This window comes from Leucoraja erinacea, chromosome 11 (genome assembly GCF_028641065.1).
Source record: "Leucoraja erinacea ecotype New England chromosome 11, Leri_hhj_1, whole genome shotgun sequence".
NCBI classification, from domain to species: Eukaryota; Metazoa; Chordata; class Chondrichthyes; order Rajiformes; family Rajidae; genus Leucoraja; species Leucoraja erinaceus.
In genome coordinates, this window is record NC_073387.1 from 25,773,324 (window position 1) to 25,901,939 (window position 128,616).

Genomic DNA, 128,616 nt, shown 5'->3' on the forward strand with positions numbered 1-128,616 from the left:
ACAACAAGAAGCTGGTCAAACTGGTTAAACGAGCTAGCTCAGTGCTGAAGGGGAGAGTAGACTCTGGGATGGATGTGCTTGAGAGGCGTATGAGGCACAAGGTGCAGGTCATCCTGAAAAACCCTGGGCATCCCCTCCATGTAATTCTGGAGAGTCAAAAGAGCACACGGAACAACAACTGGCTCCTCTCCCTGCCCTGTAGAACGGAGCGGTTCAGGAGATCCTTCACCCCTGCACCCATTAGGTTTTATAATTCGGACCGCTAGGCTGTAGGGGGATGCATTCTTGCAATTTTTAATTTTTAATTGTTAATTATTGGTCTTTTTAAGTATTTATTGCTCTCAGGTAGTGTCCACAGTGTATTCTATGTATTTTCTGTCTGCGTTCGTTTTGAATCTGTGGGTTTGTTGTTTGGGGGCTTCTGGACATCTGAATTTCCCTGAGGGGATCAATAAAGTATTTATTATTATGTCAGCCTCGATAACAATCAGCACGGGAGCACTTCAAGGCTGTGTGCTCAGCCCCCTGCTGTATTAACTCTATACTCATCACTGCGTAGCCGGTCATAGTGCGAACTATCATCAAGTTCGCTGACGACACCACTGTTGTGGGACGTATCACTGATGGGGATGAGCCAGAGTATAGAAGAGAGATTGAGTGACTGTCCATATGGTGCCAGCACAATAACCTGGCCCTCAACACCAGCAAAACCAAGGAACTGATTGTGGACTTTGGAAGGAGTAGGATGGGGACCCACAGTCCCGTTTATATCAACGGGTCGATGGTTGAAAGGGCCAAGAGCTTCAAATTCCTGGGCATGCATATCTCTGAAGATCTTTCCTGGTCCGAGAACACTGATGCTATTATTAAGAAAGCACATCAGCGCCTCTACTTCCTGACAAGATTACGGAGAGTCAGTTTGTCAAGAAGGACTCTCTCCAACTTCTACAGATGCACAGTAGAGAGCATGCTGACCGGTTGCATCGTGGCTTGGTTCGGCAACTTAAGCCCCCTGGATCGGAAAAGACTATAAAAAGTAGTAAACACTGCCCAGTCCATCATCGGCTCTGACCTCCCTTCCATCGCTACCTCATAAAGGCTGGCAGTATCATCAAGGACCCACACCATCCTGGCCACACACTCATCTCCCCGCTACCTTCAGGTAGAAGGTACAGGAGCCTGAAGACTGCAATGACCAGGTTCAGGAATAGTTACTTCCCCACAGCCATCAGTCTATTAAACTTGGCTCGGACAAAACTCTGAACATTAATAGCCCATTATCTGTTTATTTGCACTTTATCAGTTTATTTATTCATGTGTGTATGTATTTATATAATGGTATATGGACACACTGATCTGTTCTGTAGTCATGCCTACTATGTTTTGTTGTGCTGAAGCAAAGCAAGAATTTCATTGCCCTATCAGGGACACGTGACAATAAATTCTCTTGAATCTCTTGAATCTTGAATCTTGAACACTGTTTTTTTAAAAGGAAATGAACCCATACTTCTGCAAACTATTATGAATTCAAAAGAAAAATTGGAATTTCCAATATTTCTGTAGGAATAAGACCTCACACTTTCAAATTGTTTAGCAGTTTCAATATTTCAAGTATCAGAGGCAATTTTTTTTACAATTAAATCAAAAAGTTTTACTGCTGTGCTTAGTAGGTATCAGGTGAGTAAATATTACAAATCCATAGTATACAGTATAACACTCTTGTACTTAAGTATGATTGTGCCTAATTTATAGTAAGATTGTTACTGAACTGTATGCAGAAAATTATTTCACTATACCTAGGTACATATGACAATAAACTACAATTAAATCGTTGGTATATTTACTTTGAGTTTTATGATGAAATACAGTTTCTTCCTACTCATCAAGAGATTAAGGTATCAGAGCCATTGCCAATATTTAGTGTTCATCATTAAATATCTGAGGGAAGTGAGATGCTTACTTGATCAACCACTTTATTTGTGGTGCAATTTTACCCACAATGTTATTAGAATGGAAGCTGAGGAGTTTCCCACAGCTATGATGAAGGATTGTTGACATATTTCCTTAGGAATTGCATAACAACAAAGTCTCACGGATGATTAAGTTTATATTTTTCTGTTGAATTGTCCTTCAAGATGTTAGAGGTTGCATATCTGGGAGGCACTGTCAAAGAAGCATTGGTAAATTAATGGAATCCTTTCAATGGACACTAGTGATGAAGGCAGTATACCACAGCATTGGGGTTTCCAAACCCGTTGGCTACTTTGTTCTAGAATGCGACAAACCTCATGAGGATCTTGGAGGTGCACTCCTCCAGGCAAGTGAAACATTTTCCAGCAGACTTTCAGCATGCTTTGTAGTGGATGAAAAGATTTTGAAAGTGGTCAGTTTGGTTCTCGTTGGGCTGAAGGGCCTGTTTCCATGCTGTATAATTTGATTTGATTCAATTCGAGTCAAGTCAAATTGGTGGTGTGATGCCAGCACTCCTCTCTTTCCTCTTTGGCAAATGTTTCAATTTAAAAAAAGTGCTAGTTAAAGACACTTCTTCAGTCTGAAACGGACCAGATACAATCAGTTTGAAGAAAGAACAGATATATTTGTAAAAAGCAAGTGACACTAAAATAGGTGGTATCATAGGCAGTGATGTTGGTTATTAAAAATTATAGCAGGATTTTGATCAATTGGGCAACTGGGCTGAGGAGAGGCAATTGGAGTTTAATTTGAATAACAGTGAGGTGTTGCATTTTTGGAAGTTAAACCAGGGCAGGATCTTCACCGTGAATAGTTTAATGCAGAGGGATCAAAGAGTGCATGGATATTGTTCCCTGAAAGCGGTGCCACATGTAGATAGGGTGATAACAGTGCCAGATTTACGTATAAGCTAAACAAGCTATAGCTTAGGGCCCCCACTTTCTAGGGGGCCCCCCAGAAAAAATTGATGGGCCTCGAGGTCTAGGGGGCCCTCCGGCCAAGGCAGAACACCTACCGTTCAACTCTGGGCAGCCCCCCTCTCTATCTCTCTCTCACCATCTCCCCCAGCTATCCGTGTCCGGGCCGCCGGGCTCCGCTCGCTCCTCATCCGCCGGCACGGCAGGCCGCCTTGCACATGCACACAACCACGGCCAGCACATCATCGGCCGCCCTGCGCATGCGCACTGCAACAGCAACTGGTCGGCGCTGGGCACTTTCTCCCTCGCTTTGAATTGTGGGAGATTTGGCCGCCATGGCTGTCCGGTCGTTGGGGGCCTCACAAGTGGAACAGCTTAGGGCCTCCCTTCATCTAAATCCGGCACTGGGTGATAAGGAAGGCCCTTGGTACATTGGCCTTCACCAGTTTAAACCGAAGATAAACACAAAAAGCTGGAGTAACTCAGCGGGTCAGACAGCATCTCTGGATAAGATAAGAAAAGGATAGGTGGCGTTTCGGGTCGAGACCCTACTTCAAACTGAAAGTCAGGAGAAAGGGAAACGAGAGGTATAGACGGTGATATAGTGAGATAATAATAATAATAATAATAATAATTTTATTTATAGAGCACTTTAAAAACAAACATGGCTGCAACAAAGTGCTGTACATCGCTAATCATTGACAAAAAAGTTAATACACACCAAAAATAACAATCAAAAGAAATAGTAGGAAAAGACATGTAAAATAAAGAAACATCAAAAACACCACAAACAGAAGCAAAGCCTCAGGCATGGTCAAAAGCCAGGGAGTACAAATGCGTTTTAACACTGGATTTGAAGATGGACAGTGAGGGGGCCTGTCTGATGTGCAACGGCAGGGTGTTCCAGAGTGCCGGAGCAGCAACAGAGAAGGCTCTATCCCCTCTGAGCCTCCGATTAGACCTCGGTACCTCCAGGAGCAGCTGACCAGCTGACCTGAGGGACCGGGCAGGAGTGTATGGGTGGAGCAGCTCAGAGAGGTAAGGCGGGGTGAGCCCATTCAGAGATTTAAAAACAAATAACAGTATCTTAAAATGAACCCGAAAGTGCACCGGGAGCCAGTGTAGGGAGGCCAGAATTGGCGATATGTGCTCCCTCTTTCGAGTCCCTGTTAAAAGGCGAGCAGCAGCATTCTGAACCAACTGGAGACGAGCCAGATATAGAACAAATGAATGAAAGATATGCAAAAAAGTAATGATCATAAAGGAAACAGGCCTTTATTAGTTGTGGGCTAGGTGAAAACAAGTTACAGACAATGAGACTGAACAAGATGACTTTGACATTAGTACAAAGACCTGGGTGGGGGAGGGATGGAGGGAGCGGCGATACAAGGGTTACTTGAAGTTAGAGAAGTTGTAACTTTTTGCCCAAGCAAAATAAGAGGTGCTGTTCCTCCAATTTGCATTTGGCCTCATTGAACAATCCCTGTTGTAGGTGTACACTGGCCTTCTCCCTGAACTATCTCGGTTACATTGACGACTGCATCGGTGCTACCTCCTGCACCCATGCAGAACTCATAGACCTAATTAACTTCACCATCAATTTTCATCCTGCACTCAAATTCACTTGGACCATCTCCGACACCTCCCTCCCCTTTCTTGATCGCACTGTTTCCATCACAGGAGACAGAATATCAACTGACGTCTATTATAAACCTACTGACTCCCACAACGACCTAGCCTACACTTCTTCCCACCCTGCTGCCTGCAAAGACTCCATCCCTTACTCCCAATTCCTCCGTCTATGCAACATCTGCAACCAAGTTGAGGTGTTCCATACCAGGGCATCCGAGATGTCTTCATTCGTTAGGGAGTGGGGGTTCTCCTCGGTACACTGCAGATCCACTCATGCTTCCCATCCCCTAGTTGCCACAGGGACAGAGTCCCCCTAGTTCTCACCTTTGACCCCATCAGCCATTGCATACAACAGATAATCCTCCAACATTTTTGCCAACTCCAACGGGATCCCACCACTAGTCACATCTTAGAAACATAGAAACATAGAAATTAGGTGCAGGAGTAGGCCATTCGGCCCTTCGAGCCTGCACCGCCATTCAATATGATCATGGCTGATCAACCAACTCAGTATCCCGTACCTGCCTTCTCTCCATACCCCCTGATCCCCTTAGCCACAAGGGCCACATCTAACTCCCTCTTAAATATAGCTAATGAACTGGCCTCAACTACCCTCTGTGGCAGAGAGTTCCAGAGATTCACCACTCTCTGTGTGATCTTCCCATCTCCACCTCTTTCCACCTTCCGCAGAGACTGTTCCCTCCGCATCTCCCTGGTTAACTCATCCCTTCCCACCCAAACCACCCCCTCTCCAAGTTCCTTCCCTTGCAACCGCAGGAGATGCCACAATACTTGTTCCTATATCTCCTCCCTCGACTCTGTCCAGGGACCCCAACAGTCCTTTCAGGTTAGACAGAAGTTCACTTACATATCCTCCAACCTCATCTCTGTATCTGTTGTTCAAGGTGTGGACTCATACATCCGCAAAACCAAATGTTGACTGGGTGATAATTTTGCTGAACACCTTCGCTAGTTCGCCTGGATCCATCTGGATCTCCCAGTTGCCAAACACTTTAATTCCCCTTCCCAAACTGACTTTTCTGTTCAGGGCCTCCTCCACTGTCAGTGAGGACAAATGCAAATTGGAGGGACAGCTAGCCAAATTTCACTTGGGCAGCTTACAACCCAGCAGCATTAATTTGATTTCTCTAACTTCAAGTAACTCTTGCATTCCATCTCTCACCACCCTTCCCCCACCCAAGTCATTGTGCTAGTTTCAAATTGAGTTTGATTTCTGTAACACATTTTCACCTAGCCCACAGCTGACAATGGCCTGTTTCCTTTATCAGCATTACTTTTTTGCATATATTTCATTCAGTTGTTCTATCTCTCTCTACATCACAGTATATGGTTAACTTATTTAGCTTATTTCAAATTTGGTGTTGGGTAAGCTAAAATCATCTCAGAAGCAGATTGGTAGAGGGTGGGAAATCAATCTGGACTTCACTTAATTGTTAGCCAGAGACTCTTGTTATAAATATGGATGTCATAAAGTCACAGAAACAGGCCCTGCAAACCACATCTGTGCCACCAATACTAATCCTACATCAGTCTCATTTTATTCTCTGATATTCCTTTCAAAAACACCCACCCCTAAATTCTTATACTCCCGGCACACTCGGGGAAATGTTGTCCCACATGTCCCAAATGTGGGAGGAAACTGGAACACCTGGATCTCCCCATATAGTCAAAAAGAGTTTGCCACACAAACAGCACGGGATATCAGGATTGAAACTGGGTTGATGGATCTGTGAGGCAACTGCTTTACTAGCTGCGCCACAGTGTTGACCACTGAAGATATTTTCAGTTTTAGCATTGAGACCCCAACACACTGTCTCCTTTCTTCTTCCATCTACACAGCAATAGGGCCAAGAGTTGTCCAGGTTTACAAATAAAACTGACCACTTGGGTGATATTAGTGCTGGAACAAGGCTACTGTGTAAACTAGTATCTTCATGAACGGTGTGAAAAAAGACAAAATTAGCAAATACGTTGCTTAACTATATCTTAAGATTAAGTTGTTTACATGTCTGAGACATTAAGATACCAGCATTTATTGGGCATTGCTTGAGTAAATCTATGATTTTGACATATTTGTATTCTCTTTCTCTCTCTTGTTCTACTGTTTCAACACTTTCAAACATATTTATCAAGTTAGAAATTGACCTACTTTCCAAAATATCATGCTACCAGAGAACTTCAAGAAAGATGTACAAAGTTTCTGAACTTATTTTATAGGGATTTGACGTAGGAAGTAAACATATAGCAACTTTTATGTCCGTGCCATAAGCATGTAAGTGTGGGTTAAGTATTAGTAACTTCTGTGTTTCCATTCACATTCTTGTTGAAGATTGTTAGCTGAGCCACATCTTTTCAATGCTGTGCAGCATATGTAGGTCAGCTTGTACCAGTCTGCTGATATCAATGATGGTGCAAGAAGCTAAGTGTAATAATGTTCTTTGTTCGATTAATATAGTATGGATGGAGCATGGATATTAATGATTTTCTTCTTCTTATCGAGTCCACACACAAGATGAGAAGTTGTTCAGTCAGAGCTGAACACACTTCTCGGCATCTGCAACAATGGTGTCTGTCTTGTCGCTTCTTGTGCATGGTGGTGGAAAGATTGGTGGAAACAGGGCCGCGACGTGAATGGCCTTTCCTTGACCCCATTAATGATTTTGATAAGTACATACTGAGTTTTTTGATAGTTCTTACTCCTGTATAAATCGTCTGTTATTTAGACAATAGACAATAGGTGTAGGAGTAGGCCATTCGGCCCTTTGAGCCAGCACCGCCATTCACTGTGATCTTGGCTGATCATCCATAATCAGTACCCCGTTCCTGCCTTCTCCCCATATCCCTTGATTCCGCTATCTTTAAGAGCTCTATCTAATTCTATCTTGTAAGCATCCAGAGAATTGGCCTCCACTCCCTTCTGAGCCAGAGAATTCCACAGATTCACAACTCTCTGAAAAAGTTTTTCCTCATCTCTGTTCTGAATGGCCTATCCTTTATTCTTAAAGTGTGGCCCCTGGTTCTGGACTCTCCCAACATCAGGAACATGTTTCCTGCCTCTAGCGTGTCCAAACCCTTAATAATCTTATATGTTTCAATAAGATCCCCTCTCATCCAACTGCAGATGCTGGTTTAAATCAAAGGTAGACACAAAATGCTGGAGTAACTCAGCAGGACCGGCGGCACCTTTGGAGAGATGGAATGTGTGACATTTCAAGTCGAGACTTCGGGTCTGAAGAATGTTCTCGACCCAAAATGTCACACATTCCCTCTCTCCAGAGATGCTGCCTGCCCCACTGTTACTCCTGCATTTTGTGTCTTCCTCTTTAGAAGGCCGAGTTTGGCATGTCCCCAACAACCCTCACCAACTTCTACAGAAGCACCAGAGAATGCATTTTAGCAGGATCACAGCACGGTTTTGGAACAGCTCCATCCAAGACCACGAGAAATTGCAGAGAGTTGTGGACACAGCCCAGACCATCACGCAAACCAACCTCCCTTCCGCTGACTCCATCTGCACCTCATGCTGCCTCGGCAAGGCCAGCAGCATAATCAAGGACCAGTCTCACCCCGGTCACTTCCTCTTCTCCCCTCTCCCATCGGGCAATTTATTCCTCATCACTAATTACTCAGGCATTCACATTGATTTAGTTGCTATAGTTAAATAGCAGTTCAACTTCATTTTACATCAGTTAATATCTTAGAACAAATTTACACAGAAAAACTTTCAACCTACAAAGTTGAAATCCAGTCATGTGACAAAATGCAAGGTTAGGTCCGTCTCTGCCGATGACTCGGATTAATTTTGGTTCATTTCAGATTTCAATTCCATAAGCCTTACTTCCATTATTTGACGTCGGATTTTGTCTATGTTCCAGGGAAACACCGATTTAAAAATAATGAGTCACCAATGTAGGATGATATAGTTTGGCACAGAATAGCATCAAACAAGCATCAACATAGCTGAAAGTCCAGATGCACGTGCAGAGCTGAGGACAAATTGTATTGCTCCTAAAATAAACCTTTATCTTAAGCATTCAACATATTGCTCGGACTTGTACTATAACGGGAAATACTCAGCATCAGTGGGGAGAGTGAGGACTTGTGCGATTTCACCAGAAAACAATTAGTTTTGGTGCAGGAATGTGTATACACAGGGAGTGAAGTAAAATGTTCGATGATCAGGCAATTGTTGCTGTTGTTATATCCGTCGTTCACTTTGTCAACCAGGGTGCGTTAGGAAGCCATAAAGGTGAACTCCTACGCATTAACAAAACCGTACATTATTGTCCACAGCAGACCACGACCGTATCACAAAACAAAACGCTGTATTTTACAGCAACTTGGCTTTTACACGTACCGGGGGGCATATTTCAAATAAAAACCCTGTGCTGCTACCGGGAAAAGTTGATAATTTACATAATTAGACGCGTCTTTTGCGAGCTGACTGCTACTGCCTGTCCCTCCCGGCCGAGGACAAAACAGCCCAGATATGCAGCAATCTCGAGGATCAGGGGAGGGGGTGCTGCAGGGCGATGGGCATGGGATGTGTGTGTGTGTGTGTGTGGGGGGGGGGGGGGGGGGGGGGGGGGGGTATATTTTATCACATGTGGGAAATCTACGAAGCTGTACATTTCAAAAACACACAGAAAGATTAATGTAGCAAGTCTTCCAAAAATGAAGATTACTTTCTGAACCCCCTCCTCCTCAAGAACTCGCTATTTCCAAAACAATAGGGCAGTAGATTTCATCAAGACAAAGTGATGAAAAGAATATGCACGTTTTGTTCCCGTGTACCCTTGCTTTATTTACACGGACCATGTAAATCAAGTAGAATTGCTGAACTCATCCATTTTGTTTCGTTCAGTCCTGAAATCTTAGTTTATTTTCGACAGATTTCCACGTACTCCTAAATCGCAACGCCCAGCCACTCGAGATTCTAACCCTCGAACTCCTTCATGGCACATAAGAATTGTCTCCCATCCTAATCTTTGGTATTTCACATTTCGTGTTGCAACCCGTGGCCATTCATAACATGAAATGCCCATATGTTCCTTCCAAATTCTGGGACGACATGACGTCTCGATCGGCACTTTAAATGATAAAGTGTGTATAGATTAGTTTGATCTTAAAGGAGCAGAGTTCAAGTCAAATTAAAATGTACCTCAGGGTGACATTGTCATCCCACTTGTCGAGGTGTTTTTTTTAACATGGTTTTGGTTCTTCAGAGGTAGCATTCCTAGAACCTTCAACAAACAGGAACTGACAGACGTTAAGATTTTTTTAAAGAGATGTGACCCAATGGAAGTTAAAAGTTATATGCGTGTACGTTTTTAGTGTGACTGCAATAAAATGGAGGCTGAAAGCAAGAGATGTTAGAACCCACAATGGCATCCCCTGCTCTGAAAGGGTGCTCTCATATCATGTCTATGATTTCTGGACGATGTCAATCCCCCCTCCATCATGCAACACGATGGCCCAGCAGATTAAGAATGACTGGAAATGAGTTAACACGATCAAATTGAGATATTACAAAAATATATAGATCAGTATCATTTATTTGCAATAAATTGGGTTCTGGTGAAATCTAAGATGGCGGAAGTGACGTAAAATGGCGGGGAGGGGGTTGAAAGATTAAGTACCTCAATACCTTTTTTGACAAAAAAAACTTCCTTTTTACAATAATTTATTTTCATTGAATAAGAGCGATGCCTGAGTTTTCTTTTATTTGAGGAAGGGGGGGGGGGGGGTAGTTGAAGATGGGGAACAGAAGCTGTGCCTGAGGTGGAAACTCAGTGGCCGTTGGTCGGCTCCAGCTGAGCTCGCGACGGATCGCGCCTGTTGTCCGTTGGAAGGGAGGGGGTGGGGGGGGCAGTCGGGGGGAGGGGGGGTGGGGAGGGAGGGGGGGGGGTTGTATCAGCGCGCGCCGATTGGCTCAGACGGTGCTGTCACCAACAACAAGACAGGCCGGTAAGTGCAGCGAGGAGAGAAAAAAACCCAAAGGCAGAGAGAGCGCTAAATAAGCACGGCCATGCCGATCCTGCACGGTTAATGCTGAAAACAAGGCCGGCGACGGTCACTGCTGCTGCAGCACAATCTTTGCAATGCTTAGAAAATATATACCCGGTAAAATAGGTCCGTTTTGTTTTTTGGGCAAGGGAGAGAGATAAGTAGTGGGCACTGCCCACCAGCCTAGGCCTACGGCAGCCGGCCAATCGTATTCTGGAGCAGCATGGAAATGCAGGGGTATTAAGATTTGGGGGGGAAGGGGCGGGGGTTTTGAGCGGTGTTTTGGGTTTTGTGGTGGGAAAAGTAAGGTCATGTTTTTGTGCCTAGTGTTTTTTCTCTCCATTCCATAGATTCTCATTCGTCTTTTAATAGTAGCGTAAAGAGTGTCAGAACAGATGAGGATGAAGGGCCGCCATGTTGCACCAGGAACTTTTCATGCAAAGGCATAAACCAACTAGGGAGTGATTTTTGTTTCCGGGAGGAAGGGAGGTATGTAGACTCTTTTAGCAACTGACTGAAGAAAAGATCGGTAGATTCAATGAACTGTCATTTTGCAAAGCGAAAGAGCACGGGATCTGAATGCAATCAGAAGGAAGGTTAAGGTGAGTTGGAGTCCCAAGACTGACGTCAGAATGTCATCTCCATACACAATTTGTAAATTGAGTTTCAAATCAAAATGAAATTTGAGGCTTGTCTAATGAATGGGCAGGTAAGACGATGTTTCCTCGCAGACTTAATTGAAAATTTAAACGTTGAGATATTAGCTATTCTAAAACATTTCCACGAGGAACAGCAAGAGTGATCATAATGTACAGTGTAATGGAACATTTTCAAAGAAAAAGTTGCTGATTTGATATATATGATTAACAATTTTAAATATTCGCCTCTAAAAAAATTTAATATCTTTTTTTGCTTTTGGATTTGTTATATTTCCTCAAATATTAGTACGGTTATTTGGAAGGACCAACTAATTGGGTTGAACTAAGGATCACAAGTGCCTAGTTCAATGCCTATTGTAATGGTACATATGGATATTAACGCTACCTTCCTGTTTGGACAAATTTTTTAAAATATATTGTGATTGGTATAATGAAAGAAGAGAGGGAATTAAAATGATATGATACAAATTAAGTCGAAATGCCAAAGTAGATATCCCAGTGGAATTAGCAGAGCATCATGAACAGAATTGGGATCTTGGCATTACATGTGTTGGTGTAAATATATTGAACAAAGCATGAAATGTGCAAATATATGGTCCACCAGAGTCAATTTTACATTTGTTTTGCTATTTGGTGTTTTCCTTGCAGTTATTGCACATGTGACAGTTTAAATTCTGTGGTTAGTAAATTCCACATTGTACATTCCCTTTTTGAATATTTAGAGAAAACCCATTTAAGGAAAGAAATGTCTCTTGCCCCAACCATCCAAATTTAATTCCTGATATTTAATTGCATACATAGTATCTTTGCATGTTTTGAGCATCTGAATGAAAAATATCTTGGAATGCAGCTTTGCACCATGTGAATAAACTTGATCACTTGCAATGATTTGCCAGTGGATGTTTAGGGCATTGTTGATTATAATTCATTACTGTTGGTTTCATTTCTTTAACTTGTAACTTCAAAATTTAACTTTGTTTTTGTTGCTTTTCTGTTCATGGCTTGTACCTGTCAAGCTGATATTGGGAATCTTCATGCACTGTCAAAGTTAACGTATGAAGTATAAATAGATTTTTTTTTAAAAATGTTTATTCATATTCTTCAAGCTCTTCCCTATTTGGCATATTTATTAAGTGATTGGCCGAACAGTTCAACTTCAGCAATAGTCCCTAGTTTGTATAGCTTTTTTGATCCACATTAGAATAGCAATAGAAAGGCTCAATTTGGACTTTGAGCTTTGAGTGGAAAGTTGATCAGAATTGCAATGTGTAATTGCTATTGAAAGAAGCACTGATACATCTTGTGTGTAGAAAATAGGTGCAAAAAACAGACAACTGGAGGAACGCAGCGGTTCAAACGGAATATGTGGAGGCAAAAAGATGATTGACATTTTGGGTGGAGATAGTGTATCAGATCTCAAGGAATAGATTCAATCGTTGTACCCCCACAGATAGCTTGTGACTTTTCAGGATTTATCCTTTCCGACCTGAAAGTCGTATGTATAATTGGAATGTTAGTTTAAAACGGGAGAAAGTTAGCAAGAAAGCTTCTTAAAATAATCTGTATTACTACTTTTCTTTAGTTTTGAATTTTTAAATAATGCGATGGGAAATTGCCAGATGCTTTGATGCAAATATACCTTAATGTTATATGACTGGTTAGAGCTATAGGAACTAGCTATAACCTAGTTTATTCCCATCGACAATTAAACTCAATCCATCTGGCTTCTATCTTTGTACCTTTTTGGCTAGTTAAATTTACCTAGTTAAATTTTATTTTTCTATTTTTGTGATCAAAGCTTTGATGGCAAGTCTAACGCTTATTGCCTTGACACTTTTCTAACACTGCCTTGAACCACTGGGCTTGGATGAGTAATTGAAGGTTTTTCCACAGTGCTGTTGGCAGGGAGTTCCAACATCCTTATCCAGGAACAGAAAAAGATACATTTGGAGTTAATTTCCAAATCAGGATGCCGTGCAACTCGGAGGGGACTTGTTCCAATATGCCTGTTGCCCTTATTCTTCACAGTAAGAAGAGGTTAAAGGCTTGAGAAATCCTGTCAGAACAGTCTTGGTGAGTAACTGCAATGCATGTTGTAGATGGTACACACTCTACAGCCATTATGCTAATGGCGGATGGGATGAATGTTTGGGGTAGTGGGTAGGGAGGCCCAATTATATGGACTGTGTGTCCTGGATGGTATCAAGCTCCTTGATGGTTGCTGAGTTGAACTGATCTATGTATAAAAGGTGTTTCATTGTACTCCTCAATTTGAGTAAATTGTAGTCGTAGTGCATATAAATGGGCCCTTCGGCCCACCAAGCCCTAACCATTATACACCCATTTTTGCCAGTTAATTTATTTGCCTTGCATTCACATCAACTCTTCCCAGATTCTACCAGTGACCTGCACTCTTACGCACAATTTACATTGGGCTATTGACCTGCTTTGGAATATGTGAAGCAAACAAGAATACCCAGAAGAAATCCATACAGTCACAGTGAATGTGCATCAGTAGCATTGGGGGCAGAATTGAATTTGGGTCCTTACACCTGTGCAGCTGTAGCTCTATCAGCATTGCCACTGTGCCTTGCATGTCATGGTTGCTTTATAGATGGTGGAAAGACTTTGGCGTGTCAAGAGGTGAATCACTTAATTAGGGTTCGTCATGACCTGGTTGAAGCTGATGATGGATGGTTGTAGGACACAGCCCTTAAGAATTCTTGCAGTGATGTCTCAGAACTGGAGTGATTGTTCTGCACCGAGCACTGCCATCTTCCTTTGTGAGAAGTATTATTCAACCCATTGGAGTGTTTACATCCTGCTGGCCTGTTTTCCTGGGGCTTCTTCATGCCACACTCGATCAAATGCTGTATTGATGCAAAGGCCATTCACTCTCCCTTTGCTTATGGAATATGGTTGTATGGTCCATGTTTAGACTGAGGCACTGATTCTATGGGCGTGAGGTGGTTTTGGTGAAACCCAAAATGAACAGAAGTGAGCAGGTTATTATTGAGTAAGTGTTGTTGGATAGCACTATTGCTGATGGCTTCCATCATTTTGCTGATGAATGAGGGTAGACTGCGTATTAATTCGTAAATTGGATTTGCTTGTATTTTATGAACTTTCCAGAGTGTCAGGTAGATGCTGGAGTGTAACTTTATTAAAACAGTTGGTTCTGCACATGCAGACCTGTCATCAACTTTGTGGAAGAGATCTATGTTTCCACCAGGCCTTTTGGGGAGGAAATGTATGACTCTACCAGACCGCCATTTTTTCTACCTTGTGTAGAGGTTTAGTTTATTGTTGACGAATGTACTGAGGTACAGTGAAAAGCTTTTGTTTGTGTGTTATCCAATCAAAGAAAAGACTATACATGAATATAATCAAGCCATCCACAGTGCACAGATCAAAAATAAAGGATACACCATTTAGTGCAAGATATAACTTTGAAGCCCGATAAAGTCTGAATTAATAATTCAAAAGTCTCCAATGAGGTAGATGGGAGGTCAGGACCACACTCTCTAACTGATGAGAGGACTGTTCAGTTGCCTGATAACAGCTGGGAAGAAACAGTCCCTGAATTCCCGTAGGTATACAAAAATGCTGGAGAAACTCAGCGGGTGAGAGTGAAGGAAATAGGCAAGTTTCGGGTCGAAACCCTTCTTTTTTAAACTATAGTATTTCTTGCCTGATGGGAGAGGGGGGAATGTGGTGAATCTGGTCCTTGATTATGCTGGCGGCCACGCCAAGGTACCATGTAGTGTTGATGGAAGGGAGGCTGGTTTGTGGGGTGGCCTGAGCTACATCCACAACTCTCTGCAATTTCTTGCAGTCTGGGACTGAGCTGTTCCCAAACCTGATAAGATGCTCTGTACGGCGCATCTGTAGAAATTGGTGAGGGTTGCTAGGGACATGCTGAACTTCCTAAGCCTTTTAAAAGCGTAGAGGCGGTGGTGTGCTTTCTTGACAATAGCTTCGATGTGGCTGGTTTAGGACAAATTGTTGATGATATTTATTCCTAGGAACTTGAAACTTTGTACCATCTCTACTTCAGCGCCATCAATGTAGAACTGGGGTGTGTGTACTGCTTTGCTTCCTGAAGTCAATTGTAATCTCCTTTGTCATGCTAACATTGAAGGAGAGGTCGACACAAAATGCTGGAGTAGCAGGCAGCATCTGGAGAGAAGGAATGGGAGACGTTTTGGGTCAAGCCTGATCTGCTGAGTTACTCCTGCATTTTGTGTCTACCTTTGATTTAAACCAGCATCTGCAGTTCTTTCTAGCACATTATGGGAGAGGTTGTTGTCTTGGCACCAAGTTACAAGTTTCTCAATCTTCTTTCTGTACTCTGTCTCATCATTATTCAATATCCAGCCCACTTTGGTGGTGTCGTATGCGAACTTGTACTATTTCCTAACCTCTCATTGTAATGGGCCTGTCCCATTTAGGCACTTTTTAGGCGACTGCAGTAGCCACATTTTGTGGGTGGTTGCCAGGGAGTCACCTTCATGGTCGTGAGGAGTTCCCGCCTTCTGGGAACTAGTCATGGCCTCATTATGGTCGCTGCAAATATCTCAACGTTGAAAAATTAGCAGCGACTAGAATGAAGCCGCCATGGAGAGTAGCGAGAATTCTCGTGCCGTAGGTGGGTTGCCAGGAAGTTGTAATGGGTTTGTTTGGAGGTCGAAGTTTCTCGTAGGTTGTAGCCGGTGCTGACCGGTGAATTTCATTGGCCCATTGGGGGAATAAAACGTAAACAGTAGTTTTCAGAAACAATGATAACCGACCGGTATTGATAAATATCCGCCGAACTTCACAGCCGTGTATTTCTGGCTTCAAAGTTGTCTCCACTCCTTCTCCCTCCCTCTCCCTCTTTTAAACGACTTACCGTACACTGTGGTTTAGCTGTCTTAATTACAGTGCCAACCTTCTTGTTCATCGCCGTGTGTGTCTGTATCACATTGGCTTTGCACCCTGTGAACTTCACACCGACCGCACATCCCCCCCCTCCTGCCTGCACAACAAGCTGGTGAAGGAAGCGATGTGTGTGTGTGTTCTACTCTGACAGTTGTCATTCCAGTTGCCGTTTTTTTTAGGCGACTGCCGGCAACTTGACAGTCAACGGCAATCGCCAGAAAAAATCTTCTAAGTGGGACAGGCCCATAATGGTTTTAATTTTGAATTGTGTCTTCACCTATGAATTGTCCATCAATCGAGGAAGAAAATGATTAATCTACTGAATTATTTTCAAAATGTTATAACTTCAGTCCAATCCCCCTTTAACCAACAGCTATAAAGAATATTTAGCCTGGTTTATGTATTCTGTGATCAATGTTTAACCTTTTGAGCCAATACTTTCAAAGATGTCATGCTCATAATTACACGTGGTACATCAGGTTTTATGTTACATGAGCATTGCACAACTTAAAAAACATACAGCTTTTAATTTTGGTCTCTAGGTGTAAAGCATGTTATCCCATTATTTTTGCATTAATATACCAAATTGTAACACAATTAAATGATCTGTGCGCATAGCTACCATGATTAGTTTAATGTATTTGTCACATGTACCAAGGTACAGTGAAAAGCTATTTTGTTGCGTGTTAATCAGTCAATGGAAAGACTATACATGATTACAACCAAGCCATTAACCGCGTACAGATAATGGTAAATGGAATAAAATTTAGTGCAAGGTAAAGTCCAATTAATGATAGTCAGAGTGTCTCTAATTAGGTAGGTGATAGCTTTATTTGTTGATAGGATGGTTCAGTTGCCTGATAATAGCTGGGAAGAAACTGACCCTGTATCTGGAGGTACATGTTTTCACATTTCCGTACCTCTTGCCTGATGGGAGAGGGGGAAAGAGGGAGTGACTGGGGAGAAACATATCTTTGATTATCCTAGTGGCCTTGCTGAGGCAGAGTGAAGTATAGGTGGAGTCAATGTTAGGTGGATGTTGGTTTGCATGATGGTCTGGGCTACGACCACTACTCTACATTTTCTTGAGGTCTTGAATGGAGCTATTTCCAAACTGCTGTGATGTATCCTGATAAAATGCTTTCTACGGCACATCTGTAGTAGTTAGTGGTGGTGAGTTGAGGTGATATTTACTACTATGAACTTGAAGCTTTCGACCACCTCTACTTTGATGCTGTCAATGTATGCTGAGATATGTGTACTGCTTCGCATCCTGGTCGATCACTATTTTGCTTATCTTGTTGACATTGAGAGAAAGGTTGTGGTCTTGATACCAGGTCACAAGGTTCGCAATCTTCTTCCTGTACTCCGTCTCTTCATTAATTGATATCCAGCCCATTCCAGTGGTGTCATCTGCGAATTTATAAATTGGATTGGTACTTGGTTGCACAGTCGTGGGTGTATCAGAGTAAAGAAGGGAGCTGAGAACGCATCCTTGCGGAGCACCACAGTTGAGGATTATCGTAAAGGATCTTCTTGCCTATGGCGTGCACAGCTTAAAGTTGTAGGACAACTTATTTTATTTTATTGTGCACACCGGGTTGATTGCATTCAGCGAAACAAGGTGGACCACGTGAAGGTTGCAATCTTCCTCCCCATCATAAAGAATGATTTGTGTCCTATCCTCACCGTTTGGTCTGTTGGTCAGGAAGTAGAGGATCATCCATAATTAAGCCTTCTTCAGTCTGATGAAGGGCATCTATCCGAAACATCACATATTCCTTCTCTCCAGGGATGCTGCTTGCCCCGCTGAGTTACTCCAGCGTTTTGTTGCCTATGAAAAGGTCCGATGTAGGTGTCTCTTATCCAGGTGTTCTCGAGATGAGTGTTGGGCCAGGGAAATGGCATCGGCCGTGGACCTTTGTGGTGGTAGATGAACTGCAGAGGTTCCAGGCTGTTCAGCAGTCTGGATTTAATGCATTCCATAACCAGCCTCTCAAAGCACATTGTGACTGGGGCTGTAAAGGCTATTGGATATGGTTGTCATTAAAGCATGAGATCTTGCTTTTCTTTAGCACTGGGATGATAGTGGTTTTCTTGAAGCAGGTGGGTGCCTCAGAATGGAGTAGGGAGAGATTAAAGATTTCCATAAATACTACTGCTAATTGGTCCATGCAGTGTCTAAGGACGCAGCCAGGGACCCCATCTGGGCCAGTTTCTTTCCGTGGGTTCACGCTCAGGAAGGCAGATCTAACTTCTGCAACAATATCCTTGGGAAGAGGCACGCTTGAGTCATTGTCCCGCTGACCTTCTGTTCAATGCGAGCATATAAAGCATAAAGTTCTGCTGGTAGGGCCGCATTATCACCTGTGATGTTGCCTGACTTTACTTGGCAGCCAGTATTGTCGCTTGGTATCCTTGAATGGTATTCCAATGACCACAAAGAGCTGTCTTGTACCACTTGGCACTTTTGGCGTATGCAACGGACCTGGTCTTCACCTGTGAATGTACCTCATGGTTCATCCATGGTTTCCGGTTGGATTGTCTTTGTCGGCACACACTCTACACATTTGTTGATGAGGTCAGTCATAGCAGTGGGGTACTCGTACAGATTGACTGCAGATTCCCTGAATATGGGCCAGTCCACTGAATCAAAGCAGTCACATAGGATGCCATCTGTGTCTGCTGATCAGAATTGCACAACTCTCTGACCCAGATCCACCTGCTTCAGTTTCTGTTTGTCAGCAGGGAGTAGAAGCACAGGTAACTGATCAGATTTCCTGAAATGTGGCTGAGGTACAGAGAGGAAGGCGTTTTTTATTCTTGTGTAGCAGTAGTCGAGGGTGTTCTGGCCCCTGGTGGGACAAGAGACATGTTGATAGTACTTTGGCAGTTGGACCCTGAGGTTGGCTTGATTGAAATCTCTGGCTACAGTTACCAGGACTTTGGTGTTGTATCAAGACAGTTGACAACGGAGTACAGTTCATTCAGAGCAAGCTTGACATCCGCATGGAGAGGAATGTAGACTGCTGTCAGAATATCTGGGGCGAATTCCCTCGGCAGGTAGTAGGGATGGCACTTTAAGTCAGATGTTTCAGGTCTGGGGAGCGTGAGCTTGCCAGGACTACCACGTCCAAGGTATTGATTAGAAAGTGAACCCCGCTGTCCGTGGGTTGTCAAAGGAAAGGAGAACAATTAACACAGTAACACAACATAGGACTGGAGTTTGCTCATTGTTCATTTAAAAATAAACATAGTAAAAACAAAATCAAGAAGGTATTGATGAAATTGCAACGCAGGCTTCACATTTCTGAGCAAACCTGTCTGATCAGCATTGCCTTCCATCTTCCTGTACAACATCCCATATCAATTGAGACATAAAACTGTAGATGCTGGAATCTGGAGCAGAAAACAAACTGCAGTGGGTTGACCAGCATCTGTTTTAGTGGGGAGATGGCATTTGCAGTGGACTGGTGTGATGGTGGGTGAATTGCAGTAGATCAAGATGCAGTGTCTGGGAAGCTAGAGTTGATGTGTATCATGACCAGCCTTGGGTCACTTGATTTATTTTGGCACCGAGATAATTGTGGTCATCAACTGCGAGTACTCCAGTTTGGAGTATGGAGGGGATTGATGTCCAATATGGGAAAGGTAATGATGTTCAGACCATTCACTTCCCCAAGATTCACTCTTGAGAAGGCTGGTCTGATGTCCATGATGTTGACCATGGGGACAGGTGCACTCAAGGTTGAAAGTGTGGGAAATGTCATTTTACACCACACCCATTTCTCGCACTATTGTGTTCAAGAAGGAACTGCAGATGCTGGAAAATCGAAGGTAGACAAAATTGCTGGAGAAACTCAGCGGGTGCGGCAGCATCTATGGAGCGAAGGAAATAGAGTCCTACCTCCCAGTTTGGACCCAAACCGGACTATCGATACCGACAGGCTATCTGCCGCCATACACAGCAATTCTCCCACCGGGCACTGAGATCTACTCTCGCTGCAATGCGCCGGCACCAGCGGGACCTCACTTTGATTCTCCCGAAACTTCGGGCCTCACTCACCCACACACCTGCAACAGACCTATTTCCTTCACTCCATAGATGCTGCCGCACCTGCTGAGTTTCTCAAGCAATTTTGTCTACTCTCGCACTATTTTGCCCGTTCCCCCTCCACAGATACACCTCTCTCTGGCTTTTCATTGCATTCTTCTTTTGGCCTTATCAGATGCCCTTCCATCTCGAGTCTTAGTCTACCCATCTGCTAATCAGCCCCCCTCCTCCCCTGACATGTACCCACCTATCACTTGCCAGGCTTTGTCCTGAAATGTCACCTGTCCATTACGTCCAAGAATGCTGCCTGACCCACTGAGTTACTACAGCAATTTGCATTTTATTCATTCCACTAACCTTTTCAAACAAGCATTGAGCTCATCAAGGCAGGAAATTGTGGACAATGATTCTGCTTTGTAAGACATAGAAACATAGCAACATAGAAAATAGGTGCAGGAGGAGGCCATTCGGCCCTTCGAGCCAGCACTACCATTCATTGTGACCATGGCTGATCGTCCCCAATCAATAACCCGTGCCTGCTCTCCCCATATCCCTTGATTCCACCAGCCCCTAGAGCTCTATCTAACTCTCTTAAATCCATCCAGTGATTTGGCCTCCACTGCACTCTGGCAGGGAATTCCACAAATTCACAACTCTGGGTGAAAAAGTTTTTTCTCACCTCAGTCCTAAATGGCCTCCCCTTTATTCTAAGACTGTGGCCCCTGGTTCTGGACTCTCCCAACGTTGGGAAATTTTTTCCTGCATCTAGCCTGTCCAGTCCTTTTATAATTTTGTATGTTTCTACAAGATATCCCCGCATCCTTCTAAACTCCAGTGAATACAAGCCTAGTCTTTTCAATCTTTCCTCATATGACAGTCCCGCCATCCCAGGGATCAATCTCGTGAACCTCCGCTGCACTGCCTCAATCACAAGGATGTCCTTCCTCAAATTAGGAGACCAAAACTGTACACAATATTCCAGATGTGGTCTTACCAGAGCCCTATACAACTTCGGAAGAACCTCTCTACTCCTATACTGAAATCCTCTTGTTATGAAGACCAACATTCCATTAGCTTTCTTCACTGCCTGCTGTACCTGTAAATGCAGCTTGATTCTCCTGCCACCCAGGTACACGAGGGTCCATTTGCAGTAGCTTAATATTTGACAAACCAGCTCATCATTTGTTTCTCTACAATCACCAGAGCACCTAAGGAGACATTTATGGTCACAGAAAGAATATGCAAGTTCCACACAGCAATGGAGGTCAAAATTAAAGATTTGTTGCAGCTTTAGGGAAGCATTGTCACTTACTGTGGCACTCCAAGAGGTCTCTGCTATATGTAGAATAATCACAGCTTCTCAAATCGTTCATCATAGTTAATGCCTTGTCCCTGATTTATTATTCTAGTAAATCTTTCGTGCACCCTGTGCAAACCTTTAAATCCCTCTTTCAAAGGTTTGTGGACTAGAATTGCACTTTATATTCCAGTTGGGGTAAACTATTGTTTACTGCTTTCTCAGCCTGCCCTGACACTCAGATTTATGTACAAATGCAATTAGATTTCTCTGTTCCAAAAACTGCTTGAGAATTGTGCCCATTATACCAGTGCCTTTCTTCATTCTTCCAATTAAATTGTGTCACTTTATAGTTCTCTACATTAATTTCATCTGCCCAGTTTCCTCCAAGTCCTTTGCTATCCTCTTCACTGTTGACTGAATTCAACTTGATTTTGAAGCTCTTCTGTAGAATGTAAAGTCAATATGATTAACACACAACATGAAACACAACATTTTCAGGCATGAACTCTTGTGAGCAGTTTCTGGGCCAAAAAACAAATGCTTACTATATTGCTTTGTAACCTAAGCTAATTTCCTACACATGCTGTTACTGTCCTTCTTTCTTCAATTGGTTTCAACTTTGCTGCAAGCCTAATTATTTCGAACTTTATTACATGCTTTTTAGAACTGCAAAGTACATTGATTTTTTTTAAAGTTTACCCACTATCCACCTTAATCTGATATGTACTTCCTGGGTTTGTCGTGCTTTTTTGTTTCACCAAGGTTGTTTTGTGCATCCAGTACCCTTCCAATTTCCACATTTGCTCTTGGCAAACCACGATTCATCCCATCATGATCTGATGACAAGTTTGCATTAGGTGTGTCCCTGAGGTCGATGATTTGTGACAGCAGTTGCTTAATCAATAAATATAGATGGAAAGTATTTCCGGCCATGCTTCCTGCTTTTATGACTAGATCTTTACCCCTGCAAAAAAAACAATCTGCTTGTGGAACTCAGTAGGCAAGCAGCATATATGGAGGCAAAAGGATGGCCTGTTTTGAGTCAAGACCTTGCATCAGAACTAAGAGTTCAGAGGGAAGATGACCAATTTGAAGAGGTGAGAGGAAGGGGTGTGGCTGGGGTTGGTGGGTGATGGGTGTTATCAGATGGAATCACCAGGTGGGAAATGGGCGGTGGGGAGTTTATTAGGAAATGGGTTCTGACCATCTACCCTATCTATGCTTGTCATCATTTTACTTCCATCAAACTCATATTCTGGAGAAAACAATCCAAGTATGTCCAACCTCTCCCTGTAGCTCATGGTCTCCAATCCAGGCATCACTGTGGTTCACCTCCTCTGCACCCTTTCCAAAGTGTCTACATCTTTCCTGTCATGGGGCGACCGGAATTGCACACAACACTCTGAATGTGGCCTATCCAAAGTCCTATAAAGCAGCATTATGACTTCCTAACTCTTGTACTCAATGCCCTGTTCAATGCAGGGATTGGCCTTATTTGCTACTCTTATATTCTCGTGTTTCCAGGGATTACTGGACTTTTATCCCAAAATCTCTCTGTACATCAATATTGTTACGTGTCATGTCGTTAACTGTTTTTCCCTTGCATTCAACTTCCCAAAGTGCAACACCTAATTTGTTCAGATTAAACTCCATTTGCCATTTCTCTGCCCATTTCTGTAGCTGATTTATATCCCCCTGTATACTTTGATATACTTCCTCACAGCCTGCAACCACAGCAATTTTTGTGTCATCTGCAAATTTACTAACCAATCCATTACATTTAGCCCTTTATTGTATTTGCCATAATCTGAAGAATCGGAAAGTAATCAGATGTAAATTACCTTCAATTGTTCCAGCATCTGCAGTTCCTTCTTAAACAGATGGGTATTAAACATTGTTTAATATTGGAATACCAATTTATAATTCACATAGGACAAACTAGATGGTTTTGATTTAAACTTGGTTTGGTCTTAAATGATTATGTAATTTATCAAATTGAACTTTGCTTTTAGTTTTGCTTAATCTGCAGTAGTTTATTATGACAGTGATGCACATTATTGTGGGAATTTCAAGATTATGGGACAAAAAAAACAGCTTGTGTAGCAAGGCTGGTCTTACTATTTTGTACTAATGTCGTGCATGACTTTGTGTACTGCCGTGTATACTTTTTTCTGTTTTAACTTGTGCATACAACTTTGAGTTGGATAGTTACAATAAGTTGTTCATGATGAAGTGGCACAAAGGTAATGCCAGGCGATTTAGAAATCTTTCTTAGATGATTGGTAAAAATTATTTCAACTCACCTGACAACTGTTATGTTCAACAGTTTCATTATCGTTTTGTTTTCTTCCTCTTAGGTGGAAAATAAGGAAAGATGGATCATGCCTGTGACTATAAATTGACAGTGGGTACCACTCTGCCCTTTAATAATGCGCAACAATTTTCAACTACACTGGGTTTCAATGTTTCAGAGAGCAATGGGCCAAGCAGCAGGACTGGTCAGAACATTTGTGGAAGAGAAAACTCTAATCTTCAGGATGGTGGTGGTGTTCAGCAGTCAATTGATTCACAGGATGATGCAAAACCTACATTTAATGGACATGCGTCAGCACGATCCTATATTCCACTACGCAAACTGCAAGATTTAGCTTCTATGATTCCTACTGGATTCTCTGAGCCTACAGAGAAAAAACAATGGTCTGAGTCCCTTGAGAATTCTATGACCCAGGACTGTTGTACAATTGACAGAGTTGGTCACTCTTGCTCAGAAACAGGGTTTCCACTCGATGCTTCACCAGAATTGAAGTTAAAAATAACTAAATTGGTTATGAATGGAAAAATGATGTTTGAATCAAGCATTTGCAGTGAGATGGAAAAAGAGGATGAAAAGGATTCTGAAGAGCAACTTGCTAACATAAAAGAGGTAGAAATACCAGAATTCCACAGAGCAAAAAGAATGAGAAAGAAAAATATTAAATATAGTCCTTCCCATGAATCTGAACAGAAAGAAGACAATCCAATGGATTTTTATTCTTCAGTTTCTGTGGAACAAAAAAAGAATGTAAGTGTTGTTTATTTGCAAATTGAGATTTTCGTTAAAATTAGTTTGTATGGAACATATATGAAGCCATTGGTCGATTTTGCAAACTAAACCAAATGTTGCTTATTTTGTTGTGAGCCTCTAACCTTGGTGCTATGGAATTATGAAAGGTATATTGCATCCTGGCAGTCCTTTTTTAATGAATCAATTACAATGAAAGGAATGGCATATATGATCTCCTGATGTAAATAAGAGGAAGAGCTCCATCCTGGAAGTTGTAGTTTTGCACATTATTTTACCTGATGCAGACTTTATAGTGATAATCAAGGCAGTTAAGATCTGAGTTAACTGTTAGGTTCAAATAGTTTGTGTGAATATGTTAGAGTGCCCTCCATAATGTTTGGGACAAAGACCCATCATTTATTTATTTGCCTCTGTATTCCACAATTTGAAATTTGTAATAGAAAAAAATCACATGTGTTAAAGTTCACATTGTCAGATTTTAATAAAGATCATTTTTATACATTTTGGTTTCACCATGTAGAAATTACAGCAGTGTTTATACATAGTCCCCCCCCATTTCAGGGCACCGTAATGTTTGAGACACAGCAATGTAATGTAACTGAAAGTAATTATGTTTCGTATTTTGTTGCATATCCTTTACATGCAATGACTGCTTGAAGTCAGTGATTCATGGATATCACCAGTTGCTGGGTGTCTTCTCTTGTGATGCTCTGCCATTCCTGTATTGCAGCCATCTTTAGCTTATGTTTTGGGGCTAGTATTCTTTGGTTTTCTTTTCAGCATATAAAAGGCATGCTCAATTGGGTTCAGATCGGGTGATTGATTTGGCCACTCAAGAATTGCCCATTTTTTAGCTTTGAAAAACTCCATTGTTGCTTTAGCAGTATGTTTGGGATTATTGTCTTGCTGTCGAATGAACCGCCGGCTAATGAGTTTTGAGGAATTTATTTGAACTTGAGCAGATAGGATGTGTCTATACAGTTCAGAATTCATTATGCTACACTACCATCAGCAGTTGTATCATCAATGAAGATAAGTGAGCCAGTACCTTCTGCAGCCATACATGCCCAGGCCATAACACCCCCACCACTGTGTATCACAGATGAGGTGGTATGCTTTAGATCTTGAGCAGTTCCATCCCCCCCTCCATACTCTTGCCATCACTGATATAAGTTCATCTTCGTCTCATCTGTCCACAAGACCTTTTTCCAGAACTGTGGTTGCTCTTTTAAGTACTTCTTGGCAAACTGTAACCTGGTCATCCTATTTTTGTGGCTAACCAGTGGTTTTACATCTTGCAGTGTAGCCTCTATATTTCTGTTCATGAAGTCTTCTGTGGACAGTGGTCATTGACAAATCCACACCTGACTCCTGAAGAGTTTCTGATCTGTCAGACAGCTGTTTGGGGATTTTTCTTTATTATAGAGAGAATTAATCTGTCATCAGCTGTGGAGGTCTTCCTTGGCCTGCCAGTCCCTTTGCGCTCACCAGTGCTCTATTCTTAATGATGTTCCAAACAGTTGATTTTGGCAAGCCTAAGGTTTGGCTGATGTTTCTAACAGTTTTATTCTGGTTTCTCAGTCTCATAATGACTTATTTGACTTTCATTGGCACAACTTTGGTCCTAATGTTGATAAACAGCAATAAACATTTCCAAAGGTGATGGAAAGATTGGAAGAAAGACTAGGTGCTGAGAGCTCTCTTATACCTGCATTAAGGAGGCATTTAAACACACCTGGGCAATTACAAACACTTGTGAAGCCATGTGTCCCAAACATTATGGTGCCCTGAAATGGGGGGGCTATGTATAAACACAGCTGTAATTTCTACACGGTGAAACCAAAATGTTTAAAAATACCCTTTAATAAAATCTGACAATGTGCACTTTAACCACATGTGATTTTTTTTCTATTACAAATCTCAAATTGTGGAGTACAGAGGCAAATAAATAAATGATGGGTCTCTGTCCCAAACATTATGGAGGGCACTGTATATGTTTAAGCCATTGAATGATTAAGAGGTTTGTGTACGGTGGAGTGCTGGGATTAAAAAATGAGATGTAAGCACAAGGAACTGCAGATACGGGTTTACAAAAAGGCCCAAAGTGCTGGAGTAACTCAGTGGGTCAGGCTTCATCTTTAGAGAACATGAATAAGTGACGTTTTGGTTCAGGACCCTTCTTCAGACTGCTTATAGTAGGGCGTGAGAAAGCTGGGATTGAGGTGGGAGTGGGACAGAGTTTTACAAGTGTTTGATGGATGCACATGAAGGGGGTCATTGACAGATGGTCAGACACAGGCCATAGATGAAATTACAAAAAGTGTGAGACAAGGATAGAACATGCATGAAATGTTAAGCCAGAGGAAGGAACATGGGTGGGAGGGGAATGGGAGAGTTGGATGTGCTTCCAGGCGAGGCATATGGTAGAGATAGGAGAGGAAAGGGATGAGGGGACGGAGGTATGTTTGTAACTTAGTTAAAACTGGGGAATTGAATGTTCATAGTGTCGGGTTGCAAGCTACCCAAGCAGAACCCAAGGGAAGGGGAGTTAAAATTGTTAACAAGTGATCCAGCGGACCTTGGTGGCTGAGCATAAGTGTATGGCAAAATGGTTGCCAAGTCAACACTTGGTCTAACTGATGGAAAGGAGATCATTTCGGGAGCACTAAAATCAGCAGATGAGGTTAGAGGAGGTGCACGTAAACCCCTATCTCATTTGGAAAGATTGCTGCAGTGCCTGGATCGATAAACTGACCATTCTGTCCTGAACCTCCTCCATTGGCCTAAGTGAGGCCACACGCAAAGTGGAGGAACAGCACCTCATATTTTACTTGGGTAGCCTAGAACAACGGTATGAGCCGTGCATTTCTCTGCCCCTGCTATATTCCTTCTTCTGGTCTCATATTTCATGCCTCTTCTAACCTTGTCACACTTTTTTTGTCTTTTAAACAGGTCTTTGTCCAATCTAAACCTCCTTTTGCCTCATCTACTGATCACTTGTCAAACATTGTCCTTCCCCACCTCTCTTCCAGCTTCCCCCCCCACTACTATCAATCTGAAAAGGGTTTCTAACCCAAAACCTCATCTATCCATGTTCTCCAGTGATGTTGCCTGCCTGGCCCGCTGAATTACTCCAGCACTCTTATTTTTTTTTTTTTTAGGAAGTGAGATGTTTTACTTGAGGCATGAATTTCACAGCAGTGGGCAGTGTAGTCTGTGTAATAAGGTACATTTAGAACGGGTATTTAAAAAAAAACTTCTTTATTGATGTATCACTTAAAAGTGCAGTACTCAAAGATTTATTATAGCATATCTTACTGCATGTCCATTAAAATTATATATAGCATTTCAGCATTTATTTTGCCAGAAAGTTGTTCTTTGATCCAGTTTAAAGTATGGCTACATCCTATATAAATCTGTGAGAGTATAATTCCTGTTTAAGAAGGAACTGCAGATGCTGGAAAATCGAAGGTAGACAAAAATGCTGGAGAAACCCCGCTGTTGTTTATGACATTTGAGTTACATGTCACATGCCAATGTTGAAGTTTTATTTTTGCATAAGTGTTACTTCTTCACCAGATACATTGAACAGTGCAATGATCCTACTGTGTATCTCCTGGGAGACAACATGTACTTGTTTCGAGTCTAGACAAAAATCTTTTCTCATTTGCATTCTCTGCTTGTGTGCTACTCGGCCAAGTTTGTGTATGCGCTGTATCTGTCTCTTTTAAACCCATCGGCTTTAGTTTAACAACTTCATCATTGCTTTCTGAAAGTCTATCAATAGAACCTTCAAATGTGGGTTTTCTTTAATAATTATTTCATAAGTCATAGAAGCAGAATTGAGCCATTCGGCCCATCGATCTCCACCACACCCATTCTATCTAGGCGTTTCACTATTCGGTAAGTTTCAATGAGGTCCCTCCCTCATCCTTCTGAACTTCAACGAGTACAGGCCCAGCGGTGTCAATTGCTGAGCATATTTTAATCCAATAATTTCATGTTGATTTTCTTATGTATCATTTGCCATTTCATTTTGTTCCAGTTTATCTCTAAATACCCATCATTAATCTTGCTCGTTATATTTCGTTTTTAATTTTAAAAAGGGTGGTATAATTTTGCAGAGGCCTAGAGACCTTGTGCCCTGTTAATAATTTGGAATTCAGAAGATTCCGACTAAGCGCCCTTTTATCAGTGTTCCTTTTAACCCATGTCATCTCTTCCATCAGTTTTTAGAGTATTCCTCTCCTTCAGTTAGGATTGATTTAAGTAATCCCCACAACAGTATAGCTACATTTCCAAACAGGTTCTTAACAATTCTGATACATTTTTGTTACTATTCCAAGTCATTTGTTATAATATTAGTCCAACTAAGGTAAACATTTTGGATTAAATTAGATATTTACACTTAGCCAGTTGTGAATCTTTGGAATATTTTGGATGCTATGGAAGCTTTGAGAATAATCAGAATCCCCAAGATCAGTATACATTTTTTTTTGACAGAGATGAAGTGAAAAGATGTGGAAATCAGCAGCCATGAACACATTGAATCACAGAAATCCCCATTATTTATTTTTCTCTCATAGGTCCATAACATGCATAAAATTTGTAGCCATTAATGTGAGCAGGTATTATTTTTAAGTAAGATAATTCTCATTATTTTCCAAACTTTTCTTTAGAGTTGCAGTTGGTGCAGGATATGAAAAATCAGGTATTTACCGTTTGGGATATTATTATTTTAGCTGTTGTCGAGATGCATTATTTACAGAATGTTTTGGGACCATTTCCTGTGCATCCGGCACCCTGCACTGTTACTGCACTCCATGTGGAGTCCAACAGCAGAGTCTGGATGTGCTGGGGTTCCCCAAACATTGTATGAGTTTCCATTCATTTGAATGACAATTCCAAACCTGGAGTATAAGCAAATTATTATTTTTTTTAATTTACAAACTACAAATCATTCTACCAGACATTTAAACACCTTTTTTAAAAAATAAAAGTGCCTACCTATTTTGATAGCAGACGAGGCTCCACTTCTGCCAAAGGTGATATTCTAGAGGTGACCTCTGTGATGTGGTGCCTGAACCAGTCATTTGTGTGGCCCTGCTTCCTTGTTCTCAGTTTGGAGAGTTAGCACACTCTGCACTTCAAATTCAGCCCAAATAAATGCAGATGGACAGGGCCACAGGTGGTGAATATGGACAATGAGCCAAACCCAGTTTTTAAATTGGGTCGCTGTAGATCAGGGTTCCCAACATTTTTCGTCCCGTTTACCCCAGGCAACTTTAACAGCACATAACAATGTTATTTCACTTATTTATGAACAACTAATAATGAACAGAACCGGAATATCAGAACCAAACGCAGTCAGTCAATGAGAAAAAATATGTACAAATACAGAATCAACAAATTTACCCCCTGAACCTGGGGGTAAATTTACCCCAGGTTGGGAACCCTTGATGTAGATGGTCATGATTGCTTGAATAATGCAGGAACAGTGTATAGCCAAGTGATGATTGTGACTTTGATCTCTCCCGAGGAGCATATTTAGTAGTGCCATAATGACAAGTGCTGAAAGAAAATGGAGCTCTATCAAACACTCTTGGAGGGAGAGGAGAGGGGGAAACAAAATCGATGAGTATTCATAATGATGAAGATTGATTGACACAAGTACAACTGATATGCTATAATAAGTTAGATTAGATTCCTTTATCTGTCATTCAGTCCTTTTGGTCTGAACAAAATTTTGTTGCCTGCAGTCATACATATGATAATAAATAACAAAACGCACAATAAACACAAATTAACATCCACCACTGAGTTCACCAGGCACCTCCTCACTGTGGTGGAGGCAAAAGTCTTAAAGTCACTGTCTCTTCCCTCCTTATTCTCCCTCTGCGCTGAGGCGATATGTTGTTACCCCACCGGGCGATGGTAGTCAGTCCCGCGGTCAACCGAGCTCCGCGAACGGGCCGGTTCAAGCTCCGCGGCCCGGGGTGGTCGAAGCTGCCACCCTCTAGTCCAGCGGACGCAGCTATTGCCGCGGGAGCTCCATAAAAACAGGTCACCAGCCTGTGACCTGCGAACTCCCGACGATGTCGTCCACTGGCCCGCGGCCGAGCCCCGGATTCAGGTCGCCGCGCCGGAACGCCGCCTCAGCCACCGGAGCACCGCCCCAGCCCCGAGTCGTGCCGTCCTCACCAGAGCACCGCCTCAGCCTCGAGTCGTGCCGTCCTCACCAGAGCACCACCTCAGCCTCGAGTCGGGCCGCCCTCACCGGAGCACCGCCTCAGCCCCGAGTCGGGTCGCCACCACCGGAACGCTGGTACGCCGCCACAGCTCCGAATTCGGCCAGTCTTGCGTTGGTAAGTCCTGGCTGGCTCTGCCTCCGGAGCCTCGAGGTCGGTCGCAGTTGGAGGCCACCAACTCCGCCATTAGGCCTCAGCGCAGACGGAGGCAGAGAAAGGGGAAACGACAAAAAGAGTCGCATTCCTCCGAAGGAAGAGACAAGAAAACATGTTTCATCCCCCCCACACACATAACAAAACCTAATAAACTAAAATTTAACTAAAACAAAAAAACAACAACAAAAAAAGTAAAAACAGCCGGACTGCAGGCGAGCCGCAGCTGTTCAACAGCGCCGCCACTTCCGCATACAAGAATAGGCTAAGGTGTATCCTCAAACAGATGATGTACCCCTTGACAGTGAAGGATGTTAAGTGTGAAAGTAGAGGAGGAACCGTTGGGAGGAAATCTATGTTGGAGACAGGACAGTTATAACTATACAATTTATGGCAAAAACAATGAGCTATAAAAACATACAGCGCGGCTCGTTGGCCCAACTCGGCCATGCTGAATAAGATGCCATCTAAGCTGGTCCCATTTGCCTGTGTTTGACTCGTATCCCTCTAAACCTTTCCATGTACGTCCAATGTCTTTTAAATGTTGTTATACCTGACTTAACTACCTCCTATGGCACCTCGTTCTATATTTCTGCCATCCTCAAAAAGTTGCCCCGGGTTCTTTTTAAATGTTTCTCCTCTCTCCTCCACCTTAGGTGGATGATAAATGACTAGTCACCTTCTTGTAAGATGTAGGAGAGCTTCTAGTTGACGTTATTGGAGTATAAATAAATAAATGGGGCCTACGCAGATTGAAGAGAATTGATGGATTTTATGAACAGATAAGTGCTGGAAGTAAACATAACGTATGGATTTATTCATATCTATTCCTGATAATCAGTTGACTGGTATTTCAATTTAACAATATTTCCGGAGACCATGTTTGAGTTTGCACTTTATTCAACTGATGTTAATGTGCAAGAAATTATGTAAATAAATAAACGTACCACCTCTTCTCTCGCTTCCACCCAGGGACCCTAGCAACCCTTCCAGGGAAGACAGAGGTTCATATGCACATCTTAAAATCTTGTTTGTTACATCGGTGCTCCCGATGTGGTCTCCTTTACATCGTGAGACCAAGCGTAGACTAGTCAACTCTTTCGTCGAACACTTACAATCTGTTTGGCAAGATTTTAATCACCCAGTTGCTAACCATGTTAATTCCCCAATCCATTCCTATACCAATCTAAAGCTTTCCATATCTATAATTTAATACATGAGGATAACGAGGGAGAAGGTAGGACCGCTCAAGGATAAAGGAGGGAATTTGTGCTTGAAGTCTGGGGATGCCGCAAGGTACTAACAAGTAATTTTCATCTGCTTTCACTGAGGAGGATATGAATGACAGTGTGAGCAGTATGGATAATACTAATACGCAAGAGCAGTCTGAGATTAAGGAGGAGGTACTATTGGGTTCTTGAAGAGCATTGCCGCAAATATATACCCAGGATTTATCCCGTTATTGGGAGAGGCAAAAGAGGATATTGCGGGATGCCTTGACGAAGATCTTTATCGCTTCTCTAGCCACAGGTGGGGTCCTGGAGAACTGGAGGGTAGCTAATGTTCTTCCTTTATTTAAGAAGGGAAGTAGAGGGAATCCAGGGAATTATAGGCCACTGAGCCTAACCCCAGTGATCGGGCAACTATTGGAGAAGATTCTTCGCGATAGGAATTACACCCATTTGGAAAAGAATGGGTTAATTGGGGAGAGTCAGCATGGCTTTGTACATGGCTGGTCGTGTTTTACTAGGCTGAGTTTTTGAGGAGATAAGAAGGTGATCGATGAGGATAGGGTGGTGGATGTGGTCTACATAGATTGTATTAAGGATTGGATAAAGTCCAACCATGGGAGGCTGGTGCAGAAGATTAAGATGCAAGGGATAAATAATGACATAGTTATATGGATTTTTAACTGGCTTACTAATGGAAGACAGTGCGTTGTGGTGGAAGGATGATATTCAGGCTGGATGTCTGTGACCAGTGGAGTTCTGTAGTGACCTGTACTGGGATCGCTGCTGTTTGTGATATGCATAAATGACCTAAATGTAGATGGGTTGCTTAGTAACTTTACAGATGACACCAAGATTGCTAAGATGGTGGACTTTGAGTAAATCTGTCAAAGTCAGAGGTTGCGGGGAGACCTGATACTATATAAAATTATGAGGGGCAGAGATAGGGTAGACAGTCAGAATCCTTTTTCCGAGGATAGAAAAATCAAATGTTATAGGGCATTCCTTTAAGGTGAGAGGGGGAAAGTTTAATGGAGATGTGCGAGATGTTTTTGTGCACAGGGTGGTGAATGCCTGGAACGCGCTCCGAGGGATGGTGGTTCAAGCTAATACATTAGTGGCTTTTAAATGACTTCACTAGGCATATGGATATGCAGGGAATGGAGGGATATCGGTTATGTGCAGATAGAAAGTGAAGATCATGGCATGATGTTCTTGGCACAGACATTGTGGGTCGAAGGGGCTGTTCTATATTTTGCTCTCTTATCTGCGATGACAATTGTGTGTTTAGGAGGTCACATTTACACCATGTGTAACTCCTTTCCACAAGCGCCATACTGTTTGTGAAGCAGAATTTAAAAAGATGTGTGATAAGTAATACCAGATATGTAATGCAGCTTTGGTGCACAGCCGGTATGAAAAATGTGGTTGGATTTAAGGTAGTAGAAGGCCATTTTTCAAAGGCCATTAAGAGGAACAATGTTCATGTCAGCAATGCATACATTCAATAACTTAAAAAACAATTAAAATTAAAAACAATCAGTTGAACCTGTCTTCTGTAAACAAAAGATCAAATTTTGCATGGTTTAGATATTAACAAATATTCCATCTATTTGCCTTCATAGTTTTGTTTTTTTTAATTGACTGGAAAGTCTGCAAGTTACTCTGATATAAGTAGATGCAAGCTGTTTAGAAATATAGAAACACGGGAGCATGCATAGGCTCTGCAAACTTTTGAGCTTTTACATATCTCCTCATGCCTTTTTTTTGAGTTTAGAAATGGATACATTAAGTGATGCCTACGGCCTTTTGTGGCAGATAATTGTATGAGTTTTTCACCTGGCTGTGGGGGAAATTTCCTCTTCTCAGTTCTAAATGTCGTATCTTGATATGTGACTCAATTCTAGTTCATCCATTCATCTTGTCAAGTACTATCAGAATTTTGTGTTTTTCCATGATCTCTGATCCTTTTCAAGGAAAATGAATGTAGGCCCAATAACCAAACCTTTCCTCTTAATGGTTGTGGCCATCATCCCAATCTAGTTAACCTTCTGTGTACTCCTGCTTTGACAAAAATATCCTCTTGGGTAACAAGGCCATGTCCAATGCAGTTCCAGGTGTGATGTAGCGACATGATACGTCGAGTTGTACAGGCCCCTAGTGAGACCACACCTGGAGTATTGTGTGCAGTTTTGGTCTCCAAATTTGAGGAAGGACATTTTTGCTATTGAGGGAGTGCAGCGTAAGTTCACAAGGTTAATTCCCAGGATGGCGGGACTGTCAAATGCTGAGTGAATGGAGCGGCTGGGCTTGTATACTCTGGAATTTAGAAGGATGAGAGGATATCTGAAATATATAAGATTATTAAGGGTGTGGACACACTAGAGGCAGGAAACATGTTCCCGATGTTGGGGGAGTCCACCGGGGCCACAGTTTACGAATAAGGGGTAAGCCATTTAGAACGGAGATGAAGAAACACTTTTTCAGTTGTGAGTCTGTGGAATTCTCGACCTCAGAGGGCGGTGGAGGCCAGTTCTTTGAATACTTTCAAGAGAGCTATATAGGGCTCTTAAAGATAGTGGAGTCAGGGGATATGGGGAGAAGGCAAGAACGAGGTACTGATTGTGGATGCTCTGCCATGATCACATTGAATGACGGTGCTGACTTGAAGGGCTGAATGGCTTACTCCTGCACCTATTGTCTGTTGTCTATACTTATACTAAACATAGACACACAAAGCTGGAGTAACTCAGCAGGACAGGCAGCATCTCTGGAGATAAGGAATGGGTGACGTTTTGGCACAAAACGTCACCCATTCCTTCTCTCCAGAGATGCTGCCTGTCCTGCTGAGTTACTCCAGCTTTTTGTGTCTACGGTTTAAACCAGCATCTGCAGTTCCTTCCTACACATTTCGGCTGATACTTATACTATTTAGTTTCTTAATTGCTTGTTATACTTCCTTACGAGCCATGTGAGATTGGTGTGCGAGGCCACCCAGAACCCTTTATCCCCCCATTTAATGCTCTCTGTTTTGTTATCAAAGCTGTTAACCAGTTATTCACGTTATAGAGACTTTTGCCCTGAATTTGCCTACCTACTCAACTTATCAAAATCACTTTATAGCCTCAGTGCATCCATCTCACATTCCCATCCAGTTTTGTATCATGTGCAAATTTGCAAACATCAATTTCCTCATGTTTAATCATTTGTATATTGTGAACAGCTGGGCACAGGCACTGATCACTGTAGTACTCTACTTGTTACCACCTTGAAAAATAATAGTTATTCCCACTTTCCTGTCCACTACCCAGTTTTCAATCCATTATCAATTATTATGAAATATTTCAGATATGATGCCACTGAAGCCCTATATAATTGGAGTACAATATTTCTACTTTTGCAATAAAGGCCAACATCATAATTGTTAGCTGTACTTACAAGTTGACTCTGATTTGGGTATACCCTGGGCACCTTGATGCCTCCAAACACAAACTTTTTTTTGTTACCATTTAAAAAAAAAAAGAAATGCAGAATATCATTTTCTATCAAAGAGGATGACAGCACATATTTCCACATTATATTCTATTTAACCTCTCCTTGACCATTTACTATGACCATAGCACCAATTTCTGCATCACCTCAAGCATCACCATGCTGATGACGCCTGATAATGACAGTTTATTCCTACTTTTTTTATAAATAAGAGTAAATAAAATTAGCTTTATTATATATCTTTTGGAAATTCAAATGCACCATATTCACTGGTTTGCTCTCATTTATAGTGCTGGTTGCAATATCAGAAGAAAACCCACTCATTAACCTATGTGCCATTTTTCCAAGTCCATGTTACCTTGTTAAATTGAGTAAGTATTTTCCAAATAATTTCCTTAACTAATTTTGCTATTTGTCTAGCTAGATGGTCGAAGGTTCTCTCTTTGTTTTTCTTTCATTACATTTGCCACCTTCCAAACAAAAACTCTCCAAGCATTTATGGAATTTTGGAATGCTTTTGGATGTTTTTGCTTGTGGCGCAACCATGTTAAATGCACCAAATGTAAAATGTAAGTTTATGTAGCATATAACAATTGTTTCCATATTTGAGGATCCCATAATAAAAAGCAACATTTGAGTTTAGAATGAACTAACTTGGCCTGTTTGTTTCTTGTTTGTAATTTAAAACTGCATGGTGAGATTTATAAAGAACAATATTATAATTACTGTCCTGACCAAGTCGCATTGGTTTCAGTCTGTTGGAAGACGAAAAAAGGTGATTCCTGTGAAGTTTGAGATTGGAGATTTGGTCTGGGTGAAGTTCAGCAGACGTCCTTGGTGGCCCAGTGCAGTCTGTGTTGATCCTGTACTGAAGATTCACACCAAGATGAAGGGTAGGTATTTGGATACAAGACATGAAACTTATTGTTGCTTAGCTTTGTATTAGCTTTACATGCAGTGGACAATTTTTAACTCTAGAGGACGCATTGCTTTTCTTTTCTCCATTCATTTTTTTTTCCTTGGTAACTATGTTACAAAGTTAACCAAGATTATTTCAGAATTTTTCCGTTTCTATATATATCTTTTATTTCTTTATACTCTTTTCCGTATTTATAAAGGCCAACATTCCGTTTGACCTTTTTAATCGTTATGCTTTAAACTGTACCTGTACCTCTAAATCTTCAGATTTCAACCTCAGCATTTAGGAAGTACCATATTTTGAACCTAACAAGACAGACAAATCCAAGATTGCCATGATTGCTATATGTTGAAATGCTAGTTTTTCATTTGTTAATTTGATGCTTCTATTAAAAACTGCTTACTGATTTTCCGGTCCACCCATTCCTATAATGCGGACAAAATTAGAGAGTTCAGTTGAAATTCCCTGAGCAGCCACAAATGGCATTGCGAGTGGCGAGCACTCCTTCCGGTCGTGTCCCTCTGTTGTGAAAGAATTAACTCTCACAATCTTCATTTCTAACTGTTACGCAAAGACCATACAGTAAACCTTTGTTTTAAAGACTCCCTTATAAGATGTTGGAAATAGCGGACGGACCCCCATCCCCAGCTCGCACTGTCACCCCGCCCATTTAACAAAAGACAATGGGTGCAGGAGTAGGCCATTCGGCCCTTCGAGCCAGCACCGTCATTCAATGTGATCATGGCTGATCATCCCCAATCAGTACCCCGTTTCTGCCTTCTCCCCATATCCCCTGACTCCGCTATCTTTAAGAGCCCTATCTAGCTCTCTCGTGAAAGTATCCAGAGAACCGGCCTCCCCCGCCCTCCGAGGCAGAGAATGCCACAGACTCTCAACTCTCTGTTAGAAAAAGGGTTTCCTCGTCTCCATTGTAAATGGCTTGCCCCTTATTCTTAAACTGTGGCCCCTGGTTCTGGACTCCCCCAACTTCGGGAACATGTTTCCTGCCTCTAGCGTGTCCAAACCCTTAATAATCTTATGTTTCAATAAGATTCCCTCTCATCCTTCTAAACTCCAGAGTATACAAGCCCAGCCGCTCCATTCTCTCGGCATATGACAGTCTTGCCATCCCGGCAATTAACCTTGTTAACCTCCGCTGCCCTCCCTCAATCCCCGTGATCCCGTTATACTTCCCCTTTTCCCAACGACATCATTTAGATAGTATCTGCCTTCTTGTTTTTGCTACCAAAGTGGATATCTTCACATTTATCCACATTAAACTGCACTGCCATGCATCTGTCCACTAACCCAACCTGTCCAAGTCACCCTGCATTCTCATAGCATCCTCCTCACAATTCACTGCCACCCAGCTTTGTGTCATCAACACCCGAGTTTCCGATGCCACTCCTGACTCGCAAGGTGCACCAGTGAGCTCTTCTTCACCCACTGAAAGGACATAGTGCTGGTTTAATTCAGTGAGTCAGGCTCTCCGGAGAACTTGAATGGGAAACCTTGGGACTCTTCCTCAGACTGATGCAGTTTGCTGAGTTACTCCAACACTTTGTATTTCAGTGTGCTCCCTCGGTCACTGTTCCCTCTCCTGTTGTCGCTTTCAACCTGGAGTATGTTACTGACTGCGGGGGAGAAGGAGGATGAGAAGGTGGTGGGGGGGGGGGGGGGGGGGGGGGGGGGGGGGAGAGGAGGGGCGACCCAAACGTCGTAAGCTGGGGCTCCCCCCTCGGGATGCACCACAGCTTGGTTTAACAACAAGTGTGTGCAAGACCGCGAGAAATTGCAGAATTGTGGATGTAGATCTGTCTATCACACAAAGGAACCTCTCCTCCCAACCCCCAACATCAGCTCCATCTACACTTAAAGCTGCCCAGGGAGGTAGCCAGCATAATCTAGGACCATTTACACCCTGGTCATCCCCTCTACTCCACTCTCCCATCAAGCAGAAGATACAGATCATACTCCATATTTACCATTAACTGTACTCGTGGTGCCACTTTCAGGGAGCTATTGACTTGGACCCCAAGATGCATCTGTACATCAAAGCTGTTCAGTGTCTTGACATTAACAGTATAATTTCCTTGCATTCGACCTCCCTAAGTGCATCGCCTCACGTTGCTCTTTTTGTTTTGAACTCTAGAATTTGCATTGCTTAAAAGATCTTTCTTTTATCGTTGATCATAATATAGGTAAAGATGACATGATCTGCCTTCCAAACATATTGAATATCCTACAATTGATATTATACTACCTATCATCCTACTACCACATGCCATGACATATCATTTAGTCATAGGTTTCAATCAATTGGTCATATGGAGATGGTATCAAGTTCTTGTCCAAGCCACAGTCAGTCCCGCCTTGCAGATATATATCCATCTATTCATTGTTGCTGCATTGAGATCTCTGCTTCTGTGTACCACTGTGTGAATATTTCATGACAGCAATAATTGAAGAACTTGGATCCCCACTATCCATGGTGGATTACAGTTGGTTAATATCTAGTCGCCTTTTTAATATTTGCACTCCATGAATGTTTTTTCTATTGTGGAGGGTATTACAAGATGGGAAATTATTTTCTAAGTTTTGGATAAAAATTACTTTATTGTACAGATTAGCAAAGGGTGTGAAAATTAATATCAGGTGCTTTTCATTTGAGAAAAATTATAAAATTTGATCATTTGTACATATCAAAGCTGTTTTATTGATTATGTTGTTCATAGAATTAGATGATGTCAAATTTTGCAATACTTTAAAATTAGCCTCATAAGGCTGTTTATAGAATGCCATTCTGATAATTTTCATACAGATTCCATTTGTTCCTTATTGTTTTATTTTCTTTAATTAGATCCAAGCAGAAGGCCTTGTCGACAATATCATGTTCAGTTTTTGGGCATCTTTATTGAGCATGCATGGGTTGCTTCAGCAGTGGTTGAACCATTTGAAGGAAGAGATCAGTATGAACTGCTGGTGCAAAGGAATGCCAAAAATGCAGAAAGTGATGCACAGAGAAATAAGGTACTGTATATACCTTCAAAATTTGGTGAAGCAAAACTTTATTAAATAAAAGCACTCAATAATTGAAATTTAAGTTTAATCAAAGTAATGTTGGTAAACTAATCATTTTACAATTGTTATAAAATACAGTACATTCAGAAAGTATTCAGACCATTTCACTTTTTCCACGTTTTGTTACGATGGAGCCTTATTCTAAAATGGATTAAATTCACTTTTTTAACATGCATTTATACACAATACCCCTTAATAAAAGTGAAAACAGGTGTTTAGAAATGTTTGCAAAGCAATTAAAAATAAATAACTAAAATATCACATTTACATAAGTATTCAGACCCTTTTTAAGGGCCTGTCCCACTTAGGCGACTTCTTTGGTGAGTTTAGGAGACTGTTGAATCGCCGAAAAGTGAATGTATCAAACGCATCCTACAACTATGTAAAAGACCTCCTATGATTATGTAGAAGACAAGCTACGATTATCTACGACTTAATCACGTGCTGCTGTTTTTTGCAATGAGTCAATGAAAATGACTGGTCTGCAAAGGCGATTAACTAAAGGACCTGTCCCACTTACACGACTTTTCAGCAACTGTCTTCGACCTTCAAGCTCGAGGGCACGCGCCTGAAAAACCTCAAGCTGGATTGACCGTCAGCGATGAAACCGCAATCTGGATCGACCGTCCACACACACCCACACTGCACCCACACCCACGCCACACATACACGCACGCCACACACACACACACAGCAAAGGCGGGGGCCAGGGAAAGCGGGGGAGCGCTGTCTGAAATTCACACCCGCGATGAACAGGAAGGTAAAAGATGGCTGGTAAGTCCTTTAGGGAGCGGGGGGTGGGGAGTGTAAACACTTTTAAGAAGCCAGGCAACTTTTAATAAAGTTTTGCGGGCATTTAACATTACCGATTGGTTTTCCTTGTTTCTGAAAACTCCAATGAGCCAATTAAAATGCCCGGTCAGCAAAGGCGATTGCCTACGGCTACCTCGACTGCCTATAACTACATGGCGGCCCCACTACCACTGCACTACGAGTTCAAAAGAGCCATGCCAAGCATGCTGAAAATTTTTCCTCGACCAAACTGAGGCCGCAAGTTTGCAGGACCTTCTCTCGAGCATGAAGGAGAGTTACAGTGACCTCCTAGGACCACGTGTCGACCATGGTGCGAGTTTGTGGCGAGCGCAAACTCTTCTAAACTCGCAAATTATGCGCCATAGTGGGACAGGCCCTTAAGACCACCTACGATCCCGCTACGACTGTACCTACGACTACAAAAGTATTGATTTTCTCCATGGCGACCAGTTCTGGTCGCAGAAAATTTTTCACCATGTTGAAAAAATGTTGCCGACCATACAGAGGCCGCGACTAGTTCCCAGAATGCGGGAACTCCTCCCGACCATGAAGGAGACCACCTACGACCATGTGGCGATCTTGTGGCGAGCGCAGTCTCCTAAACTCGCCTAAGAGGTCGCCTAAGTTGGGACAGGCCTTTTACTCCGTACTTTGTTGAGGCACCTTTGGCAGCGATTACAGCCTCAAGTCTTCTTGGGTATGACGCTACAAGCTTGGCACACCTGTATTTGGGTAATTTCTCCCATTCTTCTCTGCAGATCCTCTCAATCTTGTCAGATTGGATGGGGAGGGACAATGCACAGCTGTTTTCAGGTCCCTCCAGAGATGTTTGATCAGGTTCAAGTCCGGGCTCTGGCTGGGCCACGCAAGGACATTCACAGACTTGTCATGAAGCCACTCCTGTGTTGTCTTGGCTGTGTGCTTCAGGTCGTTGTCCTGTTGGAAGGTGAACCTCCACCCCAGTCTGAGGTCCAGAACACTCTGGTTTTCATCAAGGATCTCTCTACTTTTCACCGTTCATTTTTCCCTGGATACTGACTAGTCTCCCAGTACCTGCCGCTGAAAAACATCCTGCCATCATGATGCTGCCACCACCATGCTTAACCGTAGGTATGATATTGGCCATATATGATGAGCGGTGCCTGGTTTCCTCCAGACGTGACGCTTGGCATTCAGGCCAAAGAGTTCAATCTTGGTTTCATCAGACCAGAGAATCTTGTTTCTCATGGTCTGAGAGTCCTTTAGGTGCCTTTTGGCAAACTCCAAGCGGGCTGTTTTGTAACTTTTACTGAGGAGTGGCTTCTGTCTGGCCACTCTACCATAAAGGCCTGATTGGTAGAGTACTGCAGATATAGTTGTCCTTCTGGAAGGTTTTCCCATCTCCACAGAGGAACTCTGGGGCTCTGTCAGAGTGACCATCGGTTCTTGGTCACCTCCCTGACCAAGGCCCTTCTCCCCCGATTGCTCAGTTTGGCCGGGCGGCCAGCTCTATGAAGAGTCCTGTTGGTTCCAAAGTTCTTCCATTTAAGAATGATCGAGACCACTGTGCTCTTCAAGAGCTGCAATGCTGCAGAAATTGTTTTATATCCTTCCCCAGATCTGTGTCGCGACACAATCCTGTCTCGGAGGTCGACGGACAAGTCCTTCGTCTTCATGGCTTTTTTTTCAAACATGCACTGTCAACTGTGAGACCTTATATGGACAGGTAGTGCCTTTTCAAGTCATATCCAATCAATTTGAATTACCACTACCGGTGAACTTGTTGCAGAAATATCTCAAGGATAATCAATGGAAACATGATGAACCTAAGCTCAATTGTGAGCGTCATAGCAAAGGGTATGAATACTTATGTGATATTTCAGTTTTTTTTACTTTGCAAAAATTTCTAAACACCTGTTTTCGCTTCTTCATTCTGAGGTATTGTGTATAGATTGATGATAAAAAAAATTAGAATTTAATCCATTTTAAAATAAGGCTGTAACGTAACAAAATGTGGAAAAAGTGAAGGGGTCTGAATACTTTCTGAATGCACTGTACATACCACAAAATGGTGTTGAGGTTACAGGTAATTTGTTCAGTGGTTTTAATGCAAAATGGCTGAAAATTGAGATTCTCAGCACAATCATTGGTAAATGCATTTATTGCCTTATGTTTACATGGACCCAAGCAATTAAAATTTGCCAGTAGTTTATTTCCACAAGATTCCAGCATGTGCCTCGAGAATTGTTTTTAATTCAGATTCAGACATACTGCCCTTTTAAAAAGAAAATACATATTATCTCAGCATCCATTATTAACTCGTACATATCTCAAAAGTTTACTTTAAGCATATTTATTCTTGGAGATTTTAGTGAAACAATTGTTCTTGCTCCAATATATAAAATTGCTTGATTTTTTAGTTTTTGACAATACAGTATACCCTTTATATAACATACCTCATAACGGATTTTAATTAAAACGGACAATCGCCACTGTGTGGCAACATCCCCCCCCCCCCCCCCCCTGGTCCATGATAGCAAAGGTTATCTGTAAATGTGGATGTTGCTGGTAAGCTTGATTGCATTTATTATCAATTTTAGTCCCAGAATTGATTGGCTTGCAAGTCCTTTTTAGAGGTCTACATTAATCAAATGTTTTAGATGGGTTTCAGGTGTTGTATGTGTATGAAATCCAGATCGGATAAATGTGGCAGATTCACTTTGCCACATGTCATTTAGGAATCAGATATAAGTTCATGTCATATGTGCAGAATTAGCCCATTTTACTCATCGAGTCTACTCCTCTATTCAATCATGGCTAATCGATCTTTCCCTCAACCCCATTCTTCTGCCTTCACCCCATAACCTTTAACACCCTTTCTAATAAGAACCTGCCAATCTCTGCTTAAAAACTACCTAATAATTTGGTCTCTACAGCCATCCCTGACAATGGGTTCCACAGATTCACCACCACAGGTTAAAGAAATTCCTCCTCATCTCCTTTCTAAAAGTACTTCCTTTTATTCTGAGGCTGTGCCTTTTGGTCCTCTACTCTCCCACTAGTGGAAACATTCATTATAGGGTGGCATGGTGCAGTGGTAGAGTTGCTGCCGTACAGCGCTTGCAGCGCCATGGGCCCGTGTTCGATCCCGATTTCGGGTGCTGTTTGTACGTTCTCTCCGTGCCTTTTGTGGGTTTTCTCCAAGACCTTCGGTTTCCTCCCACACTCCAAAGACGTACAGGTATGTCGATAAATTGGCTTGGTACATGTAAAACAAAATGTTGCCAGTGTGTGTAGGACAGTGTTAAAATGTAGGGATTGCTGGTCGGCGAGGACCTGGTGGTTCGAAGGGCCTGTTTCAGCACTGTATCTCCAAACTAAACTAGTCCTCTCCACATCCACACTATCCAGGCCTTTCACTGTTCAGTAAGTTTCAAGGAGATTCCTTCCTCGGCTGTCTAAACTCCAGTGATTATAGGCCCAGGGGTGTCAAACACTCAGCATACATTAACCTAATCATCCCTGGGATCATTCACGTAAACGTCCTCTGGACCCTCTCCAACGGCAGCACATCCCTCCTCAGATAAGGGACCCAAAAGTGCTCACAATGCGGTCTAACCAGAGCCTTTGAAAGCCCCAGCATTATATCCGTGCTTTCATTTTCTAGTCTTCTCAAAATTAATGCTAACATGGCATTTAATATGTTTTATGATTATTCAGACAATGTTTTTTTTAGTTCTGCATTTTTTATTATATAAAATGAATGATTTGTTTAAATATTGTAGTTGCTATATTGGAATTCACAGCCCAAGTGACTTGATCAATTGTCCAGGTCCCCGGATGCTTGTCCAGAAACTTGAAGCTTTTATGCCCTTCATGTGCAAATCAGTATAAATTGGCAACACTTCCTCTGAGATAACCATCAGCACAAGTGCACCTCAGGGCCCTGTGCTCAGTCCCCGGCTCTACTAGCTATACCCATGATTGTATAACCATCCATGGTTCCAACACAGTTTTAAAATTGGCTGACAATACCACCGTTGTTGAACAAGTAATGGATAATGAGTCAAGAGTATAGGAGTGAGATTGAAAATATGATTGAATGGTAACAGACCTTGCTTGCAACATCAGCAAGACCAAGAAGCTGATTGTTGACTTTACAAGGGGAAAGACAAGTTTCTACAAACCTGTCTACATCGACAGGCTGGCATTAACGTTGACAACTTCAGGTTCCTGGGCATGCATATCTCTGAAGATCTGTCCTAGGCCAGCACACTGCTGCAATCAGAAAAAAAGTTAATCATGCCTCTACTTCCTTGGAAGATTGAGGAGATTTGGTTGATGAGTACTCTGTTGAACTTCAGCAGGTGTATAGTACAGAGCATATTGATTGGTTGCATCATAGCCTGGTTTAACAACTCAAATCCTAGAAATAAGATTACAGAGAATAGTCTGGTCTTTTGCAGGTACCCACCTCAAAAAGGCAACACATATCATTAAAGACCCACACCACCATGCCCCGACTCTTATTTCACTCCAATCATTGTGAAGATGATATAGCAGTCTCAAAACCATGACCAGCTGGTTCAAGAATAGCTCCTTCCCAACATTCATCGGGTACTTGAATGGGTTTTGTTTTGCACTTGTATTACAGTTATTAATTTACTGTTTTTGTTATATTATCTAATGTGTATCGTATTTACATGTCTGTTGTGCTACTGCAAGTAAGAATCTCATTGCTCTGTTGTCAGTACATTGTCAATTAATCACCCATGACTCTTGAAATACTCTATCCTTAATTAATTCTGATGTGTGCAGCATTGAATAAATACCCCCATTTAATCATTTAATTTAGATATCTATTAAACTACATGCTCGATGGGAAGCTGGTGTTAATCAGGCAGAAGAAGCATTTTCAATGTCTCCCGAGGACAGAATATCCAAATATTGTCGAATTGGTGAATCAAGCTTACTGCAGATTGCTGCAAATGAAACTTTTGATGCTCAATACAATTCAAAGTCCAAGGTGCTACATAATTCAGCTGTCTCTAGCAGTCAATCCAAAGGATCTGAAAACTGTTTCCCTTCATGTACAAATAGGGAAAGCAAGAGGATTAACAACTCGACTACCGGGTGTCCTTCTGACTGTAAAACCAGAAAAGGAATGAGAAACAAGTTCTTAAAACCCAAAGTTCTTATCAAAGAATCTGCTTTGTGCATAAACAATACAAGGAATGATACCCCAGAGAACTCTGCGACCTTTTTAAACGGCTTTGTCGAGCAATCAACTGAGATGGTTTCGGGCACAACTCCAAAATCCAACTGTATTGTTGAACGTTCTTCAACCCATAATAATATCATAAGTACATCAGAGATTGTTTCAGCTGCAACTGCAGTATTAAACTGGTCAGATGAAGGAATTCATAAAGAATCATTTAATGTTGGAAATGGTACCACTTCAATTGAACACAAGACAAAAACGAATTCTGAACATTATGGTGTCAGTAATGGGACTGGAGCTCAGTTTGAAGTCACCTGCCAGAATACACAGGTTTGTGGAATATTTAACTTTTAAACATTTGAACAGTATTAATTAAGTAACTGTCATTACATTCATTTTAGAATCATATAATTTTAATGCATTTCACTTTGAGCATTTATTTTAAATGTAACATATTTATATCTAGGAATATTTGTTTCTTCTGTTGAATTTACAGAAAATGTTGGAAATTCCCAGTGAGGCAACATTTAGTTTAGAGATACAGTGAGGAAACAGGCCCTTCAGCCCACTGAATCCGTGCCAACCAGCGATCCCCATACACTAGCACTACCCTGCCTATTAGGGACAATTTACAATTTTTACCGAAGCCAATTAGCCTACAAACCTGTACGTCTCCAGTGGGAGGAAACTGGAGCACCCGGGGAAAACCCACGCGGTCACGAGGAGAACGTTCAAACTTCGTACAGACAGCACCTGTAGTCAAGATTGAACCCGGGCCTCTGGCGCTGTAAGGCAGCAACTCTACTGCTGCACCACCCTGCTGCCCTTTTGCGCAGAGAAGGACAATGTTAACTTTTTATGCTAATTAACTTTTCATCAGCCTGTGTATAGTGATGTCTGGCCAGTGCATTTCTCACCTTGCTATCTTATTTAGTTGATTTCTTTGAATTGTTTATCCTCACATTGACAAGTGTATCGCTAGTCCCAGATTTTTTTTTCTGGCTTTGCTAAATGCACTCCTTCAATTAAATGCTGATGTTCTGATGTCTTCAGCAAGTTCATAATGTTTATAAGATATTAATCCTGAAGAAAGAGGAATTGACAAGGAATATATCCAACTGCAGTTATCAAAGGAGGTAAAGGAAAATATTAAATCAAAAATTAGATCATGCAAAATGATCAAACCTGTTGGTGGATCAGAAAATTGAATTTTTCAAGAGTGTCACAAAAGATTAGAATGCTCTTAAGGAAAAAAAATGAGAGAAACACTGTCAAGTAATAGCCAAACAAAACACAAGAGGTTTTAACAATGTACCAAAAGGAAGAGTAGCTGAGGCAAGTGGCACTCATAGACGTTGAGAGTGGGGAACTAATAACATGGTTGATGGCTGCTAATCAAACCATTAATTTGCATCTCTCCATATTGGAGGCTACTGCAAATATCTTAAAGTTAATATGTATTAATTTCCAGTGGCATGGAAGGATTCATCATGATAGGTATTGTTACAACATATTGGGAAAACTAATGAAACTAAAGGCAGATTAGTCGTCAGGAAGCAATTTTCTGCATTCGAAGGTCTTCTAGGAAGTGGCTGCAAAGGCGAGTGAGATACTGGAAGGCTGAAGGGTGGCTAACGTTGTAATTTAAGGAGGGCTGCAAAGAAAAACTTGGGAACTATAGATTAGTAAGCCTGATTTCTGGAGAGGGTTATGAGGGATAAGATATACATTCATATGGAAAGACTGTTTGAGCAGGTCAGTTCGGTCTGAAGAAGGATCCCGACCCAAAACATCAAATATCCATGTTCTCCAGAGATAGAAACATAAAAAACATAGAAACATAGATGCTGCCTGACCTGCTAAGTTACTCCAACACTTTGTGGGGTTTTCTGTAAACCAGCATCTACAGTTCCTTGTTTTTACATCTTTCTCTATTGTCAGCATAGCTTTGTTAATGGAACATTGTGGCTCTTGAATTTGGTTGTTTTTTGAAGAAGTAACCATGAAGGTCAATGAGAGCAGAGCAGTGGACATCTATATGCACTCCAACAAGGCCTTTGATAAGGTTCTGCATGGTAGATTCTTCTGGAAGGGAAGATCATATGGGATCAAGGGAGAGCTAGCTAACTGGGTGCAGAATTGGCTTCATGGAAGAAAGCAAATATGATATATGGTTATTTTCAGACTGGAGTTCTGTGACTAATAGTGTGCTTGGGGGGGGGGGGGGGGGGGTCAGTGCTGGGGTCATTGTTGTTTGTTATCTACAGTGATTTGTATGAAATTTTGCAAGACATGGTTAGTAAGTTTGCAGACTACTCCAAAATTGGTTTATCACAGACAGCGAGGAAGGTTATTAAGAATTACAGTATGATATTGATCAACTGGGTAAGTGGGCTGAAGAATGCCAGATGGAATTAAATTAAGTGCGAGCTGTTCCATTTAGGAAGGCAAACCAGGATATGGCCCAAGGAAAGTGGTGTCACCAGTGGAAGGGCTAACTAAAGTGGCTATTGGCTATCCTTCATCAGTATAGGCATTGAATATAGCAGTTGAGACATTATTTGCATTTGTACAAGACATTAATGGGGCTGCACTTGGAGTATTGTGTTCAGTTTTGGTCACCCTATTATTAGAGAGATGACATTCAGCTGCAAAGAATGCAGAAAAGATGTATAACGATGTTGTCGGGACTTGAAGGACTGAGTTATAGCGAAAGATTGGGCAAGCTGGGTTTATTCTATAGAGCAGCGTTTCTCAACCTTTTTACCTCTGGAATCCCTACATAAAAAAAATATTAAATATCTTTATTAAGTGAACAAAAATAAACATAAACATACTTATTTTTAAAATTCATATAACATCCCTAAATGATGGGTAAAAATGACTAAATAACGTGGGTGAATGGGGGACTGTACTTGCACGCCAGGAAGCACAGACAGGACTGATGGAGACCGTGCATGCGTCTGTACCCGAGTGAGTCGCTTGATGATACACAAATCCGTCATGTGCAGCTCCTGTCCACTGACCACTAAAGGCAGTGTCACACTGGTGCCGTATTGACACCGCTAAATATATTCCCTATAATTATTATTCCTTTAAATTATATAACAGGTTGAAGACTTTATTATAATACCCAAGACTTTTCCAAGAAAATGCCATACATAATAATAATAATAAATTTTATTTATGGGCGCCTTTCAAGAGTCTCAAGGACACCTTACAAAAATTTAGCAGGTAGAGGAAAAACATGTAAGGGGACAAAAATGACTCAAAAATGCATTTACATATGATTAGCCTATTTATAACTATTTTTCTCGGAACCCCTAGTGCCCTATCGCGGAACCCTAGCGTTCTGGGGAACCCCCGTTGAGAAACACTGCTATAGAGCATAGACGACTGAGGGGTGATATGATAGAAGTGTATAAAATCTTGATGGGAATAGATGGGGTGCATGCACTGAGTCTTTTTCCCAGAGTTGGAGAATCAAAAACTATAGGGCATAGGTTTAAGGTGGAAGGAGAAAGATTTAATAGGAATCTGAGGGGAATCATGTTCACACAGAGTGGTGGGTATAAAGAGCTGTCAGAGGAAGTGGTTGATGTGGAAATGGTATAATAACATTTTGAAAGGTAACATTTGCACAGGAATGGTTTAGAGAAATAGTGGTCGAACTAGGGGAAAGAAAATTGTGTTGATGGGCATCTTGTTCGGCATACATGAGTTGAGCTGAAGGACTTTTTTCTCTGCTGTATGATTCTGATTCTGGGAATGAGTGGGGTCATGGATTTAAATAGGAGGAATAAAAAGAGAGTCTTATCTGAATGAAGAAGATTGCAAATGAGTGCCATTCAGAGGCTGCCAACTCTCACGCATAACGCCAAATTCTCACGCTGATCACAGAATTTCGCACGCTCTGTCGTGAGAAATTCTGTGATCAACGAGAATTTCAAAACTAATATCAACTACATGGGCCACGGGTGTTGGAGAGCTGGGGAGGACGGAGGGATGGAGTGGCGGGGGCAGATGTGGATGGGGAGCCGGGGCTGGCGAGTCGCTCCCTGCAGCTCCGGCCATGGAGCAGCCTCAGTCCCGGGCGTTCGTCAGAAGCGATGCGCCGCTGCCATGAGAGTCTCTGCGCCAAATTCTCCCTGGTGACCGGCATGGACTGGTGCATCCTGGAGGACACCCAGTGGCTGCTGGAAGTAGGTGCCAAGCACTGGGTAGAATCGGTGGAAGATAGTGGCCTTCAAATGGGGGGTGGTTGGAGAAAGCATCCTGCTTGCCTGCTAGATTTTCACTTACTGTAGCAATGTTACAACATTTTGAGATTTTAAAAATCAAGTCTGCAATTTATCCCATCAGATAAAGCATAAAAAGTTTAATTTGACTCCTAATTCACTTTCATATTTTCAGTATTAAAAAAGTTATGGCCATTTTATAGATATAGATATGCCATTTATTGTCACTATACATGTACAGTGAAACTGAAAGCTGCTCGTACTCAGTGCATACATACAATTTTACACAAAAAACAAGAAACAGAAAAACAAAACAGAAGGGAGATGGGGGGGGGGGGGATAGGTGCAAAAATTCTACGGCGCTACATACATATATACAGATGGAAGTCCGTGTTGGGCAGTGTAGTCAGTGCATGTGTGGATTTGAATTTATGGTAGATATAATTCTCGGGAAGCAGCTATTCCTGAGTCTGTTTGTCCTGGATTTGATGCACCTATAGCGCCTTCCAGAGGGCAGCAGGTCGAACAGTCCAAACGCAGGATGGGAGCTGTCTTTGGTGATCTTCTTTGCCCTGCTAAGGCAGCGGGAGGTGTAGATGTCCATCAGGGAGGGGAGAGGGCAACCAATGATCCTCTGCGCTGTCCTGGTTACCCTCTGAAGCCTCTCCCTGTCTGCCATGGTGCAGCTGCCATACCATGCTGTAATGCAGTATGTCAGCAGGCTCTCGATGGACGAGCGGTAGAAGGTCAGCAGCAGGTTAGAGTCCAGGTTGTGCTTCCTGAGGACCCTCAGGAAGTGCAGCCGCTGCTGAGCCTTCATTTCATACTCGGAAATTAGCATCTTGTTCCTTATTGCTTTTCCATTGACTTAACACAAAAGCTGTGATCGAGGACAGTCAAAAGCCCATCTTTCTTAAAAATCAAGAGAACTGAAAGAAATTTTCAGTTATTATAGATCGAAGCATTCTGAAACAAACATAAAACATCTTACTTGCATGACCTGGAATTAAAGCATATAATTAGTTAATTACCTAATTGTAGTTCATTACAAAATTGACCGTTGTGACGGAAATAGTCATAAACACCCAGACTGCCTTGAAAATTCAAAAATGTGATATTCTCAAGATCAGAACTTTAATATTATTGTATTATATGCTGTAAGTCCGTAACAGATGGGTAAATAAATTACAATTTCTAGCAATAGACCAAATCTTTATGGAGAAGATCAGTTGCTAGCTGGTACATTGGCATATCATAATCAGTAGCATCATCATACTCCTTAGATTGTAACCAATAAGCAACTCTGTACACCTTGTTTTTCCTCAACTTTTCAATTTTGGCATTGTAAACTACAAGCTTTTGCTCTTCAAACTATGCATGACATGCCTTTCTACCCACTACTTTCCCATTAAGAATGTCCTGTAGATTCCATTTCTTAAGAAGGATATTTAAAAAAAAAAATAGCCTAAGTATCCAAATAACAAACTAATCCCATTCACACAAGAATTCATAATATACCATGATTTTTAAATCTCACTGTCATGAACCTATATGCCAGATGGAAGGAATTTAATGTTTAATTCCCATAAATTAATCTAGAAACATCCACTCAATATAATTAAAATTATAATTTTTTTGCACAATGCATGGGACTAAAACTGATATTTAGTATAAAAATATTGACTATGGATAGACAATACCACAAAATATAGATGATTTAGATGCTCTTATGACATGATTGTCCAAAAAAAAGAGCATTTAAATCATCTTGCGAGTGGGGTTTTCTGGAACGCGAACGATTTAAATGTTGCATTTGCGGTGAATTTGAACACCATATCGGCAGGAAAGACACTGCCGGTTCGTATGGGGCCCAAATCACATTTTCGCAAAGTTAAATTATATTAAAGCCATCCCAAGAAGCAAGATTATATGTAAATTACACGATTTACCTTTTGTTTTGTCCCGTTCATGCGATCCGTCACGTTGTAGGCGTTGAGGGCGTTAGATTATTAAATTGTCTCGCGATTAAACAAAAAACAAATCGGGAACGGAAGTCGATCGGGCTAGCAGCCCGAGGAAATCCCTCTCCGACAGGCGGTAGGAAACTGGGTTTTAATCCCGCGCCCCCCCCCTCAAAGGAGCCAAAGTCGCGCACACGGCCAGTAAGTTTTGTAATATCGCTACACACTGTAACTGCAGGAAGAATGTTCCCGATGTTGGGGAAGTTCAGAACCAGGGGTCACACAGTTTAAGAATAAGGGGTAGGCCATTTAGGACTGAGATGAGGACAAATTTTCTTCACCCAGAAAGTTGTGAATCTGTGAAATTCTCTGCCACGGAAGGCAGTGGAAGCAAATTCACTGGGTGTTTTCAAGAGAGTTACATTTAGCTCTTGGGGCTAGTGAAATCAAAGGACATGGGGTAAAAACAGGAAAGACATATTGATTTTAGATGAACAGCCATGATCATATTGAATGGCAGTGTTGGCTCGAAGGGCCGAATGGCCTATTCCTGCATCTATTTTCTATGTTTCTATGCTTGAGTATATCAAAATAAAACTTGACCACTTGATTTTGAAGCATTCATGCATGGTGGAGGTATAATGTAGTCATAGTGATGCAGTGTGAAAACAGGCCCTTCGGGGCCTTCATGATTTTAACATCAAATTTCAAAAAGTCCCTTCCCACACCCTCCCCCCCCCCCCCCCCCCCCCCCCCCCCCCCCCCCCCCCCCCCCCACTCACTCGGTCGCTCCACTCCCTCGCCAGGTACCCCAAAGATCAGTGATCGCTCAGCGCCCCCCACTTTCAAAAACGCTCCTCCGCCCATTGGTTCAGGCGGAGAGCGCTGCCGGATGTGAGCGGGGAACTGAGCCCAGTTGTCCGTCATGTCTGGATCCCAATGCTCAGCGCTTCGTGTTTCGGAGTTGGCTAATGTTATTGATTTGTAATTAGCCTGATTTGTAATTAGTTGACAAAACCTTAATTTATTCATCCTGAATATCCAGGGGGATGGGATAAGTGTAATATTAAAATGACATGCAAGGTGTCAGGCTGTCCGTTACAACATAGAGCCCTGATAACCCATTATTTCCTTCAGTTACATTTGGGGAAGGTAACACTATTGTCATTTGCCACTCAACAATTATGTTTGTTTACCTTACTGACTATTTCTAACCCCCCCCCCCCCAAATTCCTTTGACAGTTTGAATAGAAATGTCCCCAATCTCATGGTTTTATTAATTGAACACAGATGAACATCCTCAAGGAGTATAATCAGATGGACACTGATTCAGATGCGATGTTTAAGAGCTGGTTCAAAGAAGGGGCATATTTTAAAGGAGTGACAGAAATACTTGCAGGGGAATGTGTGAGGAGGTTATTATTTGTCTTTAGTTTTAGCTAGAACCAGGACATCTGAAGATTCAACGTTTAATATAGTAATTGTGCTGATACTGACTCCAACCAACCGCGTAATGAATATCATCCATTCCGGAGGTTTTATTTTTCTAATGCCATTTAAACTTCACTTGGATTTCAATCACTTCAATGTAAAAGTAAGTGGGAATGGGGAGCATTGGAACAAAAATGTGCCCTTGGTACATATTAACTGTAATATAATAATGTGTGCATGTTGGTAGGTGCAATCAAAACAAAGATCTTTTTATCATTGTTGTGTTATGAATACCACAGAAAATATTATGTACTCTCAAGATCACATTAAATAGAATATTATTGCTTAAATATATAGTTATTGGATTTTGCATTTTGGAAAAGTCCCAGCTGAGAGGAAGACAGCAAATTACTGAAAATATTGAGGGTGAAAATGACTTCAGGACAGTTTGTTAGGAAAATGAAGGTAACTGAATACTTATACAGCTGAGTGAGTATAATTTTATGGATGAGAAATTGTGTTCAACCAATTGGTGACTTCTTTTACAAAGTAACTAGCATGTTAGATAACAAGTAAGCCAATGGATGTTGCAAATTTTGTTATACAAAATTTGGTCCGTGATGTGCCCCATAAAAGATTACTGCATTAGATAAGCACCTGTGGACATGAACGTAATAGGTTAAGTTCAGGGGCTCAGATATGGGGCCTTACGTGAGGGCCAGATATATTTTCAGTGCAGAGGGGCTAGGAGCAAGGCCAAATGTGCATCCCGAGTCAAGGTCTGGAATAGTACAAGGTGTGCAGTCAAAGCTGGGAAAATGGGAGTGTTCAGCACTGGGAACCTGAGCAGGTAAGCAGCTATGATCAGGGTCGAATAGGGGGGCCAGGTGTAAGGCTGGACTCGGGGTCAGGAATGAGAAGGTATGCAATTTGAGTCGGGGTCAGGAGTAGTACCAAGTGTGCAGTGAGACCCAGGTTGGTCAACATGGGCCAAGTGCTTGAGTATAATCTGATTTCCATACATGAATACACTAAGATCATTCATGTGCTGCACCTGTTGTTAAGAACCTGGCTCTACTGCGGAATGTAATTAGGAATATAATTTAGCCCAACCTTATTCATAGCTAATCCAATTTAAAGCATAAATATTGCATTAGAGTGTAAGTTAAAATTCTGACTACAGTATCCACCAGATTGCACAATTTCAAGCTGAAAAATGCAAAAGCTCTGTACCAATGGGTGGGGGGACTCCCCCTCCCACACCCTCTCTCCCCACGAGGGTGTCTCGACCCAAAACGTCACCTATTCCTTTTCTCTAGAAATGCTGTCTGACCCGCTGAGTTACTCCAGCATTTTGTGTCTATATTCTAGAACGGTACAGCACAGGAACGGGCCCTTCGGACCACATTGTTTATGCCGAACATGATGCTAAGTTAAACTGAACTCGTCTGCCTGTACATGATCAATAACTCTATTCCCTGCATTCCCAATTGATAGCCACAACATTTCCTTTCTTCATTTAATGTTTTTATCTTCTTCCCTCTGCCGAGCTCTAAAACCTGAAATTTTACGATCTAATTTCATAGGAATAAAGTGGCAAACTGGCCTTGCCTGGAGATGTGCATTTTTGCACATCTCCCTTACGTTGCTTGTAATCACAGAAATGCTTCTGGATATTTGATATGCTTAATTGTTCTAAAACCAATGATGTATTTAAATTGTGCATTGATATTGTGTTTTAGCCAGTTCTTTTAATATTTTAGTCCACAAAATAGAATTATTCTATAAAATATTTGTATTTGAAAGACTGCTCTACACGTAAGAGTGCACTGTATTAATATAACATTCTCTCATGAGAGCTTTAATAACCGTCTTACATTTAAATACACAGATGTGTACAATTTTTAATGAATTCCTTGGGAGGAGAATAAATTTTGGGTATTGCAAATCATAGACTAGAAAAGAAAATTCACAGACCCAATTGTGGACTCAAACTGTTGCTTTGTTAGTATTTTAGGAGAGAGACAACCTAAAATGGTCATTATTTTTGGAGTTGGTTCCTCACTTTTTAATTTACCTCAGATGGAGGCTCGATGTTATTTTTATTATCAAACACTTAGGCTGTACTTATAAACGTAGATTAATTTGTAACACTTGTACTATATACTTCAGAATTAGTTGATGAGTGACTTTGTTCTTTTTTTGTGTGGATATTTGTCTCTATATTTGATGTCTGCGGAACACCACTAGTCACAGACAACCAGCCAGAAAAGGCTCTCTTTATTCCCGCTGTTTGTCTTCTGCCATTTAGCCAACCTTCCTATCAATGTTAATATTTCCCTACTATTACCATGGGCTCTATACATTTTTACCTGCCTTAGATGTGGCACCTTATCAAAAGCCTCCTGAAAATCTTCTAGGTAAACGACATCCACTGACTCTCCTTTGTCTATCCTGCTATTTACCTCCTCAAAGAATCCCAACAGAATCATCAGGCAAGATCCTCTCTTCACAAAACCATGCTGACGGTGGTATATTTAATCATGTGCTTCTACGTACTTAGAAACCTCATCCTGAATAATGGACTCTTAAAATCTTATAAACAACTCAAGTCAGGCTAACCGGCCTAGAGTTTCCCCTGTTTTGCCTTGCTCTCTTCTTGAACAACAGAGTAACATTTGCAATTTTCCAGTCCTCTGGGACCACTCCTGACTGTAGTGATCCTTGAAAGATCACTACTAAAGCTGCCACAATCTCTAAAGCTACCTCTTTTAGAATCCTGGGGTGTAGTCTATCTGCTCCAGGTGACATCTACCTTCAGCCCTTTCAACTTTCCAAGCACCACCTTAATAATAGCAACTCCGCTAACTTTTACCCTCTGACTCCCTTGAATTTCATACACGTTGCTGATGTCTTCCATTGTGAAGACCGATGCAAAATACTTTTACAATATATCTGCCATTTTCCCCTTCACTACTTTCCAGCAGTCCAATGTCTAAAGAATATCTAAAGAAACTTTTACTAACCTCTTTTATATTATTGGCTAGCTTACCTTAATGTTTCATCTTTGCTCTCCTGATTGGCTTTTTAGTTACCATCAGTTGGGTTTTAAAAGCTTCCTAATTCTCGAGCTTCCCACTAATCTGTGCAACATTATATACCTTCTATTTTAGTTTTATGCTGTATTTGACTTCCTTTATCAGCCACGGTTACCTCATTCTCCCCTTAGAATCTTTCTTCCTCTTTGGGATGAAAAGATCCTCTGACTTCCGAAATACGCCCAGAAACTCCTGCCATTGCTGCACTACCATCATTCATAGTAGTTACCTTTATTCAGCAGTACAGGTGCACAACCTTTTATCCGAAAGTCTTGGGACCAGACACTTGTCGGATTTCGGACATTTTCGGATTTCCGAATGGAACATTTTTAGCGTAGATTAGGTAGGTAGCGCGGGCGGCTTGAAAAGTCTGGAGCAGCTGCCTCCTCCCCGGAGACCAGGAGAATCATTGTAAATCATTGCATAAATGTTAGTCAGTTAGTTTGTAGGGATTTTATGTGGTGGTGGTGGAGTAGGGGTGAAGGGGGAAACTTTAATTCTTAGTCCCCTACCTGGTCGGCGACTCCCAACCTTGCGGAGCTGGGGGCTCCGTCCGGCCGGCCGCGGGCGGCGCCGGTTGGAGCTCCGACCCCGGCAACTCTACCCCTGGCTGCGCGGCTCCAAATCCTGCGACGCCGCCGACTCCCGACATTCGCGGAGCTGGGGTGTCCGGCCGCGGGCCGCGCTGGATTTGGAGCGCCTCGCAGCCAGGGGTAGAGTTGCCGGGGTCGGAGCTACAACCGGCGCCGCCCGCAGCCCACCGGCCACAGCGCTGCGGAGCTTACTGCACGGCGACCCGGTAAGGCATTGACCGCTCCCCGCCTCTCCGACCAGTTAGGGGACGAAGAATTAAAGTTTACCCCTTCACCCCCCCTTCACATAAAAGCCCTCCAAACTAACTGACTAACATTTAAGCAATGATTTACAGATGTTTAAGCGTCTCCCGGTCTCCGGGGAGGAGGCAGCCGCTACAGTAGTACAGACCTGGGTTGACCGTGGGTCGTTTCGGATCAAGTTTGGCGCCAAACGCGAGCTTTGGTGCGCAGACGACATCTGGAAAAAATGGCCGGTTTTCGGAGTTTTTCGGTTTCCGGAACACCGGATAAAAGGTTGTGCACCTGTAGTGCCAACATATCTGATTTCATCATCTCTCTCAAACTGCAGGTTGAATTTCATCATTATGGTCACTACCTCCTAGGGGTTCCTTCACCTTAAGCTCACTAATCAATTCTGGTTCAGTACACAACACCAAATCCAGAATTGGGCCATTCTTTGGAAAGTGAACCAAAATGTCACACACGTGACCAGATAGCATCACTGACGTAATGCACTAAAACAATGCATGTAAGAGATTAATCTTATTCATTGCTATTTTCCTATCTACAGAATTATAGTCTGCTAAAGATATGAACATTCTAGTAGCTTTTTATAATTCAGAGTTTATAAGATAAAACTGAGTTACGGAAAAAATGCTTCCGTGCGGTCACACACGTGACTAGACACATTTGACCTCTGACCCTAAATAAACATTGTCAGCATAACATAAACATCTACTTGATAAACTTTGAAAAAAAAATGAGTCCTATATTCAGTACCAAACAATATACCTGTAATGCTTTCAGAATTAGAAGAGATGTATTCCATAATTTTCCCATATTTTCGGTCACATACGTGACTAAGAATGAGCCAATTGACATTTCCCTAGTAAGCTCGACTACAAGCTGCTCTAAGAAGCTATCTTGTAAGTACTCTACAAATTCCTTCTCTTGGGATGCTGTCCCTACCTGATTTTCCCAGTCTACCTGCATATTGAGATCCTCCATGACAACTGTAATATTGCCTTTCTTACATGCAGATTGTATTTCCTGATGTAATTTGTACGCTACTTCCTGGCACCTGTTCGGAGGCCTGTATATAACTCCCATCAGGGTCCTTTTAACTTTGCAGTTTCTTGGCTCCACCCACAAAGATTCTTTGTCATCCCTTGCTAAGGACTGAAATCACTCCTTACGAGCAGAGCCATCCCACACCCTCTGTCCACCGACCTGTCTTTTCGATAGGGTGTGTAACCTTAGATATTCAGCTCTCAGCTCTATTCCCCTTTCAGCCACATCTTCGTGATGCCCACAACGTCATACCTACATATCTCGAACTGCACTACAAGTTCATTCACTTTGTTCCGTATACTGCATGTATGTAAATATAACTCCTTTAATGTTAACCATCCCTCTTCTCAAATTGGTCCCCATTTTGCCTGACCTTAGACCCTTATTCCTCCTTTAACTTTCTGTCCTACTGCGTTTGGTGATTTCAGTACCTTCCCTTTAACTTCATCCACACATTTCCAATTTGTTGACCCCACTATTTAGCTTAAACCGCTGGTCGCAGCCGGTTTCAAATGGAGTCCATCCCATCGGAACAGCTTCCTCCTTCCCCAATACAGAGGCCAATGTCCCACATATTCAAACCCACTTCTCCCACACCAATTTTTGAATCCTGCGTTCAACTTTTTAATCTTCTTAACTCTATGCCAATTTGCTTGTAGCTCAGGTAGCAACCCAGAGATTATTAGCTTTTTGGTTCTGCTTTTCAATTTAGTCCCTAGCTGCTCAAATTCCCTCAGTAGAGCTCATGGAGGCCCCTCACCCATTCCTTCTCATCAGTGATGCTGCCTGTCCTGCTGAGTTACTCCAGCATTTTGTGTCTATCTGCAGCTGCAGTTCCTTCCTACACTCTCTTCCCTCTTGAATGGCACCCTGATCCACGGTGCCATGGTTAGATTGCTCACCCCCACAATCGTCTGCACATGGATTAAGAATCTCAAACTTGCTTGACACGCTCAAGGGCCATGGCTCCTCTAACTGCCTCTGCCTGTATTCCCCTGCTTGCCTCACTTGCAGTCACACACTCCTGACCACGGACCAAATTGGAAGTAGTTACTCTTCAGGTGTGACTACTTCCAGAAACGCAGCATCGAGCTCATTCTCCTGTTCCTGATGTGCTGCAGTGTTTGAAGCTCAGATTCCAGGCCATCAACTTTGAGCCTGTTCTTTGATCAACCAACACTTGCTGCAGATGTGGTCACAGGGATGCTAAACTAGCAGAAAAACAATTATTTTCCACTTAAAAAAATAAATAAATAATTCTCAAGATGGCTGCTCTTCCACTCCATGTTCAACTTCTGATGGTAGAAAATAAATCCTCATTGATTTTGTACATTGCTTTCCACTTATTTGCCGCTCTGCCTCAGCTGCTGGAAAGAGGCACATGACGGTTTTTTGTTTAGTTTAGATGGTTTTAATTGTTTTTAGTCTCTTATTTCTTGTTTAATTTTTGATAGTCCTGGTTGATTCTGAGAATTTGAATTTCAAAGACATTTATACTCACTGGTTTAAATGAGAGATTTGAGCTTTGGTAGAGCCCCAGAGTCCACTTAAATGCCTTTATTGTCAGCATGGGACATGGTACACAAGACATTCTGTGTTGCTGTAGACACAGGTCTCCAAACAATGGCCCGCGGGCCACATCCGGCCCATCACGAGATCTTATCCAGCCCACAGCAACCTCTTGCGGCGGGCTATTTAGCGTGTTCTGTGGTAGCGTGGGAACTTACACGTCAATTTACCGTAGGCTATCACTTGAGGGTTTGTGTGCAGCTGCTGACAGGTTACCGTTAGTTATACGTGACTAATGCCCAGGAGTGTAGTGCTGCCGGAGCTCACTGGAGCACCGCTCCGGGGGGGGGGGGGGGGGGGCTGGAGTGGAGTAGAGATACGTGTCGGTGGCAGTAGCATCGGTAGCCCCGGGAAGACAGTGAAGGTCAGCGACACCGGTTGAGAGGCTACAAGTTTTGTTTTGAATTTCTTCCATTTGTTTTACTTAAGTTCTTTTTTGAGTTAATTAAATTTATAAAACTGACATTTCTTTATTTTGTCCTACGGCACCCAAAAATGTGCCAAATATATAATGTGGCCCTCATGCTGAAAGGTTTGGAGGCCCCTGCTGTAGACCATGCCAAAGTAATGGGATGGGAAGAGACAGCATGTCAAGGGTAGAAAGGATCTGCCTCAAGTGCAATTCGCATTAGGTTACATCATAAAATATCACCACCTTTTGTGATATCAAAGAGAACTTGATGGGATAGATTAAGAATTGGCTGTATTCTTGCTACCTAAAAGTAGTCGACAGTAGTGTATCACCCTTGAGACTTGTATTGTTCTCCAGGGATCAATGTTATACTAGTATTTGCATTTTATTACTGTACTAGTCAGTGTTGTTGGTAATGAGTGATTAGTTTGCAGATACAGGTGCACAACCTTTTGTCCGACGATCCAAATAACGAAAACCTCCGAATAGCGACATTTTTTCAGTCCTTGAAGAAAGGTCCTTGAAAACGTTCACCGAGGGTGGCCCACAGAGGTGACAGCGGAACCTCCGGTCGGTCCTCGAAGAAAGGGGAACTAAATCCCCATTCATAAAAGAGAAGGTGAGGGTATATTGCGCGGGAGGGTTAATAATTGACAATCTGCTGCTGCCTGCCCGCTGAGTTAAAAAGTTCCCACGGTAGACTCACGATACACAGTGTATCGTGAGTCTTGCGTGGGAACTTTTTAACTCAGCGTGCAGGCAGCAGCAAATTGTCGCTCCCTTCAGTTTCACCCCACCTACACCCCTCTGCTTCCCGGCCATGTGTGTGACCCCTTCCCTCCCCTCTCCAGCTCCCCGCGCATTGCACCGGTGCGGGGGCTTTGCACTGTCTTCACGTTGGAGCCAGTGCCAGTCACTGGAGACGTCAGGACCAACGGGACACCGACCCCCAGGCCCACTGCAAGCACGGAGATCCCAGAGACCCACAGCCAGCAGCAGCCCAGCCCCGCTCCAATTCCAGAGGAACACGCTCTCCGCTGTCCCCGTAGGGACAGAAGCTGATGGCTCGGGCTGTGACGTCTCCGGCCACCCCCCTGTACAGGAGCTGAGACTGGGAACTGTGGGGTTGTTTGCAGTTGCAGAGGGAGGGGGCAAGGGCGGTAAAGTTCCCAGTCTCAGCTCCATTCCAGGGGGGTGACCGGAGACGTTAGGACCAACGGGACACCGACTGCAAGCACGGAGATCCCAGAGACTCACAGCCAGCAGCAACTCTAGCCCAGCCCCGCTCCAACTCCAGAGGAACCCGGGTTGCGGATGAGGGGGCGCAGCTCGGGCTGTGGGCGAACTGCCACTTGTCGCTGTAGCGGCTTCTGGTGGTCCTGACGTCTCTCAGCTCCTGTCCAGGGGGACGGCCGGAGACGTCAGGACCAACAGGAACCCGCTCCCCGATGCGCCGCTACAGCGACAAGTCGCAGTTCGCCCACAGCCCGAGCTGCGCCCCCTCATCGGGACACCGACCCCCAGGCCCACTGCAAGCACGGAGATCCCAGAGACTCACAGCCAGCAACAACTCTAGCCCAGCCCCGCTCCAACTCCAGAGGAACCCGTGTTGCGGATGAGGGGGCGCAGCTCGGGCTGTGGGCGAACTGCCACTTGTCCGCGTAGTGGCCCATCGGGGAGCGGATTCCTCTGGATTTGGAGGGACAGGGAGACACAGCGGCTTTTGAGAATGGTGGGCAATCACTTCCAAAGTTCTGCCCACACAGTCAGTACACCTCTCCTACACTTGTCTCCCGCACTAAGATCATCTCGCAGAGAATGATCCCAGCCTAACCCTCCCTATTCTCTCCTATTCTGCAAGAAAAAACTACATTGAAGACTCAAACTCGCGATCGAGTAACTGCCGGGATCGAGGCACAAACTCGCGACCTTGCGGATACGAGCCGAGCACTCTACCACTGAGCCAGCCATTAAAATCTACGCTAAAAATCTTCCATTCCGAAAGCCGAAAAATTCTGAATTACGAAAAGTGTCTGGTCCCAAGGCTTTCGGATAAAAGGTTGTGCACCTGTAGTACTAAAATTTATGCAAAACAGTGAGACTACAGATTGGTACGGTGCAAAAAGATTTAAATGCATTGATTCAAACCCTAATAAATGTCACTTAACTCGCACAAATGTGGAAAGGATCAAGTTGGAACTAGCAAATTGTATAACTAAAAGTGAATGGCAGAAAATATGATTCAAACTAAAATGTATACAGAATACTGATAACTCAGGATCAGTGCAGTGATGCTGTAGTCAAAGGCGACTTGATAGTTACTGCAGTGGGGTAATCAAGGCACTAATTATATCAGCTCTGTTCATATAAATGTATTACTCCAAGTTCTTGGCATTTAATTTAATCGTTCATTTATCGGCTCATTCCACTGCATATCTGTCTTCCTGGAGTTGTTTCCAACAGTTTCTGTTTTATAAAATATTATTGATAGAATAAATTGGAATCAGTTTTAAAAGCACTGAAATTGGTTTTGTATTTACTAAACTAAACTTTACAAAGCAATGATCATTCTTCTATATGTTCCCTTGCTGTAATCTACTTTATTCCATCAAAACAGATTCCAGCAATGCCTCTTAATTATTAGGCTGGAACTATACTGATTAACAGAGTTCTCATGAACATATTTAGGAACTTAGGAACATATTTCATCCTTTTCTTGTCTCTTTCTACCCAAATCCATAGCATAGAAACAGGCCTGTCAGCCCACTAAATTCAGATGCTAACCCCACCTAGGTGAGAAAATTGTGCTGTAAATTTCCATTTTATGTTGTGCTAAAACAAATTGTGATCCATCAACACTCTCGGCCATTGTGGGGCATGGTCCCTTTCAGTTTGAAATCATGAAGCAAAAGAAATGGCCTGCGGCTTAGAGCATTTCTTTTCTGTCAACAACTTACAGTTTGGAGCCAAGTGGGATGTCAATGTATTTGTTTACGGCAGCAATGGACAGCAGGTAATTCTTTGTTGTCTGATGAAGAAGAGGTACAATTGGAAAAACTTGCTAGTAACAGCATCACAGGCACATGGACTCGGAGAGCATGAAAACATTAAAATAATAAATATAATTTGTTATTCGTATTTGCTTTTGCACTTCTGGCCAAGATCGCCAAATCTTGAATGTAACTGCTTGAATTGGATCCCCGTCAGGTCTAAGGGGCAAAAAAAGTAAGGAATCGACTTTTTCTCCATATATTAACGAACATGCAGTGATCATTTCTAGCAATTTATGAAGAGAAGTCTGTGTCTCAACAATGGAGATGTTCCCATTTTTGTTAACTGATTCTGACAATGTTAATCATGACAAAGAGATGACATGAAGTAGTCCAGGAATTATTGAGGGTATCAGCAGAAGTTGCATGTCCTCGCCAATCTCATGCACTGTACTAATCGGGCAACAAGAAAAAAACCCTCAATTTATTGCATTGTATGAAAACAGAAGCAATCATAGGTCACTTTGAATCTTATGTAAGTGACCCCCCCCCTCCTCCAGCCTTAAAACCTCTACTCTAGATTTTAGAGATATAGTGCAGAAAAGAGCCCATCAGCCACGAGTACACGCCAACCAGTAATCACTCCATACACTAGCACTAGGGGAAATTTACATTTTTACAGAAGCCAATTAACCTACAACCTGTACGTCTTTGGAATATGGGAGGAAACCGGAGCACCCAGCGAAAACCCATGTGGTCACGAGGAGAACATACTAACTCCATACAGACGGTCAAGATCGAACCCGGGTCTCTGGCGCTGCACCACTGTGCGCCCTAGCTGTTTGGGTTATGGAAATATGCCCTTATCTAATTCACAAATCACCATTTTGAGATTAAATTTACCCTCACGGACTTTTTATTTGAGAAAATTTAAATCAACACCATTTATATTTTTGGATTCTCATTTCTTGACACTTGTGCAGATGACACTGATTTACGTGATGGGAAAATTGTGATACAGTTTTAGCATTGCAATACTTCCACCGTACTGTATCCTATAATTGGGTATTTACCTGCTAAAAAGTAAAAGCAGGAGTTGTGAAGTTGTACAGTGTGGAAACAGGCCTTTGGCCAACCTTCTGCATGCTGGCCAGCAAGAACCTACCCTACACCAATTGCATTTTCCAGCTATTGGCTAATAACCACCTATGCCATGGTGTTTTAAGTGTTCATTTTTAAATGTATTATACGTTGATTGAGTACCTCTCTTCACCACACCCTTAGACAGTGAATTCTAGATTTCAGCCATCCTCTGGCAGAATATTTTTTTTAAATCCCCTATAAATTTCCCACCTCACACATTAAACCCATACCTTTTTCTAGGGGAGAAAGGTTTCTCACCATCCACTCTATCAATGCTCCTCAAAACTTGGATGCCTCAATCAGCCCTTTCTACCTTATCTGATCCAAGGAAAACAAACCTTGCCCAACTAGTTTCTCGTTGCTAAACACAGACAGCTTTTCAATGAATTTCCTCTGTCTGCATAGACAGTACAGTTCCATAATTCTAGTTGCTGTGTGATTGAAATCTCTGCCTCAGAAGGCAGTCGGGGGCGATTCACTGGATGCATTCAAAAGAGGGTTAGATAGAGTAGAGCTCTAAGGCTAGAGAAATCAAGAGATACGGGGAGAAGGCAGGAGAGGGGCACTGATTATGGATGATCAGCCATGATCACATTGAATGGCGGTGCTGGCTCGAAGGGCCGAATGTCCTACTCCTGCACCTATTTTCTGTTTCTATAACATCTACTCATTAAGAGCGTTCAGTTTATTTTCGACAACAGTAAGTAGTTGATGGCACTGGTCACATTAAATTCATTGGGTGCTGTTTGTGGTAGTTAACGCTGTAACAGCAGAGCCAGATTTTCTTAAACCCCAATGTTTGGAGGGCCACATTCACAATCTAGATCACTTCTGATGGGCATGCAAGTAATACGTGTTACTTTAACCATCTGTAACTGATATTTTAACTTGACATATGAAAAACACATATGTTAGTATATATTTACAATCTTGTTCATGATAGGGTTGCAAATTATTGCAAAAAAACAGAAGCAAGACAATAATGGTTTGTGATTAAGAATGAATGCCCCAATGATTTGTGGTTTTGTATTTTTGATAGCATAATTTGGCAAAAAAAAAACTATTTTACATTCAAACAATGTAACTGATCTTAAAAAAACCCACTAATTTAAAAGTGCTGTTGCAACGTTTATGAAACAATTAGACAGGTACATGGATAGGACATAGTTAGAGGTGTATGGGCCAAACTCAGGCAGGTGGGACCAGTGTGGATGGGACATTGATCGGTGCGGACATGTTGAGGTGAGGACCTGTTTCCACACTGTGGAACTCTTTGATTCTATAGGATTGGTGGGAAGCAACTTGAATTCATGTTTTGACCAGGTGGCACTGATCACAAATAAACCACTTTCACCTTTAATTGTTTCTGTATCAAACTACTGAAAAGATTACAATTTCAAATTTCTAATATCATTCTCGCCCTTTTCTTATCCTGTCAACTTGGGTATTGTTTTCTGCATTTAATACAATTAGTTTACAATAGGTTGACTGTTACAAAATGAAAAACAAGCCCAAGGCTGTAAAGGGGTTACATTTGACCTTCCAAAGTGCAACACCTCACTTGCTCAGATTAAACACCATCTGTAATTTCTCCGCCCAGTTCTGTAGTTGATCTATGTCCCGCTATGTACATTGACAGCCTTCCGTGCTGTCTGTAACTTTACCAATTTTGGTGTCGTCATCAAACTTACAAACCCATCCACATTTACATCCAAGTTGTTTGTGTATATATAGAAAAAAAGATAGATGAAAGAAATAAAAATCGCATACAACGGAGGTCCCGGCATAGATCACGGCGGAACTCCCACTGATCACAGACCTCCTGCCAGAATCAAACCTCCAGCCAGAGTAATGCCCATCAACTTGAACCCTTTGAGTTCTATCAGTAAGCTGCTTATGAATCCATATGACCAGGTCACCGTGAATCCCGTGCATCTTAATCTTCTGAATCTGCGTGCCATTGGGAACTTTTATCAAATGCCTTATTAAAATCCATGTAGATAACGTCCACCATCCTATCCTGATTGATCACTTTAGTTACCTCCTCAAAAAACTCAATTTTGTAAGACGTGACCTGCCGCATGTAAGGCGGCCCTAATTTGCTCGTTTCTTTTCAAATGAAAGTAAATCCTATCTCGAAGAATCCTCTCCAATAGCCTCCCACCACTGCATAAAGCTCACCAGCCTATAATTCCCTGGATTATCACCACTTCCTTTTTTTTTAAACAAAGAAACACCGTTGAATACTCGCCAGTTTCCTGGGAACTCGTAACTAGGGAAGTTGCAAAGATCTTCATCAAGACCCCTGCAATCTCCTCCTCTTAATAACCTAGTTGGACCCTATCAGCCCCTGGGGAGTTATCCACCTTAATATCCTTCAAGAGCCTCAACACCATCTCCCTCTGATTCTCAAACTGCCCTTGCATGTTAGTGATCTTCACACTGATTTTGCAATCCTCCATGTACTTCTCCTTGATTAACTCGCTTAATACTTTGCTACATCTTCTGACTCCAAGCACAAATTCCCTCCTCTATCCTTGAGCAGACAGATGGGAAAATTGCTTTTGCAAACATTTCCTTGGTTGAAGGGATGAATCATCCTCATCCCTCACCTCTTTTCGATCTAAAGCAAATTATCAAACATCCCTCAACTGTTTTCAATCTAAAGGAAATTATCAATCGGAGCTGATGTAATTTTCTGTGTTTGGGAATGCAGGAAGAAAATATGGAAGGAGTAGTTTGTAAATCTTAATTTGTGTTTCCTCGACTGTGCTTTCACTGACAAATCTTGATCATTTATCCATCTGCAGAAGCTGCTGTTCCATTAGCAATGAATGGGACAAAGTTCTAATTTCCACCTACACTATTCTAGGAATGACTATGTCAAGGTGTGTGCTGACTGACTACCCATCAATATTTCATCTCGGCTGCGGCATAAGAAGTACAGTGTGAACTGGCCCCTTACATCTGCTCCATATTCTCTTTAGCTATGTTTTTTATTGGCCACTTCTACTTGAGCCCTCACTCCCTTCACTTTATTGCAGCATCATTTCTTACACTAACGCTATATCCCTTGGTTCCCTGAATGCCCAAAAGCTCATGACATTCTGGACCGCTGATTGTGAGAAAATGATATTTTCTGTTCTCTTTGCAATCCATATTGTAATTTTAATCAACAAATCTGAATATTACAAGATATTCTCATCATCAAGATTATGAGCAATTATTGCTCCAGCAATTAACCCATCAGGACTTCATTTGTCACAGCCTGACAATTTGGAAATGACCCATTTATTTGTTAACCATTCCTCAATCTATGCTATTATCACCAATCCCATGGTACTCTAATTTGTTTAATAATCCCTTGTGTGGCACCATTTGCAGGCCTTCTGAGGGTCCACATTTGCTTCCCAACATTTATTCAGCCAGATACAACTCAAAAAGATCCCGAAGGATAGATGGGAAAAGTATCTGATGAACACACATAATTGTTCCATTAATGAAAGACATAATTTAATTCAATTTAAATTATTACATAGACTATATTATTCAAAAACGAGGTTGAATAAATTTTATCCAAACGTCTCTCCCAGATGCGATAAATGTTTGTTTCAAAATGCTAATATAACACATTCATTTGTAGAATGTATAAAGTTGAATAAGTTTTAGAGCGATATATTTGATATATTTACAAAGCTTTTCAAGTCAAGAATAGAGCCTGCAACCGAAGGTGATGCAACACCTGTCTTTATACCACCTCCCTCGCCTCCATCCAGGTATGCCAGCTGTCCTTATAGATGAGACAGAGGCTCACATATACCTCTGCTAACCTTATCCACTGTATCCAGTGTTCCCGATCTGACCTCCTGTACATTAGTGAAACCAAGCATTGACTTGGCAATCATTGCATCGAACACTTGTGCTCGGTCTGGCAAGGCCTACTGGATCTCCCGGTTGCTAGCCCTTTTTACTCGACTTCCCATTCCCATATTGACCTTTTTGTCATGGGCCGCCTCATTGCCAGAGTTAGGCCAAACACAAATTGGAGGAACCGCACCTCATATTCTGCTTGGGTAGCTTACAACCTCAATGGTATGAACATTGAATTATCTAATTTTACGTAACCTCTAACACTACTTCCCCTGTGTCCCACCTGGACACACTTATTTCTTCTGGGAAGAACAAATTGCTGTATACATCTGTCTTTGTAGCTGGAATCACAAATTGGATCGAATGCCCTCGTCTGCTCCTAATTGGTTTGGGTTTGGTGTAGGTCTTGTAATCTATGTCGAGCTGACCATTTAACATTTTGTAAAAACAGGCCAAACGGTGAGCTTCACGTCTGTCTTGGAGAGGGTTCCACCCCAGAGAATTCAGAAGTTTGGTAATACTCACTTCTCTCTCATATGTGTTAGTAACAAATCGAGCTGCCTGTCTTTGGACACGTTCGATGGAAGAATTTTTTTTATTTGTGTATGGGTCCCATGCTGTAACTGCGTAGTCCAAATGAGGTCTAACGAGGGTGAAGTATAGCTTCTCCTTGACGGGTTGAACAGTGATGAAAGTTGCGTCTCCGAAAATTTAGGACACCTGTTGCTTTCACCGTTGCATGATGAGTCTGACCATTCCAATGCAGATCATTCTGTCTCACAATTTCTGCTTTAATCTCTGGCCTTTGTTCCAACCATTTGCCAATCAACACCCCCCCCCCTTGCCTGTGTCCACCTATTACTTTCCATGCTTTGCCCTGCCTCTCCTCTCTCCTTCCTCAATCAGCCTGAAGAGAGCACCAGATCCGAAACGTCACCACGTTCTCCAGAGATGCTGCCAGACCCACTGAGTTACTCCAGCACTTTGCATCCTTTTGTAAAAAAAATGGCACCTGCAGTTCCTTGTTTCTATATATATTTTTTCTTCTTTATTCACAGATACAAACACAGGATGCAGACCATTGTATCCAACAAATGGATGAGCTGGTACTCACCCACGATGTTGAAGAGAAATCTGAACCTATACTGTGGAAAAGAATGGACCAGGCACAGTCCAGTATTACAGAACTGAAACACACCTTTCCATTAGGTAAGAGTTCCAAAACTTGTGGTTAGCATCAAACTGTTTAACTTTATGAAAATGTGGCAGAAATGTATCTTGTTTTAATACAGGCAGTTCTTCTGTAAGGTGATGGTTATGTTCTTAAGAAGGCTAGCGTTAGAAAAAATTGTATTATAAAATCATTTGTCTCAACGGGGAAGATGGTTCTTAGGAGCTAGAAAGTTTCCGACTCAATAACAGTGTTTTTTTTCCCCACAGGATTTTCAAAAGTCTTTATCATAGCAATAATTTTATTTTTGTCATGCTTTATTTTGTTTGTTTTATTTTCGGATTGTATGCAACTTTGTTTAACAGAATACATATCATGACGTTTAAAACATATTTAGAAAGATACATAGATAGTATAGGTTTAAAGGGATATGGGCCAATTGCGGGCAGGTGGCACTAGTGTAGAAGGGGCATGTTGGTCGGCGTGGGAATGTTAGGCCGAAGGGTCTATTTCCATACTGTATAACTCTATGACTATTAGTAGTAGTGATTGCTTGTTGGCCATCTGGTGGTGAAATGGCCATCTGTGGTGAAAATGAAGGGTTGTTTTTAAAAGGCAATGGTGTCTGATTACTGCAGGGAAGCTACATGGAATCATTTTCTCTCCCTTAGATTTTTTCATTTCCTGCTTGTCAATTTTCAAAGTAACTTTTAAGCAGCTCTCTAGTTCCCAACTGAAATCGCATTATAACCTATCTGACCCGTGTAAAACAAATAGTGTTCTCTAATTAGTCCATTGCCTAATATCCAAATTCTGTTCATGGAAGCATGTTATAACAGAATTTCCTATATATAATTCTAGCATTGTCCATGTGACCACTTTCTGAACTTACAATCTATGCAACAAGATGATTAGAAATAAGTTTGATTTGCTTGCTCCATTCGAGCCAAGTTGTTTGTTGAGAGAAATCGTTAATCAGAATAAAATTGATTATATCAGGAATTGTGATAATAAAATGGTTACCAAATTAATAAATAACATTGGAGTGTAGAATCTTGCACGTCATAAGAAACCTGCTGAGCTGGAATTTAGTGTAAGAAATTATCTAACTAGGTGAAGATATCTGCATCATTGTGAAGAATCTGAAACTCTGCTCCAGCAAGTTTAAAAGTAGTGTGAGAATGTTTAAAGGTGGCACGGTATTGATTTAGTATTGTTACATGTACAAAGGTACAGTGAAATCCTTTATTTTGCATGCTTTCTTGTCAAATTATGCTGTACATGAGTATAATCAAGTAATATGCAAGTACAACAGGTAATGCAAAGAGAAAAGTACTAGAGTGCAAAATATCGTACTACAGCAATTTTGCATTACAGTTACAGAGAAAGTGCAGATATTTTTAAAAGTGCAAGGGCCACAATGTAGTACATTGGGGGATCAGGACTACAACATTAGCTTATGGAATTGGGACCCTGGTGAATTTACAAAGAACAATGAGAATGGAGCTGACCTTTGTTTGAAGGGAGGGTAAAAAATATAATAAGGTGAGCCAGATGCCAAACCACTACGATTTTCGAACAATGGGAGAAAGGATCATCAGAGCTTTACGATATTTTGCTTCAGAAATTGGATTGGGATTTTCAGTGCCATGTAACTGTGCCGCTTCAGTGTTTCAACCATGAATTGCAATTGTAATATTATAACACAATTTGGCTACTGCCAAATTAATCAGTTTATGCATGCCCAAAGTTTGCAGATAGGGTGCAATGTTTCAGTGCAGCTAATTCTGGCATCACACAACATTCTCACTGGAACTATGTCGGAGAAGCAGGAGGAATTCCATGCTCCCTACTCATTCGCTCCCCATCTGGCCCATTTAAAGGGATACAATGCTTACAGATTGTTACAAATGAATTTTAGGTGACTTTTTTTAAGCGCAATTGAGGACTGGTATGGCTTTTTAATAAATGTTGTCAAGAAACTACTTTTTATTATTTTGATATTTTTAAGATTTGTTGGGATCCCACTGAACAGGCATCTGAACAGAAACAGATGGATAAAGAGGAAAAGCAAGGCCCTGAGTGGCATTTGCAGGAGATGGGGAAGAAGAGATCTGGTCAGGAGATCTTATTCCTTAAGAGTGGAACCATGTTGTAATCCTCACTTTTCCCAAGAGCTGCACATCTAGAGTCTAAATTTGTGAGAGTAATTTATAATCTGTTGCAAAATAGACGTCCAGAAAATGAACACAACTGGAGTGCTCAGCCTACAGAAGTGAAGACTGTAATTCTCCTAGTCCCTAGGTCATTTCAGATTTCGGTAGCAGTTGAACCAGCCATAAAACTTGTCTAGGAAGGAACTGCAGATGCTGGTTTAAACCGAAGATGGACACAAAATGCTGGAGCAACTCAACGAGACAGGCATCATCTCTGGAGAGACTTGCTTATATTTATGATGTTATGAAGACATTGCAGGATTTCCCCAACTTGAGGATTTGCCCCCATTTCAGATTTTGCACCGTTTTATAGGGTAGATTACACACGTGTGATGTTATAATCCTGTCTCCCATTGTTTAAAAAATTGCAGTGGTTTGGCATATTGGCAGAATGTGTAAACCCTGACCAGTTTTGCAAAGGAAAGGGCTTTTGGCCACTCAACATGAAAATAGTGTGTGACCATTGATCTTGATGGCAATGATGACTACTAAGTCCATTATATTTGGGATATACAGGACTAACAGTTGAATTGGCAGGACATGGATGTGAGTGAATCAGCTATCTCCCTGGCTTACGTTGGGTTTGTTTGGTTACTGCAAATAAAATTCTGAACCATTTACCCCAATATTTGAGAATTTGGTACCATTTTATTGTGTCTATATTTTTTAATATGACCTTCATTTTCACTTAAAGGTAAACGACAAAGGAAACCCAGTAAAAAACTTCTGGAATCAACAGAAGATTATGAACAATTGTTTATTTCAAAAAAGAAACCTTCCTTTCAACAGGTATGTTTTCATCGCTACATATGCATAATCTTTGACTACTGGGATTTATTTTGGTATCAAGGGTAGATTAAAAGAGGGGTTCGGGGCAAGTATCAGAGTAGTTAATAAAATCAGAAAATATTCCCTGCATCTGTGGAAAGAAAAATGCCCTCTGCACTCAGCGGATAAAGCAGCATCTCGAGAAAGATAAACTGAATTGACATTTCGGGTTGAGGTTATTAATTGTATTTCTCTTTCCGTAGTTGCTGATTGACCTGCTGAATGTTTACTACAAGTTTCGTTTCTATTTCAAATTTCAAGCATCTGCAGTTTTGATTCATAGTTCTTAAGGTGGATACATATTCATGAAAACATGTTAATTTGCAAATCAAAAATGTGTATCGGTTTTCACTATATACCAAGATATAGTGAAAAACTTTGTTTTGCCTGCTATCCGGAGACAGAAATAAGTAGTGAAAAACAACCATTCTCTCTCTTCCGTGAAAACAACCCCCTACATTAAGCCTCTGCCTCCTGTTCCCCCGCTGCTTCCTCTCCCCCTGCCGACTGCCTGTAACCCTCCTTTGAATAACGCCTTTCCTCCACCCCTATGCTGACCAGCTTCAATGGATGGCTCAGTGTCAGAGTTTGGTTTATAATATTCTTATGAAGCAAAAGGGAGTTTTACTGCATTGAAAGGGTTACTTCAATGCAAATTAGTTTATGTTTTGAGATTGTTATGCCCCTGTCCCACTTAGGAAACCAGAACGGAAACCCAAGGTTTCCGTGTGGTTCCCGGAGGTTGCAGGTGGTTGCCGGAGGTTGCAGGTAGTGGTAGCAGGTAGGGAGACTGACAAAAACCTCCGGGAACTGCACGGAAACCTTGGGTGGGGAGCAAAGTCTCCAGAGGTTTCCGTTCAGGTTTCCTAAGTAGGACAGGGCATTATTAGAGTAGTGGGTCAGCTTTTGTACAACAGGCATAAATCTAATGTGACGTTTGCAATGGCACTACATTTTCTGTGGATGTTTTGTGTAATTTTATGTAATTTAAACGACAATCATTATTTTGTTTCTTAGGGCACATCAAACTGTTTAGAAAAAACAATTTGTCAAACACAAATACAAGATTTTAAAAGCTGCAAGAATGAATTAAAGAAGCGACGACACAAAAGAAATTTGACTGATCCACAGACATCTGCAAAGGAGAAAACCCTGCCTAAAATTGAAAATGATTCAGCCTTGTCAAAATCTATTCTCTGCCAATCCTTGCCCATACAGCTCGCTCACTCAACACCAACAGTAAAACCAGCCACATTCAAACCTATGCCAAAACTGTGTGCAGTCATGCCCTGTGCAGAGGGTGACCAGTCCTCTCTTTGTAGAGAAGTTGCCCAGCCCTCGCCCGACACAGAGGGTGTCCAGTCCTCGCCCTGCCGGGATGAAACCCAATCCTCTCTAGGTGGTGAAGGTACCCAGTCCTCTCCGTGTGGGGAGGTTGCCCAGTCATCGCCCTGTGGGGAGGGTGCTCCAGCATCGCCCTGTGGGGAGGGTACTCCAGCATCGCCCTGGGGGGAGAGTGCCCCCGTGTCGCCCTGTGGGAATGGTGCCCTAGCGTTGCCCCTAGGGGAGGGTGCACTGTCCTCGTCCTGCGGGGAGATTACGCCGACGTCGCCTAGCAGGGAGAGTGTTCCTGTGTCGCCCCACAGGGAGGGTGCTGCACTGTCGCCCTGTGGGGAGGGTGCACTGGCCTCGCCCTGCGAGGAGGATAGCCTAACATCACACAGCAGGGAGAATGTCCCTACGTTGCTCCACGGGGAGGGTGCTCCTGCGTCGCCTCGTGGGGAGGTTGCTCCAGCGTCGCCCCACAGGGAGTGTGCCCCAGTCTCGCCCCACAGGGAGTGTGCCCCAGTCTCGCCCCACAGAGAGGGTGCCCCTGGGGAGGGTGCCCCTGCGTCACCTAGCGGGGAGGGTGCCCCGGGCCTGACCATGATACAAGAATCTCAGTCTAAAATTCAATTAAGAAAATCCAAGTTAGAAGGTGGATGTATGGAGTCCGTTTGTCAAAGGGAACAATCGCAGTCCATTCCTGCTGATGATCTATTTCAGTCCATGAGAGCAGGAGAGCAATACCAGTGCACTCGTACGGAGGCACAGTGCCTGTCTGCATCGACAGCAGATCAGTCCCCTTCCAAGATTGCAGAATATCAATCCCAGTTTTTGCCAGCAAATGCACAATTCCATACTTCGTCTGTGAAGGAAGGTTTGTCTATTACAGTCACAGAATGTCACCAGTCCTTAGAGGCAGAAGAACAATCTATTCTCCCTCCTGCTCCAAAGCAAGCAGATTCACGGAAGTGTAAAAAGAACAACAGTCTTCAAAACCGGTGGCATCGTAGAAGCAGTCTGCATAAGCGACAAGTTTATCCTGTACTACAACCTCTACATAGGGCTAAAGCTGAAACAATGCGACAGACCACGTCACCTGGTAAAAATTGTTTTTCACAATATCATAAACAAGTTTTAGAGAGATACTAATTTGGAACTTTTCAAAAATACCTTGAAACACTACCCTATTAAGCCCTCAAGTTCTCCACGAACCTCAAAATGTCCAGCATCTGCTGAATGGTAACGTTTATTTCAGAGCCTGTAATTAGAGGTCGTGCTCTTCTGCCATAAGAATTGCCAGCAACAGCGCAACAAAAAAGGCTGCATTCTATAATTGCAAACCAATTTCATACTTGGCCCTCTGAAATTCCATATAAAAACACCAAAAGCAAAAACATTCCCATAAAATTATCATTTCTAAGTATTTTGGAGGTGAAGCTCATGTTAAAAAAAAAATGGTAAAGTAAAGAACGAAATGAATGCAGAATTAAGGTAGTTTAGTTAGAAGTAATGAGAGAGTTTGTGTGAAAAAAACTTTGTTTGTAAGAAAAGGAAATCTTAGGTTATGAGATGTGAGACTTTTTTCTAAAGTTGAAACGTGTACAGGTACTAATTGTTTTGGGGAATTGAGGGAGTTTTGTTTGGGGCCAAATGAACTAATTTTGCATCATATAATATGTTGCATGCAAAAGTGTCTCAAATTTCAGGCAGTTTCCTTGATTATAGATAACAAGCAAAAACTGTGGATGTCATCATGTGTTTTCCCTCTGTGCCTTAGTGCAAGTTCCCATTGGTATGTAAAATGCTCAAGTAGAGCATGCTTCACTCCATTTTTTACCAATGCAACCAAACCCACCTACACTTTTCTGCAATTTGAAACTTCCCTCATTGTCATCCACAAAATCAATCCACATTAACTGCAAATTTCTTAATCGTGACAGATATCCAAGTCTCACTTTATGATCTTAGTTATTATTGTCTTTTGTGCCTTGAAATATATCCACTAATTTTTTAAATGCTCAGTGATTTAGCTTCCACTGCCATTGCCATTATAGAATTCCACACATTTCCCATCCTCTGAATGATGAAATTTATCCTCAACCAATTTTAAATGTCTTGCCCAGTATTCTGACATTGTGAGCCCTGTTTCCAGACCCACCTGCCCTCTCACCACCTGCTCAGGATAATAAATTTACATGATTTCAAGCAATAATCTGATTCTCTTTAGATGAATTTGTTGGACAATAAATTATTTTTATTCCAGAAACTTATTAAACTGAATAGCACGCAGTTGAGGTGTCGCAACTGAGGAGTAATTGTTTTGTAGTTGCAGTGGCTGTCTTTTCTGCTTTGTTAATTTTATAGGATACCCTCTTTCAAATAGTGCAGTATCAAGCCTATGTAGGAGTGGGATTTTTGAAAGAAGAATTAACTTTAAATGAGAGGTCATGTTTAATTTGCATATTTACATGCTAGGTATGGTAGTCTTAAATCACACATATACACAGCAGAAATACAGATTATTTGAAATAATAAAAAAAAGTATTGATCAGTGGCTTCCTAGCAACCTAATGATGTTTAAAATTGAGCATGTATCATTTGTCATCATGAAGTAAATGACAAATATCAGCTGTGCCTTTGTGGTACAACATGGACGTTATGGGGGAAAGGTAAGAATAGGAATTGATTTGTTAGCTTGGAACCATTTCATAAATCTTTTCTGGACACCCCAATGCCTCTAAATCCTTCCATTAGTGAGGCAATTACATGAAATTTTAGAATATTTTTGGAGGGGGATTTTTGAGGCACTAGCCAATCATGTAGCAAAAGATACTTGCAAGAAAGATAACAAAGATAGGCCTTCTGTATTTATAGTGTTGTTTCTTGATGAGGCATCCCAACTGAAATCAAAAATAAGGTTTTGCAAAATGTGTGCAAGACTCTGCTTCGCACAAGCCTCCATCAATAACAAATTTAAGTCAAAGAACTTTCCATTAATATCGTTTCCTCCTCTATTCCCAATTGCTGCGAATCAATGAATGACACTCTACCTTACTAATTTTGTATTAAATATTCACATTAGAAAGTATGTAAATTTAAATATTTTATTTTTGTACATTTAAATTATGCTTCATTCTATCACTTGGAATGATTAAAACAAAGTTACATTAAACTCTTCCGTTTGCTTTCCCATAGGAAATACTGATGGAAAACGTCAGAGAAAACCTACTAAGAAGCTGTTGGAATCAACAGGAGATTTTGATCAGCTGTTTATTCCAAAGAAAAAATTAAAACGTGACTTTCTTCATTCATTTAAGGCATGTACTTTGATATTTTTTAAAACATTTACTTTTTAAAATTTTGAACAGATTAAACTTGTAATGTCTAAAAAATCTCATGAATTTTTGGCCTCTACATTTACACGACTGTAAAGTACATTTTATAATCAGTATTATTGAACAGAACCCTACAGAAACCTAGCGGAGCTGGTTTTCACGCACAACAACTTTCTTTCACTTCTCTCACTTCCTCCAAACCGAAGGCAAAACATGGGCCTTAAATATGCCTGCCTCTTTGAAGGGTGTGTCAAATAATCCCTGTTTCAGGTGTACACCTATCCCCGAACTGCTACATTGACGACTACATTGGGGCTACCTCTGCACCCAGGGGGCGCTGTTCTGGCGGCAGCCATGGCAGCAGCGCGTCAGCCTTTCAATTTTATTTTTTATTTTTAGTATGTTTTAAAGTGTGTATTTAGTGGGGTTTTTTGTGTTTTGTGTGGGGGGTGGTGTGGGTGGTGTAAGGGGGAAACCGCTTCGGTCGCCTCCTCCATGGAGAGGCGACTTTTTCCAGGTCGCCTCCCCCGTGGCCTACCATCAAGGATCGGCGAGGTCTTTCCCGGAGACGTGCCCGGGGCTTCAGCGGCAGGCGCAGCGTGGACTCGGCGTGGAGCGGGTGAGCCCTCGCTGGGGCTCGCCGGAGGGGAGCGCTCCGTTTCACTGGCCCGGGGCAGCCGGCAGCCTGAAGTCGCAGCCTGAAGCCGCGGTCTGCAGAGTTCCAGCTGCTGCGGCGTCTACAGCCCGGGATCCCTCGTGGGGGACCCGGGGGAAGAAGAAGCCGCCATTGCCGGCCCGCGGATAACTTCTACCGCGGGCCCGGCATGGACTTACCATCACCCCTGGAGGGGAGCTTCGACCGCCAGCCCTGCAGTCTACGGTGCTTCTGGCTGCGGCGGGGACTTTAAATCTCAACCGCCGGCCTGCGGCCTACACAATCTTGAAGCCGCGGTCTCCGGTGAGGAAAGACCGATCCTGGACTGGACTCTGGACTCTGGTCTTGTCCACGGGGGGGGGGAAATGGAGGAGGACGGCCAAAATTTTTTGTGCCTTCCACCACAGTGATGAATGCTGTGGTGGATGTTTATGTTACATGTTGTGTCCTGTTTATGCATTTTATTATTTTGTTAACCCATCTTTATGCTTTGTATGGAACTGATTTTTAAATTATGTAAAGCACTTTGGGGTCAATGAAAATTGACTATAAATGTGCTATATAAATAAACTTATTATTATTATATTATTATTATGCATAACTCGTGACTTTCATTAACTTCACTACCAATTTCCATCCTGCTCTCAAATTCTTAGTGAGGTGTTTGAAGAAGGGTCTCGACCCGACATGTCACCTATTCCTTCTCTCCAGAAATGCTGCCTGACCTGCTGATTTTCTCCAGCATTTTGTGTCTACCTGCTCTCAAATTCACTTGGACCGTCTCAACCCCCCCCCTCCCTCTCAAACCCCTCCCTCTCTACCCCTCTTCCCTCTCTACCCCTCTTCCCTCTCTACCCCTCCTCCCCCTCTACCCCTCCTCCCTCTCTACGGGACCCAACTGGTCCCACTTGATCTAGTTCCTATTAAATTCCTTCAGCTCTTGAATTGCAATAGTGTATAAAACAAGATTTTTTTTCTATGTTCTATGTGCACTGCACAGATAATTAAGATCTACTGTTCATGTAATCCAAGCTACCTTTAATTTGATCTGAACTTTTGTTGCTAGTTACACAATGATATGTGATTCAAATTGGGTTGCTTAAAACTTAGATTTCTTGCTCCAAGTTTCCTTTCAATATTGTTGGGAAGTGACTGTTAATACAGTCTTTATTGCTCATTGCTCAATGCATAACCAGGTGGTTGTCAGTTGCGGTCCAGAACTATTGCTGTTTTTCTGGTGATGGTATTCCCACAGTTGCTGCTGGATATGGAGTTACAGGAATTAAATCCAGCAAAGATGAATAATGTTAAGATTTTGAGGGGAACTTTCAACCAATCGGGCTTACATGCCTACGCTGTCCCATTCTCCTTAGTGACAGAGATCATAAATTTGGGAGGTGCTGTCCCTGGATTGTTAGCATCTGCAATCCAACTTGCAGATGTTACACACTGTAAATACTGTGCACTGGTGGTGGAGATAATGAATGTAGGCGGCGAGAGCTATCCCAATTCAAGTTGAATGGATATTAGTTGCTTTCAGCCAGATTCCTTTATTGGCTTGTTTTGGGTCAGATGATATTTGAGGATGATAAAGTAAATTTATCTTTTTGGTGGTTGATTTAGGATTCATACACTTAACTTGTTTTTTGATTGTATTAATAGATTCAGTGAGGCTGAATTGATATTATTTATTTTTGCAGCCTTCCCTGCAGTCTGAAGCCAGAAGTTCAAAGAAGGTTCAAGCCACGGTAGATAATCCTGTAGTACAGTCTGTGAAATGCCATTTAGGTAAGTAAGCTAACTGTATTGATCATACTGCATTTACCAATTATTGAGGAATACAGGCTTTCAAGAATTATGAACAAATATTTTTGAATGTGACATAACTACTAATATATCATTCTACTAGCCTAAATTTATATTATTTCGTGACTCGAGCATCTTTCGTATATAGCAGGAGTAATTGCAAGAAAAATAAGTGAAAGTAATAATCTCTTCAAAGCAATTAGGACAGCACTTTATGCGTGCCTTCCTCTTCCTCATGTCACAGGAATTTACCCAAGTTACAAAATCTCTTGTCAAAATGTGATTAACAATGGTGATAGAGCTACTTTTTCACATTGCTGGTGACCAGGATGCAGTCCTGATCTCTAGTGCTGTCTGTGAAGTTTACATGTTCTCCCTGTGACTCTGCATGGGTTCCCTCCAAGTTCTCCAGTTCAGTTTAGTTTAGAGATGCAACATTGTAATTTTCTGTTTGGGCCAATGTGTCCATGCCGATCATCAATCACCCATTCACACTAATTCTGTTATCTCACGTGCGCATCCACTCCCTACATGTTAAGGGCAATATATAGTGGCCAATTAACCTAAAAAACAGACAAGTTTTTGGGATATGGGCCGAAACCGCAGCACTTGGAGGAAACCCACGCAGTCCTAGGGAGAACATGCAAACTCCACACAGATAGTACCTGAGGTCAGTATCGAACCCAGGTCTCTTGTGCTGTGAGGCAGCAGCTCTACCAGCTGTGCCACTGTGCTGCCCAGAAACATACAGAAACATCTGTGCCTACTGTGTGAATTTTATTGGCAACTAGACCAAGTGGGACCCGTTGGGTCTCGTCCCCTCAACGCGCAGTTGCGGGGAGGAGGGGGTGGCCTGCGGTGACACACACACACACACACACACACACACACACACACACACACACACACACACACACACACACACACACACACACACACACACACACACACACACACACACACACACACACACACACACACACACACACACAAATACTAATCACCCCCCACCCCCCTTGATATTATATTAATATTATTAATTTGCTCCTTTTACCCCATCCCCGTCCTGTCCACTCGCGCATAGCCCCCAACTCGCAGACACTTCTGGAGAGGGAGGGTGTTGAGAGAGAGGACAGAGAGAGAGTTTGTTGGCATGGAGGCCAGACATAAAATGTCTACGTGTTTCTATCATTCCAGTAAACTTCACATGGAGACTTGGCCTACATTTCTCATTGTGCTTTTGCCCTCCAATTACACACTAATATTCATTCACTAAGAATGGAGAAGTGAAATTAGGAATTATAGGCCATTTAGCTTGATGGTGGTTGCTGCAAATTGCTTCAGTGAGGGCAAGATCACAAGATGTTTGGGAAACCATAATGGAAAACTAGAAACAAGTAAATACCAGGGCAAATCAGGGCCAGCAACAGATGACCTCAGGCAGTGTGATTCCCTGATAGACCAATTGTTTTCTAGAGGCAGTGTGATCCCAATAGGGATACATCATTATGAACTGTGGAACTAGTTAACTGACTTTTAACGGCCACGGGACTTGCTAGCGCCCGCCGGGGGTTCCAACATCAAGACCCGGAGCGCGGCCTTACATCGCCCGGTGCAACCTTAATGGCCGCGGGAGTTACCATCGCCCGCCGGGGGCTTTGACATCAGGAGAAGAATGGAGAGCAGGGGAGAGACAAGACTTTGCCTTCCATTACAGTGAGGAAGAGATTCACTGTGATGGATGTTTGTGTAAATTGTGTTGGTGTGTGTCTTGGTTCTTTTCTTGTTAATGACTGCAGAAACCAAATTTTGTTTGAACTTAATTTGAGGTTCAAATGACAATAAACGGTATTGTATTGCATTAGCCTCAGGGTGAGGTTAGTCAAGCTTGGATTGTTTTATCTGAAACACCCGAGGTTACGCAAAGATCTGAGAGATGTATTGTCCTTCCGCTGACTAGTTAGCGCACAACAAAAGCTTTTCACTGCACCTCACTGTACACGTGACAATAAACTAAACTGTATATAAAATTATGAAAGGCATAGATAGGGTAGACAGACAGAATATTTTTCCCAGGACGGAACAATCGAATACAAGAGGGCTGTTTAAGAAGGAACTGCAGATGCTGGAAAATTGAAGGTACACAAAAATGCTGGAGGAACTCAGCGGGTGCAGCAGCATCTATGGAGCGAAGGAAATAGGTAACATTCCTATATTCCAACGTTGCCTATTGCCTTCGCTCCATAGATGCTGCTGCACCCGCTGAGTTTCTCCAGCATTGAATACAAGAGGGCATTGCTTTAAAGTGAGAGGGGCAACGTTTAAGGGAGATGTGTGGGGCAAGATACACAGAGGGTAGTGAGTGCCTAGAACACACTGCAGGAGATAGTAGTTGAGACATTTAACCGACTTTTGGATAGGCATATGGATTTGGAGGGAATGGAGGGACATGGATTAAGAGTTGGTGAGAGTTGGTCTTGGCATTGTATTTGGCACAGACATTGTGGGTCGAAGGGTTCATTCTTGTGCTAAACTGTTCTCTGTTCGTACAATATGGGAAAATGAGAGTTTGTACACTATCAGAAAAAAGTTAATTTTATCACGAGGGAATCTCTTGACGACAAAAAGGTGTGATTGCGTTTTATTTGGCAAACTATGCAGTCCACATGCAGTTGGAAAGGTAAATTGTATTGTAACCTTTACTGCAAAGTGATTAGAACTGAAAAATAAGGAAGTCGAGATTATACCGGGCCTTGAAAATATCACATTTTGTTGTATTGTGTGCAGTTCTGGTCTCAATACCTGATGATGTATATATTAGCTTTAGATTTGGTGCAGCAATGATTTAGATTTGGTGCAGCAACATTAATTCATTCTGCGCTGACCTGAAATGTCACCCATTCCTTTACCCCAGAGATGCTGCGTGTCCCACTGAGTTACTCCAACTTTTTTTTGTCTATCGTCAGTTTAAACCAGCATCTGCAGTTCCCTCTTACACAATTCATTCTTTTTGTTTAATTGATCGGTTTGGTTGGATTAAATTTGTCCTTTTTATGAGTAAGTTTTGCCTGGGCAGTGTCCCATTTTGATAGTTGAGTACCAATGTTGTTAGTTCCACTGGAATAGGCCAATTAAAGGTATGGTTACTTCCAAAGCACAGTTCTTCCCTGCTACAATTGGGTTATTACATCATGTTGTGTCCAATGAACTTAATGAGACAGAACAGGGAGAATAAATTAGAATGAATAGCTATGCGCAAACTGTAAACTTTTGGGTAAAACATTGGGGGACAAATTACCTTTCATTATGTAAATTTTATGTGGAATTGGTTGAGAAATATTTATTATTTCTTTATCCATTATACTCGGCAGATATTTGGTGAGAAATAACATAAAGAAGAAAACTGAAAGAACATTCCTTTTAACGAATTAAGGCTTCAGATTTCACATAAATTGTACTGATATCAACATGTCCATTCTTGTGAATGTTTATATGCCACAAACCTTTATATTGTAGGTGAAAATAGTATCTCAAGCAGAAGAACGGTTTGTAAAAGTGAAAAGAAGCTTCCACAGATATTATCTTCCAATAAGGACCAAATTCGACTGAGGTCTGGAAGTGAAAAAAAGGTATTTTACTTACTATGAGTATGGGAATATAATACAACTTCTTGTATGTAATTGGATTTCTGAAGATATTATTCTGTTGAAATGGGTGACTTGAAAAGCTGTACATAAGAGATTAGTCTAGTTTAGGGATAAAGTGTAGAAACAGACCCTTCAGCTCACCGACTCCATGCCGGCCATTGATCACCCTTACACTAGTTCTATCCTACACACTAGGGACAATTTACAGAATTGACCTACAAATTAACCTACAAACCTCCACGTCTTTGGAATATGGGGGACAACTGGAGCACCCAGAAGAAACCTACGTGGTCACATGGAGAGCGCACATACTCCATACAGACTGCACGCATGATCAGGATTGAACCCAGGTCTCTGGCGCTGTAAGGCAGCAACTCTACCGTTGCACCACTGTTCCCACCCCTGCACACTGCACATTATTTCTATAGTGACTTATCCAAGAGGCAACAGCATTAGTATTTTCTATGGATGGCAGAAGCATAATACCCAACTATAAAAAGAGAGCAGGCTGAAAAAAAACAGTAATTGGTCGTTGTAGTTTTGATATGTCCGACTAACAGTTTTCCTCTCAACCCCATACTCTTGCCTTCTCCCCATAGCCCCTGATACCTGTACTAATAAAGAATCTGTCAATCTCTGCTTTTAAAATGTCCATTGACTTGGCCTCCACAGCCTTCTGTAGCAGAAGGTCTTTTCAGACCTCACCAACAGTTCATTCGAGTTTTCAAACCTCACCAACAGTTCATTTGAGTTTCAGATCCCATGTCCCATGACATCCTGATCATTTAGCTGTGTAACATCATTCCCATCTTACTCTCTCCACTATGATACTGAAAGTTACCTTCATTTTTGCAGTTTCTCCAATGTTTTTTTAATGTTCTGTTCTTCACCTTGTTCAGAACTCCACTTTTCTACCTTTTTACCTATGCTCTAGCTCCCGCACCTAAAATTAAAATCATTGTGCTCAAAGTCTGCCTCGACCTAACTAAACAGTATTTATTACTACTTTCTTCTAGTACTCTGAATCCGGATATCACTGCCTTCAGCATTACAATCTGCTTTTCTAAACCCACGTGGTGAATTATATATTTCCAATTCTTTCAGTCTATGTCTTCTTTCAAAGTCATTCTTTAAACCTTTTTATTACAGTTATCCAAAAGGGTTCTTTGTTTATTGACTTCGAATGATTTAAAACAAAAAACTAATGTGCAAGACAAATGTTGGGCTGTCCATGTTAATTGGGAGCAGAGTAATATTGCCTCATGATCAAAACTATGATGTTGAATAGGCACCTAAGACTATGTACTTGCGAAATATATTTTGGAAATTCTTTGTGTTTAAATGATTGATGTCTTTCTGGAGGAAATATACGATTCGCTACCGCCCAAAAAAATTGGAATTATGATTTGAAGCATACAAATGCCCGGCACTACATTTTTTCCATGTTCTGAGTATAATTAGACTTCCAGTTTAATGATGAATCAATCATGTAATATGTCTTTAATAGCTGTTCACTGTACTATTCCAAATCCATTTGCACCATGGTGAAGTGAAGATTGTCTTTTAAATAATTAGAAATACTGGCGATCTTTGGTTATCATCCAACTGTATCCAAAGCCTACTAGCATCGTGAGATGTTAATGTGCTATTAAATTATCATTATGTTATTGTCACAAATGTTGTCATTAGTTGTCATTTAGAAATGGTAGAATAATAATTATTTGATTCTTCTCTTTATATTATTATGGTTGTCATTCCATGCCAAACATACAGAATGATAATCAGTCAGATTCTGCTGATGAAAATGACTTGGATGGATTTCTATCAACGTCAAGGAAAGCACAAGTGGAACGTGGTGGAGGGGCTGCTAAGAAAGAAAATGTTTGTCAGGTATGATGTATATTTTCTGGTGGTAACTGTCTGCTGTTCTAGAATTCTTGTAACTGGGAAAGTTGTGGGACCAAATTCTGATTCAGAAGCTTGAGTACATCTATTGTTTGCACTTATGTACAGTACTAAAGTGCTCAGTATTAAGTGATTATTCTAATGAGCCATTAAATCAAGGTTTTATCTGGCAAAATATTCCATCCTCATATTATATAGAAGTGCAGGGGAGTTATTCCCAGTGTGCTGGCCAATATTTACCCTTCAATCACTGAGGCAGAATAGTTGGTCAAAATATTGTTTTGCAGGAGCTTGCTGTGCGTGATTTGGCTGTCACATCTCGCATTTACATAACGTGATATTTGGGATATCCTGATGTTGCTTATGGCAACCAAGAAGTTGCAAATCTTTATTATAAATTTGCTTTAATGTTAAGGATATGAATTTTTAAAATAGCATAACATACATGATGCTTTCTACAGTGCATCTGTTGGAACTTGTTACAGTATTTGGTGACATGCCGAATCTTCACTTGGGATGGAAAGAAAAAAGGGAATATCTGTGATAAAGTGGGGACCATGGTCGTGCACATGATACAATTGCTTTCGGTGCCGCTTAAGAGAGTGAAATGAAAGCTAATCGTTGCTGATCTGTCAAGGGGAGTACAAGCAGAGAAAGATGAATGAGAGAAGAGGGTAATACTGAAATTAAAGCATTCCCTTTTAGTCATTCTTTTACTGTCATTCATCTTCCTTTATAGACAGGTGTTACATCTCCTGAAGTTGCAGGGGAAACACCTGGAGAGGGTATGGTTTGGGAGGGAAGCGGTGAGTGAAGCAAGAAGTTGTGAAGGGAGTAGTTTCTATGGGAAGTGAGTGGGGATGGGAAGATGCGACTGGTGGCTGTGGTGGAAATATTGGAGAAGGATTTGTTGGATGCCGAGGCTGGTGGGATGAAATGGCAAGCACCAGGGCAACTTGATCCTTGATCCATCTGGGGGTAGGAGAGCAAGAGTAGAACTGTGGGACACAGTGGAGACACGGGTGAGGGATCCATCTACCACAGCGGAGGGGGGGGGGGGGGGGGGAGCAGCCAGGTTTACTAAAGAAAGAGTACATCTTCAAGGTCCTGCTCTACACCATCTACACGCATGACTGCACCCCCGCCCACCACAGCAACACCATTGTCAAATTTGCGGATGACACTACAGTGGTGGGACTCATCTCCGCGGGGGACGAGTACGCCTACCGGGATGAGGTGGAGCAGCTGACAGTGTGGTGCGAAGAAAATAACCTGCTCCTCAACACCTCAAAGACGAAGGAGGTAATAATAGACTTCAGGAAAAACAAAACGGACATGGTACCACTGACCATCAGAGGGGACTGTGTAGAGAGGGTGGCGGATTTCCGCTTCCTGGGAATCCACATTGAGGAGGACCTGACGTGGAGCGTGAACACCACTGCGCTGCTGAAAAAGGTCCAGCAGAGACTGCACTTCCTGCGGGTGCTCAGGAAGAACAACATCACTCAGAGGCTGCTGCTGTCCTTTTATCGGTGCTCCATTGAGAGCATACTAACATACTGTGTATGCGTGTGGTACACCAGCTGCACAGTGGCTCAGAGGAAAGCGCTCCAGAGGGCCATTGACAACGCCCAGAGGATTGTCGGCTGCCCTCTCCTTACCTTGGAGGACCTACACAGTTCCCGCTGCACCAAAAAAACCCAGAATATAATAAAGGACATTTACCACCCCGGACACTCCCTGTTTGAACTGTTGCCGTCAGGCAGACGGTACAGATCCACAAGGACAAGGACAAATAGACTACAAAACAGTTTTTACCCCACTGCTATAAAAGCACTAAATGTGGCCGCCAAGGAACGCAGGGGCGATACAGACTAAGGGACTGTGGTAACGGTGAAATCGACAGAAGGATGGAGGGTTGGGTGTGTATGCGTGCTTTGTCTGTGTTTTTTATTTATTTGCTTATCTTTATTATTTTACCGTGGATGTTTCGTTAGCTTTAGAAATGTTTGAATGCTGCACTGACTGGCTGACATTTTAAATTTCGTTGTACATGGCCCATGTTACAATGACAATAAAGAAACTATTCTATTCTAGATTGGAAAGCCTCATCTTGGGAGCATAAATAGTAGAACAGGTTCAATGAACTGATAAACCTATTAATGTTGCCTAATTGTCATGGGTTTCTCCATTAGTACTGCAATGATGTTCTAGCTTCAATCGTATGCCATAGAATTAGAAACAGGCCCTTCGGCCAACGTGCCCACAACGACCAACATGTCCAATCTCCCCTAGTTCTACCTGCCTGTATTTGGCCCATATCCCTTTAAACTTATCCTATCCATGTACCTGTCTAAAGGAAGTTTATGAAATGTAAGCTGAAGTCTCAAGAACCAAGTCTTTAAGTTTCTGGGACTAGAACCCGTGATATTGTTACAATTAAAGTAAAGCAGACAGGTTATAAAGCATGGCCAGCCGGGCTAGGAGGAGTGCCAAGGCCGAATGTTATCCGCAAGACTCTGGCAGCCTTGTATCAGCTGCGCGTGGATGCACAGGGGGTTTCCCTCTCCTCTGACAGTTTGAAGATGGGTCTCGACCCGAAACGTCACCTATTCCTTTTCTCCAGAAATATTGCCTGACCCGCTGAGCTACTCCAGAATTTTGTGTCTATCTTCAGTGTAAACCAGCATCTGCAGTTCCTTCCAACAAGTTATAATTACATGCTCCCCTGGAACCTTGAAATATATTGCATTTGTAGCTTGTTTTTTGCTGCTGCTATTTATCAGTCCTCTTTAGGTGCCTTGTCTTTGCTGCTTCTTTACTCGCCAACTTTGCTGAACTCTGGTATCATCCTCTGATTGGTGATCTCACATACCTAATGCTTCAGCACTCCTACTCCACTGGCTAACATCTGCTAGCATCCCACTGTCTTTTGAAAGCCTCCATCTCCATAACTTTCTCTGATTGGTGTAGTTTAGTATCTTCCAATTTCACATTCTGTCCTTCAGACAAAATGTAGCATTCAACTTAGTTGTACGTCTCATTTTCTTTTTAAATTTAAAGTTTGTTTCTGTCCTTTTGCATCTACTTACATTAAATCAATCTACTATTCAGTTTCATTAAATTATCTGGTTGATACCATCCTTGCTCTCATTCTACTAAAATTGTCAATGGTTTAGAATTAACCCATTCTTACGAAGCACAAACTGTTCTTGTACAGTGCCCTCCATCTTCTTCTTCTTTCGTGTGGCGTGCACAGCCTAAAGTTGTTGGACAACTTGTTCTATTTGATCTTCCGTTTGTGCAGGTCGAGTTGATTGCATTAGTCGAAACATGGCGGACCACGCGAAGGTTGCAATCTTCCACCCCTGCCCTCCATAATGTTTGGGACAAAGACCCATCATTTATTTCTTTACCTCTGTACTCCACAATTTGAGATTTGTAATTAAAAAAATCACATGTGGTTAAAGTGCACAGTCAGATTTTGTTTTGGTTTCACCATGTAGAAATTACAGCTGTGTTTATACATAGTCCCACCATTTCAGGACACTATAAGGTTTGAGACACATGGCTTCACGGGTGTTTGTAATTGCTCAGGTGTTTTTAAATGTCTAATGCTGGTATAAGAGAGCTCTCAGCACCTAGTCTTTCCTCCAGTCTTTCCATCACCGTTGGAAACTTTTATTGCTGTTTATCAACATGAGGACCAAAGTTGTGTCAATGAAAGTCAAATAAGCCATGATGAGACTGAGAAACAAGAATACAACTGTTAGAGACATCAGCCAAACGTTAGGCTTACCAAAATCAACTGTTTGGAACATCAGTAAGAAGAAAGAGACCACTGGTGAGCTTACTAATTGCAAAGGGACTGGCAGGTCAAGGAAGACCTCCACAGCTGATGACAGAAGAATTCTCTATAAATAAAGAAAAATCCCTGAACACCTGTCCGACAGATCAGAAACACTTCAGGAGTCAGGTGTGGATTTGTCAATGACCACTGTCTGCAGAAGACTTCATGAACAGAAAGACAGAGGCTATACTGCAAGATGCAAACCACTGATTAGCTGCAAAAATAGGATGGCCAGGTTACAGTTTGCCAAGAAGTACTTAAAAGAGCAACCACAATTCTGGAAAAAGGTCTTGTGTACAGATGAGACGAAGATTAACTAATTAGCGGTTCATTCTACAGCAAGACAATGATCCCAAACATACTGCTAAAGCAACAAAGGAGTTTTTCAAAGCTAAAAAATGGTCGATTCTTGAGTGGCCAAGTCAATCACCCGATCTGAACCCAATTGGGCATGCCTTTTATATGCTGAAGAGAAAACTGAAGGGGACTATCTCCCAAAACAAGCGTAAGCTAAAGATGGCTGCAATACAGATCTGGCAGAGCATCATCAGAGAAGAACCCCCAGTAACTGGTGATGTCCATGAATCGCAGACTTCAAGCAGTCATTGCATACAAAGGATATGCAGCAAAATACTAAATATGACTACTTTCAGTTACACGACATTGCTGTGCCCCAAGCATTATGGTGCCGTGAAATGGGGGGGACTATGTATAAACATGCTGTAATTTCTACATGGTGAAACCAAAATGTAAAAAAATTGCCTTTATTAAAATCTGACAATGTGCACTTTTAACTACATGTTACTGAAGTATATTTAACAATTTTTCTTCCTCTCCTATTTTGAAGCTTTGTGAGAAACCTGGGGAACTACTGCTTTGTGAAGGTCAATGCTGTGGTGCCTTCCACTTAACGTGCCTCGGTTTAACCAAAATGCCTGAAGGAAAGTTTATGTGCAGTGAATGTACTACAGGTAAAGTATGGACTTGTAATGCAATGCTTACCTCTTGCACAATAACATTAAAAGAAGATTTTACATATAGTTAAATTATATTCTTCCTTAGGTCGCTAAAGTCTAAACATTTTGAGCTCTTTAATAGAAAAGGATGAGCATTTACACAATGAAAACCTTCACAATTATGAAGGTATCAGATAAAAGTAGAGAAATGCCTAGAAAATCAATTTCACAGTTCTGTTTTATTCAAAGATGTCAAATTAAAAATTGTCTTCGCCAGAATGAATGAAAAGTGATATTGACCGATATGGAGGGATAAGATATTTATTCTGAAGAAGGGTTTCGACCCGAAACGTCGCCTATTCCTTCGCTCCATAGATGCTGCCTCACCCGCTGAGTTTCTCCAGCTTTTTTTGTCTACCTTCGATTTTTCCCGCATCTGCTGTTCTTTCTTAAACATTGACCGTTTCTAGGTCATCTTCTTTATGCTAGAAATTCCACCACATACTTCCTGGATTGATGCACCATTGCACAATTAAATGATTTCTGTGTTAGCTGTTACGCGCAGCAAAATCATTTGCTGTGCAATGTTCCTGTTGGTGCATCACAAGGGAACTTAAACCATGTTGGTGGTAAGTCAGTCTAAGGAACTACTGTCACAACACCCGACTGCGACCCCTGTAAAGTAAGTTGAGTTTCTCCAGCATTTTTGTCTACCTTCGATTTTCCAGCATCTGCAGTTCTTTCTTAAACAAAAGTAAGTTATTTACTTGTTTTTGATCATTCTGGGTGCATCCCTGCCAATGGAGTAGTGAATCACTTATATTGATCTTGTTCCTGAGATCAAGGTCTTTAAATTACCCTAAGATTCTCTCTCTCCACTCCCTCCCTAATGATTCTGGCCCTCGGAAAGTCGATCCCTGTTCTTTCAACCTCAATCCTCCAGTGTTCCATTGTTCTAAGTATCCTGTTAGTCATCGTTCTTCAGAAACCACAACTTTTCTCCTCCAGCAACTTCAGAAAAAAATGAATGCAGGAATTGAAGATTTGGTTAGCCATTAAGTGTTCACTCATTCTAGATGTCAAAATGAAATCATCAAAAATAATATAGCGGGTGCCTCTTCTAAGCTAGTTGATGATTTGTCAAAGTAAGTCATAAGTAATAAGATATTTATTGTTTTGACTGGTTATTATAAAAAGCAAAGCTTTGCTATTAAACACCGCAGTGCATTTATTCTTAGAAGCCATGTTCTCTGTTTTGCATTAAGCACTTTTAGTTTCTTGTATTTAACTTCTCCGCACTATGATTGTTTCATTTAAGAAACGTTTACTTTCAAGAAAAACACAAATAATATTTATTTCAGGTGAAGTTTTTTTTGTAAATACGTTAGGAGCTTAGGCATAAAAGAAAATTAAGCACGAGTAGTTGATAGCATTAATGACAAAGTCATTATTGTCATACAGAATTATCTTGGCAAGTGAAGACTCCTAACATTTCAAAAAGTGATGGCAAAGAATAACTGCTCGAGAAACTCAGTGGATCAAGCAGCATTTTTGGGAGTATAAGGGATAAGGACAAATTGTTGACATTTTGAGGCAAGACCTTGCCTTAGGACTGAGAGTGAAGAGGAATGATTGACAGTCTAAAGAAGAGAAGGAAGGAAAGAGACCGGGACGGTAGATGTTTTTTGTTTTAGATTCCAGCATCTACAATTTCTTGTATCTCAAAAGGTGACAATTCTGTTTGTTTTTGCCAGGTATTCACACTTGCTTTGTATGTAAAGAAAATGAGAAAGATGTGAAGCGATGTCTTATGCCACTCTGTGGAAAGTTTTATCACATGGAATGCATTCAGAAATACCCCCTCACCATTCTGCAAAACAAAGGATTCAGATGCTCAATCCATGTCTGTCTATCTTGTTATGCCTGCAACCCTTCCAACCCAAGAGCAACCAAAGGTACCAAATAAAGAAATTAATCTTTACGGATGCAAGTTTTAAAGATACAATGACATTTACTATTACTTTAATAGTAAAAGTCATTGTATCTTTAAAACTTGTGAAAAAAGATTTGTTTATCTCACGTGTCAAGATTTGAACTGTTACATTTTCTTTGATCAATGGTTAAATCCTGAGTTACTTAATATTTTATACCCTACCGACACTGTCAAATAATGCTCTGGAAAGCATTTTCGAATTTTCTACTATCATGCCACTGCATAAATACATATTGTTGCTCTATTAAATATATGACGAATGCATACTGTAGCTGTGGTAATGCTGTAACTTGTTAGGGCAAATGTATATGATGGAAGTTATTGCAGAAACAGAATACAGTATCAAGATTAAATAGGGTAATAATAAATATCAAGACCAGTTGAGTTTATTGTCAAATGAAAATGAAAGAGGCAGCACAATGCCTCAGCTGGGGAAATTATTGCCTTGTATCGCCAGAGGTCCATCTTCAATCCTGATCTCTAGTCTATCTTTGGAGTTTGCATATTCTCCCAGTGACCCCATGAGTTTTCTCCGGGTGCTCTGCTTCCTCCCACATTCATGTTTCCATGCTGTATGAATTTAAAGACACTAAAATCTTGCTTTCAGCAGCATCGAGTATTATCTAATACTGTGTTATAATAATTTATGTGTTATTCCGTTAATTGACCTGTTAAGCAGCCGGAAGTTAGAATGGCATTGTTTTGTTGCTGGTGCATATCCTTATTTATAACTATAAAACTGATCTTGGATGTGTGTGTGTGTGTGTATTTATTTGTTTGTGTGTGATCACATCTACTCAAAAAAACGCCAGCTGCCACCCTGCACCTCGCACCCATTCCTCTCTCCCTCCCCCTCTCTCCCCCGCTCCTCTCTCTCTCCCCCTCTTCCCTCTTTCTCCCCCCCTCTCCCCTACCTCTCCCCTCCTCTCTTTCCCTCTGTGTCTTAACTCCCCACCTCCCCCAACAACCCCATCCACCCCATCCCCCCACTCATCTGCATCCCTCTTCCACTCCGCCGCCCCATCCCGCAGCTGCCACCCTGCTCTCCCCCCTCTCCCTCTCTCTCTCTCTCCCACTCCCTCTATCACACTCTCTCTCCCTCTATCCCACTCCCTCTCTCACACTCTCTCCTTTTCTCCCTCGCTCCCTCTTCCCTCTCCCCCTCCCCCCCCTCCCCTCTCTCTCCCCCCCTCCCCCCCCCCCCCCAACCCTCTCTCCCCCTCCCCCCCCCCTCTCTCCCTCCCCTCCCCCCCCCCCTCTCTCCCCCCCCCCCTCTCTCCCTCCCCCCCCCCTCCCCTCCCCTCTCCCCCCCCCCTCTCCCCTCTCCCTCCCTCTCCCCCCCCCCCTCCCCCTCTCTCCCCCTCCCCCCCCTCTCCTCCCCTCCCCCCCCCCCCCCCCCCCCCCCCCCCCCCAACGTGTCCCCACTTGGTCTAGTGACAATTAAATACTCTTGACTAATATTGGTGATTTCTGTTCATATTTTCTTTTTTATGGTCAGGTCGAATGATGCGCTGTGTCCGCTGTCCTGTTGCTTATCACGCCAGTGATAATTGTCTGGCAGCTGGATGTGTAGTCCTGGCTTCAAACAGTATCATCTGTACCAACCACTTTGCTGCAAGGAGGGGCTGCAGGCATCATGGGCATGTCAATGTCAGCTGGTGCTTTGTATGCTCGGAAGGTAAGATCAAACTGGAAGTAAATGTTTTGTAATTCTGGGCCTCGCTTTTCTACCTGTGTTGCGTTCACTTTTCCAGTTCCTTTTCTAATATTTTACAAACCTGAATTAGGAGCAAGAGTACATGATTTAATAAAGGTCACAGGTGATTTCATTGTAGCTTCTAAAGCTTTTGCAAGAGGAAATATCCTCCACATTCAACCTGTCAAGACCCTCAGGATTTTATATGTTGTCTATGTAAATACTTCCATTAAAATTACAGAAGAATCGTGTGCATTATGAATGTCAGTGCAACAAGCATTTTACATTAAAATTGCTAAAAACAATTGCAATCCCCACCAATAATATGTTTAAAATAAGCAGAATAATAAATAATTTCAGTATTTCCTGTATTAGTATCTTAAATCAGCCTTTTTATTTTTTACAGTAACAGCTGCGTTTATTCTTTATTTCACTTCCCATTTTTTCCTTCATGGTAAAGTATGTCTGTTGTTTAAACATGGAGTGACAATCTGAATCTAAGGGGATGTAGAAGTTCTGATTGTATGTGCTCCTGTAATTAATTGGTATAGCACCATCCAACTGCAGTATCCTAGCCATTATACTAAAAATCTAATCACATTAGATCGTGATGGTTCAGCAACTTGATGCTGAAGATTTGTCCCTGAGGCGTGAGGAACTTAAATCATGTGTGCTGTGGGTTTTGAAATGTCACTAAATAACAGAAATCCTTGCCTTAATTCTCCTTGAATAATCAAATTGTTCAATTGGACTAGAAAAGGGTGACTCTGATATGTTTATTTATAAGGGTATGAAATGAACTCAAAGGGAAGAACAGACATCTTCTACCGGTGGATAAACACTGAAGAAAGACTGGAATCCACTCTAGGCTAGCTTATCGGTACCTGAAAGGTCCTGAATATGGATGTCTGGTTTGCTTGAGGTATCTCTGCCTGCATGCAACAGGTCCTAGGCAACTTTCCGGCATGCACTGTAAAGTAGTACAGGTAGTTCTTCTACAATACGATAATGGTGTTCCTGAGAAACCTCACATAGAAAATCGTGTTATAATAAAGATAAATGTGTCAATGGCGGAAAGGGGTTTAGGATGTAGGATGTTTCAAGACTCTCATCAAAGATGTTATTTTTCCTGCATGATATGCAAAGAAAAGGTATTTTCAATGGGCTTATTTTTCTATCTGCAATCTGAAAATATTGGTGGTTGTATGTTAAATTGTTTAATAGAGTATATTATAAATGGGTCAATTGAAATCATTCCGTCATTTTCAATGACGAGCCGCAATGAAACTGACAGGCTTTGTACAGAAGAGACAATGATGTCTGATTACTGCAGGAGGTTACATGGAAATAGGTTTTTTTGTTCTCCATACTATTTAAATCCAAGATTGTTATTTTCCGCTTGTCAATTTCCAAAGTAACTTTCAAATGGTTCTATCGTTCCTGATCGAAATTGGTTACAACCAATTCAGCCAGTGTAATGCAAATATAATTTCTTAATTCATAATGCATTACAGAAGACTCATTTTATGGACCAGCACGTTACAGATGCACTGCATGTATGGATTATTAATGCCAGCTAAGTAATAGGAAGTTACTACTTCCAACACAACTAGGAAAGAGAATGCAGAAATCGCCTGTGGTCGTTCCATTCATACGCAGAGAATGCAGGAATCGCCTGTGGTCATTCCCTTCAAAAACAAGGATTCACTTTTGGATACTGATAAGGGGGGGGGGGGGGGGGGTGACTCTTTAAAGAAAGTAACAGCCGTCGGGTCTGTGGCACCAGGCCTGGCTCTGAGGCACAGCGAGGTGGGGTGAAGTCAGACTGGACTATAGAGATTCGTTACTTAGGGGGACGGACAGGAGACTTTGCGGCAGCAAACGGGACTCCAGAATGATGTGTTCTCTCCCTGGTGCCAGGGTCCATGATGTCGTGGAGTGGCTGCAAAACATTCTCAAGGTGTACGGTGAGCTGACTCAGAGTCTTTGTGCATATTAGCATAAATTACATAGGTAGGAAAAGGGAAGAGGCCATGCAGAGTGAACATAGTGAGTTAGGCAAAAGATTAAAAAGGACGAAGGCTAGTGAAACTAGGAATAGGGCAATAGAACAGACAAATGAGTAGTTGAGTAGTTAGTGTAGGGGTCAGGGATTCAGATTTTCGGACCATTGGCCTCTATTCTGGGGCAGTGTTGACCTGTACAAGACAGAAGTGAATCTTTGGAATTCTCTACCCATGCTGACTGTGGAAGCTCGGTCACTGAATTCAAAACAGATTGATTGACCTCAAATATTAAGAGAGATGGAGTAGGAACAGGAAAGAGGTGTTGAGATAAAGATTGCTATTATATTATTGAATGACAGATCAGGTTCAAAGGGGCTAATGACCAACTTCTTTTGTTGATGCTTTTTCTTTCAGGGTTGATGGAATCAATATTGCATTGCAATTGTACTTACATTCTTTGTTCCACATGAGCTTTCCCATAGAGTCTTACAGCTTGGAAACAGGCCCTTTGGCCCAACTTGCCCACACCCGCCAACGTGTCCCATCTACAGTAGTCCCACCTGCCTGCATTTGGCCCATATTCCTCTAAACCTGTCCTATCCATGTACCTGTCTAAATGTTTCTTAAACGTTGCGATAGTATCTGCCTCAACTACCTCCTCAAGCAACTCTCTACACCTACCATTCTTGCATGAAAAAGTTACCCCTCAGGTTCCTATTAAATCTTTCCCCCCTCACCTTAAACCTATGTCCTCTGGTTCTCAATTTCCCTACTCTGGGCAAGAGGCTGCATCTACCCGATCTATTCTCCCTTCTTAGACAATCGTATGGTTCCTTTTTTTCTATGGTTTTTTTTTTTGCCTTGCCCTACAACACTTCCATGTTCGACACCTCGCTCTCTTTTTGTTAGTAAACCACTGAGTAAATGTTCTTTTACAATTTGCAATTAAATTTGTTAGAACCATTTTTTGGTGTGGAATCGTCCATAGATGTCCTTTTATTTGATCTGTTTACTAGACCTTGGCATTGGAATTTTCTTCTGCTTCATTTCTAAGACTAAACCGCAGCTTGGGGTATTTAATTAAGCCATATTAGGCCCGGGTTCAATCCTGACCATGGGTGCTGTCTGCAGAATTTGTAAGTTCTCCCTGTGACCATGTGGATTTTCTCCGGGTGGAGCGGTTTCCTCCCACATTCTAAAGATGTGCACGTTTGTAGGTTTATTGGCTTCTGTAAATTGCCCCCAGTGTGTATAGGGCATAGAACCAGTCTACGGGTGATCAATAGTCGCCGGGGACTCAGTGGGCCAAAGGATCTGTTTCCACGCTGTATCTCTAAACTAAACTAAACTAAATATATATTTTGATACATTTACATCCTTTCATTTAGTCAGCATTGCTGGAATCAAACCTAATTTGGCTGTCTGGAGTTTTCAGTTGAAGTTATTTCTGTAAGGAACAGTTATCTTGTTTATCAGTATTTGTTGTTTCTTCTTACTCCACTTGGACACGTATATTGTAAATACATTGGTTTGTTTATCAGGTGGCAGCTTGCTTTGCTGTGAGTCATGTCCTGCTGCATTTCACCGCGAGTGCCTGAACATTGAGATGCCAAAAGGGAAATGGTATTGTAATGATTGTAAGGCTGGCAAAAAGCCACACTATAAGGACATCATCTGGGTAAAACTTGGTCGTTACAGGTTAGTCTTGAAAAAATCTTTATCAATATGGTTTGCAATATAACAAGCAGAAAATCAAAAGCCTCCATACAGCAGTATCGTTTTAGCTAAAACAAAACATATGAGCCACATAAACCTAATATTAGGGGAATGCTATAGTAGATGCCATTTGAATATACAACAGTATTGAATATAATTTCTGTGTTAAAACAACATTGAACTAATACCTATAATGTAATATTTTTGGAACATGTGAACGTTTCTTTACATATACCGTTTTTGGATCATGGACCACAAACCTTGCATCATTAGTTCCAGTGCATTTTATACCTTCTCTTACAGGTGGTGGCCTGCTGAAGTTTGTCATCCAAAAAATGTACCTACAAATATCCAAAAGATGAAACATGAAATTGGCGAGTTTCCTGTCCGCTTCTTTGGCTCCAATGATTACTTCTGGACCTACCAGGCACGAGTGTTCTCGTATATGGAAGGGGACAAAGGGAGTAAAGACAAAAAATGCAAAGGTCTCAACACTGTCTTTAAAAAAGGTAATGTGTAAATTGCAGGAACATTTGAGAATTTGTATGTCAATTCAATTGTATGAGCATTTAGATTTTTAGAACTTCCCCATTCAGCATTAGGCATTGGGGTAAGTTCTTTGTTGTTTGTTGTAAGTTATCATTAATACATGGGTTTTCATTGTCAATAAAATTGGATTCTGAATCTATTTAGCAAAATAAATGTTTTTTGGAGCTTGCAACCTGACCGGAGATTAATGTACGATTACTGTAAATGGGTATTTGGTGGTGTAGTTTTAAAGCTTCCCATTCATGCCAAAGGTAGTTAGTACTACCATTTGCTGTCATTCTCTCCTTCATCAGTATCTTATGGCATTGCTCATATTTCTCATGTGTATTCAGGAAACATTTATGGACATTGGAATCTGAATTTCATGTAATAAATATAATCTTAAAATATGACAAGAAAATTCAGTAGTATTTTCTATGGCTTTTATTGTTAATAATTTAAGAGTACAATTATTATACTTGACAATTGATTTCTTGAAGTAAACAAATATTTTAAGCTCAACTTTCAAAAATGTGATTAAACAACCATATGAACATTAATTCTGCAAATTAATTGCCGGCTGCAAGTCTGGGGCCGCCACCGTCAGTCCAGGGCTGCCAGCCAACCTGGCGGGATAGGCAGAGCCAAGCTGGATCCTGGGGCCGCCACCGCCAGTCCAGGGTTGGCAGCCAACCCAGCGGGACAGGCGGAGCAGAGCCGGAGCCAGGTAGCGGAAGAGCGAGGTGTAACAGCGCGAGAGAGAAGGGGCAGATGCGAATGGGAGACGGGGGGGGGGGTGGGGGGGGTGCTGGTAGGAGGAGAGCGGGGTGTAACAGCGAGAGAGAGGGGGGCAGGTGGGAGATGGTGGGACGGGGACAGTCCAATGGCGGTTCTGCAATGCTTGCGGCGCCGGGGACCCGGGTTCGATCCTGGCTCCGGATGAGGCGCAGGTCTGTGTGCCCGCTCACCCCTATCTCCACTCGCATCTGCCCCCATCTCTCTCCCTGTTACACCCCGCTACCTGGCACCACCGTTCCTCAGCTTAAATATATTTTCATGAATAAAGATAAGAATTTATACACAGTTTGTACAGTCAGCGCTTCTTTCCCTTTTTCTTTATAGCAAGTGACCTTTGACAAATCCCATGATTCATTGCGTTTTTCGGAATACCAAACTCGCTTATTCTTTTTCAGCTTTGTTTGCTACTTTACTTCTACGAAAGGGCTGATCCATCCAGGTAGCCTTTATTGTGAAATAGAAAAAGAAAAGTAGCACCACCCAAATCTTTGCTAGACCCTCACCCATCCATCCCTCCTCGATCCTCCACCTCCTTCCTCCTGTTAATTAAGGAAGTATATAAGTTAACTGAAGATGATAGTATATTGTTATGATCTTTACAAATATTGTAACTGTCAATATGTCTGAGATTTCACACTGGCTTCTCAATAGCACTACAAGAAGCAGCGGAAAGATTTGAGGAGCTGAAAGCCCAAAGAGAGATGAGGCAGGCGCAAGAGGACAAGCGGAATGAGAAAAAACCACCACCATACAAACATATCAAGGTATTAATTTTTAGCTATTCTGAGAATATATGCAATGCACTACATTACATCAAGCATATTCAGAATGATAAAAGCTATACAACTTCTACATACTTTGTTGTTATAGACTATAAAATTTTGCAGTACATTTATCAGAAAAATTATGTTAGCTGACATATCCATACTCCAGATTAAATATGGGATGATTTTGGAGTCGGTGGCAAGTGTCAAGCTTGTGGCCACACTTTCTAAACCATTTTAGTTCCAGGTCTCATTTAAAAAATATAAGTCTTGACCTTCACCTGAACTTGGTGTCAAATTTAGCGGAACTGGCAGAGAATCAACCCATAGATATGGGCGCTGAGGTTTAATCTGCTATTGGAACATTTAGTCTAGAGGACATGGGTAGCCAAAAGCAGACAGGCGTAGAGTTTGAAAATGAAACTTTAAAATATTTAAAGTAATAGATTTTCATTTTCTTGCCTGCAACATGTGTCTGCCTTGCAGCATTTTTTGCTGAGTTGCTACAGAGGCTGCATAGTATTGTCCACAGGATTTTAATACTTATGACTTTTCCACGTGTCTCAAATAAGAGTCCTGGTTGCTACCTGAAATGAACCTTTTGAAATGGCATGGGCTGTATGTGTCATTATCTGGTATTTGCCAGGTTAGTGATATTTTAACCTTGCACAACCTATTTTTATTGGTCCCACTGTTATAATTGAGGTTATAAAATGTAGATTGTTGTCCTCAATTCAATATGTCATAGCACATTGGATTCCATTCACTGCATTCAAACATTTTTTTTAATAGTTGTGCAATTAGGTTCTTAAGATTACATTGATATTTAACTGGCTTTACTTTTGGTCCTTTAAATTTTTAATCAGACTATTGGACCTCTTAACTCATAGAACAAGTGAAGTTCATTATAGAAGATCCTCATTTATATAAGTTCTACACATGTATAATGTGCCTAGCAGAGGACATAACTAAGAGCATCTCTCAGAAAATGTAATCCATTAATTTGCTCAATGTGATCAAAGCCTTGAGGTTGAGGATGTTGCCCTGGGAGTGAAACTGATATTTTGGTTGGTTTGGAGCATTTGAGCATGGACTGTGACACTTGGCATTTGATTCTTTCAATTCCATTCGTGTACTCTTAAATATCTCTTTTACTTTCAATGATTACATGATATTTCCTTCCAGATGCTTAATTGTAACTGCAAGTATTATTCTTCCTGCGCATGATACCACAGCCTTAAAACTTAGTCTTAGCTCTGCAAATGGTGCATAAATTCCACCTGATGGAACATTTTTTTTGTTTACATCTTGTCTTGGTGATTGAAGATATAGTACTCAGACATGGCACAAAATTTGTGGTGTACTGGGCAGCTGCAATCTCAGTCCTACATGCTTCTGAGGTCTGCATCACCTGCATCATTAATTTCAAGGCACTCGCAACTAGACAGATGCTAGTAATACTCTCTATAACATCCTTTAGATTCAGATTCAATTTGAATTGTCATTGTCAGTGTACAGTACAGAGACAACGAAATGCATTAGAGACAACGAAATGCAACGAAATTAAATTCACTAGGATAACAGAACCAATGCCATTGTTTTTTCCCAGGTCAATATCCCCAGACCTGAATTTACAATGACACTCATTAAACTGTGTTAGGCAGGCCATGTCGCGCTTGCGTGCTTGCAACCATATCCCTCAAATTGACGCATTATTCCGAGCTGTGTTGCAGGCAGCCAGAAGAAAACATTGTAGGATGTGTTCAAACATCTTGAGATAAAATGCAACATCCACGCTTATACGGTCTGGCTAACAAGGGTTCAAAATGGAAAAGGAAAATTTGGAATGGTATTGATAACCTGAATTCAGTGTGTTGGAAACATAAAGAAGCCCTGAGTAAGCAGTCAAAAGTGTAACGTCCCATGGAAAAGTTCTCGCATTGGCCTCATCAGCCTTGTCAGAAAACACAAAACCAGAGTGGAAGCAATTCATCCTCAATTTTGAGGGACTTTGAACATTTAGTTGACCATTATTTACCTTTGTTTTCACCAGTTGCCTTTTTGAAGGTAGACTTTAAAGAAGCACACCATCCTGGCCACACACTCATCTCTCTGTTGCCATCAGATAGAAGGTACAAGAGCCTGAAATCTGTACATCCGGAGCAGCTTCTTCCCCCACAGCCATCAGGCTACTAAATATGACATCAAACAAACTCTGAACTATAACAGCCTATTGCACTTTATCTGTTTATTTATGTGTGTGTATATATGGTCTATGGTATATAGACACACTAATCTGTTCTGTATAATGCCTACAATATTCTGTTGTGCTGCAGCAAGCAAGAATTTCATTGTCCTATCTGGGACACATGACAATAAACTCTCTTGACTTGACTTGACTAAAGTGTGAGAAGTTTTACAATTTCTAAAGATGATGAGAAATAAATGCAGCATATGATTATTATGTAATGTGCAGTGTGAGCCAGGACCTGGAGAAGTGTTGTGAATTGGTAACTGGGGTATCAAGGGCAGAGGGTGCGGGGTTGAGTGCAGGAAACAGTGGGTGATCCATGTATGGGAACCAAAAGGAATGCAGATAAATTATGTTTTGGGGATCTGTTCAAATCAGTCCACAGTACTTGGCAAAAGAGGCAACTTTTGAGTCCTGCTACTATAGAGGTGGCGGTCCCATTAAAACCTGCATGTTCTCAAATTGCCAAAGGGCAATTTTGGAATCGCATGAAGTAACTTCTGGTTAAAGCTCAAAATAAACTTTGCACAAAGAATGTTATTCAGTGCTCATCAGATGAGGAAAATGTATTATTTTGTCAAGAAGCTGGAGATATTTCCAGACTGGCACAATTAAGCCATATTAACACTCAGAAACATATAAATTTTAATTCTAGTAAGACTTTAAAAAGCAGTGCTGTGCTGCTGAATTTCTAAACCTCCAATTTGCTACTATTTGACAGATGGCTGAGCTTGAGAATTACCATGACAACCTGTCGTGAAGCTTTTTCATTGTATATTGATGGCCAAAGCACGTCAAAGTCTGGTGTCACTTTGCTTTTGTTAACGCCTGGAGCCTAGGAAAAACACAGACCTCAGGTTCATCTATAAAAGTAATCAGAAATATATACTCAATAAAACGGTTAAAAATCCCAAATATGTGATGGCTGAATTGATAGTAACTGATGAGATTATGATCTAACCAAGTAAAGATATTATGACTGGTGCTCCTTGAAAAGTAAATGTGTTGAGCTTAATTTTTTGATTGATGGAATAAGTGTATGCATTATTTTTATGTGTTGCCTTGATTTCTTGAAAGGACAAGTATTGCATTTATATTCCAATATTTTACAATTTCAGTAAGAATTGTGAAGAGATATTCAAATAAACCTCAAGGTTTAACCATCTGCTTTTCTGTCAAGGTAAACAAGGCCGTGGGCAAAGCTCAGATCTACACTGCTGATCTCTCCGAGATTCCACGATGTAATTGTAAGACAACTGATGAGAATCCCTGTGGGGTAGATTCTGAATGTCTGAATAGAATGTTAATGTATGAATGCCATCCAGCCGTCTGTCCTGCAGGTGAAAAATGTCAGAACCAGTGCTTCACCAAACGGCAGTATCCTGAAGTGGAAATTTTAAGAACTCCAGGGCGAGGATGGGGTTTACTTGCAAAATATAACATTAAGAAGGTGAGATGTGTTCCTTCATTGCGATCTAAATATTGAAAGTAATTAGAAATCAAACTATAATGTTATAATTCGGGGGAGAACTAGCTGTTATAAGACATAAAATGCTTCAGTATTTTATGCCTTGCCTCTTTAAATTGAGAAATAGTCCACGGTAGCACCCGCTTATAGCTAATTTTTGAACTTTGATGATTGAATGGATGTTAAACTTTTTTTTAAATCTGACAATTTAATTTATTTTTAACATTATGATAATGTATTCATTTTGCCCTTCTGTGAAGAAGAGCATTTAAGATGGACAAAACAAAGTAATTTTACCTTTACAGTGATAATGTGTAAGTGGAGTACACAAGGTGCTAAGACTTACTGAGCAGTTATTAAAAGTTGAGGAAATGATTGGAGAAAAATAGATAACCAAAACCCTTAGAAGAAAAATCTGCACTTGGTCTGATTACCTTCTAGAAAACCATGCAGAAAACTCACCTGCGTAGAAGACTGATTTAAATATTATTTAACACCTCCTTTTCTTGGACAATTTATTAATATTGGCTGTTTTATATAAAATGCTGATTTAAGTTTGATGCTATAAAATGAGTATCCATGACCTAGTTTCTGGCATGGCTGACTGTTCCATGGCCCACACCTATAAATTGAAGAGAAGATAATTTAAAATATTTTGGAGTTGAGTCATAAGAAATTACTCTATATTCAATTAACACGTTTTGCCTAAAGTATGAACAGAACTTTACATCCTTTGTGGTGACTCGTTGCAAAAGAGTATTTAATTCCATTATGAGAATAGTGCAAATTGGTTCTTATAATTTTTCTTAAGCGTTAAAGTTCTATCTATTGTTTAAATTAAAAAAGTTACAGTTTTTCATCAGGTAAATTGCAGGTATCATTGTAATCAAGTGAAACAAATTACCATGGCCTCAAACTCAGTCCACTTTCACAAATTAGTGGTCCTTAATAGTATAATTTACTTTGTAAGATTGAAGTATGTGTTAAATAATTTACAATGGTGTCACTTAGATATAAGTCAGTGGAAAGCATAACAATGAATGCAATTGTAGCAGGTAACCAAAGACCAAACGAAAGGAGGAATTTAAAACAATTAAAATTAATAAATTATTGGAGCTAAAGGTCGAAAAATCCCCGACACCATGATGTAGAATTCAGAAAAGGGGTGACTGCTAAGACTATGGATGCGATAGTTGTGGTCTTCCAATATTCTCTACATTTTGGGAAGAGGATTAAAAAAGGACAAATATAAATGCTATTCAAGAAAGAATTAAAAGATAAAATGGGGAACATTTTGACCAATAAGCTTAACATTAGTTGCATCTTTTTGGAGAGATGTCAACATTACCTAATTTTGATATGCCAGAATGCATCATTAAGAAAGTAGTAACAGAGCCCTTCAGAAAGCAGATCAAAATTAGTTATCATATGTCATAATAAGAGCAAATGTGAGGTTAAATGCACTTGGTAGAAAGGTTAGAAAAAGTATTTAGTGTGAGATACAAGTGTTCAAGGGAACTGGATGTGTTCGTGCAAGAAACAAGGTTGGCATGTAGATAACAAGTAATTAAGGCAAAAGGAATGTTGGATTTAATTGCAAGAGAGATGGTAAAGAAGACTAAAAAACAATTTGGCCAACCATACAGTGTACAAACTTCACACGTGTTAGTCAACTTATTTAAGAAAGAACATACTTGTCCTTAAAGGGTACACAAAATGACTTGATTGGTTTCGGGGATAAAGCAGGTGTGTAAATTAGGCTTTTAATTATTGGGGTTTAGAAGAATGAAGGCAAAACACAAAATGCTCGAGAAACTCAGCAGGTCGTGTGGTATCTGTGGAATAAATGGATTGGTGACGTTTTGGGTCAGGACCCTTCAGACTGATTGTAGAAGGGAGAGAATGCAGGAAAATAGAGGTGGGGCAGAACAAAACCTGGAAACGATAGGTGGATACAGGTGATGATGGGCAATAAGTGACAAAGGCTAGAGATGAAAAGAAGATAAAAAACAGTGTCAGAATGAAATGTAAAGCCGGAAGGAGGGGTATAGGTGGAAGAAAACAGGAGGAGGGGAAAGAAGCTTTGGAAAAATGGGTGCCCACGGCGGTGGGGGGTGGCACAGGAAAGACAAAGGGTATTACTTGAAATTGGAGATTCCGGATTCATTGCATTGGGTTGTAAGCTAACCAAGTGGAATATGAGGTGCTGTTCCACCAATTTACATGTGGCCTCACCATGGCAATGGAGGAGACCAAGGACACAAAAGTATGGGAAAGGGAGTAAAGTGATTAGCAACCGGGAGATCCTGCATGCTTTGATGGACAGAACACAGGGCAAAAATCATCACCTAGTCTGCTTCATCTCACAAGTGCAAATAGGTCAAATTGACAGTACTGAATGCAGCAGACAAGGTTAGAAGAGGTGTATGTGAACCTCTGTCTCATCTGAAAGACTTGCTTGGGTCCCTGAATGGAGGTGAAGGAGGAGGTCTACTTTCCATTCCCATGCCAATCTTTCTGTCCTTGGTCGTCTCCAATTTGTTTTTAACCCTAACACTACTTTGAGATGTAGATTGTGAAAGGCAGAAAATTTCAAAGCAGTGATTTTGATTATATCCTTAAACTGTGCATTGTATACTTCAGTTTTTTTTTAATCCCTCAATGACAACAACATTTTTGACAAATGCAAAATCAATACCTCCCCCCTCCCTCCAGCCTCAGTTCTGAGAAAGGACCAGATCCAAATTGTTAATTATGTTCTCTTTCCACATAAGGCACTTGACTGGCTAAGTTCTTCCAACATTTCTAGTTTTGTTTTTAATTTTTTGATAGCTATGATGTTTATATTTACTGTTGAATCTAATTCTTATACAGGGAGATTTTGTGAATGAGTATGTGGGTGAGATAATAGATGAGGAGGAATGTTATGCTCGAATCAAATATGCACAGGAACATGACATCATCAACTTCTACATGCTTACTCTTGATAAGGTAATAACTTTAAAAGTTCAAAATTCTGAATTTAACAATAATTTGTATGTCAAACACGCATAGTCAAACATTGATCATAAAATCTGTAAATATGTCAAAAATCTATAATTATGAGAAGTGAAAATAGGTAGTATTTGGATTGATGTTTGCAGTCAAGGAATGGATTGGAATACTTTGTCACATGTGACAAGCCACAGGGAAATTATTTGCTTGTATACCTAAGGTATGTAAATAGTCGCCGCAGAAACGGCACTGACAAAGTTAAAAAGTACCCTCGCCAGCTCCTCCTTTATTCCCCCCTTATCCCCTTCCCCCTCCCCTCGGTGGTCCCACAAAGCCGACTCCTCCATTGTTCATAGTTCTTCCCCCTCCCTCACGAAGGTCCTCCATTGTTCATCTCCCCCCCTCCCCCTCCCCCCTCCTCCCTTACGGTAGTCTCCCCATTCAGGAATTAATCAAATGTAAATGGCTGGGATCAAAATTACTTTGTTTTTTTTTGGCAATTAAGATTTCTTAAAATTAGGGGGTACCGTGGCATTGAAGTGTCAGGTACTGACCATCTTCAACAAGATACAGTAAACCGCCTTTATATTTAATAGCATCACCGCTGCTGTGCCGTCATCAACTTTGTAGACCATTGATCAGATCTTAATATGACCAGAAATACTGTCAAGTCAGAAGCTGGACAGTCCATGACAATGTATTTGCCTCTTGACTATTCAGAAACTGTCCCTCTTCCATAAGGCATAAATCAGTAATTTGATGAGGTTTCTCTACTTGCCAAAATGTTTGGGTAAAAAGAAAGCTGGATATCCATGAATGGCGCAAGTCAAATTTGAAGTCAATGAAATGGGTATGCTACAGGTGCCGATTTGACAATACAACTGAGAACAAGACATATGAAAAGATCAGGCATGAATATGAAAAGGAAAAGAATAAGTAGATTGTTACTTAGCAAGAGAAAATCCCACAGTTTTTCATGCACATGAACAGTAGTAAGTAATTGATGGAATGGGTACAATTGTGGACCAAAAAGTAGTATGTTCAAGTACGGGCGTGACAAGAGCACTAATGAAGTACGTGGCAATTTGTTCTTTAAAATGCTAGGTAAAGGTGATCTTAAATTCTTTGTGATAGGTGATGTAGTTGATATCCATCATGTGCTCAACATAGATCAATTGGTATTATTAAAAAGCTAACAACACTTAAATGGAGAGCATGCAGAAAATTGCATGGCTTGTTACAAGTGTTCAAGATCACTGGAAGTCTGAACTGTATATAAAGAAAAAATGTTCCTGTTACCAGAGGGTCAAGAACTAAGACATAATTTAAGGTGAATGGCAGAGGAACCAACGAAAACAAGTATAATCTATTTTATGCAGCATGTAATTGTAATCTGCATTGTATTGTGTGAAAGGACAAATGAAACTGATTTAATGTAGGTCCCTTGCAGTCAGAAACAGGCGAATTGATCATGGGGAACAAGGACATGGCAGACCAGTTGAATAACTACTTTGGTTCTGTCTTCACTAAGGAAGACATAAATAATCTGCCGGAAATAGCAAGGGACAGGGGTTAAATGAGATGGAGGAACTGAGTGAAATCCAGGTTAGCCGGGAAGTGGTGCTAGGTAAATTGAATGGATTAAAGGCCGATAAATCCCCAGAGCCAGATAAGTTGCATCCCAGAGTACTTAAGGAAGTAGCCGCAGAAATAGTGGATGCATTACTGATAATTTTTCAAAACTCTTTAGATTCTGGAGTAGTTCCGGAGGAGGGTAGATAATGTAACCCCACTTTTTAAAAAGGGAGGGAGAGAGAAAACGGGGAATTACAGACCAGTTAGTCTAACATCGGTGGTGGGGAAAATTCTGGAATCAGCTCTTAAAGATGGGATAGCAGCACATTTGGAAAGTGGTGAATTCATTGGACAAAGTCAGCATGGATTTATGAAAGGTAAATCATGTCTGACGAATCTTATAGAATTTTTCGAGGATGTAACTAGTAGAGTGGATTAGGGAGAACCAGTGGATGTGTTATATCTGGACTTTCAGAAGGCTTTCGACAAGGTCCCACATAAGAGATTAGTATACAAACTTAAAGCACACGGTATTGGGGGTTCAGTATTGATGTGGATAGAGAACTGTCTGGCAGACAGGAAGCAAAGAGTAGGAGTAAACGGGTCCTTTTCAGAATGGCAGGCAGTGACTAGTGGGGTACTGCAAGGCTTAGTGCTGGGACCCCAGCTATTTACAATATATATTAATGATCTGGATGAGGGAATTGAATGCAACATCTCCAAGTTTGCGGATGACACGAAGCTGGGGGGCAGTGTTAGCTGTGAGGAGGATGCTGCAAGTTGACTTGGATAGGTTGGGTGAGTGGGCAAATGCATGACAGATGCAGTCTAATGTGGATAAATGTGAGGTTATCCACTTTGGTGGCAAAAACAGGAAAGTAGACTATTATCTGAATGGTGGCCGATTAGGAAAAGGGGAGATGCAACGAGACCTGGGTGTCATGGTACACCAGTCATTGAAAGTAGGAATGCAGGTGCAGCAGGCAATGAAGAAAGCAAATGGTATGTTAGCATTCATAGCAAAATGATATGAGTATAATAGCAGGGAGGTTCTACTGCAGTTGTACAGGGTCTTGGTGAGACCACACCTGGAGTATTGCGTACAGTTTTGGTCTCCTAATCTGAGGAAAGACATTCTTGCCATAGAGGGAGTACAGAGAAGGTTCACCAGACTGATTCCTGGGATGGCAGGACTTTCATATGAAGAAAGACTGGATAGACTCGGCTTGTACACGCTAGAATTTAGAAGATTGAGGGGAGATCTTATAGAAACGTACAAAATTCTTAAGCGGTTGGACAGGCTAGATGCAGGAAGATTATTCCCGATGTTGGGGAAGTCCAGAACTAGGGGTCACAGTTTAAGGATAAGAGGGAAGTCTTTTAGGACCGAGATGAGAAAATCATTTTTTACACAGAGTGGTGAATCTGTGGAATTCTCTGCCACAGAAGGTAGTTGAGGCCAGTTTATTGGCTATATTTAAGAGGGAGTTAGATGCGGCCCTTGTGGCTAAAGGGAGAGATGGCAGGGATGGGATACCGAGTTGGATGATCAGCCATGATCATATCGAATGGCGGTGCAGGCTCGAAGGGCCGAATGGCCTACTCCTGCACCTATTTTCTATGTTCTATGTTTCTATGTTAATCTTGGCTTTCAAAGAAATTGGATATGTACTTTAAGGAAAGAAAATGCAGAAATGTGGAAAGAGCCAATGGACAGGCTAACTGAATTGCTCCTACAGAAAGCCATCATGGGACAAATATCTCCTTTCATACTACAATAATTCTATGAACATGATAAACTATCAAACATTGTTAAATCTCTAAACATCACTTGTAAGTTCTGAACAATTCCAAAATTGTAATTATTTGAATTCTCAGAGTACAGGTTTTTCGGTCTTTGGACTGAAATAAATGTTGATACATGGCTGTGTCGTGGACCTGCTGTTATTGACTTTCAAAAAATTTGTAAATGTACAATATATCCTTACTGCAAAGCTTCATAATGCAAAGATTTTAGAAATATCACAACACATGGATATTTCAGTGTTATGCAAAATCCTCCCTACTGTGATTTTTTTTAATTGTTTTTTCAAAAATGAAAGATACTTTAGTTGCATGTTCCCCCATTGTGCTGAAATTATTCAAAATAATTATATTATGAATTTCTAAATTACACAAAATGAATCTAAGTCTACCTGCAAATTTATCATTAACAGGATCGGATAATTGATGCAGGCCCAAAAGGAAATTATTCCCGCTTCATGAATCATAGCTGTAAACCAAACTGTGAGACACAGAAATGGACAGTAAATGGTGACACTCGAGTTGGACTGTTTGCTTTGTGTGATGTTGCAATTGGTAAGGAATAGTGTTAATGGTCAGGGTGGTAAGATGGCCATCCATGTATAGTAAACAAGCAATTGGATTCAATCCAGAGTTTGATGTAGTAAAATCTCAAACTAATATAACAGAACCTAGAAATTTGATAGAGTAAACATCTGTTCATTTCTCGGTGCTATACTCTCCAAGTTCAGTATTATTCACCTTGGGAAATGAGGTTTTGAAACTGGACCAAGCATTTCCGTTAACTACTCATTACGTCATACAGTACGAAAATAGGGCCTTTGACCTAACCCTTCCAAGACACCCCATATAAACTAGTCCCAATGACTGTGTTTGGCCCATATCCATCTAAACCCTTCCTATCCATGTATTTTCTCAAGTGTCTTTTAAATGCTGCTACCCCCTCTGGCAACTTGTTCCATATACCCACAACTCTCTAGTGAAATAATTACCGATCGGGTTCGTATTAAATCTTATACCTCTCACCGTTTGTTTTAATTTCCGTACCCTGGATATAAGACTGTGCATTCATCCTATCTATTTCTACTCACGACATGTCCAAAGCTTTTGTGCGGAGGACACAAAATAACATTATTTGCAAAATGCCACACTGGTATAAATCGTATTACCAAACTGCAGCCTGTGATCATCGTTTAGTTTAAACATACAGCATGGAAATAGGCCCTTCAGTGTACTGCCTACTCCTGGCTGACCATTGATCGCCCATTGACACTAGTTCTATGTTATCCCATTCTCCCACCACTCACGAGACATTAGGGGCATTTTTTACTGTGCCCAATTAAACTACAAACACAGAGTCTTTGAGTTGTGGGAGGAATCCGGAGCGTCCGGAGGAAACCCACATGGTCACAGGAAGAATTTGCAAACTCTACACGCACATCACCCAAGGTCAGGATGAAACCCAGGTCTTTGGTGCTGAGCTGTATAGGAAAGAACTGCAGATGGTGGTATAAATCGAAGATAGACACAAAATGCTAGAGTAACACAGTGAGACGGGCAGCATCTCTGGAGAGTAGGAATGGGTGACGTTTCGGGTTGATAGGTCTGAAGAAGGGTCTCGACCTGAAACGTCACCCATTCGGTCTCTCCAGAGATGCTGCCTGTCCCGCTGAATTACTCCAGCATTTTGTGTCTATCTTTGGTGCTGATTTAGCAGCTCTACTAGCTGCGCTACTGTGCTGCCCTCATTCTCAAAAGAACTGTAAACATATTGGGAACCAACGTGAACCCTAGAGGCAAATGGTCTCCTATTGCATTATAAGAAATCTCAATTAATTTTAAGAAATGCTAATCTCTTAAGACCATGAATTGGAGTGCACCTTATTCCTGTAACATGAATCTGCTTACATGTTATTATATGATGAAACATTTTTGCATAGAGCATAAAAAAGCCCAAAAGCACATTCATAGTATGGAAGGTGTACTCAAATTCATGGTCTCTGGAGATAAGGACTTATTAGGTCTGATCAACCACGGCTGGGCTGCCTGGGTGAGGGTGTCTGATGTTGAAAGACCCGAAACACCCAATGACCCCAAGTTACATCACATGATGATGTGTTCAGGAGAATCTATAGATGTATTTGTATCAAAAATTAAAATTAATTGAGATTTACTTTTGCGTAATACAAAAATCTACCATAATTTTGATCTAACACTATCAGGAAAATGTAATTATAACATTTTAGGAAATTAGATGCTATTGTATGCATTTATTTATTGCACAGCGAGATTAAGTATAAATCTAATGATACTGATACTTCTACAGGATCAGAGCTGACATTTAATTATCACCTGGAATGTTTGGGCACTGGGAAGACTGCATGTAAATGTGGAGCTCCAAACTGCAGTGGCTACTTAGGTGTGCAGCCTAAGGTAAGATCTCCAGTTGCCTTGCATTTAATTTAATGTAAATATTGAGGTGCATCAGATTTTATACTGAATATTTTTTTCCCTGATATAATGACTACTACAGATATTAAGATTTATACATTCATTTTTCACTTGAAATTTATTTTAAATGATTCTATACCAAGGTGGAAGACATCAGCAACGCACCTGAAATTAAATGGAGCGTGAAGCATTTTTGAATTCTTTGAGGAAATAAATAGCAGGATAGACAAAGGACAGTCAGTGGATATTGTTTACCTGGATTTTCAGAAGGCCTTTGATAAGGTGCCACATGTGAGGCTGCTAAAGATGAGAGCCCATGGTTTAGTTAGATTTTTAGTTTAGAGATACCGCGCGGAAACAGGCCCTTCGGCCCAAGAAGTCTGCACCGACCAGTGATCTCTGCACATTAACACTATCCTATGCTAGGGACAATTTACATTTATACCAAGCCTACAAAATCTGTATGTCTTTTGAATATGGGAGAAAAACAAAGATCTCGGAAAAAAACCCACGCAGGTCGCGGGGAGAACGTACAAACTCCGTACAGACAAGTACCCATGGTCAGGATCGAATCAAGATCTCTGGTGTTGTTAGGCAGTAAGTCCTGGAGGGAAGATGCTAGCATGGATAGAAGATTGGCTGAGTGGGAATAAAGGTCTTTGTTTCTGGTTAGATGCAGTGACCAGCAGTGTTCCATAGGAGTCGGTGCTGGGGTCGCTACTCTTCACATTGTATATCAATGATTTGGATGAGGGAATTGAAGGCTTGATGGCCAAGTTTGCAGATGATACACAGATAGGTGGAGGGGCAAGTAGTGTAGTGAAAGCATGGACTCTGCAGAAGGACTTGGATTGGTTGGGAGAGTGGGCTAAAAAGAGACAGATGGAATACAGTGTAGAAAAGTGTGGAGTCATTCATTTTGGTTGCAGGAGTAAAAGTATAGAATATTTATTAAATGGGGAGAGGATTCAGTAATCAGAGGTGCAAAGGAGCCTGGGAGTGCTGGTCAATTTGCACGTTGAATTGGTAGTAAGGAATGCAAATACAATGGTAGCATTTATTTCATGAGGACTAGAGTATATAATCATTGCTGAGGCTTTATAAGGTACTGGTCAGAATGAGTATTGTGATCAGTTTTGGGCCCCATTTCTGAGGAAAGATGTGCTGGGGCTTGAGAGGGTCCAGAGGCGACTTACAAGAATGATCCAGGGGTTGATTGGGTTAACATATGATTAACATTGGGTCTGTATTGGGTCTGTACTCGCTGGAATTTAGAAGGATGAGGACAGACATTGAAACTTACCAAATAATGAAAGTTCTGGATAGAGTGGATGCGGAGAGGAGGGTTTCACTAGTGGGAGAGTCTAGGACCAGAGGACATAGCCTCAGAATAAAAGAACACACCTTTAGAAAGGAGATGAGGAGGAATTTCTTTAGTCGGATGGTGGTGAATCTGTGAAATTCATTGCCACGTGTGGCTGTGGAGGCCATTTGGTATTTTTAAAATGGAGATTGTCAGGTTCTTGATGAGTAAGGGTGTCAAGTGTTATGGGGAGAAAGCAGGAGAATGGGGTTGAGAGGGAAAGAAAGAACAGCCATGATTGAATGGCAGAGTAAATTCATTGGGCCGAATGGCCTACATCTCCTCTCTTGACATGAACTTATTAATTACATTTGTTAATTTAGTGTAGAAAGGCCATAACAATAATTACTGCTCATCTGACTGAATGTTTTTTGATAACTTCTTTATTTTGTTTCTGGTACCTCTATAGAATATACAAAGTTCCACAGATGAAAAGAAGGTAAAGAAAAGGCAAATGCTTCCAAGAAAGCGTAAGCAGCGGTCTGAATTAGTGAAGGATCACGAGGAAGAATGTTTCCGTTGTGGAGATGGTGGGCAGCTCGTTATCTGCAAGAAATCTGGGTGTCCAAAGGTGTATCATGCTGATTGTCTGGTCTTGAATAAGCGTCCTGCTGGTGAGTGGCTAAACTGTTTGCTCCAATCCACGTGAAATGAAACTAATACTGACAACAATAACACAATTAATAATCTTAGGATTGAAAAGGATTAATTAAAAATTTGGCAGCGGTTTCAAAGTAACTAAGCAGGTGTTGTTAAACAGAATACTATTATGGTAAAACTCCAATAAGCCAATGCAGGGTGGACTTTGGTTGTACGTTGGCAGATTTTCTAGACTAATGGGCATTATGTATTAATACCCCCAATGCACTTTCAATTAATTTTGTTAGATATCATGCAGTCGTGCAGTTATTCTGTATCTGTACACTGTTTAAAGGTTTCTTATTCAATCTTACCCACCCCACCCCCCTTATCTTAAACCTATGTCCTCTGATTCTCAATTCCCCTCCTCTGGGAAAAAGACTCTGTGCATTTACCCGATCGATTCCTCTCATGATTTTGGTCATCCCTCATCTGGACTCCAAGCAATAAAGTCCTAGCTTGCTCAAGCTCTCCCTATAGCTCAGGCCCTCGAGACCTGGCAACATCCTGATATATCCTCTGCACCCTTTACAACTTGACATATTTTCTATAACATGGTGACTAAAACTGAACACAATACTCTGGCCTCGCTAATGTCTTATATAACTGTAACATGACCTCCCAACCTCCATACTCAATACTTTGATTGAAAAAGGCCAATATAACCATATAATAACATATAACCATATAACAATTACAGCACGGAAACCGGCCATCTCGGCCCTACAAGTCCGTGCCGAACAACTTTTTTCCCTTAGTCCCACCTGCCCAAATATGCCGAAAGCCTTTCAAGTGGCACCACTTTCAAGTAACTATGTTCCTGCACTCTTAGATCCCTCTGCTCTACAATACTCCCCAGAGCCCTACCATTCACTGCGGAGGTCTTGCCCTTGTTGGACTTCACAAAATTCAACACCTCACATTTCTCTGTATTAAATTCCATCAACGTTCCTCAGCCCACCTGCCTAACCGATAAAGATCCTGCTTCAATTTTTGACAATCACCTTCGCAATCTACAATACCACTCACTTTAGTGTAATGTAGTAATAATACATTTTCCAGTGAATCAGGTAAGTTTAAAGGGAATCGAAGAACTGGAGTCCCAGTCAGTGGAAAGGAAGCAATGCAGACATAACCTGTTGAGTCGGTTGCCAATCCATGTAGATTTCTGAATAATTTGATAGTAGTTTATCAGAGTATTACTGTACTTTTGAAACACTTCAATTTTACGTGGTTGAGTGGAAAGAAAGTTCTTTCCCTTTATAACCTACAATAACATTTTCAATTCTCATTTTGCTTGAATCTTTCTGTGTACTTGACCCATTCTCTACATCCACCCTAAACCATATTACCGTGACATATTTTGTGCTTAATCTTGGTTTCCTTAGCCAGACCTTTAGCAATTTTGGGGCTCATTACCAAATAGCATAATGAGGATGATTTTTTCGATGAGACACTGTAACAGTGGTGGAGTGAGGAGCCAGATCCAGTTTAGATAGCCTCTTCGAGACGCTAAATACCGCAGATGCTGAGATCTTGTGCAAAAAAGAATCTTTTGGGGGACAAAATAATCTGAGGAGGGAAATGAACAGGTAACATTTTAGGTCGGGACCTTACTTTAGATGAAGAAAGGTCTGACCCAAAACGTGCCTCTCCATTTCCCTCCACAGATTCTGCGGACCCGCTGAGTTCCTTCATTTTTTATTTTACTTTGATTGCTACTTCCTCTCCAATTGCTCTGGTTGTTGCTGATCAAATCTGACAAAGATGAAGAATGTGATTTTCACAGTAATGTGAAGAATGTGAATCAGTATCAGAATGGAATCAGATACATGCAGGATCACAGCCCATGAGCAGGAGAATCATGATAGTTGCATGGGGAAGCACATTATTAGGTGGTAGTGTGGTTATTGATTGGATAGGGTTATGAGTAGAGTGGGTGCTAGGAACATAATTAATGAAGTCGGAGAGGGTATGATTAGTAACAATGGAAAGATATACACCTAGAGGAGAAAGGATGTCACAAGCTCCCTGGCAGTGGCCCAGTTGTAGTCCATCCCTGTAATGTGATGCCAGGATTCTATTCTCCAATGAAATCCTGCTTCTGTATTCTTACAGGTCTGAATGGCATGATGGAATTTTGTGATTGATGCCAAATGCTGTTTGATATCAATCTGTGGTAACATGCAAACAGCCGTTTTCCCAGCATGTCAGTGACAAATTGGTTTCTTGTCTTCTCTATTCTAACCTGAAACAGGCCCTCATGATAGAAAAAAAAAGTCCCTATGATTTCCGAAATGAGACTGGCTGCAATATATTCTCAACGAGAAGGCAGGCGGAGGCCATTGTGCATGTTGGCACAAATGAGAAAGGCTAGAAACGGAATGAGGTCCTGCGGAATGAATATAGGGAGTTCAGCAAAAGGCTAAAAAGCCAAGATAGTATTCATTACTCCTGGGGCCGCATGGGTGAGGATAGAAATAGATGGATAGGACAAGAATATATGGCTGAGGGGTTGGATTAGGGAGCAGGGATTTGGGGGTTCTGGATCAATAGGATCTCTTCTGGAGCAGAAGTGACCTGTACAAGACAGGCTGCACCAGAATTGGTGGGGGATCATTATCCTTACAAGGAGGTTCACTAGCACTACTTGGGAGGGCTTAACCTAAAGTGATAAGGGGGTGTGCACCAGAATAGCGGGTCACGAATGGAAGACTTGATGAGAAGGTAGAGGTTGGGACCAGTCAAAGGAAAAATGGGCAAGAAGAGGTTAATGAACATGGTGAAACTGATGACTTAAAGCATGGTCACTTCAACGCATCGACCATCGTGAGTAAAGTGAATGAACTTAGAGCCTGGATCAGTGTTTCGAAATAGGATTCAGATTCAGATTCAGATTCAATTTTAATTGTCATTGTCAGTGTACAGTACAGAGACAACGAAATGCATTTAGCATCTCCCTTGAAGAGCGACATAGCAAACGATTTGAGGATGATGAGACCATTGTGGAGTCATGGTTGAAAGAGGGACACACACGACTGACAGTTCAATGTTCCAAGGTTTTGAAATTTCAGATGTGATAGGGAGTGAGATGAAAAAGATGGTGGTTGCTTCACTAAGAGGCAATATGGCTCAAAAATAAGAAAGGTGGAGTCAGTGAGATTATACTATGGACCTTCCAATAGCTAGCGGGAGGTAGAGGATCAGATATGTAGACTAACTACGGAAAAGTACAAAAGCAACAGCGTTATCATAGTCGAGACCCTGCAGTTCCTTAAACGTGTTATCATAGTAGATGACTTTAACTTCCCCAATATTGACTGGGATTTAATAACTTAGATAGCAGAATTTTCTAGGTGTATTCAAGAGAGTTTTCTAAAACAGTATGTGGATAGTCCAATTCAAGGAGCAACTGGTATGGGGAAATGAGTCTGAGCAGGTGACAATTAGTGGAACAGAATTTTGAGGTTAGTGATCACATCTCCATACATTTTATAGAAAAACACAAAAGTGCTGGAGTAACTCAGTAGGTCAGGCAGCATGTGATTTTTCAAATCTGAACCCCTTCCGGACTGAAGAAGGGTCCCGATGCATAATGCTACCTACCCATGACCTCCAGAGATGCTGCCTGATCTGCTGAGTTACTAAAGCACTTTTTGTGTTTTTGTGTATCTGCAGTTCCTTGGGCCTCCATAAGTTTTAAGATTGTTTGGAATAGGGATACGTCTGGACCCTGGTGGTGGTGGGGGGGGGGGGGGGGTACTAAATTGGAGTAACGCAGAATACAACATTATTAGGCAGAAGCTAGAGATAGTAAATTGAGAGTAGTTGTTATTGGGTAAGTCCACATCTGACCTGTGGGAGTTATTTAAAAGATGTTAGGCTCATTCGTCTAGTCTCCAGGCTTTTCCTTGCAACTCTTCTTAAATAGAGACACAATATTCGCCGCCGTATTAGACACTCTTCTCTTTCGGCTGACTCTTCTCTTTCCTACCTCTGACTTTTCTGCCTTCTAACATTTTAGATTTTTTTAATTAGGCAAAATGGTTTACTCTAAAAATGCTAACCACCTTATTTTCACACTTTTCCTTCTTCTGGCTTGACTTTGTCATTCTTTATCCCGTTAGACACAGATCAAGAAATGGAACCACACTAATATCTGCTTAATCTCTGTAAACATATTTATTTAATTCTAAATGCAAAGAAGGAAAACCATTAATAACTGTGATGCAGATGGTTTACATTTAGATGTTCGACCCCTTCAAGTTAAATTACATACAGTGCCCTCCATAATGTTTGGGACAAAGACCGATCATTTATTTATTTGCCTTTGTACTGCACAATTTGAGATTTGTAATAGAAAAAAATCACATGTGGTTAAAGTGCACATTGTCAGATTTTATTAAAGTCCATTTTTATACATTTTGGTTTCACTATGTAGAAATTACAGCTGTGTTAGTACATAATCCCCCCCATTTCAGGGCACCAGAGTGTTTGGGACACTTGGCTCACAGGTGTTTATAACTGCTCAGGTGTGTTTAATTGCCTCCTTAATGCAGGTATAAGAGAGCTCTCAACCTAGTCTTTCCTCCAGTCTTTCCAACAGCTTTGGAAACCTTTATTGCTGTTTATCAACATGAGGACCAAAGTTGTGCCAATGAAAGCCAAAGAAGCCATAATGAGACTGAGATGAGACATAATAAAAGTTAGACTTCAACCAAACCTCAGGCTTACCAAAATTTGGAACTGTAAGAAGAAAGAGAGCACTGGTGAGCTTCCTAATCACAAAGGGACTGGCAGGGCCAAGGAAGACCTCCACAGCTAATGACAGAAGAATTCTCTCTATAATGAAGAAAAATCCCCAACACCTGTCCGACAGATCAGAAACACTCTTCAGGAGTCAGATGTAGATTTGTCAATGACCAGTGTCTGCAGAAGACTTCATGAACAGAAATACAGAGGCTACACTGCAAGATGCAAACCACTGGTTAGCTACAAAAATAGGATGGTCAGGTTACAGTTTGCCAATAAATACTTAAAAGAGCAACCACAGTTCTGGAAAAAGGTCTTGTGGACAGATGAGACGAAGATTAACATATCAGAGTGATGGCAAGAGCAAAGTATCAGGAGGGAAGGAACTACCCAAGATCCAAAGCATACCACTTCATCTGTGAAACACCGTGGTGGAGGTGTTATGGCCTGGGCATGTATGGCTGCTGAAGGTACTGGCTCACTTATCGTCATTGATGATACAACTGCTGATGGTAGTAGCATAATGAATTCTGAAGTGCATAGACACATCCTATCTGATCAAGTTCAAATAAATGCATCAAAACTCATTGGCTGGCGGTTCATTCTACAGCAAGACAATGATCCCATACATACTGCTAAAGCAACATAGGAGTTTTTCAAAGCTAAAAAATGGTCAATTCTTGAGTGGCCAAGTCAATCATCTGATCTGATTCTAATTGAGCATGCCTTTTATATGTTGTAGAGAAAACTGAAGGGGACTAGCCCCCAAAACAAGCATAAGCTAAAGATGACTGCAATACTGGCCTGGCAGAGCGTCACCAGAGAAAACACCCAGCAACTGGTGATGTCCATGAATCACAGACTTTAAGCAGTCATTGCATGCAAAGAATATGCAACAAAATACTGAACATGACTACTTTCATTTACATGACATTGCTGTGCCCCAAACATGGTGGTGCCCTGAAATGGGGGGACTATGTACAAACACTGCTGTAATTTCTACATGGTGAAACAAAAATGTATAAAAATAGCCTTTATTAAAATCTGACAGTGTGCACTTTAACCAGGTGTGGGGTTTTTTTCTATTACAAATCTCAAATTGTGTTATTTACAAAGGCAAATAAATATATGACGGGTGTTTGTCCCAAACATTATGGAGGGCACAGTAAATGCCTCACTATAGTCACTCTTTAGGCTCAATTGCCCTGACATCATTAGTCTGGTGGGCTTTGAGTAATTGAGTAATGCAGTACATGATTTTTTTTTTGTGTCATGAGTAGATTGGTGGTGGGTTAAAATCATTAAGCTTATCATTGTCAATGCCAGGTACACAGATTGTCAAATATTTTTTGTGAGAAACAAAGCAATTTTGATTTGTATAATTATTGTTGATACACATTATATTGAGAACATTTCCTGCACGTTGAACATTTCTGATCACTTTTCCTGTTGTTTTGTTATTAGGTAAATGGGAATGTCCATGGCATCAGTGTGACGTGTGTGGGAAAGAGGCAGTCTCTTTCTGTGAGCTGTGCCCCAGTTCTTTCTGCACGGATCATAGGGACGGAGCACTCTTCATCTCCAAACTAGACGGCCGACTTAGCTGTAATGAACATGATCCATGTGGCCCAGTTCCTTTGGAACCAGGAGAAATTAGAGAGATTATGCCACCACCTAACAGCCATGTATTACATACCTTTCAATCATCAGATTCCATGCATATTCGGTGAATGGAGTGCCTATTTATGGTGTTCCTCTGAAAGTAGTGTGCATGTGTGCACAAATAGGTGGAGTCAACTTGGTTGACAGGTGCAAGGTGCATAATTCCAATAGCTGTTGGTTACTTGTACTGAGTTAAATGAACTTGGACAGATGTAAACTTGAACCACATGCTCATTTTCCCAATATCCTCAGAACAATTATACTTGGATTTATACCTGGGGCATAAGAGGCATGGCCAGATCATGCAAGAATTTTGGTTAAAACTACAGCAAGGCCAGTTATTTTTTTTGAACCCAGTGAACCTAGTTATGTGTAGCCTTTTAATGTATCGTGGTATAATGCTCACTTAACATAGGATCAGTAAATTCATCTAGCATGTTTTTGGCATTGTATGCTCAGTCTAGTTCCATTCCTAGAAGTAGGTGATCACTGAACGGAGTAGTTGCCATGTGTTGTAATCAATGCATCTTGTGGAATAGTAACTTCAATTCATTGATTAAATCTGCTTTCTCCTAGCACTTGTTCAACTTTGACATAATATTAACACTTCATTTACATTGATAAATGAACAGCATTATTTGTCACTCAAGATAATTGCCTGGGAAGTGGATGGTACAATGCTAGGGGGCATTTTTATTTCACTCCTGGAATCCAATTTTAAGTCCAATCCATTTAGAAAGAATGAAGTTCCCCATGACTTGTAGAGAATACAAGTTTGGAGCATTACCCTCTCTACTTTGGAAACTGGTCATGAAACTAGCTTCAGTACCGGAAACAAAGATGTATATCATGTCCTGCAGAATTGATGAGCGTACCAATCCAGATCCAAGTTTAAATTGTATCTGAATCCATCACTAATTCATCATAATGCTCACTGAATAGAACCTTTTGCCGATGGAACTGTGGAGCTGAGTACACTGTTTTAGGTTTAGCCTGGGCTATACCAAACCTCTGTACATGAGACACATCATTTTTTTCTGTGTGTTGGTCCTCACTGAGATAAACATACATTTGCAAAATAAATATTAGAGCAGAAATTATTTTTTTTAAGTGGGAAGATTAGCTGTGCTACGACATGCTGACAAAAACAACATCCTTGGTGAAAGCATCACCTATTTGCTGAGGTGTTATTTATTTCTTTGCCAGTTTCACAATAAATGTTTCATGTATTTTACTGAGATGTATTATCTCAGCCTATTAGAGTCAAACTAGCAAGTTGATGGTGAAAGTAAATATTATTTAGCTGGAGAATTTGCTGTCAGCTTTTTTAAAATGATGAGGTCAAAAGTTACTGTCAGTTCTATCAGTGTTTTTTTAATGTTTTCTTCAATATTATGACGTAATTCCTTTATTTTGTTTTTTCAGCTTTAATTTTAAAAATCCAACTGTTTAAGATAATTCAGTATTTGAAGAAGTTCAAATTTTATAAGAATGTAGCAACAATGTAAGATACAAAACCAATTTGCCAGTACCCCTTTAACAAAAGGAAGATTATCATCTAATTTGGTATTTAATATTTGGGCATTAGGAGCACCTGTAAGTTAAGGTCATTCTATTGGTCCAGCAGACTTTTTAAGTGAACTTGAATGCAATCATGACTATTCACTATTAATGCTTTTCTATTTGAAACAGATGTGCAATTAGATCTTTTGATCATAGATCATAAATCACAAACCCTTTTACATTTGACATTTTGCAGCATTATGTAAATCTTAAGTTTATTCTAAGGCTTTTGCCATCCAAAGGAGACTCGTTCTCAGGAATAAGAGAATATGTGCATGAATTAGTTTAGTTTAGAGATACAGCATGGAAACAGACCTTTCGGCCCACCGGGTCCGCGCCGACCAGCGATCCCTGCACGTGAACACCATCCTACACCCACTAGGGACAATTTTTACATTTACCAAGCCAATTAACCTACAAACCTGTACGTCTTTGGAGTGTGGGAGGAGACCGAAGATCTCGGAGAAAATCCACGCAGGTCACGGGGAGAACGTACAAACTCCGTACAGACAGCACACGTAGTCGGGATCGAACCTGGGTCTCCGGCGCTGCATCCGCTGTAAAGCAACAGCTCTACCTCTGCGCCACCGTGACTGCCACCATAATGCTAACATTAATTTCACACTGCAGAACTTTCATTCTTAGGAGCATCAAATGTAGTCCCTGCACATTGGAGATGCAGTCCTCCTGGGATTTAACGATTCTGCAAGTCAGATTTCATGCTAACCCTGGAAATTAAAGTTAACTACTGGAGTAATGTAGTGGATTAGCTGCCTTTAAAATTAAGGTTCAAGTATTGTCTGGTCTGGAGGATGAAAGTTCGCTACCAGCTGAACATACACAGCCTACATGGAATGAGCTTGGATATTCTTATTTTGTACTCTTGTCTTATTTGCCATTCTTCACCACAAATTATCAGTTACTTTTGGCCAACAAATAATTCATTGGGGGGGGAAAAAAGCTATTGTAATGAAATAAATACTAGTGAGATTGTAGCTGCAACATACTGTTAGATATTCAACAGCTATTCCGCGACTCATCATCCAGCACCTAGCCAGGAGATTATCACTGTGTGGTCACAAAATAGAAAATGTTACATTCCTCAGCATGAACTACCCACTTCCTTATAAATACAAGAATAATTAACGATTCCTACAGTATTTAAATTAGCCCAAATGCCAAATAGTTCATTTATTAATGGATACATGTTCATGATTTTATTACAGCTTGAGTAAATAATACACTGTTCAGCCCTCAGTGCAGCAGTAATTGTGATTCATATTTCTTCCACCTGCAAACATATTCCAAGATAATTGCATGTTATTAATGAATGGTTTTGAAAGTAAGATAAGCTTATTTTTTCTACCAGACAAAAGCTTGCTCCAATTGTTTGGCATTGTCCAGTGTATATCTTAATAACTTTTCTACATTTGCCTTGGATGTATTAATCAGCATTGGGTGATAGTGGAATTATGCACCAAATAATAGTGATGCAAATGCTTTTGCATTAAAGAAATTGAAAAATTATTATTATTTTGAATTTAAATGTGCCAGGTGTTGCATCCAGTTCAAGTCAGAGATGTACTTTAGTTCTAAAATTGAAACTATTGGTGAGTTGTTTAAAAGGTTTCTCAAGTATTTTATATTTTCTGCTTTGGATGTCATCTTTACTTAATTATGAATGGGCCAACCACACATTGATCCAAATTCCTCAGCCAACAGCAAGATACTAGATCATTGGGCAAAGCACTTTGTTTTGCTATTTCCTCTTTGAGAAAACTGCACCTCCATTACGTAATCCACAGGGTAGATGAGCAAAATATGATGCTAATCATGATCCTCGTGTAAATTGAATCTATCAGGCAGTTAACCACAAGTTTGTAAAGATAAATCATAATCACAGTGCGATTCCTGTAATGTTGTACACGCTTATGCTTAAGTAAGACGGTGATATATTGTGATGGGTGCAGAGATGGTAGTTAGATCAAGGTTGACTCAAAGTGCTGGAGCAACTCAGCTGGGTGAGGCAGCATCTATGGAGAGAAGGAATTGGCGACTTTTTGGGTCAAGACCCGAAACGTCACCAATTCCTTCTCTCCATAGATGCTGCTTCATCTGCTGAGTTACTCCAGCATTTTGTGTCTACCTACTCTTTTTCCTCTTTGATTCCTCCATTCTAGCTTTCTCATATGAACGAGTTATCAAACGGGACAATCCAAGGCTTGTTGTTCCCAATGGTGTCTGTCAATGTTCAAACTGTTCTGGGATATTCCTCTCCTCTAATCAATGTTTGCATCTACAGTGCCCTCCATCATGTTTGGGACAAAGACCCATCATTTATTTATTTGCCTCTGTACTATATAATTTGAGATTTGTAATAGAAAAAAAATCACATGTGGTTAAAGTGCACATTGTCAGATTTTAATAAAGGCCATTTTTGTACATTTTAGTTTCACCATGTAGAAATTACAGCTGTATTTATACATAGCCCCCCCCCCCCCCCCCCCCCCCCCCCCACCCCCCCCCCCCCATTTTCAGGGCACCATAATGTTTGGGACACAGCAATGTCATGCGGATAAATGTAGTCGTGTTTAGTATTTTGTTGCATATCCTTTGCCTGCAATGACTGCTTGAAGTCTGCGATTCATGGACATCACCAGCTGGGTGTCTTCTCTGGTGATGCTCTGCCAGGCCTCTATTGCAGCCATCTTTAGCTTATGCTTTTTTTGGGGTCAAGTCCCCTTCAGTTTTCTCTTCAGCATAATAAAGGCATGCTCAATTGGGTTCAGATCGGGTGATTGATTTGGCCACTCAAGAATTGACCATTTTTTAGCTTTGAAAAAATCCTTTGTTGCTTTAGCTATAAGTTTGGGATCATTGTCTTGCTGTAGAATGGACTGCTGGACAATGGGTTTTGAGGCATTTGTTTGAACTTGAGCAGATGGGATGCGTCTATACACTTCAGAATTTATTATGCTACTACCATCAACAGTTGTATCATCAATGAAGATAAGTGAGCCAGTACCTTCAGCAGCCATACATGCCCAGGTCAGAACACACCCACCACCGTGTTTCACAGATGAGGTGGTATGCTTTGGATCTTGAGCATTTCCATCCCCCCTTCATACTTTGCTCTTGCCATCTCTCTGATATAAGTTAAAAATATTTCCTCATCTGTCTCATCTGTCCACAAGACCTTTTTCCAGAACTGTGGTTGTTCTTTTAAGTATTTCTTGGCAAACTAACCTGGCCATCCTATTTTTGTGGCTAACCAGTGGTTTGCATCTTACAGTGTAGCCTCTGTATTTCTGTTCATGAAGTCTTCTGCGGACAGTGGTGATTGGCAAATCTACACCTGACTCCTGAAGAGTGTTTCTGATCTGTCAGACAGGTATTTGGGGATTTTTCTTTATTATAGAACGAATTCTGTCATCAGCTGAGGAGGTCTTCCTTGGCCTGCCAGTCCCTTTGCGATTAGTAAGCTCACCAGTGCTCTCGTTCTTCTTAATGATGTTCCAAGCAGTTGATTTTGGTAAGCCGAAGGTTTGGCTAATGTCTTAACAGTTTTATTCTTATTTCTCAGTCTCTTGGCCAATAAACGTATTCATTCCTTCATAATGGCTTTAATTGGCACAACTTTGGTCCTCGTGTTGATAAACAGCAATAAAGGTTTCCAAGGGTGATGGAAAGACTGGAGGAAAGACTAGGTGCTGAGAGCACTTGTATACCTGCATTAAGGAGGCCATTAAACACACCTGAGGAATTACAAACACCTGTGAAGCCATGTGTCCCATACATTATGGTGCCCTGAAATGGGGGGGACTATGTACAAAACACAGCTGTATTTTCTACATGGTGAAACCAAAATATATAAAAAATACCCTTTAATAAAATCTGACAATGTGCACTTTAGTCATGTGATATTTTTTTTCTATTACAAATCTGAAATCTCAAATTACAAAGGCAAATAAATAAACTATGGGTCTTTGTCCCAAACATTATGGAGGGCACTGTGACATTGCTGCTCTACACCAGCTAACTAATAGATTTGGTTACTAAAAATCCTTTGTTATATGAAAATGTCAATATTGGGAGATACAGTAAACCATTAATTTTTGTGGGGGATACCAGCTGCATCGGATGGTGAGAAAATAAGTTGTTAATTAACCTCTTTTAAGGATGCAGTAATTCAAAAGCAAACTGCTTGTTTTTTCAAACTGAAACATTCACTGAATGGCCATTATCGCCAGATGGAAGAGAGTAGATGCTCAAATGTTTCTTCCCTCATTATATATGGCTTATTTATTGACATGCTTTGCATTGAGCCTGAACAAAAAGACTAATGTATTATAGGTTTTATAGACCTATTTCAAAGACAGTCTCCCAATGCATTCCCTATCCTTCATTGTATCAGGTGAACCTTCTGTAAAGCAACAATTAAAAAGTAATAAAATGCTTTGTTAAGGCAAAGATTTTCAAAGGAAATATTTTCTAACTGGGAACAGCTGTAGTTCATTTTAAAATAAAATCACTGGAGCAAAACGTCTCCTGTTTACCTATTCAGATGATCATATCTGGAAGAGCAACCCTTCAGGAGAGGTAACATTGACTAGACTTCCATCCCTAAGTGCCAATAGACTATTCTTTCAGATGATGTTTGGGAGTTGTTATTGGTAAAGCATGGGTCAAGTTCATTGTCATCGCTGTTGGTTGAAAGTCCTGCTGAGTCTAGCTTCTTCGTCACTTGTATCTAGATTACCTGTTAGAGAAGCGTAAAGGAGAAAACCAGTTTGTATTGTTGGATAAAAAACTTGCAAAAAAATCTTTTGCCGCATTTTCAAGGTCTTCATCAGTCAGGTTATGGAGTACAGAAGTTGAGATGTTATATTACAAGACATTGATAAGGCCACATTTGGAGTTCAGTTTTGGTCATCCTGTTATAGGAAAGGTGTTCAGTTGGAAAGAGTGCAGAGAAGGTATATGAGGATGTTGCCAGGGCTTGAGGACCTGGGCAATAGGGAGTGATTGGGCAGGCTAAAACTTTATTCCTTGGAGTGCACTAGGATGAGGGTATCAAGTCAAGTCAAGTTTATTTGTCTTCTTGCGTATGGCGTGCATTGCCTAATGTTGTAAGACAACTTGTTCTGTTTGATCTTCTGTTGTGCATGCTAGGTTGATTGCTTTCGTTGAAACAGGGTGGACCACATGAAGGTTGCAATCTCCCACCCCAGGGATGCTATAGAAGTATATAAGACCATGAGTGGAATACAACGTGTAGATGCAGAGTCTTTCACCCAGAATCAGGGAAATTAAGAACCAGACGATTTATGTTTAAGGTGAGAGAGGACAGAATTAATAGGAACCTGACAGGCACCTTTTTCACACAGAGGCCGATGGCTATATGGAACCAGCTGCCAGAGGAGGTAGGTGGGGCAGGTACTATAACAATATTTAAAATACATTTGAACAGATCCATGGATAGGAATTGGCCCAAATGCAAGCAGGTGGGACTAGTGTAGGTGGGGCATCTTGGTTGTCATGGGCAAGTTGTACAAAAAGGCCCGTTTCCATGCTGTATGACTGATCCAAGGCCAAAAAATTGATTTATTTTTGAGAAAAGTACGCAGCATACAATATCTCTTCATATGTTCGAATTAGTAAATCTGCTCGGAAAGAATGCTGATTAGAATAGTTATTAATGAATTTATCTCATTGTTTCAACATGCTCAATAACCCCCTCAGAAGGTTAGCCATACCAACTGTTGATACAGAATAATGAGCACTCTGAACAACAGGTAGTTCTGCTAAAATGCAATATTTGTGTTCCTCGGGAAGCTCACTTAGCAGAAAATAGCATTATAAAAACAACTGGCAATGGAAAAGTGAGCTGGGGGCTATCGACTTACGATAATAAAGTTTATTTTACCCACAGGTCATTTAAAAATAACGGCCTTTTTAATTAGCTATATGTTTACTTTGTTACTGTAAACGATAATACTGTAGACACCACAGACTGCAGATGCTGGAATCTTGTTGGGGGGGGGGAAAGCAAACTGCTGAAGGAACTTGGTGGGTCAGGCAGTATCAGGGGAACAAAATAGACAAATGATCAGTCTAAAGAAAGGTCCCAACCTGAAAAGTCGTATGTCTAGAAAGGAACTGCAGATGCTGGTTTAAATCGAAGATGCACTCCAGCTTGTTGTGTCTACCTTCTGAAAAGTCGTATGTTCATTTACATCCACAGAAGCTGCCTGATCTGCTGAATTCCTGCAGCAGTTTTTTTTTCTCTCTGTATGGTGTGTTGTTTAATAGTGCACAAGTGTCAATAGAAGTGACTGCTTTTGAATTTCAGCAGCCACCTGCGTTAAAATTGACGGACAATATAGATAATAGGTGCAGGAGTAGGCCATTCGGCCCTTCGAGCCAGCACCGCCATTCAATGTGATCATAGCTGATCATCCACAATCAGTACCAATGGTGAGATAATGGTGTCTGATTGCTGCAGGAATGTTACATGGAAAGTTTTTTTTCCTCGACTCTTTTCCTAGGGGAGCTTTTTTTCTGCTTGTCAATTTCCATAGTAACTTTTCTGCTCTTCCCGGTCTAAATCTCATAACTAATC

General features: G+C 41.3%; 1 protein-coding gene across 13 annotated transcripts; it reads left to right on the forward strand.

Annotated features, from left to right (window-relative positions):
- The first annotated feature begins 10,435 nt into the window (after positions 1–10,435).
- Positions 10,436–121,006, forward strand: LOC129701609 (histone-lysine N-methyltransferase NSD2-like). 13 transcript variants are annotated; one of them, XM_055642910.1, is made up of 26 exons: positions 10,447–10,508; positions 10,898–11,149; positions 13,100–13,279; positions 23,838–24,541; positions 36,421–36,559; positions 39,446–39,615; positions 45,314–46,009; positions 69,336–69,486; positions 72,359–72,453; positions 73,510–74,917; positions 77,014–77,135; positions 79,509–79,596; positions 83,131–83,243; positions 85,035–85,151; positions 89,864–89,987; positions 91,727–91,927; positions 93,464–93,643; positions 97,209–97,365; positions 97,687–97,892; positions 99,361–99,473; positions 102,905–103,174; positions 106,067–106,183; positions 109,978–110,119; positions 111,891–111,997; positions 113,788–113,992; positions 120,234–121,006. In XM_055642910.1, exons 4-26 carry the CDS (start codon positions 23,855–23,857, stop codon positions 120,497–120,499), a joined length of 5,874 nt encoding a protein of 1,957 aa, XP_055498885.1. In that variant the 5' UTR covers positions 10,447–10,508; positions 10,898–11,149; positions 13,100–13,279; positions 23,838–23,854; the 3' UTR covers positions 120,500–121,006. The 13 variants fall into 13 exon arrangements, with proteins under 13 accessions (XP_055498892.1, XP_055498888.1, XP_055498885.1 ...); XM_055642906.1 differs by lacking the exon at positions 10,447–10,508 and adding an exon at positions 10,515–10,673; XM_055642909.1 differs by lacking the exon at positions 10,447–10,508 and adding an exon at positions 10,515–10,664.
- Positions 121,007–128,616: the final 7,610 nt, after the last annotated feature.

Bases quoted from the DNA above. Each gene is read 5' to 3' on its own strand.
- LOC129701609 (XM_055642917.1), top strand. From the start codon at position 23,855: ATGGATCATGCCTGTGACTATAAATTGACAGTGGGTACCACTCTGCCC. The intron at 36,560-39,445 runs GTAGGTATTTGG...TTCTTTAATTAG, and splicing joins GATTCACACCAAGATGAAGG to ATCCAAGCAGAAGGCCTTGT. The intron at 110,120-111,890 runs GTAAGGAATAGT...ATACTTCTACAG, and splicing joins TTTGTGTGATGTTGCAATTG to GATCAGAGCTGACATTTAAT.